Source organism: Anser cygnoides, chromosome 2 (genome assembly GCF_040182565.1).
Source record: "Anser cygnoides isolate HZ-2024a breed goose chromosome 2, Taihu_goose_T2T_genome, whole genome shotgun sequence".
Lineage (NCBI taxonomy): Eukaryota > Metazoa > Chordata > Aves > Anseriformes > Anatidae > Anser > Anser cygnoides.
Window position 1 is genome coordinate 17748740 of NC_089874.1, and position 129586 is coordinate 17878325.

Sequence of the window (129586 nt, forward strand, 5' to 3'; positions counted from 1 at the left end):
GAGGAAAAGAGAGAGAAACAAACACAGCCACATGAAAAAGATGTTCCTGGGTAGCATTTTTTTTAATCACATGAGAAGAATGTAGATAGCCTGTTTGTGTCAAGGCTATGCTACTATCATGCATCAGTTTCTTGATTCACAAACAAAATAAGTTAGCAAAGGCACAAACAGAATTTCAAGTAGCCCCACAATCTATGAAACAAGGGAAGCAAGGAGGGATACTGGAATGAGAAAGGCCAAATAAGAGTCATATTGTGTGACTGTCTGGCAACAATCCTATAGCCCTTGATGCAGAAAGCTGATACAGCATATATTCAAGAAAAATGTCATTAATAACTCTGTCATTGAGGTTATTTGAACCAGAAGACACATTACTGCCAAATTCCCCTTTAATTTAGTAGTTGTTATTACGTATCACTGAAAGAAAACAGTAGAGTGAAGCATTAAAAAAAAAAGAAGCCAAAGAGCCCAGACCCTTCCTGCTTCACATCAGACAACTGAACAAAATTGTTAAATAATAAATGTAAAAGTGGATATAAATAGGCTGCACTACAAACCAATAATTATGAAGTGCGAAGAAAATCAACATAGTGAAGAAAATGCATAGCTAGCTCATTTTATTGTAGGAGGCTTTTAAAATTCATTAATTGATCTATTAATGGCATTAGCCTGTTACTAAGTGAACAGAATATATCTGTACATAATGAGAAAAGTTAAGGAAAATCTTAAAACATTTGTCTTATCTTAAAACATTTTGCACTTCTGAAGATGTGTTTGTATAATCTAAAAGAAATGAAGGACCGTCAACTCCATTAGTAAAGCTAATGGATGTTGTTAACAATATCTAGTAGTTGCAAAGTTTTTGTATCAGGAAGCCTCTGATAATTCTCATGTGCACAAATAAAGGATCAGCACTAGTTCCCTGTTTTTTTATAAAATTTGAAAAACTACAGAAATTTCAGAACACTGGGAAGGGTGATCACAAAGTAGCATAATGGCTGAAGTTGGAAGGGACCTCTGGGTCCATCTGGTCCAAATCCCCTGCCCAGGAAGGGACACCTGAAGTCAGTTGCCCAGCACCATGTCCGTTGGCCATTGGTAGCTTTGACTACACTCTTTGCCTCATTGCTCTGCTTGAAGGGAATTTAGATGGGAGTTAGATATCAGATGATCGAACCTGGATGCTGGTGGGCATGCTCAGAAATGCAAGATTAAAGGAGCTTTCTTAGTAAAAAGAGAGCTCTCTCATCTCCTAGTTTGCCTGTAGTTTTAGGCACAAGTAATTAACACATTTCATGAGAATTGTGATGGCTGGTGACTACCTCTGATTTGCAATGCAGAAACTTAATTCTGGCAAATATATGTATATCTTTTCTTTTTTTGTCTTTAATTGATTTGTTTTGTTTCATGACAGTTTATTAGCTCATATATTTCTCTTCCTACTTCTCTGGACTATCTTCTTGCATTTCATAGCCTGTGATGAGTGAAGCGTTGTCCCTTTCTTATCGCTGTGGTTCCCTGTATTTCCTACAAAGGTAGGAGAAAGTTTTGTTTTGATGAATAGGTAACATTCGGCAGTGCTAAGGCAACGGTAAGGCAAGCTTCTATGGCTTACTTGTGAGGATGTGCTTGACATCAATGTTAGGTTTGCTTGATTTTGTTTTTCCTTAGGGAAACCTTAGGGAGAACCAGAGCGCATTAACTGTTTCATGGAGTCAAGTGCTCTCCAGTCTTTATATAATACAAACATTAACTGGACACCACCTTGTTAAGTTTCTCCAAAATTAAGCATTGGGATGTCTGAGTTGACAATCTCCACTATCAAATTCTGCAAGGATTTATTCTCATTACACACAAACACAAAACCACCTTTCTGTCTTTTTCTCAGTCTTGAGACTTTTCTCAGTCTTGAGACTTTCCAGATTCTTGTGGCTTTTTTTTTAAGATTACAGAGAAAAACTTTCAGGAAGAACCAAATTTCTAGGAACTATTTTGAATTCCTTTGAGGTCTCATGAATTATTGTTAGTAGGCTAAGATAAGAAATCAATAAAAAGAAGACCAACAAAGCAATGCATTGTTCTTTAGTAGGTAGGACTGTATATTGATGTGGAACAGAAGTTCAACAGGCTTGCAGCACAGAAGGCCAACTGTGTCCTTGACTGCATCAACAGAGAGGTAGCCAGCAGGGCGAGGGAGTGGTTGTCCCCCTCTGCTCTGCCCTTGTGAGGCCCCACTTGGCGTCCTGCGTCGAGGTGTGGGGCCCCCAGCACAAAAAGGATGTGGAGTTGTTAGAGTGGGTCCTGAGGAAGGCCACGAGGATGATCAGAGGGCTGGAGCACCTCTCCTATGAAGAAAGGCTGAGAAAGCTGAGGATGTTCAGCCTAAAGAAGAAAAGGCTCTGGAGAGACCTTATTGCAACCTTTCAATACTTAAAGGGGGCTTATAAAAAAGATGGAGGGGAACTTTTTGCCCAGGCAGTCAATGACAGGACAAGGGGGGATGGTTTAAAACTAAAAGAGGGGAGAATTAGATTAGATGTCAGGAGGAAATTCTTCACTGTGAAGGTGGTGAGGCACTGGAACAGGTTGCTCAGAGAAGTTGTGGATGCCCCATCCCTGGAGGTTTTCAAGGCCAGGTTAAACAAGGCCCTGGGCAACCTGATCTAGTGTGTGGTATCCATGCCCATGGCAGGGGGGTTGGAACTGGATGATCTTTAAAGTCCCTTCCAACCCAAACCATTCTATGATTCTATGATCTGTAATTATCTGTCTTCCATTTGAAGCTTTCTGATTATCCTTCTCACAGAGTTCTTGTCACACAAAATAGCATAACCCTAGTAGAGAGTGGGTGCTGAATATTCGTAAATGTTTCAATCTAGGTTAATTTTCTATTAACTATAAGATTATAAGGTGTCAAGAAATGCACTATCACTTGACACTTTGAACCTTCTGTACAGCTTTCAGAAGAAGCCATAAATTGTTTGTACTTTGGTTGATATTTCCGTATAATAAGGTATTCATCGGTCTTTTCAGGAAGCTGTTTGATTTCATGTGACTTCGGTACCAATTCTGCAGTTACGGTCACAGGTAATTTTATGTTTATGATTTTTATGTTTATTGATTATGAATTTTATGATTATGTCTTTGCACTTTCAAACTAGTTTTATTGATATTGGATGTTATAAATGGTTTAGAAGGGAATCCCCCGTAGAATTTGCAAACCAAAGTATGGTATAACTTTATTTTACCTTCAAATAGAAACTTTTTACTTAGGGCAGACACAGGCTTTCAAAGCAGAATAATGTGATTTCTGACTGTTTTCTGAGTGCAGCAGAAAGAGTTTTTGTCCTCAGTCCAGCCATACCTTAGTTGAGTAAAAACCCCACCACAGACTGAAGCAAAAACTTCCAGTGAATTTCGGACAATGCAGGAAACCCTAGGCTTTTTTCATGTATACAGTATAATATACCGAAAACTGTGGTATTAGCTGAGGTCTGAACATTAAGAAGATTCAAGGCAACAAACAACAGCAAAAGTAGAACTTGTAGAACTGCTGATGCTACGAAGATGGTGAAGGGCCTAGAGGGGAAGACGTATGAGGAGCGGCTGAGGTCACTTGGCCTGTTCAGCCTGGAAAAGAGGAGGCTGAGGGGAGACCTCTTGACGGCCTACAGCTTCCGCACGAGGGGGAGTGGAGGGGCAGGCGCCGATCTATTCTCTTTAGTCACCAGTGATAGGACCCACAGGAATGGTGTCAAACTGCAACAGTGGAGGTTCAGGCTGGACATCAGGAAGAGGTTCTTCACTGAGAGGGTGGTCGCACGCTGGAACAGGCTCCCCAGGGACATAGTCACAGCATCAAGCCTGTCGGAGTTGAAGTAGCATTTGGACTGTGCACTTAGTCACATGGTCTGAATTTTTGGGTAGACCTGTGTGGTGCCAGGAGCTGGACTAAATGATCCTTATGGGTCCCTTCCAACTCAGGATATTCTATGACTCTGTGCTTCTATGCAGCAGCCCATAAATGTGCTCTGCACTTGTAGCTAGAACAGTATTAGTACCAGACCAGTGTTTTTTCTATTGTTGCGCAATACTGGCACTGCATCAGGACTCCCTCCAACCCCCCAAGAGACAGCAGGCTGGGGGTGGGCAAAAGATGGGGAGGGGACATCACTAGGGCAGCTGACCTAAACCAACCAAAAGGGATATTCAGAATCAATCACAGAATCAATCACAGAATCATCTAGGTTGGAAGAGACCTCCAAGATTATCTAGTCCAACCTCTGTCCTAACACTAACAAGTCCTTCACTAAACCATATCACTAAGGGCTACATCTAAACGTCTTTTAAAGACCTCCAGGGATGGCGACTCAACCACCTCCCTGGGCAGCCCATTCCAATGGCTAACAACCCTTTCAGTAAAGAAGTTCTTCCTAATATCCAACCTAAACCTCCCCTGGCACAACTTTAGCCCATTCCCCCTCACCCTGTCACCAGGCACGTGGGAGAATAGACCAACCCCCACCTCTCTACAGCCTCCTTTAAGGTACCTATAGAGAGCGATGAGGTCACCCCAGAGCCTCCTCTTCTCCAGGCTAAACAACCCCAGCTCCCTCAGCCGCTCCTCGTAAGACTTGTTCTCCAGACCCCTCACCAGCTTCGTTGCCCTTCTCTGGACTCTCTCAAGCACCTCCATGTCCTTCTTGTAGCGAGGGGCCCATAACTGAATGCAGTACTCGAGGTTCGGCCTCACCAGAGCCGAGTACAGGGGGACAATTACTTCCCTAGACCTTCTGGCCACACTGCTTCTTATGCAAGCCAGGATGCTGTTGGCCTTCTTGGCCACCTGAGCACACTGCTGGCTCATATTCAGCCAACTATCAACCAATACTCCCAGGTCCTTCTCTGCCAGGCAGCTTTCCAACCACTCATCTCCCAGCCTGTAGCGCTGCATGGGGTTGTTGCGCCCCAGGTGCAGGACCCGGCACTTGGCCTTGTTGAACTTCATACAGTTGGCCTCAGCCCGTCGGTCCAGCCTATCCAGATCCTCCTGCAGAGCCTTCCTTCCCTCGAGCAGATCGACACATGCACCTAACTTGGTGTCCTCTGCAAACTTACTGAGGGTGCACTCGATCCCCTCATCCAGGTCATCGATAAAAATATTAAAGAGAACTGGCCCCAGTACTGAGCCCTGGGGGACTCCACTAGTAACCGGCCTCCAACTGGATTTTACTCCATTCACTCTTCAGGCCCGGCTACCCAGCCAGTTTCTAACCCAAAGAAGCATACACCAATCCAAGGCAAGAGCAGCCAGTTTCTTGAGGAGAATGTTGTGGGAAACGGTGTCAAAAGCCTTACTGAAGTCAAGGTAGACTACATCCACAGCCTTCCCCTCATCCACCAAACGCGTCACTTGGTCATGGAAGGAGATCAGGTTTGTCAAGCAGGATCTGCCTTTCATAAACCCATGCTGACTGGGCCTGATCGCCTGGTTGCCCTGTAAGTGCCGTGTGATGACACTCAAGATAATCTGCTCCATGAGCTTCCCTGGCACTGAGGTCAAACTAACAGGCCTATAGTTTCCCGGTCTACCTTCCGGCCCTTCTTGCAGATGGGCGTCACGTTTGCTAGCCACCAGTCGACTGGGACCTCCCCCGATAGCCAGGACTGACGATAAATGACGGAAAGCGGCTTGGCCAGCTCCTCCGCCAGTTCTCGCAGTACCCTCAGGTGGATCCCATCCGGCCCCATCGCCTTGCGTACATCCAAGTGCTGTAGCAGGTCGCCAACCATTTCCTCGTGGATTGTGAGGGCCACATCCTGTTCCCCATCCCCTTCCACCAGCTTGGGGTACTGGGCATCCAAGAACAACTGGTCTTGCCGCTAAAGACTGAGGCAAAGAAGGCATTGAGCACCTCAGCCTTTTCTTCATCTTTTGTAACTAAGTTTCCCCCCGCATCCAGTAAAGGATTGAGATTCTCCTTAGTCCTCCTTTTCGTGTTAATGTATTTGTAAAAACGTTTTCTGTTGTCTTTAACAGCAGTAGCCAGATTGAGTTCAGGATGAGCTTTGGCCTTTCTAATTTTGTCCCTACACATCCTTACAACATCCTTATAGTCCTCTTGAGTAGCCCGCCCTCTTTTCCAAAGATTATAAACCCTCTTTTTTTCCTAAGCTCAAGCCACAACTCTCTGTTCAGCCAGGCCAGTCTTCCTCCACACCGGCTCATCTTTGGGCACATGAGGACAGACCGCTCCTGAGCCATTAAGATTTCCTTCTTGAGGAGTGCCCAGCCTTCCTGGACTCCTCTGCCCTTCAGAACTGCCTCCCAAAGGACTCTGCTAACCAGTGTCCTGAACAGCTCAAAGTCTGCCCTCCGGAAGTCGAAGACAGCAGTTTTACTGGTCCCGCTGCTGACTTCGCTAAGAATAGAGAACTCTACCATTTCATGGTCACTCTACCCAAGACAGCTCCCGACCACCACATCTCCCACCAGTCCGTCACTGTTTGTGAACAGAAGGACCAGTGGGGCACCTCCCCTGGTAGGCTCACTAACAAGCTGCATCAGGAAACTATCTTCCACGCTCTCCAGAAACCTCCTAGACTGTTTCCTCTGAGCTGTATTGCATTTCCAGGATGTGTCTGGGAAGTTGAAGTCCCCCACGAGGACAAAAGCTGATGATTTTGCAACTTTTGCCAGCTGCCTGTAGAATTCCTCATCTGTCTCCTCATCCTGGTTTGACGGTCTGTAACAGACCCCCACCAGGATGCTTGCCTTGTTGGCCTTCCCGCCAATCCTAACCCATAGGGAATAAACCTTATCATTCCCAGTCTCAGTCTCGAGTTCCACAACGTCAAAACACTCTTTAATATAGACAGCCACACCACCACCCCTTCTGTGCTGCCTGTCCCTTCTGAAGAGCCTATAGCCAGACATTGCAGCACTCCAGTCATAGGAGTGGTCCCACCACGTTTCAGTGATGGCAACCAAGTCACAGCTAGCCTGCTGCACAATGGCTTCTAGCTCCTCCTGTTTGTTGCCCATGCTGCGTGCATTAGTGTAGATGCACTTCAGGTGGGCCATTGCCTGCTCCCCAGACTCTGACGTTGTTCCCCCTGGCACACCTCTAACGGGCCTTATTTCATCCCCGTCCCCCTTCCTACCTAGTTTAAAGCCCTCTCAATGAGCCCTGCCAGCTCCTGCGCTAGTGTCCTTTTTCCCTTAGAGACAGGTGGGACCCATCTGCAATTAGCAGGCCTGGTGCCAAGTAAAGCGCCCCGTGGTCAAAAAAAGCAAAATTTCTGTGTTGGCACCAGCCTCTGAGCCATCTGTTTATCAGGTGGGCTTTCCGAGTCCTCTCTGTACCCCTCCCTGCCATTGTAGGGATGGAGGAAAGCACGACCTGTACTCCCGCTCCATCTACTAATTGACCTGTACTCCCGCTCCATCTACTAATCGTCCCAGTCCCCTAAAGTCCCATTTGATAGCCTTCAGGCTTCTGTCTTCAATATCATCTCTGCCAGCCTGGACTATCAAAAGAGGATAGTAGTCAGAGGAATGAACCAGGTTAGGAAGCTTTCGGGCAATGTCCCTGACCCTGGCCCCAGGGAGGCAGCAGATTTCCCTACGGGTAGGGTCAGGTCAACAAATAGGCCCTCTGTTCCCCTGAGAAGCGAGTTGCCTGCAACGATCACCCTTCTTTCTTTCTTAGTGGAGGCAGTCCTAAGGCGTGGCCCTAGGCATCCTCCTGGGTAGACTTTTCACCTCATCCTCACCTATGTCTCACCCATCCTCATTCCATGCCATATGACATGCCATATCACACTCAGCAAAAAAAAGTGTGAAGGGGGGGGGGGGAGGGAGGGGCTCTCGACATCTGTCCTCCCAAACCTCCCAAACAACTGCTACGTGTATTGAGGCCCTGCTTCCCAGGATGTGGCTGAACATCATTCATTGATGGGAAGCAGAGTAACTGCTTTTCTCTCTCTGTGCTTCTGCGCCGCCTTTGCTTTATTTTTTTTTTCTCCTCTTCCTTTTCCCTTTAATTATATCATCCTTATCTCAAACCTTGAGCCCTTTGCATCATATTTTCTCCCCCTTCCCCTTTGAGGAGGGGGAGTGAGAGAGTGGCTGTGGTGGAGCTTGGCTGCCCACCCAAGTAAAACCACCACAGAGGATCAGTTAGGCCACTTCTGGTCTGCTGCCCACCCTGAAAATCTACTTCACATATAAAAATATTTATATATTTGTGATTATATAAATTTGTAGTTCATTTCTAAGAATTGCTGAGTTTCTTCTATGATGTACAGGTATCTGCCCCATTGTCGTAGCATCAGGGGGACTTTGAGAGCTCAGTAGTCCATTCTTCTCCCACAAGGTATGATGAATGGTGCTATCCCATTTCTAAAGGAATCAGAATTTACTACTACTGGCATTTTCTTGAACTTCAGTGATGGAGATGGTACTTGGAAACCCCACAGAAAAAAACAGGTGAATCAGGGGCACCATCAGGCACCTTAGGCTGGTGTGTAGAGTCAGTAAGGGAATGATACACTTTTCTAGAAAAATGATATCATGATATATCACAGTCCTTTTTTAATTTTTTTTTTTCTTGTGCATCAAGCACAGCATTGCTAGCCAGTCAAGGGAAGTGATTGTCCCATTTTATTCTGTGTTGGTGTGGACTCACCTCAAGTACTGTGTGCAACTTTGGGTGCCACAGTATAAGAAAGATATGAAACTGTTGGAGAGTGTCCAAAGGAGGGCTACCAAGATGGTGAAGGGTCTGGAGGGCAAGACGTATGAGAAGCGGCTGAGGTCCCTGGGATTGTTCAGCCCAGAGCAAAGCAGGCTGAGGGGAGGCCTCATGGTGGCCTGCAGCTCCCTCATGAGGGGAGCGGAGGGGCAGGCGCTGAGCGCTGCTCTCTGGGGACAACAATAAGACCCAAGCAAATGGCTTGAAGCTGTGACGGGGTGGTTCAGGCTGGATATCAGGAAAAGGTTCTTCATTGAGAGGGTGGTCAGGCACTGGAACAGGCACCCCAGGGAAGTGGTCACAGCATCGAGCCTGCCAGAGTTCAAGAAGCATTTGGATAATGCTCTCAGATACATGGACTGATTTTGGGTGGTCCTCTGGGGACCTAGGAGTTGGACTCGATGATCCTCGTGAGTCCCTTCCAATTCGGGATACTCTATGGTTCTATGATTCTTTGATTCTTTTTCCCAGCACAGCAGAAATTTCCAGATATTCCAAGCACTGTCTGAATTCTGTTGGCAGACCCCCACTGACTCTGCTAGGAGAAGCTCCATGGTTGGAGCCACCCGCTGGTGCTGGTGAGGAGGCCAGCAGGCAGGTGTTTGCACAGCTCACTTCCCTCTTGCTCAGCCAGGTGTCCAGACCTCAGGGAGCTCCTTCACCAGACCACTGTCATCTGGCCCACAGATGAGAGTGGCTTCCCCTGTGTTTAAGAAGCCGAACAAACTCACTGAGGGAGTAGATGAGTGTCAGCATGCACAAGGGGAAGAGTTAGGAGGAAAGGTCACATGAGGAACAGAACAAGACCATGCCAGCCAGCAACGAGCAGCTGTTGGGCTGGCACAGTTGTCACAGGAAAGCTTACGACTAGTGCAGAGCTGAGGCTACAGGTCACTGTGAGGTTGGTGTTTGGGATCTTGTGCCTCGAATTCCCTGTAGCAAGCCAGGTTAATGTGAGCCCTGGGTGTGTGAACAACAAAAAGGCCAGGGAAGAGACTTCCACAGTGTATGTAATGGAAGTGATTGTAATATATAACAGGCTGACGTTACTGGATTAAATCCAGACCTAGCTTCTGGGTTGTGAGAAGGAGGCTGCAAAATTAAAGAGTGGGGCAGGAGGTGTAGGGATTCTAACCAGGAGACCACTGGACATCAAGCAGTCAGAGATCCACATAGCCGTGACCTGAGCAGGCACGGCCCTGTGCTGTGCTGTTTCGTGCCATGCAATGCCATGTTGTGCCATGCTGCGCTGTGCCGTGCCACGCTGTGCTGTGCCATGCCATGCCGTGCCATGCCGTGCTGTGCTGGGCTGTGCTACACTGCATGCTCAGCCTGAGCTTCAGGCTGCGTTGTGCTGCACAACCCCCTTGGCTGCAGGATAAGCCCGCTCAGCTCACGGCAACAGAGGAGCCTGCAGGCAGCTCCCGCTCGCTATCAGCGATTGTGCGATCTAGACTTCATCCTTTAGACTTCCTCCTCTTGGCCGTTTTTTCCCCCCAGTTTGCTGCCTTTGTTCCTTCAGCAGTAGTATTCTGCCTGGGAGCACAACATATAACCTGGTGATGTGCTTCTTACTGCACTTCCTCTTGTGGTAAACAAGTTTACAAAATGGGAACGAGAACCAAAGAAATAAAGGACTTGGAAACAAGGTTTAGTGATTGCAGTGGGCAAGCCACAAAAATCCCAGCGTTACGGTACTCGGGAGCTTTGTGCAATAACAATGATAGAAAGCATCTTTCCAAGCCCAAGAAATACCCTGCAGCCTGCTATTCTTCACTCTCTTAAGTGATGGTGATTTGAGTGCCCCCTGGCCAAGGAGAAAATTAAGCACAGATGTGACACTGCTGCACAAGCGTACAGCCAATTAAACTTGTATGTCACAAACAGGCACTTCTTCTTGCCCTTCCTTCAAGGAAGCAACTGTCTCCTCTCCTACCAGTACTTCCAAAGAAAAGTCATGCAGGCACTTGATAAATTACTGGCAAAATGAACCTCTCCGACATGGAGATTAACTCCAGATGAAAATAGCACTGTATATGCAAATAAGCTTCAGATATGCTTATGTAGTGGGTTTACGTGGCAAGGTTTTGGTAGTGGGGAGGGCCATAGGGGTAGCTTCTGCGAGAAGAATCCAGAAGCTGCCCCATGTTAGATAAGGCACTGCCGTTGGCAAGAGCTGAACCAATATGCGATGTTGCTTGCACCTCTGTGAGACCATATGTAAGAAAGGGAAAAAAACCTGCTTGGGAACAGCAGCTGAGAGAAAGAGAGGAGTGAGAAAACAGCCTTGCAGACACCAAGCTCACTGCAGAAGGAGGGCAGGAGGTGCTTCAGGCTCTGGAGCCAAAGTTCCCCTGCGGCCTGTGATGCGGCCCCTGGTGGAGCAGGCTGTCCCCCTGCAGCCCATGGTGTACCACGGTGGAGCAGGGTTCCATGCTGCAGCCCATGGAGGAGACCACAGTGGAGAAGGTGGATCTGCACTAGGGAAGGCTGTGGCCTGTGGAGGACCCCCGCAGGAGCAGGCCCCAGGCCAGAGCTGCAGCCCGCGGAGAGGAGCCCAAGCAGGAGCAGGTGACCTGGCAGGAGCTGCCACTTGTGGGAGATCCAGGTAGGAGCAGTGTGCTTCTGATGGATGGACCCCGTGGTACAGACCCATATCTGGAGCAGTTCTTGAATTGCTGCTGCCTGTGGGAAACCCACTCAGGATGAGTTCAGGAAGGACTGCATCCCATGGGAGGGACCCTACGTTGGAGGTGGGGAAGAGTGATCAAGAAGGAGTGGTGGAGGAGAAGCGCTATAGACACAGACACACCCCCCATTCCCCCGTTCCCCTGTGCTGCTCAGGGGGGGAGGAGGTAGAAGAGGGTGGATGGGAAAAGATTTTTTTTTTTTTCCTTTCTCATTCCTCTAGCTTGTTAGTAATAGGCAATAAATCTTAGGATCTCCCTACTCTGAGTCTGTTTTGCCTGTCACGATAATTGTTGAGTGATATCCCCGTCCTTATCTCAACCCTTTGTTAGCGTAGCAACCACATAACCACCAAGTGATTATATGAAGGTGCTTTATTCAGCGCTGGAAGCCGGGGCAGGTGCCCAAATCTGGCTTCAAGTCCCGTTACTTCCCAGCCGTTATTTATACATACAATATTGCGTCAGGTATACATATTCATTACAGGTTGCAACATCAGCCTCGCTTTTCATTCTAATTAGCTCCCCTCCCCTTTGCACATGCGTGGTGCACTCTGGTGGTCGTCCAGGTGGTCGTCCAGATGAAGTAAGGAGTCTTCCTCTCCGCTAAACTCTTTCACCTTTCTCACTCGACGCATGCTCCCTCCGCTCCTTGGTTCTGCTTCAACTCATTTCATCATCTCCAGGCCCTTATCCAAGGTCAGGTTGTACCTATTCCCTCCCAGGGTTCCCCTTCAACGATTCCTTTAAATGTTCAATGTACTCCCTAGGTTTCCAGTATACATAGATTACTTGATAATGTAAGTACATTTAATAATATTTAATTATACCGTATGATCCATCACCTGAGAAACATTAATAGAACATCCATTCGATTGTCCCCAACACTAACATTTCCCCCCTTTGAAAATACTTCACTCATACCAAGAGCAAGTATTTTCATTACTATTAAAACATAATTATATACATCCTGTTTACCGGTAACATGCATATTCGGGTTCGGTTCAGGAGACTCATAAGGTTTTCCATACATGATTTCATAGGGACTTACTGACATCCCACTTCTTGGCTGGCTTTATTCTAATTCTTAGCAAAGCTATCGGTAAGGCCTGTGGCCACTGTATCTTAGCCTCCTGACAGATTTTGCTTAATTGTCCTTTTAAAGTTTGGTTCATCCTCTCTACTTGACCACTAGATTGAGGCCTCCATGGGGTATGTAAGTTCCAGGTAATTCCTAGTAACCTACTAACCTCCTTAACCACATTGGCAATGAAATGTGGTCCCCTGTCTGAAGAAATACCCAATGGTACACCAAATCTAGGGACTATTTCCCGTAGTAACCATTTTACCGTTTCTTTAGCTTGGTTGGTTCGACAGGGAAGGGCCTCTGGCCATCCTGAAAAAGTATCAACCCCTACCAATAGGTATTTATAACCTCTTGCTTTAGGCAGTTCCACGAAATCTATTTGCCAGTAATCTCCAGGCTCTATTCCAGCTCTAGTTCTTCCCATCTCAGCATGTTTCCTTGCTACCGGGTTATTCTTTAAGCAAAGCTCACATTTTGACATTACTGACTTTGCCATTGTTAACATGTGTACCGAGATGACACCTCGTTTCAAATAGGTCACCATTGCTTCTGCACCCCAGTGACATTCATTATGTTATATTTGTAAGATTTCTCGCATTACTATAGGAGGCACTATAAGTTGTCCTGTCGCAGTCACATACCATCCGTCGGGATTCTTCTGGGCCTTCATCAAATTTGTAAGTCTCTCGTCTTCTGCTGAATACTTTGGGTCTTTAGGTAATTTAAAACAAGAGAGGCCTACCTTCGATGGAATTAGAGCCATTGCCTTCCATACTTCACGCGCGACCTTCCGGGCCGTCAAATCTGCCAATCTGTTACCTTCTGCAATCTCTGACATCCCTCCTTGATGAGCTTTACAATGCATTATGGCCACCTGTTGGGGTTTCTGTACAGCTGTTATTAATTTCAATATTTCTTCCTGATATTTTATATTAGTCCCTTATGAGGATAGCATTCCCCTTTCTTTCCATAATGCCCCATGTACGTGGACTACCCCGAATGCATATTTTGAATCTGTCCAAATATTCACATTCTTACCCTCGCTTAGTTCCAGGGCTCGTGTCAGGGCAACTATTTCTGCTCGTTGGGCTGAAGTCCCCGGAGGTAGGGAATTTGCCTCAATCACTACCTTTGATGTTGTTACCGCGTATCCTGCATAACGAGTCCCATTTTCCACAAAGCTGCTTCCATCCGTGAAAAGTTCCCAATCCGGTCTCTCCAGAGGCTGATCTTTTAAGTCTGTTCTGCTGGCATAGGTATGTTCGATGATCTCCACGCAATCATGACTGAGGTCTCCTTCCTCCGCAGTTGTTCCTAGAAACACTGCTGGGTTCAATAGGTTAGTAGTTCTTAAGATTCATTCGGCTGGGCGATAGCCAATGGCCCCCCTTTTGCCTGTATTAAAAGGACTGTGGCTGCCATGGCCCTTAAACACGAGGGCCATCCGGCGCTTACCGCATCCAATTGTTTAGAAAAATACCCCACAGGTCTTTTCCAGCTCCCAAGTCGCTGGGTCAGTACTCCTAATGCCAATCGTTGTCTCTCATGCACAAACAGCTGAAAGTCCTTTAATAAGTCCGGCAAGCCCAAGGCAGGCGCCTTTATCAGGGCTTCTTTTAATTTCTTAAAGGCCTCTTGTTGTGGCTTCCCCAGGTAAATGTACAGGCCTTTTGGGTTTCATAGAGGGGCTTTGCTATGAGTCCATAGTCCATTACCCACAGTCTACACCACCCGGCCATACCTAGGAAAGCCCGTAGTTCGTGCAGATTTCGCGGCTCGGGGATTTCACAAATAGCTTGTATTCGGTTAACTCCCAATTTTCTTTGTCCTTGAGAAATTTCACATCCCAAATAAATTACTGTTGTGCACGCGATTTGTGCCTTTTGTTTAGAAACCTTGTACCCATTTAGTCCCAATTGATTCAAAATATCAATAGTTACCTGAATACATTCTGACTCTCCTTCGGTAGCTATTAATATATCGTCCGCATATTGTAGCAGCAAGTATCGGTCCTTTGGTACCTGAATCTGTTCTTGGTTAATCCAGTCTTCTATTTCTTTAGCTAGTTGACTGCCGAAGAGGGTCGGGCTATTCTTGAATCCCTGAGGCAACCTTGTCCAGGTTAGTTGCATCTTTCGTCCGTTCCGTGGATTTTCCCATTCAAAAGCAAAAAGCTTTCTACTTTCCTTGTCAATGGGTATGCAGAAGAAGGCGTCTTTTAAATCAATTACCGTAAACCACTTATATTTCTCTTTTACAGATGTTAACAATGTATAAGGATTAGCCACCACTGGGTGAATATCTTTTGTTATTTCGTTTATTGCCCTAAGGTCCTGCACTAGCCTGTATTCCCCATTAGGTTTCTTTACTGGGAAAATTGGGGTATTATATTCAGATTTGCATTCCTCCAGAATGTGGTAGCTAAGAAATTTATCTATAATCTTTACTATCCCTAGCCTAGCTTCTAGCTTCAACGGGTACTGTTTAATCCGTACCGGTCGGGCCCCTTCCTTAAGTTCAATTTTTACTGGCTGGGCTAGTTTTGATTTTCCAGGCTATTTCCAACAGCCTATCCAAATTTCTCAAATCTGCACCTTCTAACTTTTGCAATTTCTTCCTAATATCCTCTTGGGCTTGTCCCAAGAAAATGAGTGCTAATTGAGCTTTAGCTTGCTCAGTCTCTACGTCTAAATCTGTATATTTCTTAGCAGTTTCTTTCAATCTCTCTAAAAAGGCGGAAGGTGATTCCGCTTTTTCTTGCCTGACATTATACAATTTTGACCAATTTATGGTCCGGGGCATGGCATTCTGTACCCCGATTTGTACCCAATCTTGATATCTCTTCAGCCTCCTTATTCCATCCCCTGTGTTATAATCCCATTGGGGATCCTCGGTGGGGAAGTTTTGATCTAGATTTCCAAGCACTAATCCATTACGTATATCTTCTCGGGCTCTCTCTCTGGCTGCCCGTAATACCATGTCCTTTTCTGTTGAATCCATCAAAGTATCCAGGATCACCTGGAGATCATCCCAATCGGGATTTTGGGTTTTAATTATCATTTTCATTATCCTAGCTACTTTATCTGGGTTTTCCCTGTAGGTGCCGGCTGCTTGCTTCCATATCATTAAATCCCCAGCTGAAAAAGGCACCTTGACATATACCGGTCCTTCTGTCCCCACTCCTTGCCTGAGGGGAGCGATTATTTTCCTTCCCTCTTCATTTATAGTTTCCCCTGCCCTTCGCTGTTGCCGGGTCCTATGTGACACAGGGGAGGCTAAAGTCGGGGATTCTCCATCACTACTGCTATCTTCCTTTTCTCTTTTCCCTCCCTGTCTTGGCTCTTTCGGCGGAGCCGACGGCGCAACTTCCAAATCAATATTTCCATTATTATATTATTATATTATTATATACATTATTATATTATTATATACATTATTATATTATTATATACATTATTATATTATTATATTATATTATTTCCCATAATACTTATTATTCTCTATTGCCTGATGCTGTATACAGCGTCCCTCCTTAGTACATGCACAACAACGTTCCTCAGTTTAAACTTCAAGCACCATTATTCCACAAGCATGCTGCCATTCAGGCTTTCGGCGCAAATAAAAGAATAATTCCACATACGGCAGTTCATCATATTTTCCTTCCCACTTACAAAATAGCATTATTGTAAAATTGTATTATATTGCAATGTTCCATTCTCAGGCCAAGTTTCTTGGTCCTCTAGTTTATACTGTGGCCACCAAATATTACAATAATCAATCAGCTTTCCTTTCCGCATTTCTTGACCAAAACCTCCCTCTTTCCAGTGTGCTAGCAAACACCCCAGCGGGGATGTCCGCGGGATAGGTACATCTTTTCCCAGAATTTCTTTAATCTTTTTCATTTTGAGCTTATGATACGGACCCAAAAGCTGCCGGAGCAGCAACACACTCTCCCGAAAGCTGCCGGAGCAGCAACACACTCTCCCAAAAGCTGCCGGAGCAGCAACACACTCTCCCAAAAGCTGCCGGAGCAGCAACACACTCTCTCGAAAGCTGCCGGAGCAGCAACACACTCTCCCAAAAGCTGCCGGAGCAGCAACACACTCTCCCAAAAGCTGCCGGAGCAGCAACACACTCTCTCGAAAGCTGCCGGAGCAGCAACACACTCTCCCAAAAGCTGCCGGAGCAGCAACACACTCTCCCAAAAGCTGCCGGAGCAGCAACACACTCTCTCGAAAGCTGCCGGAGCAGCAACAGCACACTTTCCGGAAGCTGCCGGAGCAGCAGCGTGCTTTCCCAAAAGCTGCCGGAGCAGCAACACACTCTCTCGAAAGCTGCCGGAGCAGCAACACACTCTCCCGAAAGCTGCCGGAGCAGCAACACACTCTCCCAAAAGCTGCCGGAGCAGCAACACACTCTCCCAAAAGCTGCCGGAGCAGCAACACACTCTCTCGAAAGCTGCCGGAGCAGCAACAGCACACTTTCCGGAAGCTGCCGGAGCAGCAGCGTGCTTTCCCAAAAGCTGCCGGAGCAGCAACACACTCTCTCGAAAGCTGCCGGAGCAGCAACACACTCTCCCGAAAGCTGCCGGAGCAGCAACACACTCTCCCAAAAGCTGCCGGAGCAGCAACACACTCTCCCGAAAGCTGCAGCAACAACACACTCTCCCGAAAGCTGCTGGAGCAACAACACACTCTCCCGAAAGCTGCAGCAACACACTCTCCCGAAAGCTGCAGCAACACACTCTCCCGAAAGCTGCAGCAACACACTCTCCCGAAAGCTGCAGCAACACACTCTCCCGAAAGCTGCCGGAGCAGCAACAGCACACTTTCCAGAAGCTGCCGGAGCAGCAGTGTGCTTTCCCAAAAGCTGCCGGAGCAGCAGCGTGCTTTTCGCAAAAAGCTGCCGGAGCAGCAGCAGCACGCTTTCTACATACCAATAATACCTGGTGCTGACCCTTCAGCACAAACCAATACAGTTACCAATGCCGAACCTGCAGAGCTTTCGCTCTGTCTAACGGACGGCGCCTAGGCTTACCCCGGGAGCTCCCTGCCCAACCGAGCGTGGCTTTCGCCGCGTCTGACCGGCAGGCTTTCCCAACCAAATCGGTACCGAATACCCAAAGTTAAAAGCACCTTTGCTTACCGCTCCAGTGGTACGTCGTGAGCAGCGGAGGTCGGTCGTGGTCGACTGCTCCCCGAGAATCCCTCGGTGCCGGCTGGAGCGAAACCGAGACACGATCCGCCTCAGCAGTGCCCACGCAGTCCCATCTGGGTCGCCAAAATGTTAGCGTAGCAACCACATAACCACCAAGTGATTATATGAAGGTGCTTTATTCAGCGCTGGAAGCCGGGGCAGGTGCCCAAATCTGGCTTCAAGTCCCGTTACTTCCCAGCCGTTATTTATACATACAATATTGCGTCAGGTATACATATTCATTACAGGTTGCAACATCAGCCTCGCTTTTCATTCTAATTAGCTCCCCTCCCCTTTGCACATGCGTGGCGCACTCTGGTGGTCGTCCAGGTGGTCGTCCAGATGAAGTAAGGAGTCTTCCTCTCCGCTAAACTCTTTCACCTTTCTCACTCGACGCATGCTCCCTCCGCTCCTTGGTTCTGCTTCAACTCATTTCATCATCTCCAGGCCCTTATCCAAGGTCAGGTTGTACCTATTCCCTCCCAGGGTTCCCCTTCAACGATTCCTTTAAATGTTCAATGTACTCCCTAGGTTTCCAGTATACATAGATTACTTGATAATGTAAGTACATTTAATAATATTTAATTATACCGTATGATCCATCACCTGAGAAACATTAATAGAACATCCATTCGATTGTCCCCAACACTAACACCTTGAGCCCTTTGCATTGTATTTTCTCCCCCTTCCCCTTTGTGGAGGGGGAGTGAGAGAGCAGTTGTGGAGGAGCTCGGCTGCCCACCTGAGTAAAACCACCACATCTTATCCCCATAGCCACTTGGGTTCTCTCCTGGGTGAACTGGGAATTTTTGGAGGAATTGTTCTCTAAGTGTACCTGATCAGCATCCTCCATCTATTTGCCTTCAGCGTCTTTGTGTATGGGGCAGGAAAACATGCCTTCTGCTTCAGGTGCGAGAGACCTTGCAGGAAGAAACAGGTGACCACTAGCCATCTTAGGCTTGTGTACGGAGTCTGTAAGGGAATGATTCACTTTTCTAGAAGCATGATATATTGCAATCCTCCTTTTCTAGTGTTTTGTGGTTTGTTTGTTTGTTTGTCTGTTTGTTTGTTTCCAGCTCAGTAGAAGTTTCCTGATATTCAGAGCACTGTCTGAACTCTGTTGGCAGACCCCCGCTAACACTGCTGGCAGAAGGTAAAAGCAAATGAAAACATTTAGGAGCTGCATCATTTTTGCAAAAGGCACATCACATTCTGGCATTGCTTGCTGAAGAGCACTGTTGATTTATGGCAAAACTATAGCCAGAAAGAAGTATAAACTGCCATTTGGTGGGTAGATGCAACTGAAAATTTTAGTGGTGAACACTCATCTAACTCTTGGGTTTGGTTTACAGACTTTAACACAGAATCCAGAATCTAAAGCTGGGTGGTACAGTTCCCCAGTAGGCGGAGGAAATAGGATACTCAGAAATCTGAATAACAAATGCAGAGGTTAAGGAGTGGGAGAAACTCCTACCTACCAGTAAATGAGAGGCAATGACCATTCTGGGTGGCACTGATAATCTCCTCTTTTGCATACCTACCTTTAGGTTGCAGATGGATGCTTCCGTGCACCTGGAAGTAAAAAGAAGTGAAGAGCAATCATGTGGAGAGGTGCCAGCTTCTTCAAAGCATCTGACTGGTTAAAGCCTTATCCTGGAGTGGTAGAGCATGGCTTTGAGTCATGTTAGCAGGGTGGCTGCATAAGAAGAATAAAGGGGACAACAAGAGGGAAAATGTGAAAGAACTTGACTATGCAGCCTAGAGGTTAGGGCATTTGTTTAGGAGTTGGAAATGATTGATTCTGGTTCCCAGTCAAGGCTCTAGGTTCCATTTGGAAAAGTTACTGCCTAAAAATCAAAGTAGTTCAGGGAAGAAGGTACAAAACCTTCCTAGTGATTCTGTGCCGTCTTGTCTTCCTGCTTCGTTCTGACCCCATGGATGTTTTATTCTTTTTGCAGCAATGCCTGTATTTGACACGGGGCAGGGAAGGTGCCCACTCACAATAGACTTTTATCTGGTATATATGTATATATATATACACTTGTGTATATATATATGTTATATATGTATATTTGTAATAGATTTGTATGTGGTATATATATATATATTGGTATCTGCATGAAATCAGGCCTTTTGTGAAACGACTGTAATGGTAATCACAGACTTGTGAGATACATGCATTAGTCTCTAGATCAACATAGAAAATTACTTCCTCCTTCTTCTGCCTACGTTTTAAAAGTCTGACAGTAGGTACACAGAGTCCATTCTTTTGAAGAATGTTTGCTGTTATGGAGACTTTGGGGGAGGCCAGGTACACAGCTGGGCAGAGATACACACTTGAATCTGAGGTAGGTGTATGTGGTGATTTTACCCTGATATGCAGCTGAACTCCACCACCTGAAGTTTTCTGGACTTGGCCATGTCTTTTTGGTTTACTCCTCCAGAAAGAACAGAGACGGTCTCACCTCAGGAGAAGCATTAGCAGTGTTTGTGATGTACCAAGGGTCAGAAAAGTGAAAAGCTGGAGGCAAATGATATGTGGTGCTTTTACCCTGATATGCAGCTGAATTCCTCCACAACCACTCCCTCACTCCCCTTCCTCAAGGAAAAAGGAGAGAATATATGATGGAAAGGGCTCAAGGGTTGAGATAAGAACAGGGAGGTCACTCACCAATTATTGTCACAGGCAAAACAGACTCAGCATAGGGAGATTCACATAATTTATTACCTATTACTAGCAGGCTAAAGCAGTGAGAAATGAAAAGCAAACTGAAAACACCTTCCTGCCATCCACCCTCCTCTACCTCCTCCCCCCAGCTTTCACAGGGGAACAGGGCTTGGGGCTGCGGTCAGTCCCTGATGCTTCACCTCCGCCGCTCCCTCACGGTCCCTCTCTGCCCCTGCTCCCCATGGGGTCCCTCCCACGGGATGCCGTCCTTCCCGAACTGAGCCTGCGGGGGCTGCCCACAGGCAGCAGCTCTTCAAGCACTGCTCCCACACGGCTCCGTACCACGGGGTCCATCCCCCAGGAGCAAACTGCTCCAGCACGGGGCCCCCACGGGCGGCAGCTCCCCCCAGACCCCCTGCTCCTGCGTGGGCTCCTCTCCACGGGCTGCAGCTCCGGCCCGGGGCCTGCTCCTGCGGGGGCTCTCCATGGGCCGCAGCCTCCTCCAGGCCACATCCACCTGCTCCACCGGGGGCTCCTCCATGGGCTGCAGCGTGGAGATCTGCTCCGTGTGGGACCCATGGGCTGCAGGGGGACAGCCTGCTCCACCAGGAGCCTCTCCACAGGCCGCAGGGGAACTTCAGCTCTGGTGCCTGGAGCACCTCCTGCCCTCCTTCTGCAGCGAGCTTGGTGTCTGTGGGGTTGGTTCTCATTCCTCTCTCCCACCTGCTGTGGCGCAGCAGGTTTTTTGTTGTTGTTGTTTTCCCCCTTTCTTGAATCTGCCCTCACAGAGGCACAAACAATGTTGCTCACTGGCTCAGCTCTGGCCAGCAGCAGGTCCCTTCTGGGGCCTCTGCTCTGACATGGGACAGCTTCTGGGCTCTGCTCACAGAGGACGCCCCTGTAGCCCCTCTCACCACACTCCCCACTCCTCCCCAACCTTCACCCTCCCCCGAAAACCTTGTTACTTAAACTGAAGGCAATATATGTGTCACAAATAGTCAGAATTACAGGGATATACATTATCTAAGGTTTATCTTTGTAAGAGTAAGAGAAACTGTGATAAAGTATGGTTTCATTTCTGAAAATTTATTGCTTACATGATTGCTTAGGCAGAATTTGTGGTGTTAATCTATATGAGGATTCATGGTCTGTATGTGAGATTAAGTCAAATAGAGCTGCATGTGTAGATCATTATGGTTCACACACACACACACAAAACCCTATTGCTTCCCATAACAATCAAGATAATGTGATGATGATAAATAGCCAGATGCAAAACAAAACTATTTTTTTCTGTTGAAATACCCATTTCACATAGAATCATACAATATCCCAAGTTGGAAAGGACCCATAAGGATCATCTAGTCCAACTCCTAGCACCACACATGTCTACCCAAAAACTCAGACCATGTGACTAAGTGCACAGTCCAAACGCTTCTTCAACTCTGACAGGCTTGGTGCTGTGACTATGTCCCTGGGAAGCCTGTTCCAGTGCGTGACCACCCTCTCAGTGAAGAACCTCTTCCTGATGTCCAGCCTGAACCTCCACTGTTGCAGCTTGACACCGTTACCGCGGGTCCTATCACTGGTGACTAAAGAGAATAGATCGGCGCCTGCCGCTCCACTCCCCCTCGTGAGGATGCAGTAGGCCATGAAGAGGTCTCCCCTCAGCCTCCTCTTTTCCAGGCTGAACAGGTCAAGTGACCTCAGCCGCTCCTCATATGTCTTCCCCTCTAGGCCCTTCACCATCTTCGTCGCCCTCCTCTGGACACTCTCCAACAGTTTAATGTCCTTTTTGTACTGTGGTGCCCAGAACTGCACACAGTACTCGAGGCGAGGCTGCACCAGCGCAGAGTAGAGCGGGACAATCACTTCCCTCGACCGACTAGCAGTGCCGTGCTTGATGCACCCCAGGATATGGTTGGCCCTCCTGGCTGCCAGGGCACACTGCTGGCTCATATTCAGCTTGCTGTCAACCACAACCCCCAGATCCCTGACGTGAGACTGACAGGCCTGTAATTGCCAGGGTCTTCTTTCTTGCCCTTGAAAATTGGTGCAACATTTGCCACCTTCCAGTCTACTGGGACCTCTTCAGATTACCCAGACCATTGAAAAATAATTGAGAGAGATCCCGCGATGATGTCAGCCAGCTCTCTAAGCACCCTAGGATGAATCCCATCTGGACCCATGGACTTGTATGGATCCAGGTGGAGCAGCAAATCCCACACACGTTCAGGGTTGGTTGGGAGTTTATCATTCCCACCATCACGGTCCCCCAGCTCAGGGCACCCAGGGTCCCGAAGCCCATCATCAAGCATTGAAGATGGAGGCAAAGAAGGCATTAAATGTCTCTGCTTTGCCTATGTCCTTGTCTGTGAGGTGACCTTCCCAATCAAGTAGCGGACCGATGTTTTCTTTGGTCCTCCTTCTTCTGTTCACATATTTAAAAAAAAAAAAAAACTTTTTATTTTCTCCCACAGACCTAGTCAGCTTCAAATTTAATTGGGCTTTGGCCGCACAAATTTTCTCCCTACAAACGTGAACAGCGTCCCTGTATTCCTTCCACATTGCCTGACTCTGCTTCCAGCAGTCGTACACTTTCTTTTTCTGCCTAAGCTCCAGCAGAAGATCCCTGGTCAGCCAGGCCGGCCTTCTGCCCCGCCTGCTTGACTTCCGATATTTTGGAATTGCCTGGTCCAACGTACTCCAAAGGTGCAGAGCACTGTTAGAAAATGAGCAACTCTATTCACAAAAAGTCTCCCAGGAACACTTCCAATGCTGCAGCTCCCAGGGAGGGCTGCTGTATTTTCAAAACAGTAAGGCATGTGTTCGGAAATTGAGAAATTCAGATGAGAGATTCTGTATTAATCTCTCTATAAGTAATTATGTTGGTTGAAACTAAAGCAAGAAGGCAAAATGCTGTTCTTCTAAGACATGAATAAGGATGAGGGCTTGCCCTGCATCAGACTGTGCTGAGTGCTGTCAGTTGGAGGAGGACACAGCACCTTCCTTGGCTGTGCCATAAGTGCTTGTTCAGGTTTCAGGAGAGGATTAGCTGTGTTAACTGTGCCAGCCAAGATGCTGTGGTGTATTGGGTTTACATGGCAAGGTTTTCGTAGCAGGGGGCTCCAATGGGTGGACTCTGTGGGAATAATCCAGAAGCTGCCCCATATTAAATAAGGGGCACTTTCAGCTGGCTCCAAAAGGGACCTGCTGCTGGCCAGAACTCAGCTATTAAGCGATGTTGTTGGCACCTCTGTGAGAGTAGATTTAAGAAAGGAAAAAAAACCTGCTGCACCAGAGAGTGAGAACCAACCCCACAGACACCAAGCTCGCTGCAGAAGGAGGGCAGGAGGTGCTCCAGGCACCAGAGCTGAAGTTCCCCTGCGGCCTGTGGAGAGGCTCCTGGTGGAGCAGGCTGTCCCCCTGCAGCCCATGGGTCCCACACGGAGCAGATCTCCACGCTGCAGCCCGTGGAGGAGCCCCCGGTGGAGCAGGTGGATGTGGCCTGGAGGAGGCTGCGGCCCATGGAGAGCCCCCGCAGGAGCAGGCCCCGGGCCGGAGCTGCAGCCCGTGGAGAGGAGCCCCCGCAGGAGCAGGGGGTCTGGGGGAAGCTGCCGCCCGTGGGGGACCCGTGCTGGAGCAGTTTGCTCCCGGGGGATGGACCCCGTGGTACGGAGCCGTGTGGGAGCAGTTCTTGAAGAGCTGCTGCCTGTGGGCAGCCCCCGCAGGCTCAGTTCGGGAAGGACGGCATCCCGTGGGAGGGACCCCATGGGGAGCAGGGGCAGAGAGGGACCGTGAGGGAGCGGCGGAGGTGAAGCATCAGGGACTGACCGCAGCCCCAAGCCCTGTTCCCCTGTGAAAGCTGGGGGGAGGAGGTAGAAGAGGGTGGATGGCAGGAAGGTGTTTTCAGTTTGCTTTTCGTTTCTCACTGCTTTAGCCTGCTAGTAATAGGTAATAAATTATGTGAATCTCCCTATGCTGAGTCTGTTTTGCCTGTGACAATAATTGGTGAGTGACCTCCCTGTTCTTATCTCAACCCTTGAGCCCTTTCCATCATATATTCTCTCCTTTTTCCTTGAGGAAGGGGAGTGAGGGAGTGGTTGTGGAGGAATTCAGCTGCATATCAGGGTAAAAGCACCACATATCATTTGCCTCCAGCTTTTCACTTTTCTGACCCTTGGTACATCACAAACACTGCTAATGCTTCTCCTGAGGTGAGACCTTCTCTGTTCTCTCTGGAGTATTAAACCAAAAAGACATGGCCAAGTCCAGAAAACTTCAGGGTGAGACCTGGAATAACTGTTCAGGGATTGAATTGACTGAAAAACTGAATTCCTGTTGCATAACAAGTGGTTTTTGAGACTCTTTATCCAGCCATAAGCTGAGCATTAAAGGCCTTTATAAAGCAGGAAGACAACAAAAATAAATTTATAACAGGAACTGGGATATTTTGATTACTAGGTGCTTTGTTAAGTTCCTTTTCACCTGCAAGATGACAGGGCAATGGCCTTCAGGGCAGGCAGCTAGGAATTCAGTAGTTAGAGCCACATTACAAAGGAGGTGGCAACTGAAGAAAATATGCCAAGTTTTGCTCTAACACATTTTGCATGTGTGAAAACTGATCATTTTCTGGTAAATTCTTATTTCTCCCATGCTGCTTGTCATCTCAGGCTCTTTTACTAGTTTTCATGCAACCTTTCCTCTTTTACAAATTTAGCACCCTCAGGAGTATTTTTCTGTGCATTTCTATGCCTGTTTTCCAGCTGATAGTTCAGATCCAATGAGTAAAGCACACTAGAAAACAGAACTTTTCTGATCGTCAGTCATCTCTAAACCCAGCAACTCTTGGCTCTGATGCTCCCCTCTGTCAGGGCCCAGTGAGGGCAAGGACTCCCTGGGGGCATCAGGGCAGGGCCTGGCAGCTCCATGGCCCAAGCCAGGGAGGGAGCAGGGCAGGGCAGGAGCTGTGGGGGCAGGGGGGACAGCCCCAGCCCAGGCTTTGGGCACTGCTATGGGGACTGGGATGGGCTAAGGCCAGGCTGGGATGTTGGCCCGCAGGTGGAGTCCGGACCCAGATCAAGGCCATGGCCAGGCACAGGCACAGTTTCCACAGTCAGCTGAGGGCCCTGGCCATGGCTTCCCCACAGTCCTGCTGGGAGCATCTGCCCACCTCCCCAGGGAATGGGGCAGTTGTCTGCTGTGTCATTTCTTCGTGTGCCGAGGGCCCTGCCAGTCAAACCCCTCGGGGGGATGCACTCAGGGCCTGCACAGCCTCTTCCTCATCATCCTGTCTCTCACCCCAATCTGTGCTAGGGCTAAGGTTTCAAACTGGACAGGCTTCGGGAAGATCTCGGTCTTGCTGTCTGTGGGACTTAGGCTTCAGGCAGGGTACAAATTACCTGGTCAGCTTTTATTTAGTTGTTCAAATGACTTCCCATAGCAGGTGTTGGTAGAGTAGGTTGCTGTAGTACATTTTGGTTACTTCTGGATCTTCAGTGCTTCTTCCTCACTATCAGTGCATGTCAGGTAAAGAGTAGAACAGGAATGTTGCCTTACAAGAACTTTATCTAATTTGAAAGTATGAACTGTTTCACTCTTAGAGTGTTCCTGTGAGACAGTTATTCTACTAACAGAAACCTTAGGAAACCTCCCCTTGGTGTACGACATCCTTCCTAAACACAAAACAAAGCTGATACTGAAATACACCTAAGAAAAGAAAACATGCAGAACATCATATTGAAATCCTGGATCTAAAGCACATGATTATCTGTTGCTACTTAATTAGCAGAAGGGTTTAGGAGATGTGGGAAGCAGACAATATGGAGAAAAAGGGAGAGAAAGCAAACGGAAGATTGAGCAATGACATTTGTAAAGTGGCTTTGTATTTGATGTGGTCATTCTACCTGCTGAGGTACCAAGCTGTGCTGAAAAGCCTATGCTTGTACCAAACGCATCACCTACACGTTGCAGCCAACAGACATAAGCCAGTTACTATGAGAAATTGTGACAGGAGGGAGAACTGCCCCACAATATTTTCAAGAGAATAAAACTGCATATTCATTGAGGCTAAAAAGGAGCAGTGGGCACAAGAGACCCAGGAAGACCTCAGGTTTGAAATCAGATGCCCTCTAGGGATCTTCAGTTACCTAAATTTGAAAATAAATTCTCCAGAGGACGAGTTCAAAAAAAGGTTCAGCTCAGAAGCACTTTCAAGCAGGCTCCAAGTTTATGGGAACTCAAGAAGCTGAAATTTTTGATGGATTTCTAGTATACTGCATAGAAAGCAGGTTATCCAGGTACTGACATTTCAGCATACCTTCTGGTTCCACCCGCCCCGCCCCCCCCAAATTTTAAATCCACATGTAAATGAAAATACACAGACACAGATAGATCCATGCAAGCAGACTTCATACACTCCATGTGTGTATAAGCAACAGGAGATTATATTGACTGTCACACCCATCATAAAAAAAAGATAAATGTCAGGAGAACCTGGATTGACCTTATAAGAAGGAGATAACTTTGCTAAGGTCCCGTTGGGACAGGAAAAATGTCACAGACTAGCAATGATGACATTGATTGTGTGGTTAAGCAGAAAGTTTCCATCTACGGGAAGTACGAAATTCTTTTCTCGAAAATGAAACAGGGAGAGATATGGAAGGTTAGTGGTTATATAGATAACATAATAAATGCTCTAGTTAGATTGCTGTTGACCTTACTGGAATTTTACAAGGAAGCTTGTAACATAAAAAAAAAAGAGCAGCCTGTAAAGATAACATCCAAGTTATTGGCAATATACTGATTAAGGAGGCAGACTTTTCACAGTTCTCAGAGAATTAATGGAATAATTTATATATATTGGGAAAAGTGAAATTCCACAGCCCTTTAATAAAGCAGTACATGTACAAAAGTTGATTATTGCTCTTCATTATCTTCACGTCACATAGTACTCATAGCACTCCAGGGTTTTAAAAGTGTAATTTAGAGCAGCCCTCCTGGAAAACCTCATGATTCTGAAATCACAGTAGAGATGGGAAATTTTGTGTATGTCAGATTAAAAAGAAATATTTCAGGAGCTTAATTAATAAAATCTGGCAGCTCACCTTGCCTTGCTGGTAACCTATATTAACAAACTGAAATTCCATCCATCATTCTGATGTACAATATTAATGGCTTGTTGACTAGTCAGTTAAAATGCTTCATGCAACTTCATTCTTCCTAAAAATGAAAAAGAAAACTCACCTAAACATAGAAATTCCTAGAAAGCCCCACACCATACCTAACACATGTTGACAACTCTGACATCATATAAGGCAGTCACATCTTTTCTTACAACACGACTGCCTTTGTGTTGACACCATCTCCTCTTGCATCCAGCTCAATCACATTTGCTGTCCTTATTCACAGCAAATACCAGTCTCATCATCAAGCAGAAGAGCAACAGTCACTCATCCTGACACCACTTGCTCCAAAATTGAATAGCAGTTTCTTCAACCTGAATAAACGTGTTACTTCCAGGTCCTGGTGCCAAAATATCTTCAAGGTTTTCTCCAGAATTGTATAATCTAAGCAGATGAGCTGCCCTGGAAGAAACCAGGAATTCATCTCTCATCTGGCTGCCCTAAACACCAGGCCACCTCCCCATCATTCCTTTGTGTGCACTTTTCTGAAGGTCTATGTACAGCAGTTCTTTCTTGCACACTGGCTAGTGAGGGCATCTCCCAGTAGACACCCACTGCTTGACAACCAGACTGCTTGCTTTGGATATATGGGCGTGAAGCACTGGATTTTCCACGTCATCTGTAGTCATGTAAGTTTAGGGACATGGGTTGTCACTGCCTAGCACAGGAAGCAAGGACCTGTTTTTGCAGCCAGTCATGCATGAAGAGACAGATGCAACCAACAGAGCACTCCTGCCTCATCCAGATGGATGGAAAGGATAGGCTAGGCTAGTAGGCAACTTCCCTGTCCCTATGGGGTACTATGGTGGGCACTGTAAACAACGTGCTAGTCAAATCTCCTTCAGAGATGGCATAGGCAGACCTGGTACTGCTTTATGGCAGAAGGAATGAGATAAAAAATAAATAAATAAATAAATAAATAAATAAATAAATAAATAAATAAATAAATAAATAAATTACTGGTGTCCCTTTTTTATACCAGGGTCCAGTGCAACTCACACAATTGGCAAAAAACTTCCACAAGCAGCCTGGATAAAGAAATACCCCTGTGTCCTGCAGTTCCAAAGAGAGGGGAAGAAATAAGCTACCTCTGCTCTGATAGAAATTTTGAAAGTGCAAATATCCATCCCTGCAGAGCAGGACTGTATGTCAATAGGCACACAAGAGAAATTTGGTCCTGAGCTTCCTGACACACAATCCAGGCCCCACTGGTGTCCACAGGATGTTTTACAACTTTTCCAGACTGTTCCTGTAATTGTGAAAATCAAACCAAAACTTTTTACAGTGTGGGTGCGCAAGCACAGCAACAGGTTGCCCAGACAGGTTGTGCAGTCTCTGTCTCTGGAAATTTTCAAAACTGGACTGGACCATGTCCTGAGCAACCTACTCAGAACCTAAGCAGGAGTGTGGGGTGCTAGATATCCAATGGTGCCTCCGACCTCAAGGATTCTGTGATTCCCTAAAAGGTAAAGACATAAATTTACTTTACAAATGAGTACGGCACCCCAGCTTCCCCAAGTCCTTATGAGAGCAGAGAGCTGAGGGAAAAAAAAAAAAAAAAAAAAAAAAAAAGTAGTTGATTAATGTTAGTAACAGCATAAAGCAAAGCAAAACAAAGAAAAATATTCATTTCTCATTTGTGAGGTCCAAATTCAATAAATAAATAAATAAAATAAAAATACTGACACTGTTTTCCGGTAACCAGGAAAACTACGATCAAGCTTTTATATTCATTCCTGATGAGCCTACAGCAATTGTTAAGCTTTTATGGCTGGTTTTACTGTTTAAGCCTGTAACTGGAAACCTGCTCTTGACGTCTGCTGCGATGTCAATAGATCATCCACACGCTACACCTCTGACAAATTATCCTGGCAGTCTTCTTGGTTTCTTGCTATGGGGATAGGCATATCTAAAGGTTATTTGCACAGAATCACAGAATCGTCTAGGTTGGAAGAGACCTCCAAGATCATCTAGTCCAACCTCTGTCCTAACACTAACAAGTCTTTCACTAAACCATATCACTAAGGGCTACATCTAAACGTCTTTTAAAGACCTCCAGGGATGGCGACTCAACCACGTCCCTGGGCAGTCCATTCCAATGCCTAACAACCCTTTCGGTAAAGAAGTTCTTCCTAACATTCAACCTAAACCTCCCCTGGCACAACTTTAGCCCATTCCCCCTCACCCTGTCACCAGGCACGTGGGAGAATAGACCAACCCCCACCTCTCTACAGCCTCCTTTAAGGTACCTATAGAGAGCGATGAGGTCACCCCAGAGCCTCCTCTTCTCCAGGCTAAACAACCCCAGCTCCCTCAGCCGCTCCTCGTAAGACTTGTTCTCCAGACCCCTCACCAGCTTCGTTGCCCTTCTCTGGACTCTCTCAAGCACCTCCATGTCCTTCTTGTAGCGAGGGGCCCATAACTGAATGCAGTACTCGAGGTTCGGCCTCACCAGAGCCGAGTACAGGGGGACAATTACTTCCCTAGACCTTCTGGCCACACTGCTTCTTATGCAAGCCAGGATGCTGTTGGCCTTCTTGGCCACCTGAGCACACTGCTGGCTCATATTCAGCCAACTATCAACCAATACTCCCAGGTCCTTCTCTGCCAGGCAGCTTTCCAACCACTCATCTCCCAGCCTGTAGCGCTGCATGGGGTTGTTGCGCCCCAGGTGCAGGACCCGGCACTTGGCCTTGTTGAACTTCATACAGTTGGCCTCAGCCCGTCGGTCCAGCCTATCCAGATCCTCCTGCAGAGCCTTCCTTCCCTCGAGCAGATCGACACATGCACCTAACTTGGTGTCCTCTGCAAACTTACTGAGGGTGCACTTGATCCCCTCATCCAGGTCATTGATAAAGATATTAAAGAGGACTGGCCCCAGCACTGAGCCCTGGGGGACTCCACTAGTAACCGGCCTCCAACTGGATTTGGCTCCATTCACAACAACTCTTTGGGCCCGGCCATCCAGCCAGTTTTTAACCCAACAAAGCATACGCCGGTCCAAGCCACGAGCAGCCATTTTCTTGAGGAGAATGTTGTGGGAAACGGTGTCAAAAGCCTTACTGAAGTCAAGGCAGACCACATCCACAGCCTTCCCCTCATCCACCAAACGCGTCACTTGGTCATAGAAGGAGATCAGGTTCATCAAGCAGGACCTACCTTTCATAAACCCATGCTGACTGGGCCTGATCGCCTGGTTGCCCTACAAGTGCCGTGTGATGACACTTAAGATAATCTGCTCCATGAGCTTCCCTGGCACTGAGGTCAAACTAGCAGGCCTATAGTTCCCTGGGTCTACCCTCCGGCCCTTCTTGTAAATGGGCGTCACGTTTGCTAGCCACCAGTCGACTGGGACCTCCCCCGATAGCCAGGACTGACGATAAATGACGGAAAGCGGCTTGGCCAGCTCCTCCGCCAGTTCTCTCAGTACCCTCGGGTGGATCCCATCCGGCCCCATCGCCTTGCGTACATCCAAGTGCTGTAGCAGGTTGCCAACCATTTCCTCGTGGATTGTGAGGGCCACATCCTGTTCCCCATCCCCTTCCACCAGCTTGGGGTACTGGGTATCTAGAGAACAACTGGTCTTGCCGCTAAAGACTGAGACAAAGAAGGCATTGAGCACTTCAGCCTTTTCCTCATCTTTTGTAACTAAGTTTCCCCCCGCATCCGGTAAAGGATGGAGATTCTCCTTAGTCCTCCTTTTCGTGTTAATGTATTTGTAAAAACGTTTTTTGTTATCTTTAACGGCAGTAGCCAGATTGAGCTCCAGATGAGCTTTGGCCTTTCTAATTTTGTCCCTGCACAGAGTCGCAACATCCTTATAGTCCTCTTGAGTAGCCCGCCCTCTTTTCCAAAGATTATAAACCCTCCTTTTTCTCCTAAGCTCAAGCCACAACCCTCTGTTCAGCCAGGCCGGTCTACTTCCGCGTCAGCTCATCTTTGGGCACATGAGGACAGACCGCTCCTGAGCCATTAAGATTTCCTTCCTGAAGAGTGCCCAGCCTTCCTGGACTCCTCTGCCCTTCAGAACCTCCTCCCAAGGGACTCTGCCAACCAGTGTCCTGAACAGCTCAAAGTCTGCCCTCCGGAAGTCCAAGACAGCGGTTTTACTGGTCCCCTTCCTGACTTCGCCAAGAATAGAGAACTGAACCATTTCATGGTCACTCTACCCAAGACAGCTCTCGACCACCACATCTCCCACCAGTCCGTCACTGTTTGTGAACAGAAGGTCTAGCGGGGCACCTCCCCTGGTAGGCTCTCTAACCAGCTGCGTCAGGAAACTATCTTCCACGCTCTCCAGAAACCTCCTAGACTGCTTTCTCTGGGCTGTGTTGTGCTTCCAGGATATGTCTGGGAAGTTGAAGTCCCCCACGAGGACAAAAGCTGATGATTTTGCAACTTTTGCCAGCTGCCTGTAGAACTCCTCATCTGTCTCCTCATCCTGGTTCGGCGGTCTACAACAGACCCCACCAGGATGCTTGCCTTGTTGGCCTTCCCTCTGATCCTAACCCATAGGGACTCAACCTTATCATTCCCAGCCTCAAGTTCCTCAACATCAAAACACTCTCTAATATAGAGAGCCACACCACCACCCCTTACCGCTGCACATACAGCGCTACTTTCATCTGGAGTTAATCTCCATGTCGGAGAGGTTCATTTTGCCAGTAATTTATCAAGTGCCTGCATAACATCAAGTAACTTTTCCTTGGAAGTACTGGTAGGAGAGGAGACAGTTGTTTCCTTGAAGGAAGGGCAAGAAGAAGTGCCTGTTTGTGACATACAAGTTTAATTGGCTGTACGCTTGTGCAGCAGTGTCACATCTGTGCTTAATTTTCTCCTTGGCCAGGGGGCACTCAAATCACCATCACTTAAGAGAGTGAAGAATCACAGGCTGCAGGGTATTTCTTGGGCATGGAAAGATGCTTTCTATCATTGTTACTGCACAAAGCTCCCGAGTACCGTAACGCTGGGATTTTTGTGGCTTGCCCACTGCAATCACTAAACCTTGTTTCCAAGTCCTTTATTTCTTTGGTTCTCGTTCCCGTTTTGTAAACTTGTTTACCACAAGAGGAAGTGCAGTAAGAAGCACATCACCAGGTTATATGTTGTGCTCCCAGGCAGAATACTACTTCTGAAGGAACAAAGGCAGCAAACTGGGGGGAAAAAACGGCCAAGAGGAGGAAGTCTAAAGGATGAAGTCTAGATCGCACAATCGCTGATAGCGAGCGGGAGCTGCCTGCAGGCTCCTCTGTTGCCGTGAGCTGAGCGGGCTTATCCTGCAGCCAAGGGGGTTGTGCAGCACAACGCAGCCTGAAGCTCAGGCTGGGCGTGCAGTGTAGCATGCAGTGTACAGGGAGTTTGAGGCACAAGGTCCCAAACACCAACCCCACAATGACCTGTAGCCTCAGCTCTGCACTACACGCGAACTTTCCTGAGACAACTGTGCCAGCCCAACAGCTGCCCGTTGCCGGCTGGCACGGTCTTGCTCCATTCTTCCTAACTCTTCCCCTTGTGCATGCCACACTCCTCTACCCCTCAGTGAGTTTGCACAGCTCCTTAAACACAGGGGAAGAGGGACCTGGCGGGGCGCAGCCCCTCGCCGAGGGGCACACCCGGCCTCCCCGCAGCGCCCCACACGGGCAGCGCCCCGCGGGCGGCCCCGCCTGCTGGCCTGAGGAGGGCGGAGGAAGGCCGGGGAAGGTGGGGAGGGCTCCGTGGGCTGGGAGCCGCTCAAAGCCGCGGTGCCGGCGGCGGGGAGCGGGCTGCCGGGGCGGCATGGGGCAGCGGCGGCCCCACGAGGAGCGCTGCTCCTGCAGCAACACCGACTGCCTGGAGCGGCCCCTCAAGCGCCTCTTCGAAGGGCTGGGCCGCGCCGTGGCCGCCTGCCCCTGGCCCTTCGTGCTGCTGCCGCTGCTGGTGTCGGGCGGGCTGGGCGCCGGCTTCATCTTCCTGACGAGCCTGGAGGAGAACGACATCGAGGAGCAGTTCACCCCGACGAGCGGCCCCGCCAAGGCCGAGCGCGACTTGGTGCGGCTGCACTTCCCCACCAACGACTCGCACTTCTTCGCCGAGCGCCTGGCCACCGAGGGCTCCTACGCCGCCCTCATCGCCGTGGCGCCGGAGGGCGGCTCGGTGCTGAGCCCCGAAGCGTGGCAGGAGGTGCGGAAGCTGGACGAGGCGGTGCGCAACTCCAGCTACAGGCAGCACTGCGTCTCCATCTTCGGCATCTGTCTCCCCGCTAACCCCCTGGTGCTGCTGCCGGACCTCTCCGGGCTGCACCAGCTCCGCTACCCCGTCAGCAACGGCGTCTTCCTGGGGACCGCGCTGGGCGGTGTGAGGACGAACGGCAGCGGCTACGTGGAGTCGGCCCGGGCCATTAAGCTGCTCTATTACCTGCGGGAGGACGGCGACGAGGCCGAGAATAGCCGGGTCTGGCTGGAGGACTTCGTGAGGGAATTCCCCCGGACGCTGGCCGACTTGAAACTGACGGCCGTGCAGGTGGGGCGGTGGGGCTGGGGGTGGCAGGGCCGTGGGTGCTGGCCATCGGCTGGGGACGTGTCCGGAGGGAGAGCGCCGGCGCTTCACCTTGCTTCGTTTTGTTTCCACGGCAGGTGACTTACTTTACCTCGCTGTCCAGGCAGCAGGAGTTCGAAGGAATCACCGAGAGCGTCATCCCGCTCTTTTCCGTAACTTACTTCCTGACGATAACCTTTTCGATCGTCTCCTGCCTAAGGTAAAATAGCCTCTAAGCTGTGATCAGCGGGCGGCCGCCTCCGCTCTTCCTTACCGTGGCTAGTTTAGTTTCTCCTCGTTCTGCTGAGTGAATGAGAATGATTCTGTTCTTGAATGAAGTAATTCTTGAAGATGCAGCCGTCGTGTGAAATTTAACAATAGGCAAAAAGGATTTGTTTGCTGTTTCTCTCCAATTTGCATGTATTAGCCATCTCTGTAAATGGGGTTCGTGCAGAGTCCCAAACAAGTACCTGAGCTAGCACTCAGCTCAGACCCATGCACCCTGAATGCTAATTTCCACTAGTGTGTTCTTTGAAGCCATCAATCATTTACATAGTCCCCATCTCACAAGAACTGCTTTCGTTAATGATATATTTGTGTACGGTATGTTTTCTGTGTGTTGCAACTATTCCAACAACTGCAGCAAACCTGCGCTCCTTAAGAGGTCGGAGGTGCTGTAACTTCCACACAAAAACACTATGCTGAAGTAAACACTTTGGATTAGGAAAATGATTCATCACAGACACGAGGTTCTGCTTTCCCCTGTGTGTAAGGGAGCCAGGAGTCTGCTCTAGCAACCTGTGCGGCAGCACAGTTCTGCACCAGCACTTCTCCTGGGTCAAACTTAGCAGCCCAGCTTGGCATACATAGGGCAGACATTGACAGAAAGGATGCATAAAAAGCAAGCCAAGAAGTCATCCTACTGGACAGGGACAGACTAAATGGTTTTATTACTAAGGTTATTTTGCCACTTTCTGGGTTGCATTCATAGTTTCAACCTTCACCCTGCCCACAAGATACTAAATATTTGTAAAGATAAGTTCAAAAATGGGGGGAACACAGGGAGGAAGGAGGAAGTATACCGGGTTAAGATCTGGTTGCACATTTTTTCTGCCACTTTCTCAGTTATGGCACAGATCAATCAGCACTAACTTCACAGATTGCTGCAAGTCTGTGTAGGTCTTTAAGCACTGTGCTTGCTCAGAGAGCCCTGAGCTTTACCTGCTTTCACAAAGAACTTGGTCTGCCCTTTCTTTGCTCTCGTGGGAGGTGAGCCAGGCTATGTTTGACAGTCATATGGCAGTGTTTGTTAGCTGTGCTTGAGGAATAAAGTTCTACCCAGAGGATGAGCTTAATGGAATAGTGCTTGCATGATACACCACGCTAATTAGGCTATACTATTTCTGTGTATCAGCTGTCTCATGCCCTGTCATTTGAGGGTGCAGCCAGAACCAGGGTGGTTTCACCAACGCACATCCACCCATACACCCCCTGGGATTTCCTCTGTACAATGTTAAACAACCTCACAAGAGTTAGGCAGCTGTGCTATGCTGCTGATACGAGAGTATAGTAGAAGGTTTCAGCCAGACACAATTCCAACCTCAACAGCTTTTTAGGTATATAACCATGGTTTAGCCCACAAGAGTGCAACCAGAATAGGATATGGTAGCTTATCAGACTCATCTTGCTATGGAAGTGAGAGGTTCTCTTAAAGTTCAGAAATGGTCTACAGCCTGGAAAATATTCCTGATTAGGCACGAGGCAACTCTGCCCTCTTGATGTGTTGTAAAGTCTCCCAGTGGGAATGTTTCAAGGGGAATCTTCAAGCAAGCTGCTGGGGACATCTTGGCAAATGGCTGCTTGCCAGTCTATCTGCTAGCAGGCTTCTCTACATGGCTGTTACTGCCTAGGAGTTGCTTTCATATTATGCTGATGCTAACCCTAAGAATCTATATAAAAGGACAGAGCTTCTAAAAGTTAATGATGTTTTTGATCACCTTAAATCAAGACCCTCCCTAGTAGAGCGTATGTATTTTCATTTTACCAGTTCACTTGTTATTGATACACAGGTCAGTACACATATTTCTACATATTCACATATTCTACATCTCTGTAGAATATTCACTTGTCATGCCAAATGTCTTGGTGAAATATTTGACGTGTAACTAAGATATTCTTTAAAATATTTTCAGACTGAGCTGTATAAGGAATAATGTCTGGCTTGCATGCTGTGGAGTGGTTTCTTCCGGGCTAGCTGTAGTAAGCAGCTTTGGATTGTTGATGTACTGTGGAGTGCCATTTGTGGTCACTGTAACAAATGCACCGTTTCTTATTCTAGGTAAGTAGAAAAAGTGTGTTGGGCTCAGATTCAAAGAAAAAGTTGGAGTTAAAACAACTTGACAGCGTTACTCTTTTATGATATGAGTATCAGATCGTATGCAGTTCAGTCGTGCTGTGAGGAGAGGAGATGCAGCTTCCCCTGACCTTCAGGGGGGTGAGCATTCGGCTCCGCGTGCCTGCGCTGTGAGGCAGAGGTTGTGCTCTGGCAGAAGGGCTGCTTTCACAAAAAATAGCGCCTACCCTAGTTTCACTGCTCCAGCTTGCCAAGTGTAAAGGGTGGGCTGGTAAGGTTAGTGCTTCTGGCATTATTCTAGGGTCACTGCTAATTTAGCCATGCTGACTGACCACTTATTCAACTAGTACTTGGAGTATAGAGCTCCAGCTTCAGCTGAGCTCAACAGGGTTATATCACTGCCTTCGTTCCTATCATGCCCTACTGTTTTCTACAGGCGTATTATAACCATTTATGTATTTTGTTAGTTCTGGATAATAATTTGCCTACCCCAAAACAGTTTGTTGTTAGTACTGTTCTCTGGGACTGCTGAATGTCCTAGCAATTTACGTAGGTACAGAAGTCTTTCCAAAACCACCCACCCCTCGACCACTGCACCTCTTGTTGCAGTACAGCCAGAGCTCCCTACCTGGTTACTTTTAATCACTTTCTAGGTAGCTCAGCAGTGAGCACCATGAAACGTATGCCCCATGTGCAACTTATGCTGAACTAGCAGTGACTTAGGCTAGTACATGTATTATGAGGTGAGTATAGGAAACAAGTTACCGTAAGGTTTTGTATCCTATATTAAGAGTGTAGTTTTTGGTCGGATACAATTGGGTCTGAATATAGCTTAAGCACTGAGCAGGACTGTCTGCAATTTCAAAGTTGTTCATTTTGTTTTCACGAGATGTGAAATTTCCTATGCAACGTAACGACTATGAACAGTCTTGTGATAGAAAATTGAAGCGTTGCCCCATTCTGTTGCACCAAGGAAGTTACTGAATATCATTGTAGCACAGTCTGACAGAGCCGAGCTTTCAAATACCTCTAGGTAACATTACTGCAGATAAATTACAGCTTTTAAAATCCTTACCTAGTCTCCTATATGACAAATTAATGTGATGTTTTCTTGGTCTTAATCATGTGCTGAGGAAAACACAAGGAACTCCCAAGTTAATGGAGGCTGTATTGGATGTCTAATGCAAATGCTCTTTAGGAGATAGGTAGTTTCTTTGTTGCCTTCATTGCTCAGATGCATTTGGTATTTGCATTTTTTTTGCTCATCAAATGCAAAGGCTCTAAACTTAACAAGGACCCTTTTGTATACCTGAGAAAGGGCTTAAACCACTTTCTTCAGAACTCTATAAGCAACATGATGAATTTGGCTCTCTTTGGAGTTATGACCCTTGTAATAATGACAAATGACCCTTACTTTAAAATAACTGCTTTCAAACCTGCCTTCCAGAAACTATGTGGCTCAACACCATTCAGTACTATCTTCTGGTTTGCTGCATATCTTGTTCTGGGTGTCTAGCTGATGCTGAGAGATCTAGGAGACAGTCCCAAGTGTTTAAAAGTCACAAGCCTAGTTAAAAATCATGATACTTTTCTAAAACAAAATTTCAAATTTCTGTATGTTTTGGTTTGTGTTTGTGGTTTTTTTTTCTTAGTTTGTGGTTTTACACAGCCACTTGTTTTTAGGGTCTATTTGGGTTATGTTTCAAGCTTTCCTTCACAATGTCAGAAGTATACATAGGCACAAGCGGGAGGGCTGAACAGTGAGATCGCTGTTTAATTACTATATGCCAGAAGCTGCTTTTTGAAGGAATCTATTTCATCAGAATAATAAGTTGGGGCCTAGAGGGAATGTCGTGAGGGCACACTCCCTGCTGCAAGGTAGGATCTAGTAAACCACTCCTTCCAAATGTTTTTAAGAACTTATTGAAAATTAAACTGGAAGGTGTTTCTAACAATCATCTCAACAACTTTTGAGGTGTCCCTGATAGCATTAAGTTGATCATTCCTTGTTCTTTCATATATATCAAAGGTAATTGATTTTTTTATCAATCCTTGATTAATTTACGGACTGTTATCATGCTGCCTTCTAACAGGATGATTTAAGTGTGCAAACAGAATATCAAAGAGAGGATACAGCCCCAGCACACCTCTTTCCTGGACACTATCTTGCTCACAGCAGAGAGATCTGATTTTTTTAAACCCGGACATAGTAGGGAACTCCAAGTTTGGTTTATCTAAATACACCAGCTGTTACATGCAGCTGTACCATGCTTTGCAGAATGCAGTTTCTAGGAGAGGTTCAGGGAAGATCAAAGTACTTTCAGCCACCTGCCACTAAGCTGCCTTTATTCATGAACTGGTACTTGTCCGTTTGTCTTTCTTGCTAATGTGTTCTTGCCATCCTTGGCTCATTTTGCTCTTCTCTGCTTATTGTCTAGCTCACCATTTCCTATCCTTCTTCCCTCCACTTAGATCTGTTTCTACCACTTAACCAGTTACTCTCCATGTTCTATTCATGCAGTCCTTTCGGGCTTTTTTTTTTTTCCTCTCAAGTGGAGTGCTTTGTTCATTGACTTGCTGTAATTCTAAAAGCAATTAAATAAGTATTTTGCCAGTTTAACAAACTTGCTGTGTATTCTTCGTACCTCTTGAAATGCTTGGGACTTCTTCCAGCTTCTCACTGTCTGCTGAAGACAGAGCAAGAAATTATTGGTCTAATTTGTTGCAGTGGTGAAGAGATTCCAGGGACAGTAGGAGATGCTTTTACTGATAAGAATAGTAAAGCATCAGAATAAGCGATGTATAAATCTGGAATTTACATCTGTGGGCACATGGACAACAGACACAAAACACTTCTCAGGCGATGAACTAGGAGTGCTCAGTCCTTCAGCAGAACAGGGTGGAGGATCAACAATCCATCCAGTCACTATGAGTTTTTGAAAGGTAACAGAGCCATCTGCATACAAAGGATGTGTTTTCCTGTATCTTTAACTTGCATCAGCGCTAAAGCAATGCTAGTAGCCCACTTTCTTTTATTATTTTTTTTTAATTCCATGTAGCCTTAAATGCTGTTTATTTTGTGCTTTTGCTGGGTGTCAGGGGAAGCTGCCTTGTGCAATGCAGGGTTAACTCTTTCTCTTGCAGGTGTTGGTGTTGATGACATGTTCATCATGATTGCTTCCTGGGAACAAAATGCAAGAAAGACGGACATTAAATCTCGTCTGGCCGACACCTACAGCGAAGCGGCGCTGTCTGTGACAGTCACCACTCTCACAGATGTCTTGGCCTTCTTCATTGGCACCTGGACTGCTTTTCCTTCTGTGAAATCATTCTGTCTCTATACCGGCACTGCTTTTATCTTCTGCTATATATACACCATGACCTTCTTTGGGGCAATTATTGTTCTGAATGATAAAAGGGAGCAAGGAAACCGACACTGGTTAACCTGTATGCCAGTGGAGCAAGGAAAGACATCCTGCTTGTATAACGCATGTTGTATAGGCAGCTGTTCTAGTGAATCATCTCAGCTAAAAACCAATGAGACAGAGAGTGAACATCCAATGAGCCTATTCTTTAAAAACTATTATGGTCCTTTCTTGACAGATAAATGGACCAAGCTACTTGTGGTGTTGCTGTATGGAGCATATTTGGGTGGCAGTATTTATGGGTGTACTCAAATAAGGGAGGGCATAGATCTTCGAAATCTGGCTAGTGATGACTCTTACGTTATTCCATACTATGATGATGATGACAAATACTTCTCAGAATATGGACCTAGGGTCATGGTTATTATTAATGAGACTGTAAGTTACTGGGAAGAGCATGTTCGTGAAGACATTGAGACATGCATAGAGGATATAGAGAACATTTCCTATGTAGATAAGAACCTCACAGAGTCATGGCTGAGAGTATACATACTACTTGCTAAAATAGCTTCCGTAAATATTAGCAATAAGGATGTTTTCATGAATAATTTAAGTCAACTGTTTCAGTACTATCCCGGTTTTGAGTGGGACATTAACAAGACTCACAATGAAATAACAGCTTCACGTTTCTTCATCCAGACAGTGAATGTTACGTCAGCCATTGATGAGAAAAATCTTTTAAATCAGTTAAGAGACAAAGCTGAGCAATGCAATATTTCACTAAAGGTGTACCACCCAGCATTCATATACTACGACCAATACCTGGTCATAGTGCAGAACACCATTCAGAATGTTGTCGTTGCTGCTGGGGCAATGCTCGTTGTCGCTCTTTTCCTTATTCCCAACCCGCTGTGTTGCTTGTGGGTGACCTTTGCTATAGCTTCTGTTATAGTCGGTGTTGCTGGTTTCATGACATTTTGGGATGTCAACCTGGATTCCATATCCATGATCAACCTGGTCATTTGTATAGGATTTTCAGTAGATTTTTCTGCTCATATTTCCTATGCCTTTGTTACGAGTAAAGAGTCATCAGCAAACAAAAAAATGATAGGAGCTCTGCACCAGCTAGGTTACCCAGTATTACAAGGTGCAATTTCTACTATATTAGGAGTAGTGGTCCTGGCTGCAGCAAAAACCTACATCTTTAGAACATTTTTCAAGATTATGTTTCTCGTTATTTTGTTTGGGGCTGCTCATGGTCTTGTTTTCATTCCAGTATTTTTAACCTTTTTTGGACACTTTGGCAGGTCTAAAGATCAAGAGATTAGGTATAGAAATAATAAGGACTGTCCATGAGTTAAACATAAAATATTATATATTTATTGTATGTAGATTAAAGTGCAGTGGCTTTCAGGGAATATAAGAAATGAAGGACGGAACAATACAACAGAGAAGCAAAGGCTTAAGAAAAGCCAAGCAGCAAATAACAGAAGGTATAAAGGTGCACAGAACAGATGTACATTTTCTCTATTTTTGTGTGCTTGACTTTGTAACCTTGATGTTGTTAAACCTTTTGTAATGAATTGTTTACTGAATGTATTGAAAGTAAATTATTATAAACACTGAATATTGTCCCAGCTTCATGGATTACGTTACAGTTTTGTCAGTAGATGTACGCAGGGGGCAACAACTAATTGTTTTCATCTTCTGGCTATTTACCTTGATGCTGTCACTCAGCCCAACACTGAGCCAATTTTCCCCAAGAGGCTCGAACCTTGAGGTTTTACAGCAAGATGATCAAGAGGTCAGCACTGTCAGACTGCAGTGGTTCATAAGCCCTCGGGAGACTTAAGCCTGCTCAGGCTCCTAACGCAGCACAAAAAACCCGTAGGGAAGACAAATTGACACGTTTCATTTTCACACGCATCTTTTCTTGCTGTGCAGTTTTCTTGCTTGGATTAAACAACGTGTAGCTTTAATAAGATTGTTTAGTTTGTTGGCTGCATTTTCTGAAGGGATTACTGGAGAAGACTGAACTTCTGTGGTCCTCCTCAGTAGCCGTAGTGCTAGATGGCATGCCATTGGCACGCCAGGGCTAGAATTTACTAGAGAGAATCATACCCTGATTGAGGGCAAAATAAAAGCAACCCAGCTGGTCTGTTCTAAAACTAAATGCATAAAGTCTATTGTGTTTATCTGTGACAACCCAGCCTTTGATGCATCAATGGAACAGAGGAGCTTTCACAGAAATGTGAGCTAATAATAAATGAAGGTGTTTAACCTGTAGGGACAAAACACCGAATGAAGCCAGCATGTAATTTGTCACCAATTTAGTGAGCTACCTGTCAGAAACAACTGAATAATGGCAACTAGTATTTGTGATTTAGGGGAAAAAAAGGAATCTAGGAGGTATAAAACCATTCAGTCCAAATCTACAGCTGTGGCATGGTTCTTCTGAAAGCCGTAGCAAGTGTGACGAAGCCTTGTTCCATCTGGATTTGTGACCTGTTTCATAGACCCAGTAGAGCAGAATCCCCTTTCCTTCATAATGCATGTTGGTGGGGACAGCAGACTGGAAGTCACATCACCCAGACACTATCAGTTAACTTCCAGTACAAACTGAAAGACCTGGTGGTCCGGCAAAGTGCCCAGTGACTGGAAAAAGGGAAACATCACTCCCATTTTTAAAAAGGGCAGAAAGACAGACCCAGGGAACCACAGATAGGTGAGCCTCACCTCCATGCCTGGGAAGATCATGGCACAGATCCTCCTGGAAGCGATGGTAAGGCAAATGAAAGACAGGTAGGTGACTCGAGACAGCCAACATGGCTTCACCAATTGTGCGTGGCTAATCTAGTGGCCTACTACGATGCAGTGACTGCATCAGTGCATGTGGACATCAGCAACCGTCATCTATCTGGATTTCTGTAAGGCCTTTGACACAGTCCCACACAACAATCCCTGTCTCCAAACTGGAGAGATGGACTATTCAATGGGCAAGGAAGGGGCTGGATGGCTGCATCCAGAGAGTTGCAATCAACAGCTCAATGTCCAGGTGGAGATCGCTGATTAGCGGTGTCCCTCATGGATCCACAGTGGGAATGGTACCGTTTAATATCCTCTTTAACACAGGTGGTGGGATTGAGTGCACCCTCAGCAAGTTTGCAGATGACACCAAGCTGAGTGCTGCAGTTGATACTCTAAAGGTAAGGGATGCCGTCCAAAGGGACGTGGGCAGGCTTGAGAAGTGGGCCCATGTGAACCTCATGAAGCTCAACAAGGCCAAGTGCAAGGTGCTGCACCTGGGTCAGGGCAATCCCAAACATCAAAATAGACTGGGGAATGAGTGTACTGAGAGCAGCCATGCGGAGGACTTGGAGGTACAGGTCAATGAAAAACCTGGACAAGAGCTGGCAATGCATCCTTGAAGCCCAGAAAGCCCAAATCATATGTGGGGCTGCATAAAAAGAAGCACAGCCAGGAGTCACAGGAAGTTTCTCCTGCTCTGCTCCACTCCCATGAGACCCCACCTGGAGTACTGCATCCAGCTCAAGAGCCCCCAGCGTTAGAAAGACTGAGGGACCCATCAGACAGAGTCCAGAGGAGGACCACAAAGATAATGAGAGGGCTGGAGCACTGTGAAGACAAGCTGAGAGAGTTGGGGTTGTTCAGCCTGGAGAAAAGACTCCAGGAAGACCTTCTAGCAGCCTTTTCAGTACTTAAAAGGGGGACCTAGAGGAAAGATTGGGAAGGAGTCAGGTAGCATAGTGACAGGACAAGGGATAACAGTTTTAAACCAGCTTGTTATTTGGTCTTCCGCCTGTTTTAATCTTCACATATAGCAAGCAACATTTGAAAGATGTTAGAGCTCAGGACTTGTGCCACAAAATAGATCATTTGATACAGATTTTAGTGACTTCAAAAGTGAAAGGGGTTTGTTTTCTAATACTGATTTACATTATTTAGCTGGAAGAATTCCCATCCAAATCCCATTACTGAAGCACGTACTGAAAAAGAGGCCTGAATTTCTAGGGAGAATGTTCCCCAGAAATATCATTAGAGAGTGAAGCTTTGCCATAACTATTAAATTTATTTACAGGTTCAAATGTTTTATAATACCTTAGTTTACATAGTAGGGAACTCTGTATTACATTTTGTAGCAATATACAGTGATAAATAAAAGGAAAAAAAACAATGCTCATAATTAAATTTAACCTTTATTATTCCAAAAACAGATGCCAAATATGCAGTATATTTCTGTTTCCATTGGCATGTTTCTAAAATACATGTACAACTGTAACTAGTCAGCCTAGGCATTTGGTATACTGTTTTATAACGTTTGGAAGTTCTCCCACGCTGCACGGGGATGTCACTACACTAGCTGACAATGGAAAAATAAGCAAATAGAAAGTTATCCTAGTTTTGAAAGAAAAAAAACACGTGATCTTACTGGAAAACCAGGCTATAATCAAGCATTACACCCAGAAAATTCTAAAATATGTTAACTCTAGTTTTAAATGTAGTTACCAATTTCCATTCACACTTATTGGCACCGGCCCAACTATTTTCATCTCCAACTATGTTAACCTTCAACATTAACGTAATAACAAAGGCCTTCTCTGCAACAGAAGTTTATATTCCCAGGAGTCTACAACTAATTGTACAGAAAGATTATGATAAAGTTGTGTTACTCCTAAAAACCAGTTCCATGGGATCAGAAGAATACTGGCATATAATTGCTAGCAAACACTTCTACTTGATTGGAAACTGGTTTTTATTACGAGCCTAGAATTTCCAGAAGTTTCTTGTAAGTGTTGGAAAAAAAGTTTTATTTCCCTAGTTCTATTGAACAGGACTGGGAATGTTATTTGAAACACATGCTTCAAACATTTTCTGAACTACTTTTTAGTGAGCAATATTGTCCTCTTTGAAGAAATTCTTTGTTGGATTATCAAACGCTCATACATAGTATTAGCAGAAACTAATTCTGTAGAATCTCCAGCAGTATAAAAGCATTGTTATCAAATCAGATCCATCTACTGCAGTAATAAAAATTTTTAAAGAATCTTGTCAGCAGCACATCAGAGGTTACAGGTATTTCTCTTATCCCTGCCATGGTTCTGCCCAAAACATGGTCCAAAGAGGTTTAGACATGTTTAGCCTGTTATTGGTTTTGCATCAAAATTCCTCTCCCAGACATAAGTGTGTATTCTAACCCCAAGAGCACTGAGAAGACAATCACTAATATTTTAGTCTAACATGGAAATCTCATAATTCCCTTTAATAGAGATGCACTCTGTAGCTGCTTCACTTATACGGATATTTTGTTACATTTTTAAGTAAGTTTTCTTTAAAAGTGATCTCTAACCTCAAAACAGATTATGAGCATTAGACTACATACTACTGATTTACTTGTCAATTTGTCACTACCCATAAAACATTCCCTATTATATTACGGGGTTTCACTTCAAGCGCACCTGCTATGGTGTGACCCAGGAACCTATGCCAAAACACACCAGTACATCTGCACATTTTTCTTCTCAGCTTCAACACGACTGACGAAACCAAAACACTGAATTCAACCCTGAGATTTATCTTTCTGAATAACTTCTTGTGGGAAGAGTAGATGGAGCAGAAGATGAGGAACCTGTTTTATTTTTGTGTCTTATTCTGATGAGACACAACAGATAAGTAACAGAAGCTCACAAGAGACAGAAGAATCTTACCGTGTCACTAATGCCATACACACATCAGGAAGGGAAAAAAAGCTATGCTGCTTAAGACTACTGCATTGCTAGATGTACATTCTTCAGATTATCAGTTACTGTATCACACAAGTCATCATCTTACTTCTAGTTTTTTTCCCTCCAGAACAATTTGGATCTCTTTGGCATCCAAAGTCTCATATTTCAGTAAAGCTTCTGCTAAATTCTTGTGTTCTTTTGCATGAGTCTTCAAGATGTTCTTTGCTCGCTCATATGAGTCCTGATATTAAAAAAAAAAAGGGAAGGTAAAAGAAGGTTATACAACTTTAGAACAAAAGTAACGGGAATATTCTATTTAAAAAGTTGTTTCTGGGTGAATACAGCTCATGTTTAAAGTTGTGCCTCACATAGCACAGCTCCTATCCCACAAAGATTTAAAACCTAGCTGCCTTAATGGCTCAAGAAAATGTAGCTGTATGCCACCTCTGCATTTTGCAAAAGTTACAACTGAAAATAAAATCCAGAGACAAGTCTGAGTATTTTTACATATGACATAGAGACTTACAAGATCTGAAAAGGTGCTTATTAAATATATTAAATGTTACATTACGGACAGTGTTACAGCATTCAAGAAATATTCCCTCAAAGCCTGAAGTTTTCAAAAGGTTATCAAACTCTCAAAGTATGATGTACTTTTACAAAGCTGAAAGGTACCCAACAAGTTATCAGTTGCTTCAAGTAGAAATACACTGGCAGCATTATTAGCTTCAATTTTAACTTTTAGTTCTACACAGACAGACCAAGTCAGTTCAGAAACAGCTTCAGCAAAAAAGTTTTAATGGTTTAGATGTTATCGGACATAAATAATTCTCCCACCTGTACCAAACTAGTTCCAAATACCAGAACAGAGATCTGGAAGTTCCAAGATAATTAAATGATATAAACTTCCCTAAGCACCTGATTCTGATGCCTGCGAGGAACAGGATACCCGACCAGATGACTCTCTGATCTGAACTAATATGGCCATTTCTCTGTTTTTACACAAAATGATTTAGCTGCAAGTTATGAAATGTGGGAGGAAAAGACAACATTCACATCTGTTCTAAAAAAAAAAAAAAGTGTTATTTTTTTTTTCCTGTGAATTAAACAGGCAAAATACAAATCCTTGTGTTTACACAAGAGGAAGTGCTAAGGAACATACTAAGAACCCAACACCATCAACTTGCTATCCACTGCTCCTGCATGACAATTTATAAAAAGTTTTGATACGAAGAGATTCAAAGTTGCAGCTACATTAAATACTTGGGAATTACTTTCAACCACCTATGTTTTCTCACTGGTACACATTACAAATTCAGTAATCAAGTGAGCTGATGCTCAAGTCATTTCAAAAGAAATGTGTTAGAGTGAAGGGGAGAATCTTACCCGCAGAAGTGTTCTTACTTCCTGTTCAATTGCAGACTGAGTTTCAGGGCTAACTTTTCCGGTGTCAGTATAGGTCATAACACCAAGCTAAACAAACAAACAAAAAATCTTTTTGCCACTATTGCAATATAACACAAAATACTCTGTAAGTTCAGCACCCATTTCTTATACATACAAACAAATGAAATAATGTTTACTGAAGTGTTTGAAACAGACTCAGCAAAACAAGAAGCATATTCATGAACTGCATAGTCACTGCAGAGTTCTATTTCCCCAGGTCATAGTACGAAACCTGAAGTGTTTTCTTATTTAAAAAGAAAATCAAAAAGAAAGCAAGAACTTCAGACTACTAGCACTTAACAGAAAATAATGATAACTAAAAAGGTTTCTTAAGAAGTATACAAAACTCAGCATTCGCCTTCCCCCTGCCCTACAGGTTAAGAGTATCCTCCATTCCAAAAAGTTTGGGTTTAGATTTTTTTTTTTTTCCTGTAGACTTTAGAAAGTTTCAAGGTTGTTTTGAGGTGAAGATCTTGCAAGCTGATTTTTAAACTGTCAAATGGACAGCTTTTCTCATTAAGTTCTCTACAGCAGGGCCAATCATAAGGCCTGAACTACCTTCTTTTTCAGCAGAACTACTTTGCCTCTCATCACTGACAGCCAGTTCCAGAACATTTCTGTGTCCCCTATCAGTATTTACGAAGTGATGACACGCTACCTTCTCACTCATTCCAAATCTAGTCACCATCAGTTTTGCAATTTTAGTAGCATTGTCGAAATCACTGGAAGCACCTAGAGAGCAAACAAATTTAAGTTAATTACTGACACCAGGTTAAACACTTCTGCCCATAAGCTCTGATCAGAGATTCTAACTACTGATCAGCTGACCTGTTGTGATGTGATCACTTCCAAATATGAGCTCTTCTGCTACTCTTCCTCCCATGCAGACATCCATCTGTGCAAGCAACTGAGATCTAGTTTCACTCCATCGGTCATTTTCTGGGAGCAGAGATACCTGGAAGATACAGAACCATGGTCACAAAACAAACAGAAGAAACACTGAAATAATCTGAAAAGTATTCTTGTTCAAATCTGAAGAGGATATAAATGCAATAACATGAATGCCCTGGGCTGCCTACTAGGCTATGCACTCATCAGGTTTGCTTGGGAGGTGCTTGGTCTACCAGGTGAAATAGCTTCCTTTGGGCCACGATCATCGCATAAAATTAAGCTACTTAAACCTAACACCACAAGCTTACAAGTAGGACCAGAAACAGAACAATCTATTCTATCCATTTCTCCTTACTCCCTACATTTGAGTTGAGCACAAATTAACTTCTTGCCTGGAGGATTCAGAGCAGTGGTTTTCTTTATCTGAATCCATTAACTTGCATAAAGTTCAGAAGAAACCGACATACTGAAAACAAGTTTCTCTATCCTGACAGTAGCTACCAAGTACTTGGACAGAAAGTTAAAAATATCTATGCTAGAAAGAAGGTAACCAATTAGGTTTAGGAAAAGTCACATGGGATAAAGAACAACTTGATAAAGTATGTTTGTATTAAAAATACAGGTGAGCAGTGCTGCTACTTTTGGGTCCTTTGAAGAACATCTGAAGTCTTGCTCTTGAGTGCTGTTTTATCTGCAGCAGAATCAAACATTTCTTTCCTCGTATATCTGAATTATTATATAAGCAAATGTGATCATATTTCAAAAAATGAAGAGAGACTTGTATCACACAGAAAAGAAAGCCAGCTTTCCAAGAGATTGCCTAAACTGAAAATTTCAATATATCCCAACATGCATTACAACCTAAGTAGAACAACAACATTGTTGGCAAATTTCTCAACAACACTTAACAGTGCACCAACAATAAATTCTAGAAATACCCACATGTCCGAGTGTTGTTCCTCGTGTCATGATCGTAGCCTTGTTGATTGGCATTGCATCCTTAGTATAATAAGCAATGATAGCATGGCCAGACTCGTGGTAAGCAGTGATGGTTTTATTTTTCTCATCAATTTCTACACTTCTACGTTCAGGCCCTTAAAGGAAGGAAACAAACTCATTCGTACAGCTGACCACGATGATACAGAGATCATACATACTCAAGAGTACAAAGTAGCTGTGGAACAGCATGCAAGTAAAATTTATATCCTACTTGTAAACATTTTGCACTTAATGAGTGTTAGTTAACGTCTAAAATAGACCTAACTATACGCTGCAGTCTAGCTCCTTTTAAAGGAGTACATCAAAATGACTCTGGGTATCTGAGGAAATCCCATTTCCTTTCTCAAGCATGAACAGACCAGATTTTGGTCTGTATGTTGCAGATGTTCCAAGTTTTGCATTACCACATGGCAACTTAGTTGAATCTAGCTCTGGATTTCTGGTCATCTATTCTCCTCCACTTATTCCTAACAGAGGAGTAGGAGGAAATCAAACTCGCGTCTTGCCTCTAGGCTCACGTACAACATGCGTCATTTTTGACAGAGTATCAAATAAGCCTTAATGAATGTCTTTAATACTAGCTTTAACATACTAATCTCAGGTCTCAAATGCTATTCAGAATTAACCACGCAGAAGATTATTTATAAAAACAACACCAAAAACCTCTCTTCTTCTGTAAAGTTTTAATCACACAAAAAACTGCTGTAACGTATTTATGTCTTTTGTATGTAAAAATCCTACCCATTAGAATTTTGTCCTTGGAGAATTCTAATTCTTTCATGGTTACCATATCTTTTCCATCAACAGCTGCCTTTAAGGCAGCTTGATTTACAAGATTCTCAAGCTCTGCTCCAGAAAATCCTACTGTGCCTCGTGCAATTATTTCTGGATCAACAGCTGTGGGGAAAAAGAAAGAAAGTCATTAGGGTCCATATTGTTCCTGAAAAAATCTTGTATCATGAACAAGGAATGATCAAATTCTGAACAAGAATCATTATTTTAAAAACTGTCTGTTTAAACAACAATTTTCAGCTTTAGAAGAAATGAAGTGTAATGCTTAAGACACTATGACCCTGTTGGGGGCTGGAAAGAAACTCTGCCTCAGAAAATTGTCATAACACAATGTACTAGACAATTCTTGTGTTTTTTCTAAGATACATAGTAAAGACACTACTGCTATTGAAATAAAGGACAAAATACATCAGTGGGTTGATCAAGTATGAACAGTTATATAAAAAGATAATTACAATAGTGTATTTACTTACATTGATCATACTTTATTTTATTTAAGTACCACTTCAGAATTTCTGTACGACCTCTTACATCAGGCTTGGGAACAGTAACTTGCATGTCAAAGCGACCAGGACGTATTAAAGCACTAAAGGAAAAAGATGATTTAATATATTGGCTTTAAAAAGTCACCGTAAACTGTTACTAATAGATATGAGGAAGACAAATCCACCTGATCTTTCTAAAGACATCTATATAGACCATGTCTGGTGCGCAGATGCAAAGAATGCATTTTCCTTATTTGTATCTATAAAGTCAGATGAAAGTTTTATTACCAACCAATTTTAAGTGGTTTTGTATTTGTAAATAAGGTAAACTACTATTGTCAGCAACTACTGAAATGCATGGTAAACAAGGAATGTAACCAATCTAAGTAGAAAAACTTGCAGAAGTTTTAGATATTTAGAAGCAGGTTGCCTATTTCTTGAGATTTAATTTGATCTTTTAAGCATCAATACAAACTTTTTCAAGGGAAAACAAATCTCCAGCTGTAACACTAATTCTTGAAAATTGTTGTGGGGTGGGGTTTTTCTGGTTTTTTTTTTGTGTGTTTTTTTTTTTTTCATATACATACCATAAAAATGATCAATGCATTATACTCACTTATCTAATGCTTCAGGGAAGTTTGTTGCACCAATAATAACAACACCTTCATTAGGTTTAAACCTGTATGAAAAAAGGCCAAGAATGTGTTTTTATACAGAATGAATCACAAATACTAGAAAGTTGTCACAGGTCATTTTAAATGTATATCCTTGAAAGTGTTTTTAAAAGTTACGAAAAAAATCAATGCTGTCAAAGAAGAAAAATTCATGCAAATATTCAAAATACCAGTGAGCACCTTCTATGCCCTCAGAATCCAGATATTTACCCATCCATTTCAGCAAGAAGTTGATTAATGGTCTGTCTTGAATATGGATGCATCGGAGACTCAATTCTCTTCCCACCAACGGAGTCCAACTCATCAATAAATATAACACATGGTGCATTTGCTTTTGCTTCCCCTGACAAAAGAAAAACAGCTGAAAGACACTTCAACCACACAAATAGCAGAAAACATATGATGTAATTTAGGATTCGTCATAATGTAAGAGTAATAGAAATACAAGTGTTATAGCATCACCAGAACCATCCCAATTTTAGCCTTCCAGAATAAAATTTATTTTTGAAATGAAGCAATGCAAAGAAGCAAGTTCTTCATCTCTGTATCAGCTTGTATATTCTTATGGTGCAAAAAAATTACTAGTGCAGTAGATTAAGAAAGTCATCCTATCTTCTATCAACTCATACAACAGTTTATTTCACAGGCTCAGGTACAAAACAACCTATCAAATAAAAATAACGTGAAATGCTATGGGTCTTATTTTTAACTAACTTATTTTAATAGAGCATGCTTGTTACCTGACAGTGAAAAACACCACCCTCAAGCTTACCAGTATTAACAACAAAATAAAAAAGCAATAGTAAACTTTAAGATGACAGACTTGTACATTCCCACCAGGATGCAATTCATCTCATCCAGCTAGACACATCTGTACTATTAATTACAAGTCAGCTATCTAACCTTCTTTAATCAACAGAAAGACAAGCACATTTTAAGGTGCAACACATCCACTACATTTTGTTCCCCTTCCAGATGAAGAAAGCCACATTTCTTCCACAAATGCAAAGCACCTTCTACATTATCAGTGCCTGACACTAAGTGCTAAACATAAAAGAAGTTGGACTCTCCCCCAACACCCTTTGTATTATTACTTATTTAAACATTTAAAACAGAAAACCTGCTTAGGTTGATAGTTTGCACGGGAGAGACAACTACATTTTATTATAAAGCCCTTTATTCTGGGCCTGTTGATGGGAGTGCAAAAGGAAACCTGAGGTGAGTGCTACGCTGTGATACTATACTAAAGCTCTAATTCAGAAAAAAGAGACAATATAAAAATGAGGGGAATACCTGAAATGGTTAGCACTATTTTTATCTTAAATTTTATATTTACTTTCAATTTACGGTGATTTACATTTTACAATAGCTAAATGACAAATTAAGAAAATCCATTTGGTTTATAGAACATTACAGCTCTGATTAAATAACTTTTATTCTCATCCAGAGTATTGTAAGTTACAGTTTTTGCTACAATTGCATTCTGTCCACCAGCAAGTTTCTACAGTTAGTTGCTGCTCATGGAAATCTAAGTCACGTACACACTGATTACTTAATCTTGCATGTTAAAAGATTTCAAAACCACAAATACTTAACGTACTGAATAGGCTCCGGATGCGACTAGCTCCTACACCAACAAACATCTCATCAAACTCTGACCCAGATGCATAATAAAATGGAACATCAGCTTCACCAGCTACAGCTCGGGCAAGAAGAGTTTTGCCAGTTCCAGGTGGTCCAACTAACAAAATACCTAAAAGAAAATAAGTAAGAAAAAAGTCACCAACACATTAAAAACACCAAAACCACACAGTCTTATTATACAGGTATGTGTCTTCCATGCATTAAAAGAAATTTACATTTGCTTCAGAAAACTTAACATCCTGTTTCAGGTACTGCTCATTACTTGCAGTTTGAAGTAGTTTCCTTTAAAAGATCTAGATACATTCTGAACCACATTTAAACAGTGACAAAAAAGGCTTGTAAGACTATTAAATAAAAGCAGAAACCAGAATTATTCCACAAAGTTACCACTGAATTTAGCACCTGAATCCTTAATAGTCTCTTCTTCATATTGGATGTTTACCAAGATAACACAAGTCTAACAAAAATATAAGAAAGTGTTTGGTCTATTAACAGAGAGAGGAAAGGAAGAAGTCATTCCTGTCTGCAACCTGACCTGGGATTGTATATCACAATGCTGTGGTCTGTCAGATTTTTAAGCACATGAGAAAAATCAATTGTGGATAATCACCTACATTTCTTTTAAACATTAAAAGGTTACCAGCAAGAAATGGGGGTGGGGGGTGGAATTTGTCAGATTCTTTTTTCAAGATTAATAAACTTGAAGATTTTTAGAGAATTTTTTTTGCATTATCTTGGTTGAGTATTTATATTAATTTTATGTTACATATATATACTTCTCAAATGAGAAAACAGAATTAAAAAATTTGGTCACAGGAAACTATTAACTTTTAAAAAAGATATCCTTCTATGGACACTAAAAGAAAAAGAAGAGACCTAGAAAACCTTAGGCCACATCAAGCTCTATTCCAAAATATATCAATACCAGTTATACATAAATTTATCAGTAAATATTTTTGAAATCCTATGTGTGCTCAGTGACACGTCAGATACCTCAAATCCTCTGTAAGAGTGGTGACCAATTTTTACACATAGGGAAACTGACAGTAAGACAGGAAGCATGCAACATAACTGCCTTAAACAAAGAAAGCACCTCATTTAAGAGTATCCCCAAAGAAACTTCACAACACTCTTTGAGGCGGCATTTGTTCCTCAAATACTTTAAACAAGTAAGGAAATCTACTACCACTAACATTTTTTTACTATTTACTAAATTAAATAAATACATGTTTAAATGTTTAATAATTTATTTAAACATTATTTTACTGTTTATTTTTCCCCAAATATAAAGTAAATGAAACAGTGGTATTTATTACCATTTTGGTCATGCGCTTTTTTGATTCCCCAAAGGAAAAAAATGTTCAGAGATAAGGCTGTAAATTAGTCATTCAACATAGAACAAACATAGCCATGGCTACATATGGTTTTCACATCTGCTGAACAATGGTTCTCACCTTTTGGAAGTTTACCTCCTAGTACGGTAAATTTATGTGGGTTTTTCAGGAATTCTACAACTTCCTGCAATTCTTGTTTAGCTTCTTCAACCTACATATTAAAAACATGCCAAGAAATATCAATAAGCATTTATAAAATATTCCATCCTTTTTGTAAATAACCTTTGTATTAAAGACTTAGACAAGTTTATATGAACAAAAATACATAGCAGAAAGAGGAGATAAAACTGTATCACAATTTGTGTTGATATGAAGTGTCTACAAGTTAACCTATTTCCTACAACCCTTTACATGACTCAGTAAAGAATAAAGTTAATAAAACTGAAGGAATAACTGAACAGCTCAAGACCAGATCTGACCAACAAGATAAATATGGAATCAAAAGTCCTATGTCAGGATATTAGACTAGTTAAAAAGACAAAGCTATGTATTTATCTAAGGGGAAGGTCCTCATTTTGCTACCAACAGCAGAAGAACAGTTGAACAGAAATAAACATCAACCTACATACTTATGGCTTGACTTTCACAATTCAACTTATTTGCTATTCTAGCCTTCAAAAATTTAACAAGTTGAGAGTGCACCTTTTTCAAAGTATTAAATGCTTCAAAGATATAAAATAAGAGTACTAAAAACCTCCCTGGTGTTGAGTAGTCAAAATATACATAAGGCTTCTTTCTCAAGCACTCCGGGTTAAGTACGTGAAAATGCAATTACCAGGTTTTAAAACTGAACTGGTTTTCTTTCAAATACAAAACAAACGCAAAAAGTCAAAGAAGACTACAGGTTACGCCTTGGAGAAAAGTCTGTATACAGTTCTGCTTCGATTCAAACACCTTGAGAAAGCTTGGGGGCAGGGAGAAAAGCAAAGCAATCAAGTCAGTTACTCATGATTGCACTGCTTCTCTACTTCACAAAAATGGCAAATGTTATTCTATCATTCATATCTTTGTTCATTTCAATTTTAAGATTTCAGGCATATCCAAATATGAGAGATCTGTCTTTTTAAACAGTTTGTAAAAAGAAGTTCCTTTAACAGAGTAAGGCATTCTTCAGGCTCACAAAGATGATTCAAAAAGAATTCTCACACAATTAACTTTTGAACTTACCCCTTTCACATGCTCAAAGGTAACATTTTTCAGCTGGATTGGATCAACTGCTGCATCAAAGATACTTGATGTTCGAAAGCGTACTAATAGCAAACAGCAGAAGAGGAAGAGCAAAATACACACATGAAGTCATTTTGTTCCAAGACTGTACTTTGTACTTGAATGCATATATTAAGCCTCCACCTTTATACCTGGTCTTTTAAAAAGCAATGTTTCCATTTACAAATGTAAGCAAGAATAAAACATATTTTTAAAAAATCTTTAAATTATTTTCAGTTAATTCAGTGATAAGTGCTTTTAGGTTATTTGTAGCGCAGAAAGCTCTGCATCCAGAAACAGGTACACAAAACCAGTTTGCCCTCAATGTTTCTGCACATACGAAAATCTTCTTGAGACCAGATCACAGCTCAACACAAAACTGAAATTCTCCATTTGCATTAACTCAGCCTTTGATCGTTCTTGTATTTCCACCAGATTTTTCATGATGGCAATTGGCCATGCAAACACCAACTGTGTTGGTGTCACCAGGCTGTGACTACAAATAAAAATCAAACCATTTTGCCTACGCTGACCTAGGTAACACATCATCTAAATTCAAAGACAAATACAATCTGTGAACAATCAGACTTCTCTGTTGGTTCCATGCAATTGTTTCATCAAAAGAAAATAACACTAAAAGCTAACTTTGTATTCATAAACATTTTGTAACATTACCATTTAAAAGACTGTAGCCAAAAGCAGCAAACAACTCTTTCATTAGTACACTGAAATGTTATACTAAAACAATCATGTCAAAACACATTTAATTTGAGCTAAACCCACTGGAAGTACAACACAAGTAAAAGAGTTTAAAAAGAAAGTTAACTTACCAGCATCAGAAAAAGAGCCTTTCCCAGGTAAAAATGAGGAATATATAGCAAGATAAAAACAAAGAACAAAGAGAAAGAAAGAAAGCAAACGTGATCTTCTTAAGGAATCTGCAAAGGAAAACAAAAAGATTTTAAAATAGGCTGGAATAAACCACTTTCTGAATGCAAAAACAAAATACGTGAACTAAAACAACTTACCAAGTGTTTTTTGCAGGAATACCTGTGCTTTCAAAAAGCCCTCTGCAAAACCAGTTTTAAAAGCATCCTGCTGTGCCTCTGGGATGTTTTTTGTTTTCATTAGCGTATCCAAGTTCTCAACATCAATTCTTCGCTTTCTCAGGATAAAGCCCTAAAATGTTTTCCATAACAATGTTAGGGTAAACTCAGTTTTGATATATATATATTTGCCTTATTACCTCAACAGCATTGTTGAGGGGGAGAAAAAGCATCTAATTCAGGTGCTGCAGAATTAGACAACAGAGGTAGTAGTTTGAGCATTAAATCACTGTGGTGCCAGCAGGGTCATCCTGATTTTCGCTCTAAGCAGATAATGTTCAGAGCCCCAAACGACAGACATAGCCTAAGACAGCCTTGCACACAACTAGCTTTGTATACTGAATTTAGTGGGAGTTATTAGCTTAACCTTTTTCCTTCATGAAATCAACTTAGGTTATTTCCAAACATGAAATATCTTCGAAGTATAGTTTTGATAGAGCTTGGTCACCCTACCAAATTTAAGAGCAACATTGCACAGAACTAGCTCTTGTGTATCTTCATTCATTGTATACCTAGACCATAGATTAAATAAATCATGTATGCCTGAAAGAATGGGAGAGTTCAAAGAAACTTTAAAAATAAAATAAGAACATGCTTTAATTAGCCTGACTTCTGTACAACCAATTAGAAGCAAAGAGTGCCTCAGTTAACTTGGTTTTGGTAAGTGCCTGGCTACCCCAAGTCTGGAGAGTTAATTGCTAAATTAAGTGTATACAAGTGAGATTTTAACCCATCAAAACATCCACCTTAAAATTTCTGCATCTTAAAAAGATAGTTGCCACAAATAAGTATATCCTTAAAGCATCAATCACATGCTGAATCACCTAAAATAATGTTCTTTTATGTTAAACTAATTGTATTTTTTTGTTTAAATGAATACTTAATTTGACTCCAAGTTATTTTAAACAAAGCTACAATAACAGAATACAGATAACTTTATTTCTAAATCAGTGTTTTCACATCTAAATTACTACCCTAAAAATTGAAACTATCTTTATCGTCATGACATATGAAGCAAATTGTGTATTAGTAAGAAAAATGGTACCTTGTCATTTAGTTCAAGTTTTAGAGTTAAGAAATTTTTTTACATTAGTAAAACAGAACACTTTTGGAAAATTGTGGAGATTCATTCAAGAGAAAGAGATGGTCTGAATAAGCCCTGTACAACTGGATAATGCTCCTTGTATTTACCTTCAAAAGTGAAGGAAGTGAGTTCTTTGTTTCGGTGAATTGTTCAGATGTTGACTGCAAACGTCTTGCTCTTGATCGCAAAGTCTTAAAGCTCCGTGATTGTATGTAAACTTTAAAAACAGAAAGTTTAGAACTATCCATTACTACCACTACAATAACAGCAATAACCAAGAAAACATGAAATTTCAAAAACTATAATATGAGAAAGACTTTATCCTGATCAAAGCAAATATAATCTTCCCAAAATATTCATGGTAGAAAGAGAAGAGAACTGCAGACAGCAATCTATTTAAGATGCCTGACCAACAAAAAAAACACACACACAAAATTGTATGAAGACACTTTTGGATCTAATAAAAATAAGCTGTATAAATAAACCAACACATTTTAGTACTGTGTTAGGCAACCCTGAACACTTGTAATCTGAACTGTCAAGTACGCTACTTAATGTTTTAGAATGCATTTTTTCCATAATATTTTTATTGTGAAAATAATCAGGAGCTCACTTTGTGAACTACAGCTAATTGGTGAACCCTGTCATCACTGTCTCCAGGAACAGAACAGACATACACATGAATTAAATCCAGACATGCTGACAAACATGAAATGTTTGAAAGCTAATCCAGAAGGATAGGAATGAAGATTCATGCTTTAAGACAAGCTTTGTCTAAAAGTTCAGCTAAAAAGGTGCCTGAAGAGAACTAGAACAGCTTAGACGTGTTGTTAGAAACTGACAAAAGAAATGTGACCATTTAAATATAGTGAGTTTATAGCACTACAGGTCATCTTCTATCACAAAGGAAACCTTGTGATGGAGATGTAATCACATAAATCATGGAAGTCAGGAATATTATCTTTCACTAATGTGTTCTTAGATAATCACCAATGGCAGTCAAATGTTTAATTGTAACTAGGGCTTCTATTATCATAGAACAGTACCACATAAAAGGCATTTCTGGAGGCTATTCTGTCCAATCTCTGCTCCAAAAAGGACAAACTTCAATATCAGATCAGACAGCTCAGGAGATAACCTCTCCAGAGGAACTGTTCCAGAACTTAATCATTCTCATTGTGAAAGTTTTCCTACAGTTTTCCTGAAATTTCCTTTGCTTTTACTTTTAACTGCTGCCTCTTCAAGATGCAAGAGAGAAGGGTAACTAATAGGGCTCCACTGGCAAGAAGATCACCTCTTGCTGTCTCTTCTGCTAACTTTAAAACCTTTAAAAACTTCAAAGCCTCAGATCCTTCAGCTTTTCCCATACTTTAAATGTACTACAATCTGCACCCTTCTTGTAGCCCAGTGATGGGGCATCTCTATTTTGTCAGCATCTCTCTCATAACTGTGGGACACAAACCAAACCTAGTAGCCAGACAAAGTCTAGAGCTAAACAGATGACAGTATTTGAACTCCTTGAGCTCCTGATTATGTTCTTGCTAAAGCAGCCCTGTTGTTACCACCATCATCCAGAAGTGGTTTAAACAAGTCATGAAATACCTTAGAAAACCAATGCGGATGAATACCAGATTCGACAGATTTGATTCAAAAGTAGCCAGTTCATCTGTCATCTTTTAAAACTATTATCCACAAATACTGACATCTTTGAACAAGGTTCTCTAGTAACACCATGATTACTGACTTAATTCTGGAAATATACTGCTCAAATACAAAAAAATATCTTCACAATTTACAGTGCTAATACCAATTCAAAGGTTCTTTCTGGAAACGTAATATTTTCTGGATTAGTCCTCTTTAAAACAAAATGAAAAAAAAACCTTCCCAGAATAAAAATATGTTATAAAGAAAAAGTACAGTTTACTGTTTCATACCTGGCCAACACCTAAGGTCTGAAGAGAAATTTTGGAGGGGATTAGGATGCCGTCTGTACAAACATGATGTGCGCAAAGCACTAAAGACATCCCCGAAACCTGTAGAAATAGAGTATCAAAATGTAAGCACGACCTATGGCAACTAAACATTACTTTTCACACAAGTTATTTTTTCTTTCTTAAATATGAATTTTATTCTAGCACAATCCTTTAAGAACCTGTTAATGAAACAAATTAACCCATTACCAGCCCTCAGACATTAGTCCTCTGCTCTTCCTCCCAACTGCAATACCACATAGGCAGTATCTCAATCATCAAATACACACATCTTTTTCCTAACACACTTCTGGGGATCTTTATGATGCCCTTACTGCCTGTATTTAAGACTAATCCCAACAAAACATCTTTAAAGAAACACACTTCATTTTTTTCCAGCAATGAAATACTCTACATGGCCAGTTAATAGTCTGCCATCCCGAATTCATTTTTACTTAGCGCTCACGTAGCGTTGCTTCAAAGAAAAAATGAATAGCTTTATGTAAACTGGAGATGTTCATGAATGTGTTATGCTAGTAGATGAGCAAAATCTGATTTATTCTATTGGTGAAGCAAACGGGTGACAAAATTCATAGCTCAGACTCATCACTAATAGAATATGCACTTGTGCTACAGCTGAGTTTAGACAAATTTAACAACTACCTACTTCAAGTCTGAAATTTAAGAAATTATTCTAAAATTTGAGTTCAAATCTCTAAAGATAATTTTTTAAAATCCCATGATTCAAGAAGCGCCACTCTAGAGACAGCCTGCACACAATAAACAAGATATTACTAGTCTCTTAACAAGACATTTTATTAAACACTTTTGAACTATGAGTTACCTACAGCACTAGAAATTAAACTACGGAAGAACACAGTGTTCACCTTCGTAATTTAATTTTATCGATTCTCATTAGCACTTGACTCCAAAACATACCATGTTTATTTTCAAAGAAGGACTCAGCAGAGATGTATGATGTATGCCATGGCGAAGAGACTTTGTTTTCTGTGTAGTAGCCAGGAAGCAGCCTGTTCACGAGTTCTCTGAACTGGTTAGGTTTCAAATCAGACAATCCCAGATCTCTTAAATTAAATACAGACTGCAAAACAGAGATAAGTGTTCACAATTTACTTAATTTAGATGGGAAGAAATGAGAATAACAAAGTCAATTGTAAAATGTAAGTGCTGCATTGAGCCAAGAAGTTCAGACAAACAACAATTTCTTAAGTTAAGAGAACAATGAAAGGAAACAATTAAAGAACATTTGCTATTGTCAATACAAAGTAACTTTTTCATATGCATACATTGACATTTTCATTAGCAGAGTACATTTGTGGCAAGTAAATTTTCTTCCCAATTCCCTCTTTTAATACCTCCCATAGCTGGAGCAGGCACAGGAAAAAAATGCTCTTTTCCAACTCGTTCTCATACTTATGACAGAGACTAGAGGGTGTGAGGGGGGAGATGTACAAGTAATATCCACTTATTATTTCACTCAAGTAGGCAAAAGACAAAATCCCCCACACCACCTCTTTTTCTCTCCTGCAAAAACTCGGTAGAGCAAATTTAGCAGAAACTTGAAGACGAGATGCTTAGAAACTATACCCACAGTTCAACCTTAAAAAGCCATGAGGTGGGAAGACACAATGAAGGGCAAAAGTCTGTACTTAGAAGAGTGTAGGAGCTAGGATCTGGAATTCCTTACAGAAAAAAAAAATCAAAAACTACAAAAAAGCAAGAGGTAATATGCATCTGCTTCAGTTATGAAAGCAGTGATCTTGATTAAAGTAATTTTAACATTGTATATTTCAGATAGGTATTTTAAAAACATGCTTATAAAAACATTTTTCCTATTGGCTTGGACCATTTAAAGTACCTATTAGCCTCCCGATACAACCCTCTGCACTAGACTTAATGTTTTCTTAACCAAGAAGTAACTACATGACAAGCTATTCAAAATGTTTCTGCAGTGAAATTTAATTTGATAGTTAGAACATTATGGATTATATTTTCATTTTTCCTAAATCATTTTTATGTAAGCTTTACGTTGTTCTACTTTTAAGATGAGACTAGATTCCCAACAAGGAGATTTACATGAAAAACACTTGAACAAGATGTCAAAAGCTGAAGCCATTTTAAAGCAGACTTCTAGATGCATCTACAATATCACCCTATTCAAAGTTTAAGAAAATTTTAAACTATAAACATGGTACTCTGTTTAAAGACCACTTCTACTCAAGAAAAAAGGAGATTTTTAAACACCATTTACACATGGTGTGAAGGAGTAGATCAAGCCTTCCTACATCAGCTTAGTAATTGTTTAAAAAATTACTGAAATACTACTGGGGGAGATGGGTGTAAGAAGATTTTAAATAAATAAATAAATAAACCCACAGAAAACTCTACAGAAAAATGTTTTCTACGACCCTTCAGAAGATGTTACTACCCCCACATACAGGTTTAACTTCATGCTATAGAGACTTCGTGACCTCAGATGACGACTTTTGCCATTCCGTTAGTTCAACTCTATTCGATATTACAACTGCACGTACTGTGTCAATATTTGGTGACTTGAAAGTTGAGCTTAACCTTTACTTAAACTTAGGTTTATTATAGTCATATATAGTTATATATGTTCTATATATATATGTTCATATACTATATATGTTCATATATAGTTCATATATAGTTATATATGAACTTGTTTTAAGAACTTCCTTTAAAAATAAAGTTCCTATCATTGGTAGCAATTTTTTAAATTATTGTTTTCATATTTTTGTCATGATAGAAAGAAACAAACCAGTACATGACGAATTAAAGAGATAGAATTAAAAGAAAAAAATCTCTTTAATTAAAGGGCAGATTCTCCTACGGAGTAGACAGACAAATACAAAACTGAATAGATGAAACATGCTTTTAGTTCCATGCAAAAATCCAAGTCTCCTGCTGAAATTGCTTCTTATCACCAGAAGCAAACACCTCTATATTTATAAAGAATCACAAAACAAGGATAACAAGTACAATTACAGAATCCATGCCAATTTCCAGATTTTGGTAGTTAGTTGTACAGACTCCATGTTTTTCCTCATAATCATCTTAGTCATAACATCCCAAGAAATTATTTTTAAAAGTATGAAAAAAATAGCAAGATCTAACTCTACCTTGCACTCTCTGTATTTTCAGCATTAAGAACAAGAGCTGATGTCAAAAGAAAAGCCTGCAAATATGTTACTTAATCTACCAGAATCCCTCAACAAGTTTTAAGTTTCAGACAGTTTTCTCAAAAGTAGTGATGAAACACTTTCCTAGAACTCAGGCTGAAAAGATAATAACAGGTTTATTAACAGAAAAGGTATTTTGTTACTTTCCAGCAAAAAGCATTAAGTGGAAACAGGTCCCCTCCAGCTTTGTAAATCAGTACTGAGACAGGTACTAGCTGCATTTTTTTCTTTTTAATTAAATACAGAATTTTTGTACAATTCTTACTGCCAAAGCATTGACTTAAATTCTGTCGATAAAGTTATATTCTATCTGTTAAGAGTCTGTTGCATTTAGTCCCGTTACATTGTTTTTTAAAATGAGTCAAACATGAAATTCACTTGAACTGGTATTACCCAGATTGAATTCAATTATAAGCAAACCACATTTTCCAAAGGTTTTCAGTACCTCACTGTTCTGAGGATCATGCTCTGACGAGGAGTCCCTCTGGACAGGCTGTAAGGATGCTGTGCTGGCAGTAGTAGTGGAGCTTTTTGGTGAATGAAAGGCATTGATAAGGTGACTCAGAGGAACAGTAGCCTGTGCAAATAAAATAAATTAATGATTTAAGTTTCCTTTAAACAATTTAAACATTATAAACATATTTTTATTCCAAACCACAACTTAGAATTACGTATCTTGGACTCTGCCTTTTAACCGAGGATTGCATAATAAACAACACGTTCTTAGTTTCAACACTACAGTGTTAGCTGACACGTCTAATTATAGAAAAAAAAGCTTAAGTATGCATGACAAACTAGAAGCTCACAAAACTTGGATGAGGAAAATAAAGGCTACGTTTCCTGGTTTTCAAACACAAGAATAGTTTAAAGAAAATAATCACTAGATTTTTCAAATACAGAAGCAGGCACAGATCATCAATATTTAGGTGACACAGAGACTGTCCTCAATTCACATATAACACAATGTTCAGTTACAAAAAAAATAACAGACAACCTCTTATGGATTCTTGCTAGAACAGTAAGGAAACAAGATTGCTACTATAATTAATACTTTCCCTTCAGGAATGTCAGGATTATCCCTTGGGATCTCACTGTAGCAACATAGCTAGGAACCAACCTAGCCTGCACAAAGCACACACGTGTATCACAGTTAATTCTGCCGTTCAGCAACACTCAGTGGTCCCTGCAACACCATCTTATGAATAAGTACAGATGCCCAGGTGTGCCAGTATCAGGGCTCCTCCTCTAGCAGATGACTCTGTCTGCTGTGAACACAGGGTCCAAGTAATTGCAACACTTCCAAAACGCCCCGGTGTCAGCGTGTGTCACTAGGTAACAAGAGTTGGGCTGCAGCTCCTGCTGCTGGAACAGTGCCTTGCAATTCCTGATTAAGCCCCTGCTGTGATTACAAAACATATAAAATACCATAGATACGAATACAAAAGAATAAAAAGAACACAGACAAAGCTGCATGACGTGAAAAGTCCCTCAGAATCAGTTGTGCAGAGTTAAACTCCGGAAGCTTGCAGTAAAACTATAAAGCCTGCAAGAGCCAAAGCTAGCACCCTAATGACTCAGAAGGCCTTCTCATGTATTTCCCACTACAAAAGTGCAGAGTGACACATTCCTGAGAATTGCATCACGCCTCCTCTCAATTTCAGGGCACCAGCAGAGCAATTAACACGGTCCCCGCATCTGGAAGGCACTGTCAAAGCCCACAGCAGAACACTGTAACACGCTAATCCTGCTAGCATAAAGCATGAGGATAAAAACACGGGCTCAGACCAAAGCCCGTGCAACCCGCTAGTCCCATCCTACCCACTGACTGATGAAAGATGCCTTTCCGGTTGCATCCGGACTCATTTCTATAACAAATAATTAAAGAACTTTTCCTTCACTACCTCACCACATTTCTAAGCTGTTTCCTTTTAACTTCCACAGCAACCCGTGACAACTAACTGCACAACTTCACTTTAGCTTACACCCCCTTGGTTCCACCACAGAAATGAGTAATAAAAAATGACACCTATAGGTTAGCTCTTCTCTTCTGATTCCACGAGGTGTTACCGTGCCCTCCTCTCCCCTATGCCAAGAGTTTTGTGGGGCCGTTCTCCCCCCGGTATTGAGGGGTCTGTGGGGCTCTTCACCCCCCCAAATACCGAGGGATCTGTGGGACCCTTCTCCCCCCACACACCGAGGGGTCTGGGGGGGGCTCTTCTCCCACCCCAAGCCACGATTCCCGATGCACCCCCCCACAGCAACACCCGGCGCGGCTCTGCCGCCCCGCAGCCCCCTCAGGCTCCCCCTTCAACCCCCCAAAACGACCCGGGCTCCTCCAGCCGATCCCCACAGCCCCTAAACGCCGCCATCCCCGCACCGCGAAGGGGCAGCGCGGCCCGCGGCTGCTCTCCGCTATCCCCCCCCCCTCCCGTCCCCACCTGAGGCTGCACGGTAGAGAAGGAAAACATCCTCCCGAGGGGCGGCGGTCACCGCAAGCCCCTCGTCCTCCTCCCGGCCCCGGCAGCAGGAGGGCCCCGCTCGGCGGCAAAATGGCCGCCCCCTGCCGCCGCCGGCAGCGCCCAGCCCCGGAGCGCCCTCGGAAGCGGCTGCGGATGGAAAAGCTTCCGGAGCGCTCCGCCTGCCTCACAAGCGGGCCGCCCAGCAACCGGCCCGTTCGCCCCGCGTCTCCCGGTGGCGCCGCCGGCGTCATCTAAAGCCCAAATAACGGGATGGCTGGTCAAACACGCGGCTACAGCGCGGAGCTGGGTTAAACGCTGCCTCCAGGCTGCAGTCGTGCGGTGCCCAGAGCAAGATGTGCTTGAAGGGCTGCTTATGAAGGCAGCAGCAGCGACGTAGCCCCTAGACATGGAGCAAAATCATAGACTCATTAAGGTTGGAAAAGACCTCCAAAATCATCTGGTCTAACCATCCCCCTACCACCAGTGTCACCCCCTAAACCATGTCCCTGAGCTCCACATACAACCTTTCCTTTAACACCCCAAGGGATGGTAACTTCACCACCTCCCTGGACAACCCGTTTCAATATCTGACTGCTCTTTCTGATAAGAAATGTCTCCTCATTTCCAGCCTGAACCTCCCCTGGCACACCTTGAAGCCATTCCCTCTAGTCCTATCACTGGTTATCTGTGATAAGAAGCAGACCCCCAGCTCCCCGCAACTTCCTTACAGGTAGTTGTAAAGAGCAATAAGGTCTCCCTCCCCTGAGCCTCCTCTTCTCCAGACCAAATGCCGGCCACACAGCCTGCTGGAGCTGCTACATCAAAAACACTCAGGCCGTTAAGCTGTTCTGAGCTCCAAGCTGCCACTGGTACCTAACCCAGCCTGTTTAGGCCCTCTCTGGTACCATTATATGGCAGACCTATCCAAAGTTCATGTTCCCTATTACAGTTGAGTCTACATGGCTCAAGATCAGAAGTTAACTTTGGTGTTTAAGGAAAAGGTGTTAAAAACACGTCAGCCCCACAGACAATCAATGGCCAAGGAGTTTGCAAGGCTGTCTGTCAGTAAGGTGACAGCCCTTACAACCACTACCTGAGATGCCATCCTGAAGTAATTAAAATATTTTTCAGGAACTTGGAGTACACAGCATGTAGAAAGAAACTTTTACAAATTAAGATATGTATCAATAACCTAAATATTGTTACTCACATTCAGTTAGAATGTAATCTAAATGAAGATCTTTCAGGCACATCTATATATGGCAGAAATTCTTCTTTGATATTCATCTTTTTTTCTCCACCTTGTGCTATCTTTCCATGTTCACACCAATTACTTTTGGTTGTTTACTATCGTTTTCTTTCTTTCAGCTGACTGCTGTTCTTCACTATTGTTCCTTTCCTCACAAAGAGCACTGTTCCACACCTGCTTACACAGATCTGCATCAGCAAAGCCACAGTGCTGCCTCCCCTAGCTTTCGTGCATCTCCCTGCTGCCTTCCACTAGCACTCAGACGATAACAACCACATGTGTCAGCCAGCTGATTTGGCAGAAACCTCTCCCAACAATATAAAAAAGGCAATTCACGTAGATCCACCCCATTTAGTTTTCCACCCATCTGATGTTGCTTCAGGGGAAGAGAGGGTCCTTTCCCAGGCTGTCTCAGTGGAGTAACATGCTGAGGGACCGTATGGTCCCACAATGGGCATGACCATCAGAATGTGACGCCACCAAAAGGGGCAATCCCTCCTTGCTGTCAGCTGTGCTTTTCTGATAAAATTGCTGCTGACAAGAGATGACAGCTAAACTAATGCTGAAGATTTAAATGACAAACACAGGCAGTGATAATCTGATACCATTAAAGTTTATTTAAAACATTGTTTTGTACATTTGCACATTAAATTATCACTCCACAAGTACAAGCAAGACTTCAGTGTGCAGTATCGGATTATAAGTGGTATATGCATCTGAAAGAGAGACATACTAGAGACCCGTAGTTCTGCATTAACCTCTTGCAGGGATGGCTCTTTGCTAATGCTGAGGCCGCAACAGAGCAATTATGATTGGTAGAAATTAATTAACAGCAATGTAAATGCAACAACAAAATAAAAACGACAGGGTGAGGAATAAAAAAAAAGAACAAGAGAACAGCTGAGAGCAGCAAAACTGTTAAACACTGATGACCTTAAAGCTGAGAGCAGAAGGCCTCTGCTCTGATAAGGCCATATCACAGATGGCTTGTCAGAAGACCATACTCTGATAACAGGAGGGTGGCCACAAGGTCACAGTGCATTGCTTATGCTATTCCCGTTCCTGCTGCCACAACGGGAAGGTAGAATGTAGCCGTGGAGATAAGTAAACAAAGAAAACACATGGGAACCCTGCCTGAGAGTAACAAGAATTGGAGGGAGGCAACAGATCACAACATAGTAGTTCCTGATCATAGAAAAGCTGCCCGGAAAGCAGTTTGTCATCCCCAGTCCAGAGGAAGCCAAGAAACAGCAAGGACTCAGCAGTGGTAGGGGGGATTTGACAGGCAGCGTGCTGTTGCACACAAGTGATCCTGACTGCACCACTTCAACTCTTGCTGCTTGCCAGTATGCAAGTATGAGAAAACGCATGCATGAAGCATAACTGAAAATGAGCATGTGGGACCAAATCCATTGTTTCTTTTTAAATAAATATTACCTTCCAATACCTTCATGGGTCACACTGCACTGTTAAATTCCTACACCTTTAGGCACCCCACAGAAATCGAGGCCACTCGACCTGTTCCTCCAAGTGTCAATCTACTTCCAGATGAGAAATCTAGATGACAGATTGAGCAGTTGTTAGCTACTCAGACCAACAGTGACCTTTGTCAGTTTGTCATAATAAATTTTCATTAAAAGACAAACAAACAACAGAACAAAGCCTTTTTTTTTTTTTTTCAAGTGCTATATATGAGAATGAGTAAATTTTTAAGGGGCGCTTCTGATAAAGCCAGGAAGGCTATATAATGAGGAGATAATAAGACACTAGGTCTGGCTAGAGATGGTGACAGGAGCCCATCGCTCCAAAATGCGGGCACCGACACAGCAGTCACCAACCCTGAAAGAGCGTTTCAACCAACTTTATTCAGCTCCTGCCAGTTACAGCCGCTTATTAACCATTCCCTGTGGTTAGATGCAAAACTTAAAAAAGTCTGTTAGCAGCAGACACCGGCCACAACCGGCGGGGCAGACTCGAGCGCAGCCAACGAAGCAGCGGCCGCCACCCAGAGGGCGCTGCCTGCAGCACCACCCTCAGCCGCTTCACTTCGCCTCCCTTCGCCCCGCCCCGGCCGCCATTACGGCCGATGTTACGGCCGCCATTACAGCCACCTCCCCGCAGTGACGTCACGGGGCGGGCCGCCATTTCGAATGGGCGCGGGGCGCCATGGGCATGGGGGAGCCGGCGGCTGAGGCGCGGCAGGGCGGTGACAAGGACAACGACAGTGACAATAACGGCCCCGCCGCCGGCCCGAGGCGCGTGGAGGTCCCCCGGCCGCCCTCCATCGAGGAGTTCACCATCGTGAAGCCCATCAGCCGCGGCGCCTTCGGGAAGGTGTACCTGGGCCGCAAGGCGGGCCGGCTGTACGCCGTCAAGGTGAGGGGGCGGCCTCGGGGCCCTCCTCAGCCCCAGAGCTGCTCGGCCCCTGCCCGCACACCGGCCAGGAATGTCGGTCTGCCGGAGCTGGCAAGGGGGCCCCGCTGAGGGCACGCCTGAAGAAGCCAGCCGTTGCGTTTTTAACGCGCGCAGGGCGGAAAAAACAGGCTTCTCAGTAGTAAAAACTTCGTTTTGCAGTCAAAGGTTTACAACCAGGCTCGTAGCACACAAAGCGAGTGTAAAACTGGGTGTTCTGCAGTTCAAAGCTATGCATGTCTACTTATATCATTTTATTATGAGTATTATGACCAGATAGCTTCTATGTGAAATCCTTTATTGCTGGTGCAATTAAGTTTATGGATTGGTTGCAGCTACACTATTTATTGTCTGCCAAATATTTGTAAAGCTAAGGTCAACTTTTTATAGGTGTAATTTGGTGCATTTTGTGCATGTCTTGGTATTTTTTGTATGAACTTTGATAATGATGGTAGCTGTGGATTCATTTTTTTTGTGATTTGTGTTGGATGAAAAGTTCGATTACATTGATTTAGCATCTTACAAAATTTTATTATGAGCATTATGACTGAAAAACTTCAGTGTAAATCCTTTATCCATGTCGCATTGAAGCTTATGGATTACTCACAGCTACAAAATTTAATATATGTTAAATACCCATACAGTTAAGGTTAACACTTATGCAGAAGGTATTAAATTGCACTCAGGTCTTGCTGCTGTGTTATCAAATTCAATAACAGTGGTGATTGATGGCTGTGGACTCAACCTATAGTTTGTGTTGCATGTAGAAGAGAAATTAAATTGGCTTTACTATCACCATACATATCCAGTCCAAAGATGTTGGAGGTAGGTGAGCTTCCAATGAGTATGCAATGTATGCTTAAATACCTATCAACTGTGCTATTATGCCTCTTCTTTTTAAGATTTATATGGAGTGGGCATCAATATATAATGGAACAATTCCATACAGGAGCTGGAATCTAATTCACTGTTAAATTTGTTATTTCTTCATCATAAATTGTATACCTTTTTAAGAATTCTCAAGAAAACAAATGTTTGTTGGATGACTTGATTGTAAACTTTAAGTTCACTTGCTTTCTCTGTGAAGTTGGGAATGGGAGGCTATAGCAGCTGCTGTCTTGTGCTTGATACCAAGATAGAATGGCTGACTGTTGTACTCTGTTTTCAAGCCTTGGGTCAGTTATTGCATCCTCAGAAGAGATGGGAAGACTTGGTCAGCAATGCTATTTCTAAGTATTGGATACTTTTTCCAGGTTCTAAGTTGTATATGTTGCAGACAAGATGGGTAACTCAGGGCAGCTTAACTTCAGATACAAACTATTCACTAATTTTCTGGAGTATGCAGGCTTCCATTCATAATTTCCATTCAGACTGAATTAAAAGGACCAATGAAAAATGTTCTCTAATAACCTCAGTCTTAGAATTCTGTTATATGAAACTACAGCTTTTTATATATATATTATATATATATACATACATATACAAGCTTGAAGTATAAAGATAAATGAATTGGAACTGCAGGTTGGCATAGGAAAATAATGTATTCATCTACTTGATTTCTTTTTTTTTTTTCCCCTCTCCAGGTGATGAAAAAAGCAGACATGATCAATAAAAACATGGTTCACCAAGTCCAGGCAGAGAGGGATGCGTTAGCTCTTAGTAAAAGTCCTTTTGTTGTGCACTTATACTACTCACTTCAGTCAGCTAATAATGTGTATTTGGTGAGTGAATAAATGGTTGTGGTGTTCTGTGGTAGTGTTGAAAATAAAGTGCGGAACTATATTAATGTGTAAAAACAGGTTTGTGTATTCAGGCCTTGAGTATCACAGAAGTGCTTTGGAAATTATTTTAAATAATTCAAAAATCTTCTGGAAGTTAATCAAAAAGTTTATTACAGAAATTAAGCTAGGCTATACTAATGTATATTGTCTTATCCAAGTAAAAAGCTTTGTGTGGGAACATGCAGTAAGCTACCACAGGGAAGCTTCTGTGAGCTTCTGCTCTTTGAAACAATACTTTCCTGGAGGTGAAAGCTATTTTTTATTTTACTTGCAAATTTGAAATATATTTTAATGTTACATTTAAAATACTTGAATGGCAGGTGATGGAGTACCTTATTGGTGGAGATGTCAAATCTCTTCTCCATATTTATGGATATTTTGATGAAGAAATGGCTGTGAAGTATATCTCTGAAGCAGCGTTGGCTCTCGACTATCTTCACAGACATGGAATAATCCACAGGTAAAACCTGCTTTTTGTTACATAAAAGGAATTGGTAGTTTGGGTTTTTCAGTTGTTTGAAAATAAGAAGTAAACTATCTTTTTCTTTTAGTTTAACAATGGTGGTTACTGTGGTTTACTATTTGTTGTTACTTTGAAGTAGAATGAATCATGAGTTTCATTGAATAAACGTAATTGCCATAATTACTCACTTACTGTATGGCCTTTATTTTGCTACTAAGGATGAACACATTCAGGATGCCTGTATGTTTTATTTATTTGTGTTTGTTATGTAATATCATATATTTCTCATGCTATAAGTTGTGACATGCAGTCTGCTGTTCAGGCAGTATGGCATCGTTGGCATGCATTGCCAGTGATGGATTTCTGACTAAAGTCATGTTTTGATCCATCTTTTGTGTTAGGCAAGTATTGCTGTGCAAAACAGGGTAGTTATGCATTCAGACTGCTATTTCCTATTTATTGGAGGAAAAACTATTTATTGGTTATGAAGAGGTTATGATCCTTTTCAGGCAAACCACTGCAAAGCAGCTAGAACCAAATAGAACATGTTTGGTTTTTGTTTGTTTTGCAATTGAGAGCTTAATGTCAGTGGAGTTTGTCTCCAGCTTTCCCTCAAACACGTACCAATAGCCCATTCTGTAGTAACAGCTACCTCATTTGCTAGAGTTTCCTGAAGCTTTTTGCACATGTACATTGCAGCAATGTCATAAAACACCAAAATACAAAACCTATCCACGTACATTATTAGACAAATATACACTGCTTTCCCCTTCCCTCCCTTCCCCAGTGCAGTGCTGTATTAACACAGCTGTGCTGCCTGCTAAGGCCCCTTTCTCTCCCTGTCGCACTTGAGCGCCTGCTAGTTCAGGAACCCTCTGGATGCTGCAAGCACATAACTGTAGGACAAAGGGACACTGACTGCTCTGATGCTCTCCTGGTAGTGACAATGTTCTGTGCTGCACTCGGTAGAGCTGCAGAGAACACGTGAACTCTTACCATGCTTGTTCTCATATGTAGGAGCTACACATTAGTAGATGTTGCTATGGTAGTCCTCATCAAGAGCACTTATTAAATCCTCCATATAGTGGAATGTGCAACTGATGTGACATGCATGGTGACGTTACAAGCCCCAAGACATTTGTCCAATATTTAGAGCCAGACTTTTTTAGCCGTTTTGGTGTATCCCTCCAACTGGAACTTTCTGTTGGCTGAGAGGCACCTTATTGCTGAGAATCAGCAATATTGCTGAGTGTTTTGGACTATGCGGTTTTGGTTGGGTGACTTCCATAATGTTGCCCAGTTGTCTTTTTGCTGACTGCAACTATATTCGTGTCTTCAGGGATCTGAAGCCAGACAATATGCTCATTTCTAATCAAGGCCACATAAAGCTGACAGATTTTGGGCTTTCCAGAGTTACTCTGAACAGAGGTAAGATTTATCCCTATCCTATTCTTTGTATTTCTTAGTGCTTTTTTTGGACACAATTCCATGTTCTTGAATGTTTTGCATCCTTGTAGCACACAGCTTTCAATTAAATAAGCCCAAACACTACACTAATACCTGATTTTTAGTAGGTAAGTACTGACAGAGTGCATGCTAGTAAAGAAACTGTTCTGTGCACTGCACTCTGAGGCTAATTTTTATTCTTTGGGACAAAGGTGTGTGAAAAATGATCTGGAGCCATTTCTCTTAAGGGATATGGATTTCAAAGTTTCTATGAAATCCACTAAGAGAACTTGACTGAATGAGTAATTCTGGCTTTTTCTTGGTGTATCTTTACTTATTTCTGTCCTTCAATGCATGTTTCTCTGTCCTTGTGTATATTCATTTCCAAACTGAACTGGGACCTTACCCAAATAAATGGAAGGAGCAGGAGGAGGGTGAAGAAGTGAGCCTAGTCTAGCAGAAGATTGTAGATCGCTGCTTCAGCATCTGAACACGCTTTTTTCAAGCAGCAGAAAATAGAGCTGAATAGTCAATGTGAACCTGACCTGCTTAATTTTTTCAAATCCATTTGTAGAGATAAACATGATAGATATCCTTACTACACCATCAATGGCAAAGCCAAAACATGACTACTCACGTACTCCAGGACAACTGTTGTCTCTTATCAGCTCTCTGGGTTTTGTAAGTAATTTTTACTGGTTTTGAAGTACTTTGTTATTCTATTTTCCTTATCTTAAATAGGAAGAGTAAGGTTATTATTATGCTTCTTCTGCCAACTGGTAGAATGATCTGTATATTTTTCAGTGCCTTGAAAATCTAGAGTGGTTACCTGGGACTATATTTCAAAATGCTGAGTACCAATTGTGATTTAAAAATAAAAGTTGGGTAAATGGTCATGGCTAAGCTCCGTTGCGAATTTAATACAGAATGTATGAAGTTACACTCTCAATCTTGGATGCGTTGTTCCAGCTCCATTAACTTTTAAGTATGCTTCTTCCTGTTTGATAGTATAGTCCTGTTGGAATGAAAATGCCAATCAATCCCAATTCAAGTATTGCATCTGACAGTCTGCATGGAGTGGTTTCTCCCCTGTCTATGGTAGAAAAGGAAAATACCCCTCTTTCAGCTAAACTATTCAAAACAGGTAAGTATACCAAATCTTGTACTGAGTAACGCTCTTTGCTATAAGGTGATCGGTCTTTTGGTTTTTAATCTTACGTGAATAGTGTGGACCCACTTGATAAAGGTGTGTTTCTAGTAGTCTTGTTGTCTACCGTTCCTCTAGTACTTAAGTACTGACACTTCTTCAGCTAAATTACTAGTGCCATCTTTTGATTATTTTTTAATGCACAGCTATGTAATTCAAGATTTGTCATTAGGATTTTACACAAATTGCATCAGCTGTTTGTGTACTTCAATTGAAAGTGATTTAATATAGCAATATTAAAGCAATCTTGACATATTGTGAAGCTAGTTTATACAGTCTGTGTGTTTGGATCAAGGTTTGTGTGTATACCCACATCATTTATCTATATATACTTTTTTTCTCTCAAGGTCTTGATACTTCTCCATTAACTCCTGTGATGCCAGTGAGAAGTTTAACTCCTGCTCTGCTTCAGTCAAGAAAAAGGTTTGGTACCTCCAGTGCCAGTAGTCAGTCACACACATACTTGTCAAGTGTGGAATCAGAATGCTACAGCAGCCCCAGGTGGGAGAAAGGTGTAGAGGTCAGGACTGTTTCATCTTACCACTACAAATTAAAACAGCTTGTACTTCTATATGCGGTATTGCATCTCTCTTCTACTTCCCCCGGTTACTTCAGATGCAGAGAAGTCTTCCTACTGGAGAAGGAATGCTGGTTGTAATCCTTGCTGAATGGGAGTTTGGGATCTATCTAGTGTTACTGTTTTTATCCCTAAACAAATAGTCCTGTGCAACATAACAGGCAAAGCAAATGCCATTTAGCCTCCTGTAAAGGGGTGAAATAAGGCTTTGGCTGGATGGCACTGGTTTAGCTCTATTTCCCATAAGTTAGGCAATGCTGGCAGCTCTGTCTCTCTGGAATCTGACTGTATGCCTCTAGTTTTATTATCTCAGCATGCAGACTGAAGAATTTCTTTAGAAGACAGATCTTGGAGAGGAAAAAAAAATGCACAAAATGCTAGCTATCCTAGCACTAGTAATTACTAGTCATAGCTGATGCAAAATCCTTTTTCTTATTTTAAACTGTTAATGAAATTCTGTAAAAACAAATATGAGACCTAAAGGAAAATGTTGGTGTGTTATTTAGTCCCTTGCTGCAATTCCTATTTAGAGCATGCAAAACAAAGTATTATAAATTGTTTAAAGATAACTTTTCTAGCCATTTCTCAAGGCCTTGTTTCTAGTTTTGTTACCAAAATAGTAGTAATACTACATTTTCCCTTTGTCTCTAGAGTATAACGTGCTACAGGGCAGTCAGGGTAGTATGGTAGGGTTTTCTACTATGGTGTGGTGGTTTTTTTTCCTGTGGCTTAACATAAAATAGTCACAAATAATACAATTTTAATCACTATATTTCTTTATCTGTAGGCTTTTAAAAACATTGCATTTTCCTTTGTAGTATAGTGAGCTTATTTTTTTCTTAAAGTCAAATTATGAAAGCTGTTCCCTAGTCTAGTTCTTTTAGTTTTTTTCAGATGTGGTGCGTATTGCTTTTTATCACTACTTATTCTTCATAACCACTAGTAATGTTTGCTAACTTGCTGTTCCTTACTGAAGTAGAAATAAGGTATTTTCAAGGACACATTTCTGTAATGCTGTGATTTTTTTTTTCTTGATACTCAAAACTTAATGTGCTCATTTGCAGCAAACTGAAGATGAACTACTTTCTACAAAAGGCAAAACAAGTGACAGCAAGTCAGATCTCCTTTCTAATATAGAATTGCTGAATAGCAAAGATACTAAAATTTTTAAGAAAAAAGAACTGGAGTCTGCTATTTCTCCCATCAGCAGCAATGATTCTGGCAGCAGGCAGAAGCTGGGAAGTGAGCGTTGTGATATAACAGATACTCCTGTGACCACACTGGATACGAAAGGCATAGTAAGAAAATGTCTTTCTGAAAATAAGATTTGGGAAGAAAAACTCAGTGCAAGTAGAAGAGAGATGACTAATGAAGCTGCAGAAACTTCCAGTTATCAACAGTCGCCTTTGTGCCTGAATGATCATATCAAACCTATCAAAGAAGAAGAAATTTTTGAAAAACCAGGTGTGAAAAGAAGCTTTGAACTAGTTGACACTAGTCCTTGTCAGGAGCTTAACTACATTAAAAAAAGCAATGCAGAATATAAACGTGGCTGTCAGATCTTCGAATTTCCAGCAAACAGAAGGACAGGTTTGACAACAGAAATTCAGTCTTTAATGCTTGGTGATGATGGGTGCCTGCAGGAGACCTGCAAAAGCAAGGAAGAAGTTCAGAGTTTCATTGGTGGGCAGCAAAGAGCAGAAAAATCAGCCAATCTAATTATAGCCAAAAATCTTATGTGTGATCTGGATGCAAATCATGAAAAGGATAAAAAGGAGTACATGAACTCAAGTTTTTTATGCGCTGATGATGAAAAACCTTTGGGAATCCTGAGTGCAGATTCTGACTTATCCCTTCCTGAAATGTCTGTTACAGAAAGCCATTTAGAAAAGCAGCTTTTAGATTTGGATAGAAGTGTTAAAGACCTCTCCTTTGAGGAACCAAAAGCAGAAGGCATGCTAATAACATCACCTAACTCCCAAGATGCTTCAGAAAATGGAGAGAAAGCAGATACTGTCCAGGACTGCAAGGTGTTAGATCTTGAACAGGGTAATCACCAAAAACACACTGAAGAAACTTACCCTGACACAGTATCTTCTCCTTCAGAAAAGATGATGGAAACACTGAATCTCTTCAAAAAAAATGCTGTTGTTTTTCGAAGTTACAATAGTCCAATTAACGTCTCCAATGTGTCTGAGCCGTGTAGCATGGCTTCCTTAGACATAATGGATCTTTCACCGGCTTGTAGTGGCTCCTATCCAACAGCTATTACACCGCTGCAGAGAGGAAGACCCTACAGAGTCTATCAGGTATACAAGGAGACACATAGAAACTTAGTGTGGGCATCACACGTTAGTGACCTGAGATTATTCCTTAAATTGTTAATTAAGGAAAAGTTGAAGTAGTCTGTCAAAGATCGCTTTTGCTGACGTGCTTTCTTTCGCTTATTGCACTTTTGTGGCTGAAGTTCTTATTTCTGTGAGAGCTTAGCAGGAACTGTTTTCTTCCTGTGCCTCACCCCAAGGCAGTCTGTAAATGGTGTTTAGCTGCTAGTAATTGCTACTGTGCCTGCTTCTTTTTTCATCCTTTTTTCATCAACAGTAAAACCTGTATGCAGGTTATGAAGTTTTTCTTTTGACTCTGTTAATCCTATTAATAGCAAATAAATTGTCTTGCAATAAGTTAGAATCTCAGATGTGGGAAAGGTTAAAGTATGTATGTCAATCCTTATTTCCTGTTGTATTTTGCTATAGCTTTATAAAGCCTTTGGTTACTTAGGCTGATGTAGGATTTAAAGCCTTTGCCATCAAGTGTTTTAGCTGTTCTGTCAAACACGTTGAATGATTCTGTGTACGAAAAAGGGACATTCAGAATAGTATGTTTGGGAAAGACTCTTCTTCTGATGTCTAATTTGCTTGCTTCCGTTTTGGCGTAAAACTTTAATGTACTATCTTGTGTTCAGCTGGAGTCAGGGTAGTGTGCACTTCCTCTCCTGAGAAGCAGATGGCGTTACATAGTTCTCTAGCTTCAGACTTGAATAGAATGATACATTTTTTATACTTTCGTGATGCTTTTTGAAACAACATCGCTACTAAATGATTACCTTTTTTTCTGTTTTAATAGTGGATTCTGTAGCCTGCCTGTATGGTATAGTATAACCAAAACTATACCAGATATATTAGAATTAAGGGAATAATGATGAATAGAGAATAAGAGTCTCTGTAAGATACTTTCACAGTCTCTCCAGGCCATAGTGGGTACCTGTCAGTGCAGTCAGCCTTACAGCTAAGAGAGTTTAGCTACTTGCTAGCCTGTGTATGTTTCTTCAGATTATGTCCCAAAATACTTTCAGAAGGTTTATGTAGCTTTAAACAGTCACTAAGTCTTTCATCAGCAGGCATTATGCATCCCATAGGTGTACAGGTTAAAGAATGAACAGCTCATTTAATGTAATTTGAGCCTTTCTAATAGGCAACAAATTATGCATTATTTTACAGATCTATGAAATATTTGCTAAACTGTGCTAAAATTGGATTTTATTTTGACTATATTATAAAAATATATTTAGTAAATTATTCATTTTCAGATTCAAAGTTAAGAGGACTTTAACTCTGAGACATTATTTGGGGATTTGACACTGGGAAAAGAACTTAGGGAAAAGTTTATTGCAGAATAGGCAATGTTTAATTTCTTATGCATGCTTCAGGATAGTTGAGGTAAAGAATTGGGGGCATGTTTCTCACACGCTTTCAGGGGATGTACGTTTTGTAACATGTTCTTGACTTTAAACTTAATTTTCGACTGTTGTAGCCATTACTAAACTTGAAGGTGGGAGTTGAAGTTTGGTTTGACATATGAAATTTTCTTGTTCCCTGATTTAAGACGCCTCTTCAGGGGGATGCTGGCACGCCGTTTAGGACCCCAAAGAGTGTTAGAAGAGGAGCTGCCCCAGTAGAAGGTGAACGCATCCTGGGGACCCCAGACTACTTGGCACCTGAGCTGCTTTTGACAAAGCCTCATGGTAAGACAAAAAATCCATGGATTTTGTAAATACATAAAAAGGTAACATATCTAAAGACTTTTAGAAATGTAGAGCCCTGAACCTGTCAAGTAGGACAAGAGTGAATTCTTTAAAAATACCTAGTGCTTAGCTTCTGCCAATGCTGATGGCTGTTTGCCTCAGCAGCTCCTTTGTTTTTTTTCACATGACTGAAGGTTTGGACTATCTGGCACCTGATAATCTGATGTATTGGAAACTGTGCTTAGGCAGCCTGAAACCTTTATGTTGCTTAGGAATCACAGCTTGCTTGTTCTGACTATCCTTAAAGATTCATTTTAAAAAAATAGTAAAATTTAATATGAAAGGATTAACCTTCCAATTATTTTCATTGTATTCAACATTATTGATTCTGAAGTGTTATGTGCATTCAGACAAGTGTATGAAGTTGAATTAAAATCAGTTATTCTTGAATTGAGTGACTTTGTGAAACTCTCAAGATTTCTAGCAGGTTCTTCCATAAAAGTGGACAGTAGTAGCCATTGAATATTTCCTGCAAAATACTATAAGAAAATGAAATAACGCAGTATTAAAGTGCACACATCTCTTTGGCTCTAATCTTGAGTTCCACCAAGATCAACAAAAAGTCTGAAATAACTTTTGAGTCACTAACAACAAAAATACTATGTATCCCTGAGTACACCTGTATTTTTGAGATGGAAACAAAATCTAATTATAAATATGCTTTTAGATATTTTTTTTGTATCTATTTTATAAAGTTAATAGTCTTACGGAAATTATACTGATGTTAACTCAGACCTCCATTGAGGTCAACATTATCTGTAAAGCTTTGAGGTATGTAGCTAACACACATTAACTAAAACTCCATGAAAAGATTTAACAGACTCAACAAATTTGACTGTAACGAGAAGAAAATTACTAAACCCACGTGGTAGTTCTCGCTTCCCTTTAGGAATCCTGGTCACTTGGTAGGTATTAAAACTGGGTAGTAGTTGAAAATATATATATATACAATACTTGGACATAGCAAAACTCAGTTGCAAGTTGACTTCTATGCAATTATTGAGTGTCTTCAGGACTTCAGTAATAACTTGCAAAGGATCTGGGTTTTGTGTTGGTAAATCAGAGCTCCCACTGCACTTCAGTGAAGCCAGTGTTTCTGGCTTCAGAACTCAACTTTCCCTCACTAAATATTTCCGGTGGTGTTACTTTCTTGTAAACAAAGTTGTGATTTTAAAATAGTTTTGTAACATATCTAAGTTACAAGTAGAAAATACAGTTTTAACATCACGTTTTGTTGAGTCACCAAGTTATAAAACAAAATAAAAACCTGCATTCTTGTGCTTTCAGAGTTACACTTGATATTTGTCAATGCTTTTATTTGTTAGGGTTTTTTGCAATAATTGTAATGTTTTCTTGCTTCATTGTCTTTTCATATGCAGGGACTCTGATCTCTGGTGAGTTTGCTATGTACTGCTTAGAAAAGGAAAGTTCAGTGCAACTCTGAACAGTCAAAGTATGAGTAGATCACAATTTCTGAGAAAATTGTTTGGGTAAACAGTGTCTCTCTGTAGAAAGATATGTCCAATGTGCGCTTCACATTGTGTGGTGCCTCCACAAAAGATTCAGGGAACACCAGTAGTGCTGATAAGACTATCAGAAGTCACATGTGAGCCTAAACTTCAGGAGTAATGTCAGCGTTCTTAAAGACCGTGTGTAACAGGAAATAAACCAGAGACACTTCCATTGCTTCCTTTTCACTTAATGCAGTCAGTCTTGTGTATGCGAAGAAGACTCCGATACTTAAGGCCTGGTATTTCTATTCCTGTCTTCAAGTATTGATGGAAATGACTTGGCAAGGTAGTAGATATAGTATCTTTAGTTAAACTTGGGGATGGAGGTAGAAAATTGCTACTGAAACCTACCTTACTTCTTTGTTCAGAGTTGTGATCTTATTAGACTTTGACTAAGCTGGGAATTTTTTATTTGAACATCCAAATACCTCTAACACCAATGGATGTGATCTCACTGCTTTGACGTGCTTAGCTTGGTGGGGCACTCATACTGCTGTTAAAAGCTGCTAAAAGTGCATTATACTAATTATACAGTTTTCAGCATTTCTAAACTTAGTCAAGTAGTCATTTTGAAATGGCTGAGAATGTTTGTTTTTTTCTAATAATAAAAAAAAGCTTTAAAAATTTACCCTTTAATTTTGTTTCAGATTTTTGCTGCAAGCTTGGAATCTGCTCTTTATACAGTGGTACAGGCACGGCCTAAAGATGCAGAAAGCTTACAGCGCATGCAGTGGTGTTTGGGACTGGTTTGCCTGCCTGTTTTTAAATGGTTTACTAAGATGAATTTTACAAAATCCAGAACTTGGAAAAAATAAAACTATTAAATAACAAAGGAGAGAGAGAGTACTAATAATTACACATTGGCCTAATCAACTTAAGTGTGATGGAAATTAATTCCAGTTTTTCACATGCTGGCTCGTCTCTGCAAGCTGCCTTCAATATTTTTGACGTAAATTTAGACAAATGAAAATTAAGTTAAAAGTATGAATTCTTTGAGTGTTCTCAAAGAACTGAGAGATAGCTGTAGGGTTATAACACAAAGCATTCATCTAGACACTAGAGGAGTTATCTAAGACAACTTTCTCCTGTCAAAAAAAAAAAAAAAGCTCTTGGAGAAGTCAGCTCCTGAATTCTTTGTTGGAAGAGTTGATAATTGAATTAGCACCCCTGTTATTATCAGTAAGCCCTGGTATTAACTGTAACGAATTAAGGATCAGGGTGACTTTAAAGAAGCCCTTTAATACTTTTCATCTGCATAATTGTCAGGAAGAAGTTGACAATCTTTTTTCTTCTTTCATTTCCAAGAAGTTTTGCAGGATATAAACACTTTCAAATTTTGCCATGGCTAATCTTCCTACGCTTGCAAATACATGAAAATAAAGTTTTAATGGTAATGGCCTCAATTTCTCTTACTCAGGTGCTGCTGTAGACTGGTGGGCTCTTGGAGTTTGTCTGTTTGAGTTTCTGACTGGAATTCCACCTTTTAATGATGAAACACCAACACAAGTCTTCCAGAATATTTTGAAAAGAGGTAATCTGTTTCAGGAATCAGAGAATGTGTGGGGTTTTTTTTCCAAGTTTGTTGTATGGTTTGAGTTACTCACTTATCTCTATCTCTGTAGATATTCCCTGGCCAGAGGGTGAAGAAAAATTGTCTGATAATGCCCAAAACGCAATAGATATTCTTCTAACAATTGATAGTACTAAGAGAGCTGGACTGAAGGGTTAGTATTAAACTTTGTTTGCATTCTTTACAACTAATTAAAATTTTCAGTGTGGTGTCCTCCTATTGAAATTTAGATCAATAAATTTTATTGCTTGCTTAAGGTTCATATATAGTGCCAGAACACTTAGCAAGTTGGGATATTTTCCATATTTTTGTGGGATTTTACCCTTTTGAATGAGGAATGTTTTGGGGGAGGTTGGGGTGGGCTTTTTAACGCTTTTTTTCTTTAATGCTATTTTGCTATGGATGTTCAGCATTTGACATACCAAAGTTCACTGTTATCCAGTTCAGTGACAGCTATTTGGGGGATCTAGACAAAACTGGTTTTAGGCTTTTAATCAAGGTTTCTGTAGTTTGGTAGAGAAGCCTTCTTCAAAAGATAATTCAATAGAGATTTTTCTTAAGAACCAGGCTACCTTTGAATATATAGGGAATGCAGAGTTCTCTACAAGATGCACTTTATAAACAGAATATTTTTCCCTTGTATGGGGACTTAAGAACTTGCTGCTATAACAGGGACTATATTTCATATAAATTTGATAACAGGGAAGGAAACCTGTGGGGTGAGATATTTTAGGAAGGGGACAAAATCTTAGAGAATTGCCAAAGGAATCACTGGAGACAAAATTATTATGGAAATGGTTACTCAGACTAAAGGCTAAGAGCCAAAATAAAGCCAGTACAAATTAGAGTAGGAACACATTTGTAAATGAGGATCATAATGTCACAGGGAATTCTCCGGCCTTTTAATGACTGCCAAAAAGTGTCCAGTGTCTTGAGGGTATTTTAAATTATTGTTCTTATCCTGGGTGATAGGGTGAAACCTAACTGCCTGTGATGCATACAAATTTATATTTAGATGACATAATGGTTTATTCCAGTCTAAAGTTCTTGGAAATTCATTCTTTGACAGCACCGATAACTGGATCTGATCTCTTCATCCAATTTACGGGCCACTGAAATGAAAACAGATCACTTGCTTTCAGGACAACCATTAGGTTTTCTTCTGGACTCAAGTTCTGTGATGTCCTGGTGGTGTGCTTCTATGAGCTCAGTCAATCTAGATTTTTTTTTCTAAAGCTGTAAAGAAATATTTGACATAGAACACCAGTGTCTCAAGTTTGAGCTTTATTTCTTCAGAGATGTGGACAGGAGCCATCCGCCACCTATGGCGCACATTAATACCTCTTTGCAAAAGGCAAATACTCTCTGCTCATTTTTTCAACTGAAGACAGCCTTCAGTACATGGGAATTCCATCTTAAGAGCAGAATTACATACAGTTCTGCTACAGCAGATCTGCGCAGTGTCCTGCTGTGTATAGTAGCTGAATCAATCAGGAGATAGAAGACTAACCCTCTGCTGTCTTGTCTGTCTGTAATAAACTTTAATGTTGCGCTATGTTACTTGATCAGGAAATATAGGAATGGTAAGCAAGTGTTGACACTTTCTAACAGCTAAAAGCCACTCAAAATTCGTAGTGAGCGTTTGTCTTGGGCAAACTTCCACCTCCTAAATGTGATTCTTATCTGTCCTATTTTTTTTTCTGTTAGCTTTTGGTGTCTGTGGTGCAGGTGATAAACATAGGTTTGTATCCCCCCCGGCTAAAAAGGTGCTTTCTTGGATTGACTCAAAGTAGCAAGGTTGCTTTCGTCAGGGCATGGTGTTCCTAGGTTATGTGAAAGGTATCAGAATGGACAGAGCAGGGGAGTTCTGGTCTTGCAGAACTCTTGGGAGTTCTGGTTAGTTATCCTTTAGGCTGGGAAAGAGCAATCTGGTGGTCTGTGGTAACTTGCCTGTAGGGGTGACTTCAGTCCTATGTAGGAGTATTCCTACCACCAGAATTTGAACGCTGGTGGTAGAAAAAATATTTGGGAACTCTACAAAGCAGAAGAGAGCCATTCCATGGGACAGCAAAAGGCGGGTGGTCAGGGGTGAAGGGTGCGACTGATTCTCACACATTTACTCAGTGTAGGATTTAGACAAAACTAAAAACTGTCGTTGAAGTGCTGTTTAAAATGTCTGTGGTGCTCTATTGTGAAGAACACTGCTAGGTACCTCTACTCCACTGTATGTGTTGTGTAGAGTGGGTTCTCCAGCCAGAGGAAGAGACTTAGTTTGCATGATGATAACTTGATCACACTGAAGTTGGAGGTAACCAATTTGTAATTAAAACTTGCACTTGTGTTGAATTTAAAAAAAAAAAGGGTGGTGAACAGTAGACAGTAGGACAGAAGGAAGTTTCTAATGCTTATAAAAACATCTATTTCAGAACTGAAACATCACCCCCTCTTTCATGGCATAGACTGGGATAATCTACAGAATCAAACGATGCCATTTATCCCTCAGCCTGATGATGAAACTGATACCTCGTACTTTGAGGCGAGGAATAACGCTCAGCACCTGACTGTGTCTGGATTTAGCCTATAGCATCAAGATAAGTGAACTCTCCATGTTATTTGCACACTTTCAGATTGTTCCGTAACACTAGTATGTTCTTAACCAAGTGTCCTTGACAAATTTAGAGCGTGTTTTAAGTTACCGGTCTGCTTTTATTATTGTATTCTTTATTCTGAAGTGAAACTACTGTATGAAACTTAGCTGCCGCCTTGCTACTTCGTATGTCACTGCACCTTACTGAGAGGCCAGAGTGTTGTATTTTTAGGGGTAGTAACACTTGCCTTGGCAAAAATGGGGGCTTTTTTTTAAAAGCGATGAGTAATTCTGACTAGGATGTGGGAAGTTATTTTACAGTAACAGGGAAAGGACACAAATTTGTGCTAATTATATCTAAATGCAACTTACCTGTTGGTGGTTCACTGTACTGACTGCTTGAGAACAGCCTTCTGGCCACTGTGCAAAACCGTTGTTTCTGTTCACAGTGGACAACTGAAACCTTACTGCAGCATTGAAATGTCTTATTTCCCTGTTTGCCTTACCTCCGGAAGGGTGAAGACCATGTTGATCAAAGTTAACTCGGATATATGGCATGTGTAGTAAAGATTGACAGTAGTTCTGCTGGTAATTACCCTTCTCTGGACAAATGGTGTAGGGGAAGTCGAGTTGAGCCAATTCTGTTAGACAAATGCTGTTTAAGTTGTTGCATTGTAACCACTGACACTGTAGGAAGATGGACAGAATGGCCTACATTTTAGCAATTACTTGTTTTAAATAGAAAATACTGTGTGTTTGGGCATGTCGGATGATAGAAAACAAAATACACTTGAGTGTTGGCCAACAAGTGAAGTATTACTCATACTGAAGCTGCTATATGTTAAAGATTATAATGTGTTGCAAATTAACAGACTGTTTTGTAAACTCACAACCGGATCTTAGATTTCACTAGAATTTGAGTTACAAATCTATATTCAGTATTGTGTACTCTAATTAGAGGGAAGCTTATTTAAATATATTTTTAAAATGTAATACAACTTGTGTTTCCTAAATCTTAAAGGTTTGTGTGTAGGTAATTCTGTTTAAATCATCTTTAATATTTTTCTTGTGTAGGTATTGCTTTCTCAGCTGACTTTCTGCAGGTTTATTTTTCAGGTTTGTACTTCTTAAACTAAGATCAGTGGTGCTAAGTAGTGGTGCTGGCCAGTGGCCATATGCCAGAAGCCAAACATTTTGAAAACTTTTGCTAGGTGACCTCTGAATTTCATGAGTTGACCCTTCATGCAGGTGAATTAAGTTGTCCCTTCACTGCCCTGCTTCTTGGAAGACAAGATTCAGCGAGCAGTGTTTTCTCAGAACTCCATCATTAGGCTTCCTGCTCTCCTTTCAGATAGCTTGGGAAAGGCATGGGGATGGTGGAGGGAGTGGAGTTTTTTGGAAGACTTAAGGAGCTAATTCTTAATGGCTCAGTGTTTATCACGCCTAGAGCTGGTGCTTTGCATAGTGAAGTAGAATCTTGGAAGGTTGTGTACAGCATAGTGACTCTCTTCGTGACGGACTTAAGTTTCTGAAGACTTTTAAATTGTTGAATCTTACTGAAAGTGATGTTACATGAAAATGTGCAAGGAATTCAATGTAATACATTACTGTAGCAGGATCCATAGATGACATTCTTTGAACGATCAGAAGTTCATTAGCTTGCCATTTTACTGAAAACACAAGTTTTTCCTGTGTATAGTTGGAATACATACATTCTTAAAAGAACAACAAAAAAAACCCTTGATTTAAATAATTACTATGCAATTTATGTGGTGTGTGCGGTTTTTTTTTTTTAAGTTTTCTTAAACCAGTCTTACAGGAATGAATGTCAGTTTCATGTTGAAAAAAATACTCCCTAAAAATGTGTTTGGAAATGATGCAAATTGAGCACCACAACTGTTATTCAGTACCTTACAAATGGTTACAGATTGTTCCCATTTTTCAGTATAGTGCATATATAGCATATACCGGTGGGGGGTAGTTAGTGGTATGACATCTTAACGACAAATAACCTCTAGCTCCTTGAAATAATTCTTAATCAGCTGCGGAAGTCAAGTAAGCTTCTATCTAAACTTTTCCTAACCAACTGCCAGGAGCTGCAGAACCACCTAAAAGTCTGACTTCTAAGTAATCTAATGCAAACATAACTATGCAGAGCACCAAAACACTGTGCATAAAGAGTTGTATTAACTTACCGTTTTGCTCTTAAACTCAAACCTTCTAAAATAAAATGATGGTGGTTCTACCATAGTTTTATAATGCAAATACAAACCCATAAATCCTGTAAACCATAAATAAGCCAGCTGACAAATCAGCATGTTTTATGTTATATAGCTGTCAAAGTAGCATACGTACACTGCTGTCTTTACCTGTTAAACCCCTTACAGTTAGCACTGAAGACTTGTAATTCCCCATTCTCTTTGATACCTTGTATTATCCTGTTCATAGCAAACATGGAGTTTAATATTATATTTGTGGTGGGTTTTTTTGCTTTACAAAAAGGTGTATCCCAGCTGTATTCTTCATGCATCATCTCGGAGAACCTCCTCGTTAACTTTTAATGCCACTTTTTTCCCCACGCCTGACTTAAAATAGTCCAGGGAAAACACAGAGAGCCGTAATCAAATGTAGCTGAAAGGGATTTAAAGCTTCTTCCCGTTAGTAATCAGTTACAACTATTTGTGTAAGCTGTTACGAGGTTTTGGCCCCTGGAAGCTCTGCCCTCTTGCTTGTGACATCTGGAGTGTTTCACCTGGTGTCTTATGAAGGCCTACGCTTTATGCGCCTAACGGACATATAAACTCTGTAGCATCCAGGTTATCTCCGAGGACAGTTTACCTGCTATTACACAGCTGGAGAAATTATAATCCCTGATCTTTATAGGTTTTACCACAGAAATAGCGCTCTTGGACAATTACTATCACAAACTTGCTATTAGGCTTGCCTAAATGCTGCACAAGTTTTGGATGCCCCAGTACTGAAATGCCGATGTGTTCCCAAGCTGGTAAGCTCCCATTCCAGCATGCTCAGGTTTCACCTTTGGTTACTCTTCTAGTAAACTGTTTTTTTCTGTCTACAGAAATTCTGAAAAAAATACTTTGCACATTGTTGTGTGTGTGTATGTATATAAAATAATAAAAAAATACTGCAGTCCTGCTCTTGACTACTTCTGCATTTTTGTCTTTAAAAAGGTCTTATGCTCTTGGCCCTGTCTCAGGTGTGTACGGGGGGCAGGGGTCTGTTCTTACACAAAGGAACCTCTGTTTCCCCACCCCAGCAAAGATCCTGATAATCAGTAGGAAATAGCGTTAAGGAGGAAACAAAAGCTTGTGCATTAACATCTTAAAAAGCATTCATGTCACATGTAAACGGGGAAAAAAATGAAAGAATTCTGAAAGAACTGGCTCTGTTCTGGGTTCCTAAACTGAATGCTTCACAGACAGCAGAACGGCTTCTGCATGTTTTCAACAAGCCTGGCCTCTGAGCTGAAGTTTGGTTCACTGCAGGAAGCTAGCTGCACGTTTGCTTCAACAGTGTCAACAGTGCAGCGGATGTTCAGCTGTTCCCAGAGCCATGCAAAACCCTTCTGCCTGCCAGCCCTTCTGAGGCGAGTACCAGCTAGAACAACATGTGCCAGTTCTCACTGCTAGTGCTCTCCTTATGCCACCGTCTCCAAGTTAAAGCTCTCTTGGTCCTCTGGCAAAAGATAAATATATTTCCCTTACCTTTAAGATGCAATATTGGCTAACAAGAAATCCATCCAAGTTGTGCCAGGCCACAAGTTACAGTGGACTTGAGGTGCTCATACTTGCTGAGGGCCTGTCAGGAGTCACAAGTAAATAGCTGTAGAAGCGATGCTGCTTTGTGTTACAGCCCTTAGACTGAAGCTGCTGCTTCAACACGTAGCCAACAAGTTCTGCACAACCCAAGCATCCAATATGCAGCATTCACCAGCCGTTAAGAAAATTCAAGATTAAATACAAAATATTAAAGGATTGATTTATTGAAACATTAATAAATAACACAGATAACACATGCCTACATTTATTTCAGTGGGAAGTTAACGGTTAAGTACCTTTGGGAATGTCTGTACCATCTCTAAAAGCTGGACACCTACATGTAACATGGTTATCAACTGGGAGAGGCACTCTGCGGTGCTTCATCCTGTCAGAAGACATGCTGCTTTGGGATTTACCAGTTTTGTGTGTTTTTTAAGTGACCTTCAAGCTAGAGCATCCTTCCCGTATAATAATTTCTGTTGTTTTTTTTATTAAATCAATCGCTCTGAGGACTTTAAGCTACAGGCACAATGGCTTCAGGTCACAGTAGAACTTCCCTTCCAGCATAAGATTTGTTCAAACCTGAGTTTTCAGTACATCTCATGCCAAAACTGACCTCTGGCAGATGAAACTTTGCGATCGCTACAGCAGTCTTCAAAGATGTTCTGATCGTTTTATTTCAAAATTCAGCTTTACAAGAAGAAAATCAGAAGAAGGAAAAAAAAAAACTATTAAAGAAAAAAAAGACTTAAAATTATAATTGCCCCAGTAAGACAAACATTAAATTCTGTGGTATTTTTTTTTCTTTTTCTTTTTTTTTTTTTTTTACAGTATAGCTGTAAAAATGCTTTCTGAACTATAAAAAGATTTTCAGGAAGGACAGAAAATAGCTGTCCTTGAGAATGATTTGCAATATTTAGTGCAGATGGAGAATGAAAGTGCATCAATAATATGGTGACGTTTCTGAAGATTCAAATCTTAAGCACAGGTTATGTGATGGCTTATTTCTTTACAGCAAATTAATGTCTTCATTTTCTGTCAAGTTTAATTTTAGTGCACTTCTCTTTCCCAGAAATTTGGACAATTTAGCTACGTATGCATTGATCTATCTACATATGCACAACTCTGGCTGTATCCTGGTTAATAAATATTCCCTTAAAGAAAAAGAATTGGTACCAAAATTAGCTTACAAGTTTTGTTTTGAAAGAAAGTAGAAGGATAAGAGAGAAAAATACCAGAACTAATATTTTTCCTCATGTGAGCGGGGAAGAGTGCACAATAGATGAGGGATAGATAGATCTTTTTTTAATTTGACATAAACTGACAGAAGAAATCTTAAAATGCACAGAGCTTTGTAAAATCTCAGAGATATACTTACAGAGCTGGCTTTCATCTCATTCTGAAGCACCTTGTGCCTCAACTATGTATTTCAGCTAAAACAAACTGTTGTCAACAAGAATACAGTTATCAAAATTAAAAATATAAGGTGCAGCCTTTTTAGATGGATCCCTTGCTTTAGATGGATCACGCTACTTGCAAACTTGTATTTGACAATCCCTCTGTTACTAACGGCTCCAATTTCCAGGACAGATACCAATTCAAAAATCTCCTTTACAATCTTAAAGGATAACTGAAGCATCCCACTTCATTTCTGATCAATTTACAAGGAAATTCATCTCACACTGGTTTAGCAGCAAAAATAACCAGCTGAATTCCTACGAGCTATATTGTATTTTTCCAACAGCTTACAAGGTATTGAATTCATACTTCATTAGTGCTTTCATCTCATAGTACGTAAACCTGTGGAAAAACAGGTAAGGATATTTTGATTGTAACATTATTTCTATATTGAAGTGACAGTTTACGTATTATTAACTTATTCTTTTACAAAGATATTTTGTCCATTATCTGACATCAGCAAGACTAGTAATTACTAAAGGCCCATCCACAAGCAAGTTCCAAAATAATTAATGTTCATGTGGTTTTAAGGATGGAGTTACTGAATTTATTCGTAACCTAGGAGCAGCGAATCATTCAAGTATCAATAATGTTAGTTCTTAAATGTTCAGCTCAAAGGTAGTACAAATATTACTGTGACAGAAGGAACATCATCCCAGATCCTGAGGTTCTGTAAGAATTCAGAATTCCTTCGCTTTCCAGGGCCATCTTCTCCTAGCAGTCTTTAAGCCAAGTCATCAATTCTCAGTTCTGTTTTCTAGAAGAAGACACACGTACGTTAATGTAACATCACGAGAGGATTTTTCATTTATCTAAATATATAAATCAATTAAGGTTACATGTGAATGATTACCAGTGAATGCACCACTGCTTCCAAATACCTGGAAATTTGCCTTCTTGAGTTACAGAACAATCTGCAAGGTGACAGAACTAGCACCACTTACACCAAGGTGTACAAAATACCACTAAGAATTCTCACCTGCAGATGAAATTTATTACTGTTGCCTCCTACAGTACAGAGCATGAGATGAGTTTGTGGTAAAGGAAGATAATAGTGCCTGACCACATCAGTTGTTTGCAATTATGAGCTGTTTTCCAGTGGCTCCAGAAAACATGCCATCAGAATGTTCTAAAATCATGAGCTGAAGCTAAAAACTTCTCAATCATTATTAAAAATGTACTTCTATTTCTGATCTGCTTTTGGAGCGCTTAGCAGTCAGGTTTTCTTTGGTGAGGGCTATGGATGCAAGTACCCAGATTTTCAGCATGAAGTCCCTATAAAGGAGTCAGGGTACAAGGCAGGGTTAGGAGCCAGGCTGACACTTCATAAGAGTCTCAGAGTGAGCTGAGCTGCCCCATTACAGGGGCACGAGCTAGACACAAAACTCGTGCAGGCTGGGGAACGGCTCCTCAGCGCCCGTTCCATGGAACCTGCTCAACTGTGCAGCAGAGGTGTCAGCAGCCATGGCTCCAAGCTCAACGCTGCGTTACCTCACCGGGTAGCAGACTCCTGTTTCTGCTCTATGACGGTGTGTATTGTAAAACCCAACGAGCACAGAGAGGGGCAATGCATGCACAGCGATTGCCTAAAAGCTTACACACCTTCACAGTACAAGCTGAAACTGGCAATGGGACAACAGAGAAGGAATCTTGTTTCGCAATTCCATTTCATCTCTGAGTGTACTGATCACCTTCTGCCAATGGCTAAAGGAGATGAAACTCCCAGATGGAAAGGTGATGCAGGAACAGTCCATAAATTCTGGCTATGGGAACGTTTCTTCAGAAGCAAAGAGAACACAAAGCTGAAGAACACAAATGTCAGTTGCTTCTGTTCCTGAGATTCATGGATTGTATTAAGATGAGATGAACAAGTCAAGGACTGCCTGGAGCTATACTATCTGTGTCTCCCTCAGAGATACTACTGCTGGTAGCCTGTGGTACGAGTCCTGGTGTTAAGAACTCAAATTTTGATAAACTGTAGAGCATTCAGGAAAGAGCCACAAGAACCACCTCAGGTTTGGAAAACAACTTTAAAACGAGATTCCAGTTGCTCCATCCATTAAGTGTAAAGAAGAATTAAAAGGTGGCCTGGTTATAGCAATAAAGTGCCCATGGACACATCAAGGCCTCTTTGTCAAGTAAATAAAGATCTAGAAAGATCCAATGGATGAAAGCTGAAGTTAGACAAATCCAAACTAAAAATCACGTACCATTTGTTCATTCATTTCAGCTCTGAATCACACGGAGCAATGTCTTAGAAAAGCTGGTGGAATGTGTGTTTTTCTAAGAAATGAATTCTGACTGACCCTGTGAACTGACTCAGAAGCAGCTTGCAATTTGTGCTACAGAGGTCAAAAGAGATGATCAAAAAAGGCTTACAGGAACTGCATATTTTATTTTTAAAAAGGAAGAAATGAGAGACAACACATCTCTTCTAAAGCTGTTAGCTAAGCATTAAAGTTCACAGGAACATCACATAAGATCCTAAAAACAACTGTGTTGATTTTAATGAACTTTTTCCTCGCTGCTGAAATTGAAATCTTCATTTATCAGTGCAGAGGACAAGAAAATGCACAGAACTGCCTAAAAGCCTTAATAGTGAAACCTCTGGGTTTATGAGAAAATGCAAATAACATCCCTATTACCAATGGCAGCTCTGAGACAGGGTACCTCCTGGCAGAGCTGGCAGACTGAAGCCCTTGTGGGCATTATATTATTTACCATCCAATGGGCTGGACTTACAGGGTAGTGATCAGTGGCTGTTTAAATCAGTCCTGTTTAACATCTCCATTTATGCGCTGGATGATGGGGCACAGTGTACCCTCAGCAAGTTCGCAGATGACACAAAACTGGGAGGAGTGGCTGACGTGCCAGAGGGTCGTGCTGCTATCCGGAGGGACCTGGACAAATATCTCCTGGCTGGAGGAACGGGCGGACAGGAACCTCGTGAAGCTCATGGAAAAGAGCAAAGTCCTGCACATGGGGAGGAACAGCCCCAGGCACCAGGACATGCTGGGAGACACCCAGCCGGAAAGCAGCTTTGAGCAAAAGGTGGACACCAAGTTGGACAAGAATCAGCAACGTGCCCTGCATGCAGAGAAGGCCGTTGGTGTCCTGGGCTGCATTAGGAGGAGTGTTGCCAGCAGGTCGAAGGGAGGTGATCCTTCCCTTCTACTTCACACTGCCATGGTAAGGCATGGACATACAGGAGAGAACCCCACAAAGATGATGAAGGGACTGGAGGAAAGGCTGAGGGAGCTGGGACTGTCAGCCTAGAGAAGAGAAGGCTCGGCAGATCTCATCACTGTGTGTAAATATCCGAAGGGAGGGTGCAGAGACGACAGAGCCAGGCTCTTTTTAGTGGTGCCCAGTGCCAGGACAAGAGGCAAGGGGCCCAAACTGAAACACAGGAGGGTTCCATCCAAACATCAGAATACACTTTTCACTGTCAGGGTGACCAAGCACTGCCACAGGTTGCCCAGAGGGTATGGAGTCTCCCTCCTTGGAGATATTCAGAAGTGGTCTGGGCACAATTGGATTGTGGCAGGGATTGGACCAGATGATCTCCAGAGGTCTCTCCCAACCTCAACCGTTCTCTGATTCTGTGATTTACCATACAAGAGATAACTAGAGCATTAAAACTTTTAATCATTAAAACGTTACAATTTAAGCTGATTCTAGTAAGATCTACACATATGCAGATTCTCTGCAGACTGACAAGAAAAAACTTGCAAGTAAAAGGTAAGAGCACACAAAGTTGAAGTGAGGTGTGAGGTTTAAGTATGTAGCAACTCGACAACATTCACTTGATATTCTGATGCTTAAAAAGTTGAGAAACAGGTAAGATGAGAGTACAACTGTTCTTCAGCTGAAGGAAGTGAAACAAGACATTACAAAAATACCAGAGCGAGTTGCTAGTAAATGTTAAATAATAGGTGACGGATGAGACTCTAACATATTTGACATTTTTCCTCATGGCACGAGGGAGCTAAAGAGTCTAGGCAAGCAGTGACAATGGCTCAGGAAGATATTGAAAGGGAGAGGGTCAAAGAACGTCATGGAGATAACCTCCAAGTTATCCAGCCATAACTTCTCATGTATACTCACTGAAATTATTTATTCTACACCAGACTTCATGGATTTAACCTAAGTTGCCTTTACTGAGCATACCCCATTGAGAGTCAGATTAACCGATACTTAAACTTACACTGGGAAGTTGTCAAGGGGGACAAAACTATACGTGTCTCTTCCTAGAAGTCCCAGCTAATGCAAGGCACTCCTACTAGCTTCCAGCATTTCTTGCTGAGCATTTGTCTTGGGTTTGTGGGACTAAGACACACACCTTCCTATGATCACCACACCAAGGACTCAACGGTACAATCTGCTTTAGCCTTGTATCTTCAGAGCTATCAGTCACTGACACACAGAATGGAACATTAAGCAAGATGTCCTGAAGCAAAGAACTCAGGCAAACAGGACTTATCAAAGCAATGATCATCTGGCTCCCCGTTTTGATACCGACTTCATGTTTCAGATATACTGTCAAAGACACAGTGCAGGCACATACTCTTGCATTATTCTTATGCCTGAAGGCAGTTTTTAGGTCCTGTCTAAATAACATGATACACTTCATATTGGTCATCAATAGATGAAATAAAGTATATATGACCTATTGAATGCACATCTTTACCTTCGCTTTCTTTGAAGATATACATGCACCAACCACTGGGCAATAAATGGCCATACAACAGCAAAAGCTAAAATACCAGGAGAAATTTCAAAGGGCCACCACGATGGTTTCTAAGGAAAACAGAAGAAATTCCAGTCAGCAATCTGCATGCGCGTATAGAATACCACATGTGTACTTCACCAACACTTCAAATGCTGTAATATCAAGATAGAAAACATTGGTAAGATCAGAAAAAAGATTCACCCAGCAAATAATCTTTTCAGACAGATTATTTTTTATCCCCTAGTCAAGGAAAAGACTACATGAAAAGCACATACTAAGAAAGCTAGATGTAAAATATTCATCTCTTCTTTTCTCACCATTCACACTCTTATTTTACAAAAAGAAACATACAGTATTTTACCTTAGCAGAAGAGTCAGGCTGATAATTTGACTGCAGCGTTGCAGATCTTGCCTTTAAATACAAACAAGGAGTGGTAAGTGCCAAAAAGAAAAGTGCAGTTGTAATATTTCTGCTTCACGAAGTGAGAATATTTAGTTCTTCATCGTGTAAAGGCTTTGCAGCCTGTATATGCAACAGTTTGAGGAACAGTCCTTAATGCCTACAATCCTATCCTGAGAAAGGAAGTTTTCCCTTAACTTTGTTAAAGAGTAGAACCAGCCCCCATGCAACCCACCTTTTACCACTTGGTTTCCAACTTAAACTCTCATGCTTCCATTACACTTTATAGCATTTTTATCACATTTCTGGGAGCTAAAATATGAGTCAGTGTCACTGACTGAACCTCTCTACAGCTTTGCAAAGCCCTCCTGCCCAAGTTGTCATCACTACTTCCTCATCTCTGGTCCAGTCCCAGCAGTTACAACCCAGAGGTGAAATCCCAGCAGCCTAATTTGCGTAATTCTTTACACAGTGGGCTGTATAAAGGCAAAAGCCATTCTTTTAGTGTGCTCTGAGCAATAGGTACAGGCATGTCTAGCAGTGTAAGGAAAGCGATTACTCTTATAGGCAATACAGAGAACGAGAAATACCAGAAATGCTTCAAGCCTTTCCCACATGCTACTGTGTTGCTTTCACAGAAACAAGTCAGCTTTCTAGGCCTTTCTTAATGAATGTGAGTGTGAACCAGAAGGTTCTTGACCCTGTTTCTACTCAGAAAGGGACAGCAAGCACGGCATGAACTGCTGGGGAAAAATCTTTTACTATTTCTTCATATGCTGCTTTGGTCCAAAAAAAAAAAATAATTAGATCTGTATCCAGACATGAGATCCTTGAAGAGCTGTGATGGAACAGAATCATGGTTTTAATAAATCCTTTCTCCCTGGCTGCCTTACATTTGGAGTATGTGCATCCCATAGGATACTGCTTGCACAGCTCTCTGGTTCTCAGGTAGCTTGAAATATATCAGCAAGCCAAACACAAGTATTTTTGATTGCCGATTCAACTATATTCACAGCACATTCTATCCTCCCACTTCCACTATTATGTGCACCACTATTTCCATTGAAGAAGGAAGAAAAAGAAACACTACATCAACAAGTATCTAAACTTGCGTAAGACTTCTTTTGCCTACCTTGTACACATGCTGTGAAACTCCAAGAAAGCTGGATTACTTTGCAGGGGAAGAATGCTATGAAAAATCAGCCTGCTAACTGGATAATGAACTCAGAAGAAGTTCTGCCTGCAAATATTTACCAATCTGGAAAATTAAGGTAATCTCACTTGCTCTGAAAATGCTTTGCGATCTCCTGACAAAGACATATGGGATCGTGCATTACTAACATTAACTATGATCTCTTTAGTGACTGCATAACTTGTATTGATAACTACAGCTGAGATTAGTCGGATAACAGAAATCAGTAAAATAATATATGGTTAATTTCTAAGTTAAAATGCATGCTTTTGTTCACAGGTTCACGAATCCTGAGTTGTGCTCCTGAGAGTAGGAACCAATAACAAATTTTAGGTTGAAAAAAACTACAGAATATAATCGAAATTTCTTTACAGTTTAAGAAAATATTGTTTGACATTTTAATCTGAAAGCATAAAAATATCCAAGGAAATTTAATAAAAAATGTAATCAAAGAACTTCAATGAATACCTGCGATGCTGTAACCGCCTCCAGCATGTGCAGCCTCTGAAGGACATTCTGCATGTCTTCCTGCAGCCGCATCAGCACTACCGCGATCTGTTCATTGAGGCTACCCCTGGGTCCTCTGTCTGATCCCCAGCGCTCTCCATCCCCTCCGCTACCCATCTGTCCACCTTGCGAACCGTCACCTAGCGGCTGAAGTCTGTGCCCTACGTTGAGAGGGGAAAAAACAGATACATAAACCGCAGAATGGGCTACCACCTCTATTGAAATGTTTTTTTGAATGGTTGCTTAATTTTCTTCCATCCAAACTAAGTTCAAAAGCACTGGGAGGTTACTGCAACGTCCTTTGAAAAGTTTCCCTACAGCCTCAGTGTAACAGCATCATTCATTCAACAGCACCAACATTTAGCAAAAACCTATTAACTCACATCCCATTAAGAAAACAAAAGAAAAGAATCTGAAAAGAAAATGAGATCTGCCTTACTATAAAAGGTAGATATGTTTTAAGTTTGGGACAGTCTCCAGTTGGAATACAAAGAACATTGAAACAGAGTGATACCTTTTAACACCTTTCCACAATGCTCCCTGGTTTCAAATGAGACATCGTAGAGGTGTAAATGTATACGCGTTTAAAAAATATATATAACTTGCAAATAAACTCTTCTCATGCATAGATGGGATTTGAAGACTACACTTTTAAGAAGGACATATGCCATAAAAAGCAGCTGGATTTCAAGGTAAGCCAAAACAGAAGCAGCCAATTGACTTATTCAAGATCTCTGTAACACAATAAAATCCTTTTGTAAAGCTTATTATGAATGAAATAAATACTTTGAACACAAAACTGATTGCTACCCACTGGAATTAGGATTTTATTATCTATTTTTACCATGAAGGACAGAGGCACTGTATAGTATGACTGTCTCACTGGATTATGTTGACCGGTGCTTCTTAGGTACCCATGATGTATGGCAGCGATGAAAACAAATAGAAAAAACAAAAGCTGTGTGCACAGTACCTCTGCTCCTTCTGACACCATAGAAATCCGCTTTTTCTCCACTTTTCTTCTCTTTGTGAGGGCCCCCGTTAGTGGCTTGGCCATCTTCTCCTCCACACTTGACTTCACCTTCTTCTTGAACTGCTCCTTCTACATTATTTCCAAGCTGGAGATTCCCAGAAGTCATGCAAACATGCCTTGGAAGATCCGTATTTTCTAACAGAACACTGTGATCTACATCCAAGAAATGGGATGAACGCTTTAAAGATCCTTTAGTTGATGTGATGATCTCCAAGGGCTACAAATTAACATTAGCAAGTAATTAAATTCTGTAAAATATAACAGTTTACTAATAAAGAGACAATCTCTCTTCTTTCTCTTTAAGAAAACAGTTTGCTCTGCATTAAGGCTTTTAACAGGAGCAGTTGTTCTGCTATAGGATGTGCTTGCATTGTCTAAATGTCCTTTTCAGATTGAAAAGGTTGGATATTCATTTGAGGCAAATATTCTCAAAACAGTGATAACACTTGGAATTATTTTAGACATTTTCAACGTACAGTAATTCTCAGTAGTCACTAAAATCAAACCTTTAGAAGACCTCAGAATGTTCCATATTCCCTTGAGGCTTTGCCTCCCAGCCTGTGAAGAGGTATCCTAACTCAGACTGGTGAGCCACGCTGCCAAAGTCACACACTATTAGCAACATTGAGCAGGCAGTATTTACACTTACTGCAAAGAAATCACAGCGTTTATTATGAACCTATTCAAAACTGCTTGAAGACACCCTGTCCTTTTCACAAAAAAAAAGATATAGTATTCTACCAACTTTCTTCCTCAAAATCTGTGGTACTGCAGAAAGACAAAAATAGATGACACACATTGATCAGGTCACAATTACATGTTCTGCAACAGGACTGTCTTAAGGTGGTACAAGCGCCCCTTCTTCAGTGAAAGGACAAGCGTTAGCACAACTACATGTTGAAGCAGACTGGGGACTTCAGCTAGCTGAAAAATAACTCCAGGAAAAAGCCAAAATAGCAAAAAGGAGGGGAAAAGAAACTGCTGCCAAAATCCTGTTTGTCAAGTAGCAGTTCATAAGCTTGTATCACCAGAACTGAAGACAGAGTGTTTGCTACATCTTTTGCAATAAAAAGCTGTATTTGTTTTTTTCAGTGAACCTTTTTTTTAGTTTGAATGACTCCATCTGTAGTTCTTCTTCTATATTTATTTACATCTACCCGACTGTTAATTCGTTTGCAGCTAGAACTTTTCTCATTCAAGTTGGGAAATTCTGACACATACCCACCTACTTCAATTAAAGAGTCTCAAACAAGCTCAAACAACACACAAGACAATTGGGAAATCACCTACATAAAAGACAGCTTGCAGCACTTCTACCAAATCACCCTTTGTCAATATGCTTCATTGTTGGGTAAAATTTTGATTTGCTAAAAGGAACTCTCTAGATCCTCAGGAAAAAGATGGACAAGAAAACGATGCAATATTGCAGTGCTTGCAGGTCTTTCTGATCCCATGCATCATTCACGTATCTCTCCCCAGAACCAGCAAACTAGGTGTTTGAGCACAAAGTCCATGCTTAAACTGGACAGGAAGCATGCTTAAACTTCATAGGAAGGTGATCCAAATCAGGAATTCATCTAAGACCACGGTTAATACAATGAACACTTCAGTGAAAACTAAGCCAGTGCAGTTGGTGCCGAGCTTTTATATGAAAATCAAAGTTGTATATTATGGCTGAAGGGAGTACAAGAGCACCTGGAACTCATCATCATCTCCCACTTCTCTAGACATAGGTCACTTTCTGCTACTGGCCTACAGGCCACCTGCTTAGACTTATTCTTTACTTATTCTAAGAAACAAATGCAGGATTTATCAGGCCAGAAAAAAAAAAAAGAGAACAAAAACCCACACAATTACAAAGATACTTCCTGGCTCTGAGGGATAGCAGGATTCCGATCCCTACATATGTAATGAGACACAAAACTGATCGTGGACACAACCCTTACTTTCTTTGTACTGTTGTTTTTGACAGTTTTTTCTTTGAAGTATTGTTTTTATTACCTTCCCCTCACAAAAATTCACAAAGGGAAAACTTTTGAAACTTTTAATCAGTAGTAACCACGTTGTAAAAGATCAACAAAAACAACAAAAAATGACAGTCCAAATAAGGGAAAAGTATGTGTGAGTTATTTCATTCACCTCTGTATACATCCAAGTTCACCTGACAGCTAGAAACCTACTTTAAAACAGCCATACCACCTTCAAAATATGCCTAGGGATACTAAGCCCTTACCTCTTCTAGTCCAAGTTGCTCCATAGAGTCACAATAAACTTCGCTGTCTGAATCACTGGTTAAGTGCTGAGTTCCAGAGACCTCTTCAGTATTCTCCTCATTTCCACCTGTATGTAAAGGAGGTAAGTACACTTGCTTTGTAAATGTGAGCCAATCGGGCAAAGAGTAAAGCAATGAGTTATGATATCTAGGCAAACTTCAACTCATTCCTCTTTCATCTGCTTTTATCATCTTGAAGTCAGGTTAAGAATAAAGATGTTACATTAATATAGGAATTATACAAAACTTTTGCTAACGGGAAAACCAAACATCATACTTATTTCCACGTTATATGGTGAAAATTTTAACTGTAGTTTGGTCATTCTATTCTCCTTCCTAATCTCAATATAAAGCAGTTTTGCCCGAAGTTATCAATTGGTTTTAGAGTGATAGATTCACACATCAGTTTCAACTGGCATTTATAATATGTTCAGCCTTTGGGAACGACAAATACTGTTATTAGTGATTTTCATTTCATTACAAATTAGATTTCAAATGCCAATAGTCTTTTACATAGATAGCACAATGATTTCAAAATAAAATAATTGTATTTCTGTATGTTTGAGCCTCTCTCTCTCTGTGAATTCACCCCTCTTCTGTAAAAGATCTTCAAAGACAGCCTTATTTAAACTGCTATTAAATTTGATTAATTTTTAATATTCTTTCTTCAAGTTTGTGCAACTGAAAGACACCCCTGCTAGTCTCTGAATCCCAGGATTAAGCATGCAAGAGAAGAAATGTTTTCCAAGAAAAACATATGCAAATTAGAACACAATCTTGCAAGGAGAATACCTTGGTGAGCACTGTTATTAGTTATTTCAGGGCTTGGCTCTGTTTTCTTTATTTCTTCCTCTGTGTTCAAGCCATTCAGGGCAGATTTGGTCTGGATGCCATTCTGCAGATCCGGAATAAAGCCATCCTTGTAACAGCCATTAGCAACAATACTTTCCAAATCCTTTGCAGCTGCTGATTCTGTTTTCACACTCTTATAATCTGTAAAAGAACAGGAAAAGCTTGCAAATAGAAAGCAAGGTACATAATAGCTCAAAACATATTCCTTAAAGTCGCTAACTTTCTAATGTACTAAATGCATAATGTACACACAGAACAAAATACGACAACACCCCTAGATTCACATTCTCCGGGACTGTTCTGTTCAAAACGTACTAATATAAAATTTTAATTTGCATAAACAGAAGATGACATTTAAAACGTAAGTAAGACAATCCACTGTAGGTCCCTCTGATAAATTAAATAATTAGCCTAATGTCCCTGGAGGAAAAAAAAAAAGCTGTTTAGAACTTTAAACGTGTAATTTAATTTGGCTTTCACTTGACATTGGTACTTCTCAAAACTCTTTAAGAACCCCCTAAATAAATGTCATTGCAAGTTCTGTTTTATTTTCTCTGAAGAGAAGAAATGTGATTTTCAATTCTACTGTTACAGCCCATGTAGCCATTCACAGCTCTTACATACAACACTCGCAACAAAAAGGAAAACAATAGGGGGTATCCTTTCAGCTTTTACAAAACACACTAACATACCTTGGTAGCCGAGTCAAAAATATATATGGCATAGCTCACAAATTTGTCCTAGTTCTTAATCTCATAACACAGGTTGAGATGTTGCCATTTCTTACACATGCATTTACAGTTATTTGCATAACATTCTATTGAAGAAGTACAGTGAGAAGTAGAGTTCATGATCCTTTGGCATTTTCTAACACTTACATGGTTAAAAAAAACTTTGGAAGAATCACAGAATGGTTGAGGTTAGAAGGGACCTCTGGAGGCCATCTGGTCCAACCCCCTGCTCAGGGCCACCTAGAGCAAGTTGCCCAGGACCATGTCCAAGCGGCTTTTGAAGATCTCCAAAGAGGGAGACTCCACAGCCTCTCTGGGCAACCTGTGCCAGTACTCAGTCACCTGCACAGTAAAGAAGCACTTCCTGAAGCTTCCAAGAACCATCTGGTCCAAGTGCAGAAAACGTACCTTTCACATTTTGCTGGAGTTCTTTTTCTTCCTCTTCACGAAGCCCTTCTTCTTCTGATTCTGCTCCACTATCGCTACTTTCAGCTTTGCCATTCACAGCCTTTATATTTGGAGTGGAATTCATGACGTTACTCAGGTCTAAGAGAACATTCAAAGAGAAAAAAAAATACATATTTTAAAAGAAACAAACATACAGCCTCCCCTGCCCCCACCCCCCCAAAAAAATCAGGTAATGGTTCTACAAAAGCATTTCCACATTAGAAGACGTACCAAATAATGCCAGCTTTATTTCTGTAAGCTCTTCCTTAATTGTTTTAATGTTTCTCCTTTGTGGCTCACCACAGAATGCCTGACTACTAATGAACAATTCTGAGGAAGCCTACTGGAAACAGACAGCAAGTTACTTTCACTAAAGGCCTCACACCAAGACGTTTATCTGTATTTATGGCACAAATATGGTATAGCCGCAATAACATTTTATCTAGGACTGCGATGGACATTTTCATTTAAATCTAGAAGTCAACATTTTATGGAAGTTCCCTATTGGGCTGAAATGCTTCAAAATTACTCTCAGTGCAAAGGCAAACGTTGAAACATTCTGTTCAGTTCTGCGAGCAACAGGATCCTGTGGAAGGGAAATATAACATCCCATTCATCTTCGCCCCCAGTGATTTAAGCAAACACAAAATGTGGTAATAAAGTTTATAGAGATCTTTATCTAGCAAAGCATGCATGGAAATAAGTGCACTGATTTCAGTGAAAAAGATGATGAAATAAATCAGAGGGCTGGAGCACCTCTCCTATGAAGAAAGGCTGAGAGAGCTGGGGATGTTCAGCCTGGAGAAGAGAAGGCTCTGGGGAGACCTTAGAGCTGCCTTCCAGTACTTAAAGGGGGCTTATAAACAAGATGGAGAGCAACTTTTTCTCGGGCAGATAATGACAGGACAAGGCAGAATGGTTTTAAACTAAAAGATGGGAGATTTAGATTAGATGTCAGGAGGAAATTCTTCACTCAGAGGGTGGTGAGGCACTGGCCCAGGCTGCCCAGAGAAGCTGTGGATGCCCCATCCCTGGAGGTGTTCAAGGCCAGGCTGGATGGGGCTTTGGGCAACCTGGTCTGGTGGGAGGTGTCCCTGTCCATGGCACGGGGTTGGGACTGGATGGGCTTTAAGGTCCCTTCAAACCCAAAACATTCTGTGATTCTTTGAAATATGCGGCTCGTGTTTGCTTGTCTAATTACACACGTATCTAAAAAAGCAAATCTTGACGAAGTAACTGCTAAGGCTTTGTTTTCCATCTCTGTGATCACTCCAAGGATCACAAACAATTTACTCACTGTACAACGTACTGCAAGGCAAAGATTCCTCCAGAAAAAAAAAAAAAAAACAGAGAATTTAAGGGACATTTCTACCACCTTCTGAAAAAAAATACAGCTAAATACATACTGATGATTTAAACCTCGTACATCAGCACAGAGCAATTAAAGTACAAAGCGGACACAGTTAGGAGACACACATTTTACGCACTGACCACAAGGCCAGATTCTGCCTGTTTTAATTGTTACCGTAGCACTCCATTTGCATAATTTTTACATTCCCTTGTCAGAACCTTGAAAGATTAATTCTTACGTTTAGGCTTAACATCAAACAGCAAAATAACACCCAATTATACTGGAGCTGCCCAACCAGCTCTGCTACTTTCCTTGCTGTATGGTAATTTAGGGCTAAGGTTTTTCTACTTGAATCTCGCCATGAAGAAGCAGGCTGCCTTCCCACGTTCCTCTAGTTTCAAAGCTTAGCCATACTGCTTAAAAAAAAAGGCAGAATAACTTTACTTTTTATCCAAACATAATGAGTATGTTAAATATCCTGTTCACCTTAGTCTTACTGTGAAGTAAGGCTTCTGGGGGCACCCTGCATCCCTGTTTTGGATTGATTTAATCCAACCTTTATCTGAAGACTAAAAAATAAGTTTATTTGTCGTGAAAAAAGAACTAGAAAAGCTATTGCCTATTTTGTAGACTGCAAGAATATACGGTCATTTTCTCCTCACTGCAGAGAACATTTGCAAGAAAATGAGTTTCACAGAAGGAAAATCCCAACATATTTACAGTTTGTTTCTCATAAATGTTTCGCTTATTGTGAAACTCAGTTCTACAGGTGTTTTTGTGAGAAGAAACAGTGGGAGAAGGATAATGCAACAGTTATGTCCTTTGAAGCACGAAGAGTAAGCAGAGCCCCAGCCCCCTTGCAATGTGAAGCGGGCACCACCTTTCCCTTTGAAATACAAAGGGGTGGAGGCCGAGACATCCAAGTGCCTTACCCAGCCGTGGGAGTAAACGGGAAAGACAAGACTTGGAGACACATTTAGCTGTAAAGGCAGGCAACTAAAACTGTAAACCTCCTTACCCTACTCGAGATATTGTAAAAAGCCCCAACCATGCCGTAAACATATTTTGTAAGATTTACTTTTTTTCTTTTTGAAGATGTCTTTGAACATGCAAACACATTTTCTCTGTACTCAGTCTCAGCAAGGAGATTATTCACTCGGGAAAACTTCCGAGTGATGCATTGCACATATTTAAATAAATAAGTGGAGAAAAGTATTGGGAATAATGGTACCATGCCATGAACACCCAAATATCTGAAACCCATCAGGATCACACTTCTCCTACACAGTCATTCGTAGCAACAGTGCTCCTTAAGGAGACATGGCTTTGCTGCTGGCTCCGAAGAACACAAGGCATTGTACAGGCATGGCGATGCTGAAATACTGTCCTTGATCTTGTATTTTTCCCCAGGAATACAAAATATTTTTCCTATCCTCACCAAGTCCATCCCCAAATGTTTCTACTGCACAAAACCAGCACCGTTTGCTGCAGTCCCCCTGTTACTCCGAGTACCTGCTATGAAACCAGCAGTGATGACTAACACAGGGTGATAGCATCAAAGCCTAATCCGAGCCAACTAGCAGTGACTTCTCCAATCCTTGGTGGTAAGTTAACAGCTGCTCCCTAGGGAATGTGTCTTTTAATGTGAATACTAAGATTCAAGCGAGCTTTTACATTTCTGTGCTATTTTTATTCCTCTGTTCAGCACAACACAGTATGCTCACACAAGTCATGCAGACTTTCATTCTGTGTAAATACCAGTGACCAGGATGGACGCAATAGCGGATGAAACATATAAAACATTTAACGATGAAAGCATATGCTGGTATTTTAATGATTACTACGTGTATTTGTAAAATGGCTTATCTTTACTATCAGCTCGATAGCAGCAAAATCTGCCACCAAAAGATTATTTACATGAGCTATACTTGTAACGACTTATTTAGGGACCACTTTGCACTGCTATGTTTGTGTCAGTTCCAGCTCTGTCAAAATCTGTGTCAAGTCTCCCAGAGACCTGCATGTACATACGCTATACTAAGTCGTTTTGATAACCAGGTAACTAGAATTGCTTTCTTGCCATCAGAACCTTTCATGCTTGTCACTGATTGAGGTAGGCTCCCGGCTTCAATTCCAAATTTACACAAGTAGGTTTTGCCATTTCCCCTTCACTGAGTTACGCAAATCTCCACCTTCTTTTTGAAACTGATGTATCCTCATACTGTATTACTGCAAGGGGTGATTGCTTGCCATGGGAAAGGAGTATATGCCAGGGTTCATTTATGTTTTAGAAACCCTCCTGCTATTTGTCCTTTCGTTCTGTCTCTCCAGCCAAAAAGTCTTTGAACAGTCTACGAATCAGGAACTACTGACTTGACATCAGAACGGAGGTTATCAGCAGTATTTCAACACCTGGTTCAATATATCAGAGCACAGATATACATCTTTGCTCGGCTACAGCTGCAATGCCTGACATAGCCCATGCTCAGCCTGGATCCCTATGCAAGACTCCACCACCTTCAGGTTTGGGTTCGCTTAAATAACACATTTTAAAATAAATAATGGATATCTGCTAGCCCTGCTTATCTTGACTAAGAAGCACTCAGATGAGCAGTTCAGAGGATAGACTGCTGAGAGTGATGCCTTCTGAAAGTTTCATTTGTTGTTTGTTTGTTTTTTTCCTCCCTGAGGGGAAACAGAAAGGGCAGGAGGTACATGCAAGCATCTGGGAGCAATAAGTTCTTCAGCTAGAAGAGTTTTATACCCCTCATTTCCTTCCATGCTTTCTAGTATACCACACTACAAAGAAAATTTGCAGGGGCCCAGGGTACTCTATAACATCTGTTCTACAACACACGAATGAGCTGCCATCACAAATAAAGAGATTTTAGAAGGGCACACCAAAAAACACACAGAAAAATATAAAATCCCTTAGGTTAACTACCATTGTTTTATCACTTTTAATTTTAAATGCATTAAGATCTTTGAAAAAAGTATTCCCTAAGCACAGAGATCTTGGCAATCAGATTATCTTCTATATATTACTCCTTTTATTTAGTCTTCCTGAACTTTACTATAACAGGGAAAAAAGACTCTCCTTTTTCTTTTTAATATTTTCCAGAAGACTACAGCCATGTTTTTTCCACATTTCTCTCTGCTTATATGCTTCTCAAGCTGTTACATGCAAATAGATGCCACTTTATTTCAAAAGACAAAGTAATCAGCAATAGTCATGTCTTTATTCACAATTTATAAACAGCAAAACAATAATTTGTGGATAAGAACAAGCATGAAGAGCAGCTTCTTAGACATTAATATTAACTTGCAAGAATGGCATTTGGGGTTACTGACTTAGTCATCCTGGACCTTTGCACTTTTTTTTCTGTTCAATATCAACGGAGATCATCTCCATTCTTATCACTGGTAGCTATTCCCCTGAAAATTCACAACATCTTCCACATAAAAATAAGGCTGAGGTTTTTTGGATTGACTTGGATATGTTTCTCTTCTCCCCGCTACCCCACGACTTCTGCCAGTAGAGACAACCTGCCTGGGATTTCCTGAAAGAGATCAGCCCAGCGAGAACAGCAGCTGACCCGCGGGCATTCCCAGCACCAGCAGGTAGTTCCACATAGGCCACCAGACAGCCAGAACACAAGGCCACCAAGCACACGCGGATCAGTTACATGGTGTCTGTGCAGCGAGACCAGTGGATCCGGGCCAGCTTACAGTCAACACCTTAGCAAATGATCACGTGTAAGAATGAACACGAAGAACAGCTGCTTCGTAAGTATTTATAGCAACTCGCAAGAGCCATAAGATCATTCCAGGATCCGGGATGTCTCCATGTCTGGTACTATGTCCCTCAGGAAGAATGAGCAGGGCTTGCTACATTCTCTTCTGTGTGGAAGAGATACAGTCAATATGTGGAACTTGTACTTTGTGTGGAAAGTAAAGAGGAGTTCTATGTACTGGTGTGGTAATATATACAAGTACACAGTTCCTGCCCCAGGAACTGCAACAAAACATGCGCATCACAAAGTCAAAACCCCCCTAAAAGAAACTGAATTACGCTTGAAAGCAACAGAGAAACAAATTGCTGGGTCACCTATAGTCCAGAAACTCTGGTCAATAGTAACATAGTCTTAATCAAAAATTGTTCTGTCTTGTACAAGAAAAAACAAACAGGAAATAAGATTATATGCCCCTGGAACCTACTCCAACCCTACCAACTGAACAGCTTTTTACAGTGCCTCATAGATAACACAGATAGCTTTTCCATGCATCTTTGAGACTATGATTAAAATCATTATTTTTCCAACAGCAAAGTTATGCATAGAACACTAACGCATTCCCAATCGGCACTTTTCTGTGAACAATCAAGATATGACTACCTACATCTGGTATTTACCAGCCTTCCAAACCTCTGGCTACTTTTTCTTCTTTGTAGATCACAGCTGTGAGAAATCTAGACCTTCATTCTCTCATCACACGATTTTAACTGTAAGTCAGATATCTATAATGTGAGACACCAACATTTTACAGAAAGTGGGTACACCTACTAGGTTTTTTTTTTTTTATTATTATTGACAGAACCTGAAGAGCTTTTGACAACTCCTTTTCTCTTTTGCAGTGAGCTGGTCTGAATAGAGGAAAGAGTACAGATCCAACAACCAATTACGCACAAAGACTACTACCGTTGACTCAACCCAGCATGAAACAGAATACAGCCAGGTATGTCTTTGTGTAAGACAATTTCTCTCATCTATCTCTACTTTAAAATAAAAAAAAAAGTTTTATTTTTACATTTTAACATTTGAACATTCTGCTGCTCACCCAGTGCTGATGTGTAATCTCTACTGCTTTGTGTAGGAGTGAAGCTGTTGATATAGTCAAGGTTTTATCTATACTTATGTTCTACTGTAGTTTCCAACTTTGTTAGAGAACACAGGCATAAAACTATCAGTATTAAGTCAAAACCACAAAGTAGGCCCAGATTTGGATTGTAAAGCCTGAAGTATATATTGCAATAGGACAAGCTGCTACTTGTTGGGACTCTCTTCACTGACTTTGGCAGTTTCTGGCCCAGCCCTTAATCCTGCAATAATCCCACCCTGGAACACAACAGAGAATATTCTAGATGCTTCTGAGACTATTAAACTAATGAGACAGCAACAACAATATTTGTAAAATAAGATTCACACTAGCCTCCCTGAACATGAACTATAACCTTCACAGAGTGGTTAAGGTTGGCTGGAGGTCACCTAGTCCAAACCACCTGCTCAAGCAGGGCCACCTACATACAGCAGGTTGTCCAGGTCCACGTCCAGGCAGCTTCTGAATGTCTCCAAAGAAGGAGACTCCACGACCTCTCTGGGCAACCTGATCCAAAGCTTTGTCACCTGCGCAGTAAAGAACTGCTTACCGATATTTAGTTGGAACCTGGATTATAGCTGTTAGGATATCACAGGAAACTGGAAGAGGAGAGAAAGTTTAAAGCTCAGAACTGAGCTTATAAAGCAAACACAGGGTGTTTCACATGAAACCCACACACAAGCAGAAAATCATACCACCAAATGCTTTGATACAAAGCAAAGATGTTGAAAAAGAGATGAAAAGCTCTTTGAATAGGAGTAGTTTCTCTTTTCAAATAGCTGCATTTTCTCAATCTGTAGAAGTACAGTTGGAAAATATACTGCATTTAGAGCTAGAATAAGTGTTTCCAACAAGAAGTAATAATTTAAAACAGACTTTTTTTTTTTAAGTGCCACCCTCCCTCCACCCCCAAGCTTACCTAAATCCTACAGTAACTATTGCCTTTAAAACAGAAGCGTTGGAACGTACTTGCTTGTTCTAGAAGAATGCAGACCTCGGTGAATATTAAAAAAAAAAAAAACCTAGCTCATGTCCAAGCAAATTCTATCTGCCTGCGAAACAGACTAACTTCTGCCACTCACACAAGCTGCTACTGAAGTGGTGCCTTGTATGGGCTCCCAGCACAAAATACTGCTCTGCAATCAGCGCTGCCCAAAACCAGCATATGTGGCAGTACAAGTAGGAGTCCCCTTGCTTCATCAGGGCTTCATCTGGTGGAGTTGCAATACAGCTGGGAGCAAAGGTCTCAGGAGAGAAACACTCAGGATGACAAAAGTTAGAAGTATTATGATGCTGAAACTTTCCTGTCTCCACAGTGCATAACTTGGCATTACTGAAGGCACCTTCTAGTCTTCAGAAAGGTTTACAAAGAGTAGTACTGCTCAGCATAAAGGCGGAAGGTCTTTATTTAGTAGGACTTTAAAAACAGACAAATGCCTTGGTCACAAAATGGAAAGAGTACACAGGAAAATTCTACTGAAGGACTTGTGAACAAATTCCAGTTAGTTCACGCAGCTGTTGAGATGCCTTAGTGCTGGCTTGTCAGGTAGGGCTTTTCCTTGTCCCCTTTGGATTTACTCACATTCAGAATAAAGACAACAACACACACTCTCAAGGAAACATTTGGAAGGATGAGGTGACTTTGAAACTTTTGACGTTTTTCACTCAGTATCAGACGGTTACTGTGCCAATTCTAGCCCACCTTTGGCTTCTTCAGGTGTAACATAACAAGAAAACTGGAATGTCTGTTCAGAAAGTTTCAAATTCATAACTGTATTTTGAAGCTTCTTAGACTTTTTTTAGACATCAGATTTCTTGTTTATTTATTAGCAAGTGCAACAATTTAAAGGATCGCTCTTCTAAAGCAGCAATATCCCAGCTAGGTACAATGACCTGTCCCCACCTTTCCCAATACACCTCCCTCTACTCTTCCAGCAACTGCAAACAAAAGGGTCCTTTCTGTAATACTGCAGTTACCTCTCTTCTGCAGCCCTAAGACAACAGAATTCTTCAAGAACTCTCTCAGCTGTGGCAGAATGAGATGGTGCAGCTTCAAGTTGTGTGGATGAAGCCATACATTTAATATGAGCACTGTAAAAGGCTGTTCACTTGGTAGGGTTGGAGTAGGTTCCAGGGATATATGATCTTAGTTTTATTTCCTGTTTATTTTTTCTTATACAGGGCAAAATGATTTTTGATTAAGGCCACATTGATGAAGCTACACATGCCAGATTTAGTGCAATGCTGTCAGAAGAGGAAAAAGTTGAAATTTGATATTCTATTAGTTTTATTTACACTGCCTTATGCTTAAGTTGAATCTTTAAACTATTCTGATTTCAATAACAGATTTAGGACACTTGTCTTTTAACTTCCGTGATTCTCTGTTTGCCTAGATAAAGTCACTTACTTTTTTTTTAAAAAAAAAAAAAAAAAAAAGCTGCTGCTTTTGACACTGCCTTAGACACCAAGTATAAGTAAATCCTTATTACACAGATCACTGACCTGAATCTACTGATACTCTTACAATCTTGCCTATCAATCCAGCTGTCAGGCAAGCTTGTTAAACCACAGACATGAAGTATGCACAATTTTAGTTGAGAAAGAACTCATGCAGCTTTCAAAATGGCCATTTAAAAACCTCAACCATTACCTTTCCTCAAAATAAATGAAAAACTATTTCTCTCCCTCTGAAACTCAATGCCAAAAGCAAAATCAAGATTGTGTTTGCTTAAGATGGGGAAAAGAGCCACAAACAACAGGCAACTTAACCAGTGATTGCTACTTCTTCAATACATTAACCAAATTCATTTGTGCAATGGTTTGTTCTTTAAAACCGTTACAAGTTTTGATCCCACACATTTCAACAGTTTTATCTGAAATTAAAGCAGTTTTTTACAGCCAAGTCCTACATTACAACCTTATGAAGATACTACCTGTAACATAACTATTATTATCAAAACATTTTCACCAATAGCACTGCTAAAAAAAACATCACCTTGATTTTATGCAGCTATGACACCACCAGGTTTGCCACCTGTCAGAGATGTAAAATGTATAAATGTTTCCTTTGTAACCTTAAGTCTCAGAAAGCTTAATTTGAAAGTTTCCCAAACCTATATTTTGAAGGTATCAGAGAAACCATAATTGCTAAATCCATGGTTTTGACTAGAGAGTTATTTATTTAAAAATTCAGATCAGATGACAGAGTTGGATTACCAGCATCAGCATATAGTTTAACAATAGTTCACAGCTACACCTTTTACACATTTTAAACAGTTGTTCCTTTTATTAACGGAAAGGCAGAAACTAGATTTGGCGAGGGACGGGGCATTTTAAATACTCCCCTTTCTTCAGGAACAGTTTTCCTCCAGCATCTCAGGAAGCATATAGATAAGGATTAAGCATCCGGCTTCCTGGGTCTAACTTTGTTTTGTACCTCAGAATAAAAATAATAAAAAACCAGCCTCGTGAGGTGGCAAACCTAGAAGTTGCAAGCATTAGCAGGGAGTTACTATAGCACCAAAACAATGGAAGAGATGGACTTATACATAATCTGTTATTCCTACCTTCCAAGTATTTAGAGACTTTCTCCATTCGAACTGCCATACGGAGAAGAGAGTGAACAGAAAGATGCAACATTTAGCTTTAAAATCATTTATAGAAAACAACCCCCCCACACAATCCAGACCTGTGATTATTAGTAGTATAAAGGAAGTTATTTGTCCGAACCTGAGGTTAGGTCAGATCCTCTGTTCTTTTTATCTTCTACTATTTCATAGAAGGGGCCTATTACTTGTAGTAATTCTTCAACTTTCTCCGTCATTGGCATACTTTCAAGAATCTGCACAAGTCCAAAATATGAAGTACCTCATGAAACAGCATTTCAATGATTCATTCATTTTAACTGATTTTAGAAACTTTTATTTTAAGCTCAATAACATTGCACCAAGTCTCTTAACACATTATTAAGATTTTTCTTTCATTTTTCAAAAACGGCATGAACCTAATTTACCAGACAAGAACCTTAACTAGCTGTATTAACCTTCTCTGGGTGACAGTAAGAGAGGAGAGCTAATGCACTTGCCACGACTAAAGGACAGCCTCAGCACAGTATTAGTAGGAATCTGTTATTTCAGTAGTTTCAAACTAGACCTACTCAAGGTTCAACAGGTTGCTTTCATCTGATGCAATTTACGTTATAGACTGCCTTTCCACACAGGAAATGAGACCATAAGACTTTTTTTTTGTCAGAGGATTCTTCCTATTTGTCAAAACCTGCCATCTTCAATGGAATGTAAGGAACAGATCAACAGTACCTTCCTGGGTCTACCTAAAACCAAAAACCCAAGAGGGCAGAATTCAGCAAAGCTGGGTCAATGCACATAAACACTTACAAGAAGAGCAAACAAGCTCCAAATGACTTAAAAGCAGAATTTGGCTCTGAAGTCATTACTCTGATAAAAAAATGATTTTAATTTACAAAACCAATACCTTTAATTTTCTGATAAGAATATTAAGTTGTAATCTAGAACAAATAGAAAGTGTTTCAATAATTTAATATCGTTTTTGAAGTTTTAGATATTTGTCCCCTTCTATTTTAAGTCCTTTGAGCAAGCTTTTTGCTGGTAGCTTTGTTACTTCTTCATCCTCTTAAAAAAAAGGGGGGGGGGGGGAGGGATAAAAGTCAGTAACTGTACAAAAGGACTCAGGTAGAAGCAGACTACCGTCTATGGTATGCTTCCCCTTCCAGAAGAGGAGCAGAAAGTACCAGATGGAAGATACAGGTTGCCACAGAACATGCTTCTCAAATAGAAGCACCAAGCACTTCACTAAGCAGCAGAAGCAAAAGCTACAGCATTACTTCACAAGGCAGAAGCTCCAGGCGGGCTAGCAGCTAACAAGTCAACACTTGCACACCAGTCAAAGATACCGAGACAAAGATCCTATCGACCTACAGTTTCATCATCACTTCTCTGATCTATTTAGTTTATATAAGTCATCCTGTATTCATTAAATGGAAATGCTCCGTGCTCAGATACGGAGATGGAAACGAACTAGACACAGGACAGGCGTTTTAAAAACAAACAACAGAAAAAACAACCTTCAATAGCACTGAGAGAAATAAAAAACCCACTCTAGAGTAACACACTTGTATTTGCTAGGTATTTATATCTATCATCTAAACCATAAACTGTTTCGTAGTGCACTCTCATATGTGAATTTGTTTAAAGTAACTGTTCTTCACATTCTAAAGAGATGTCAGTATACTTTTAATAAGTTGGAGCAATTCCTAGTATCTTGTTTAACAGCAGCTGTGCAGTAAGAGCTTTGTAACTGATAGCTTTTAGGTAGCAAAAAAATAAAAACAAACCCTCAGAAACAAAATTGGTTGCTTATGTATATTAGCCACTCTGCACAACATACAAATTTTAAAATTGTAAATACAAAATAAGTTACTATGCATCCTGAATTACTGTTTTCTTTGGATGTCAGACAAATCATAAGAAGATCCTTTTTTCAAATTAAAAACACTGTAAGTTAATGTTTTATGCTAAGGTACTTCTCATTAATATGGTAATATTAATATTAAATATTAATACAATAATGAGGTTAAATATTATATGGTGCTATTTATATTTATTTATTAATATCATTTTATTAATATTAAAACAAGTTGAGATGTAAATAAATTTGTCTAAACAGTATTTTGCAACATAAACTTTCAGAAACGTGACTTGGAAGAGATATTTGCCTTAAACTGTACCTGAGCTCAGATTCATCTTCGCAAGGCCTAAGACAAGTTAGGTCATTGCCTACCAACACCTGGAAATCTCACCCAGACCCTTCTCAACAGCTGCAATTTTCAATGCTACCACATGAGGGGAGGGAACAAGTCTACAATAACGTTCAACTTGCAAATGCGTCGGCTGATACATGCATAGCTCTAACTTAAGAGCTAGGGTTATACTCCAAGGTGGTGGAGAGGGGAGAAATATCAATCACACCCTTACACACAGCTCTGTTACATCAAGATACAAACGTCACCTGTGCAGCAACAGCCAAACGCCCACAGCACCACCACAGAGATTAGTGCAGTATGTGCTGATAGAACAACCCAGCGGATCCGTGTGAAATGCACTCCTATTGACATTTCAAGTAGAACCAACTGGGTCGGAAAAGCTGAAGCTAGGATTTCAAATGCGAGGGCTGAAGCTGCAGTAATGCAGAGTAAACAGCTCCCCAGTTTCAAAGCTGTGTGAGGCAAGAAGTCATTTGCTCTCCAATCTTTGCACGTAATCCGTACAGAGGCAGAATATTTGTGCTTCATTAGGGTCAAGTAAGCAGACTTCCTCACAGGAGACTTAACTAAGCCTTTTTTGGAACACACTGCACAACTTCATTTAATTTTAGCATCCTGATGGAACTAACTACTGCACTGAAATGAGCGGGTACTCTACTGAAATATTAATACATTTTGAAACTGAGATTTGAAAGGGAGAGACAAATCTTATGGTCTGCATTCAAAACAAGTTACAATTTGGTGGGGATTTAAAAAAAAAAAACATGAACATTTGGCCTCTTGCGTTTTTTGGATTATTTTTTTTTTAATTTTAAAGCATAAACAGTAGTGTCAGCAGGAACAGAATAAACAAAATTACAGACAAAACAAAGTAGTTGAATTCCAGCTCTTCACCAAGTAAAGGTTTTTTACTGTACCAATCATTAAACATGTTAAGTATTCAAGTAAACTTTTAGGAATGTTAAGATAATGGCCTAGGAGAAAAGCAAGCGTATTCAGGGTACAAGTTAGATTTTCCTCTCCTTGATGCTAACCTCATTATAATAAGTTACAGATATACCTTCATCCAGAAGGACAGAAAAAATAATCTTTAAACTGGGCAGGCTACTTAAAAGAGCTAGTGCAAAGGACTGCAGTGAGAAGGGTTAGATAATAAAAGAAAAGAAACCTTAATTCTGAACATTTACTTTAGTTAATGCTTTAATACAGGCTTAATAAAGTAACTATGGATGTTTAGTTACAAGTTACGCATCTATTTTAGACAAGTTACGCATCTATTCAAACAAAACAAATCACTCAATTATAAGTGCCAGCCGCAAAATGTAATATACAAGAAATATTTTCACCACATGAAAAGAAAACTCAGGCTGCTGAGTTATTCCTGAAAAAAAGTCAAAGACAATTAAGTTTACATATTTGATTATCATCTCATCTCTCCAGTCATGAGAGTGACGTTCTTGTTGACAAATTACTTTTGGAGTCTTCCCACCCCAACACCTCCCCACCCCCAAGATAAGGACCCCTTACCTCTCTCAGCTTGGAGAACTGAGGCAGTCTTCAGTAAATCCAGCTTATCTTTTGTTGCACATTAAATTCCTCTGTTTTCTCCACAGCCCCCTTTTACCATGTTTTCAGTACTTCTTTAGATCTATCATTTATGCTTCAGATCAACTAGAACTCATGGTTTTCTAAAAACATGCCAAATTCAATAGGAATTGAATTGGAGGAAACTACATAAATTTTATTTGCCCAACAGGCCAAACAGCATAGCACTGAAGTGTAACAGCTCCTATAGAGAATAATTCTTTTGGAGCTCTGACAGTATTCAGTGAGAATCTCCTCACATTCCCAAGTGTATTTCATGGAACATTTGTTCTATGAGATACCTTCTATTCATTAATTTATTTACCTTTTTCATTTCTTCAACGTAGGCTATCATGGCTTCTTCTTTGGACATGTCTCCCAGAGCACTCCAAGCATCCCTAAGAAACAAAGTCACACACATCTTCAGAATCTGCAAGGCCCATGGGATTTTTTTCAGCCCAGCCCTAAGTAGGTCAGTTATATAATACGTGAAGTTTCGCTAATACAAATAAAAGGCAACAACAATTTGCAACTTTTTAGAAAGTCCAAATATATAATTTGCTACAATAATTAAACAGTGGGACATCAATAAAGAAGCAACAAAATGAACAGCCTGGGGACTAAACAGTTCCTCACTGGTCAACTATGATCTTGTACCCAGTAAGCTGTTTACAAGCCCAGACATTATGAAAGACACATATTTCCCTTCTGATTGACTTAAGGCCCTCTACTACAAAGTAAAGCAGGCCTAAATATTTAGTGACAGCTGTTTGTAAAGTGCCAGCTAAGTTATAACAGGATACAAGAAAAATGGTTAGCAGCAGGGGAAAGATGCACGTGTCTAATAGGCAAGTAGTTTAATTGCTGCCCCCAGTTACCACCATTGCTACCCATGACCTAGAAAATACCCATCTCTCCAGTTTTGCAAGACAAAAAACTCCAATGAAAGTTTTTTTTTTTTTTTAGCATTGCAGAAAGAATCTGTCAAAATACAGGCTGGAATAAAACATTCCCTTACCCACTCTTGCACTTGATTTGACACTGCCCCTACCTCTTGCCAGAGTATTTGTCCCACTTACAGCAATACCCCAAGGCTGGTGGCTCACATTTGAACTACAAACAGCCGACCATATAGACAGCAGTAATACTCGCTCTTCAGGACAAAATGATTATAAAAACTTAATAAGAAAAGTCTTGATATGGGTTTTCAAACAGATCTCAGTAGTCTCACAAATCAGAAGTCTTCCCAGCACAAGGAGAATACTGACAGTGGTAAGTTCTGCCATCGGGCAGACAAACCAGAAAGACACACACTAGACCTCTCTTCAAGAGCTTGAAGCTGTATTCATCATGTCTTTCAATGAGCACCTATTTACTTCTTGTGTTATCTTGTATGATGTGAGCATTAAGGAAGAATTCCAGACACTATTCCACATCACACACCCTGCAGAGCACCTACAGTTTTGTTCTGTGGTGTGGGATAAACACTGCAAAGATACCATGATAGTGTCTGTCCAAAAAAATAAATCACCTGAGCTAGAAAGTTGGAGCACAAGGAAGAAAATAAATTGAAGCATCAAAGATTAAGAAAAAGAAATAAACTCACTAATATCTTCCTCCAACAACCACTCTTCTAAACATCTCCACTCAAAGCATAAAAAAAAAAAAAAAACATGAAAAGTTACCATTTATATCTACCAATTGGATCCCAAAATCCAGGTCTTGGAATGTTACAGGGTCCTTGTGTTGCCTGCTTATAAAAGCTATAGAACTTCAGCATCATTTCGTTTGTTGGCTGGAATGAACCTAGTGAAAGCATTTTAAAATACAATTAAATCGTAGTCAAGATTATTAACAAGTATCTCACAAGGTTAGTATTTCTGCCTGAAGATAGCCTGCAGTTTGTTACAGCCTGATTCACAGCAGTACAGTTGGAGTCAGGGAAAAACACCTTCAGCTAGCTGGAGTCAGCCCCACTGACAATATTTACTTTACAGAGAGCACACGCTTCAGATCAAATTGAAGGGACTATAACCTTTACAACTGCTAACGTCAGAATCCACAATTAGCAAAAGAGTAATAAGTAACAAAGAGCAAGCCTCCTTTCACTTAGTTTAAAGGGACAGATTCAGCTTGGAGTAAACACAGTATGTCACAAGCCATTTTGATGTTACAAGCAGTAACTTACTGAAAGGCTACAGAATTTAAAAAAAGGCACTTTTTAGTTGTTTATTTCGATATTTGACAGGACTTTCAATAACAGTTTGACTGTTCCTCCTGGTTTTGTTTTCTCTCCTTCGTGAAGCAAACACTTGTAGAGACAGGAAATGTAAACACAGAGCTGCAATAATTGGCAGAGGAGATTCACACCTACTCCGCTGGGTTAATTATTTCGAGGTTGGATTCCAGTCATTAGGGGCTGCTTACAGTGACCTTTATCTTGGTACCCCAACAAACCCGGTTTTACAGAAATACTTATTTTACAGAAATAAGTAATGATGCAATTAGTGATTTATTTTTTTTTTTAGAATTATTAATGAAAGGATAAGAGCTGGTTCTTCACTCTACCGCTTCACTAACTTTGAACAGGGGGAACTGATGACAACCCCGAAGCCGTCAAAGCAACTTTAGGATTTAAGCAGGCGAAGGCCCCTCCCGCAGGGAGCTGAGGACCCCTCCTTCAGGAGGAACTTTTGGGGCGAGCTCGGGAGCCCCAAACCCGCGTTTCTCCAGGCAGGGGGGGAGCGATAAGAGCAGGGCCACCTCCTGCTGACCCCCAGCGCCCCGTCCCGTCCCCCCCGGTGCCAGCGAGGCCCCGGCCGCCCCCAGGCCGCTCTCACCGTTTTTGGGCAGGCTCTGGATCACCTTCACGGCCGCCTCGAACCTGGTGGCGTGCACCGAGCCGGTCTCCGCCATCTCCCCGTCCCGTTCCCGACCGCCTGCCTCCTCCTCCTGCTGCTGCTGCCGCTGCTCAGCCTCCTTCGCCGGGCCGCCTGCAGCACGGGAGAGGGGCAGGGAGGCTCCGGGCCCTGCGCCGCCACCCCACCGCCCCCCGGCGGCAGCGGGACGGGGTGCCCGGCCCGGCCCGGCCCGGCCCGGCCCGGCCCTCCCCTGCCCCGCTCCCCTCGGTCTGGGCGCAGCTCAGCCCACCCGCGGCCCGGCCCAGCCTGGCCCCGCAGCCCACCCCTACCTCCCTGCCGGCCTCAGGCGCCCATGTTACGCCTTCCCCTCCCTTCGCACCGCCCCGAGGCCTCCAGGGGGCTCGCTGGGAAACGTAGTCCGCGGCCTCCCCGCTCCCTGCTCGGCCCTTTCCTTCCTCCTCACGCCGGGGCTGAGGATCAGCGCCCGGGCGGCCTCCGAGGGATGCCTCCGGCGGAGCCCCGGGGCCTGAGGCGTTGGGTCTTAGCCTAGTTGAAGGGCTGCCCCTCAGGAGACTGTTTTCTCCTTTATTTTTACCTCAATTAGGTTTATTTTTCACTCGTTTCTTTATCCTCTCTTCCTACCCTTTCTCTTCCTTGCTTGTTACATTATACTAAGATTTCAAAAGGTGCCATGCCCCTGTTGTACAGCACTGACCCAGTACCCAGTATCGTCCCCAGTATCTTCAGGAGATTCCTGAAGATAGGAATTGCAAACAGGATTCCCCACCGCCGTGGCACTGCTTTGCTGCGTCCCCCCTCTCCTCACAGCTGCCCTCTCACCCACACCTGCTCCCACATAATCCACCTAAGTGTGAATTCACTCTAGCCACATATTTATTGTTATTATTTAATAGCAGTAATGACTCCTATTTACATTAAAATTTTAGGAATGGGATTTTAAAAACCTAGAACCCTGGAAATAACTATTGCCATGGCATTCAGAGATGAGGGTGAATGCCATTTCAGCGCTCAGTAGCTAAATAAATGAATGGCCTCATTCAGAAGTGCTGTGCATCCAGCGCATGAAATCAGACAAAAGTATGCTAAAACTACTTTGTAGCAAGTGGAATAATTTACCCAGTGAGCCTCAGGATGAATTAATAGCCCCTTTAGATGGAATTGAGTACAAAATCTTGGCATTCAAGTCAGTTCATTTATCTGGTACACAACATATATTTTAAATTCCTCTTAAGGCAGTTGTGTACTCACAGTATATGCCCTCTGGTGGGAAAGAAAAGCTCCACAGAGAGGGAATTACAGCAGATCAGACTGTGCTCTGCTGAGCTAGTGCATTCCACAAGGTCAGCAGCCAGCTGGCCCGGGAGAGCTTTACTGGCGAGAAGCTTACGCTTCCAGAGGTGTTCAAATAGGATTCCCCACACTGGGTAAATGACAAACCCATGTTATGAACATCGCCGCAGCACTCATATGAATGTTACAGATGAATTTCCCTGAATTTTTCAAGTGCTAGATTTCTGAAGCCCTTGTGAGCTTTATACTAAGATCCATCTTCTTTATATCCATGAAGGTAGGAATGACAGAAGCTCAGATCAAAGGGAAGTGTTTGTTTGAAGATAAGTGGGTCCCTGTATAAATATGGATTTTTTGAAAATGCAAAGAGTTAATTGCAAAATAAATAAATAAATAAATACATGGCCTCTTGTGAGGCCAGCTGGTGTATAAATTCTATTTACCTAAGAAAATCTATAATGACATTTGCCATTTAATTGTTTTAAGAGAGATGAAGTCTGCATTTTTATAACGAATGTTCCCAGTCTTTCACTGGAAGTAAGCTTTAAAAGAGATGCAAATGACAACCTATTTAATGGCTGTGTGCAAAAACAGAAGCTGCCATCTTTGCACCGAAGATGTGTGAGAGTGTGAGATCTGCAGATCTAGAATGAGGCACTTGAAAATGAAGTAACCCAAAATAATCAGTACCATCACGCTCTGAGACAAGGATGAAATAGTAAATGAGAGGCAAATTATAAGCGCTGGTGAGCCTGCGAGAATATATCACAAACGACTAGTTAATTTAAATGCTCATACATAATACTAATCAGCATGCCATTAGCTGTCCTTATATATGCATATTGCATTCTCATTGTATTGACTTCCATGTAGGGTTAATACAGGTAATAAAGGAGAGCCTCTCATCTCTTGCAGACAGCGAGGAACAAATCTGGAACTTTTTCTTGGGCCAAGGATCTAGACTCCATTATTGTGGGAACAGCATTATAAGATGTTCCTCTGTTGTCTGCTGGGTACTTATTGGGAATGACCTAAAGTTTGTAAGATCTACTTATAATCTATGTGTTGAAGTGGATTGTGTTTCTGTCACTCTGCAAAAGTGGCCTCCAAAACAGTCATAAGTATGACCATCTTTTTTTTTTTAATTATTATTTTTTATTTTTGATCCAGTATATGAGAAGCTAAACGCTGGGAACTGTGATAGAAAGACTGACCAGAGATGCCCATCATTTGAGGTGTGAGAGGAGAAACCAGAGTACTCTGCTACCAGCGTGGTTTGGCAGTGAGCGTTATGTGTGACACTTGACATGTCTGTATACCTTCCTATCCTCACCCTTCTCTTCAGCTGGTGTTTCACAGACTGTTCAAGGAGAGAATGTGAATTGCTAATATGAGGCATTTCTGGCAATGCTGAGACATAAAATCCTACATGGAAACATGCTGTTGTAGTGCCCAAAGGAGTACACTTAGAGGATGTCTGGAAAATGCAGACAAGTGTGATCCTGAGTGTAACCTTGGACCTACTCTTCACAGATGGATTAGGGATGGTTATTGAGTCCAGTGATGTCCAGTGAGCACAGGACTGTCTATCAAAGTCTGATCTGTTGAGCTCCTTTACAATCCTCATTCTGTGCCATGTGTAAGCTGGAACCGCCCCTTTGTGTTCTTCTTCTTTGTATCCCAGGTCTGATTTAATTTTCTGGCAGTTGCTTCCAGTGGCGAGCTACATCCCAGTCCAGCTTGAAGAGCACCTTCATTTTACTTGGTGGACAGAGGAGTCAGTATAATTATGCAAGTGAAAAGCAGCAACTGGAACCAATTATGCCTATTGCTCCCTCAAGGGTCTGAATCACGGCAGTGTATTTCACAGAAATATTTTTAAATGATTCTTAAGAAACTAGACCATAGTCTCATATTCATTAAAAGCAAGTTCTGTAAGATCCAAGAGCATGTAATTTTAGCAAAGATTACTTTTTGAGGTATGTAATCCAGGAGGGAGGGAGAATGAATTATTTAAAACCTAATAGTCATAATTATGAAGAACTAAATTAGCATTAAAATTTCTAAGTTAAATCTACATGCTTATGAAGAATGGAAAGATGTTATCTAAGACAGACGTTTTCGTAAGGAGTATTCTACGTTGTTCACAGGAGAAAGGCTAATGTATCAGTTGACATTTGCTACAGGATTTCTTAATGAAATCATGAAGGATATTTGTGTCAAAATCAACAGCTCTGGAGAAAGGGAACTATTTGCGTACCATGAATATGGCAAAAACAGTAGTTGAAGTTTGTCCACCCACGTAGGCTAATCCCTGTTCTTCAGGAAAAGCCCCTTGGGAAAAAGGCTAGCTTGAAATGAGCAAGAATGCCTTTGGGGATGGAAGTTTTCTTGTGCCGCTCAGATACACCCATTAATAACTCAGATAGAAATACCAATTCATTTCACAGTTGAGGATTAAATAATGGAATTATTTTTAACCATTAGGCTGCTTTGCCTAAGGATTAGGCTCCATGTTGTCAAAGGGGTTAAAGGTAATATATCCAATTTTAAATCCCCCTCAAGCTGTTCCGTTCAGGTATCGGGTCTTTCAGCAACCAATATTGTGAGCTGCGTTTTTGTTTCCCCCCTGCCTCCCCTCATCTCATGTTTCAAAAAAGAGGATGCAGTAACAGAAGTATCAGCTCACATCTGTTTCATAAAACGCCCTTTGGAGAACAAAATATAATCACACTTCCAAAGACATTTAGCAGCATTTGACTTTGTATTGAACTACATAGTCCTTATGAAGTTGAAACCTTTTACAGGTTTACATCATTGCAGGTCTGAAGTACAATGTGGTCTCATATCATATCTTAAGCCTCTCTACTTTTTTCAAGTTTACGATTCATTTCTTTTATGAAATTTTTAATAAAGTTCAGTTTTCCTTATTGCCTCAAGGTATTATTCTTGTAAAACCAGCAGATTGTTATAACAGAATTGTTCAGGTTTCGCATATTCTAGAAGGAACATTTTAAAAATCCTGTTCCCTTTCCAGCCATGAAATGAGCTTTAAAAAGTTTCATCTTGCCGCAATGACAAACTACGTTGTCTTATAAACAGCAGGACCAAACGGTTCATAACAAATACTTATTCTTTTCCCTTCAGTAAAAAGTACAGTTACTGGAGTTTAAATTGTGCTGTCATTTACAGGGATGAACATTTGGATTTACTTGGTTGATTTGGGGATATTTATGGTTACACATTTTCATAATGCAAATGAGTAGAATTTGACTCTGAAAACCCAACTATGTCTGGGATATTATTTCTGTTTTGACATTTGTGCTTCTTATCTTTGCAACTAGTGCTGCTAAAGTTTTATAAGCCTATCCTTGTGTAATTTGCCTCTTGGGAACAGCAAACAAAATACTGTGACTATATCATATTAATGTGCTTATGCAATGGCATATTTATAGCCAGACAGCTCTTGTGATATTTCTTTCAATATCTGGACGGAAAAAAAATAACACCCCTAATTTAGGCCTGTTCTTTTAAAATTCTAGCAAAAGAAGGTTATGATTCTTTCTAGCGAGTCTGAAAAGTGATTTTGTGAAATGTTTTCACAACGCATATTTACCATTGCACAAAACCTGGAATATAACTGGCACAGAGGACTGAATTCAAGTGTTTTCTGACCTCTCTCTATCTTCTTGTATGTTTATTCAGGCAGAAAATATACCACTGTGGTTTTGGCCAATGGGTTTCAACCATCTAATCTAAGAGATTAGGGGTGATTTACTGGAGTAAATCCTCCAAAAAACAAGCTCGCAGAAGGATTTAAAACTGAGTTTAATTGGGTGTCAATGGCCATAAGCACCCAGCTCCATTGAGTCCTGATAAAAAATCTGGCTTCCTCAGAACATGGTGCCAGCTATCCGGGTTTGCACCGCAGCTTTTTCACTCTCATCTTCAGGTTAGGTCTGGTACTGGACATTATCCAAGAAAGTTTGTGAAACTGTGTTGAGAAAGAAATCTGACATTCAGGAACTGTTTCCATTTCTACTGTTTGTTAAATCATTTCTTCTTGACCGAACTAGAAAATTTGAAGAATAGCTTCTTCAGATTTCTGGGCTGACGAGGCCTGCCTGCTTCAGTGAAGTGAGGGAGCTGGGACAACTACAGCTACTTACAGCATCTCAAGACCAGAACCTCCCAGTTTTTGCCATTTAAAATAAGGAATTCATTCTTAAGCTGAAAATTACTGTATGAATAAATGGGATGGATGAAAACTTAGGAAAGCAAGTGTCTTACGTGGTTTTTTTTTTGTTGTTTGTTTTTTTTGTTTTTTAATTTCCATTGTCACTGAAATGCCCTGGTTACTAATACATATGTTTGGTATGAGGGGAAGCTTAGCATCAGAGCTTCTGTAAGCGCCAGAAAGGTTAATGAGGAAAGACAGCTGTCAGTTCTTCTTCCCCAAAAAGTAGAAAAAAATAGATAAAAGGGCCCGCTGGATAGTTTTCAAAGTAAATTACTGTTGGTTTCTAAAAAAAAAAAAAAAAATTAAATTAAAATAATGCAAGGAAGAAAGACAACCAAGCAGTATGAATTGAAAAATGATCGTTGAATCCACAGAGGCCTTTGAATGCGCCTAAACAGAGATTTAAAGTCAAGTCAGTGTGCTGCAGATAGAGATACACGTGCAGCCCCAACTAAGTGGTGAGCTGGGCAGCTACATGCCTGTGATAACAACAAGTTATGTCAAAGTCTGTTTGTCACCCTGAGTAATCTAATAGAGGGCAGAGGACAATTTCAGAAGCCTTTATAAATCTTTAACCAAAGATATAGCCATTAAAGAGCACTCGCATCATCACTTAAGACCAGGTCTTCAGTGTCATATAGATCACTTAAAAACATCGTGAAATCAAATGTTCGTAGTACAAATTTGCCATACAAAAGAAAAAGAACAACGAAAAGATATCCTATTTCTTCCATTTATTTGCCTAGTTGACATTCCTTTTTTTTTTTTTTTTTTTTAATTATCTCTTTATATCTTTGTATGCTGGCTTATAGAGCTCACTATTACCTTCCCAAAATATTCTCCAACAACACTTCTATGAATCCTTATAAACAGAAATTAGGCAACCCCTTGATTCCTTTATTTAGAATTGAATTCACTGATGCTTATGCTCCAGTGAATTAATTCTTCTTATGTCCTTCCAATATTTCAACATCTTTCTTAAATCCCAGATACTACTACAACGCTGCAGTAATTGTATCAGTATCAAAGAGGCAATAGAGGACTGAGATACCGCCTTTTCCAGACTCAGTATTCTCATTCGTACATCCAGAACTCATTGACTCTTTTGACTGTATAGAGATGGACAAGAGCCTCAAGGCACAAGATGCTCATACCCTATTTGTAGCTGGGGACCCTAGTTAGAAGTACCTACTCTTGAAGGTTTTGTTCCAAGTGATGAAACTGTAAGTGGTCATTTTCAGTTACGCTGTTTTTGCAACTCACTTATCAGATTATTCTATCATGACACTGTTCTTTTACTTATTTTTTTACTCCCCTAATCACTACACTCTGAAAGTTTTATCAGCAATGATTTTCTTGTTTTCTTGCTAGGTTAGTCAAAATAAGTTAAATAACACACAGTCAAATTGGTACACTCATCTTTATGACCACATTTGAAGTCTGTCAGCACGTTTTTGATTTAATGTGCACCATAATGATTTCTCAGTACCACAAATGTTTTTTAGTGTTATTGTAGTTTTCAATCAAAATTTCATGCAAAGTCACATCTTTTACAGAAATCTGAATATATTTCTGTAACACAGTTTGTGGTAGGTAGGTAGGTAGACTGATTTATCTATTAAACTTGTATTTTCATAGAAAAGGTTATTGAGTTATCCTGAATATATGTATACTTCTCTATACATTCCTATTCATTTGCATCGTTAAGTTATCCTTCTTTAATTCTTTCTTAATGGAATCTCCTGTTCGTCACTGTGTTGTACACCCGGGATCAATACTAAGTTGATAGGACTACAATAGTTATTTATCTTTTTTCAATAGTGGCACAACCTTTGCTTTCTTTAAGTGCTCTGGAACTTCTCCAGTGTTTGAAAACTGACTGAGAATGAATATTAACAGTCTGTAATGCTCTTTCCTGGCTCTTTTAAAACTCTTGGGTGTAACTAATCTGGACACACTGATTTAAGAATATCTAAATTTAGAAACTGCAGATAACTAGATCTCCCTTGTTATCCCTTTAATGTAAGCCAAAAATTGTGTTTTAAACACTGTGATTAAAGATCTCTTTTTGTTGGTCTGTTCACTCTCCTGGTATTTTACTGTTTCACTGCCTGCTCGAAATCCTGCAGATGGGAGATGCTATGGGTGTCTAAGGATTTTTTTTTTTTTTTTGGAAAAGGAAGCTACAAATTTCTTTGCAGCTTACCTTTGACTTTTATGAACTCTTGGGATAAACGTCTGCCAGCTGCCTCAGCAAATCATGCATTATAAGCAGCTCAATTCTGTTTATAACTTTTTGCAAGAGGGAGTTGCTGTTTTTTCACTTATTTCTCTAGATCATTTTTAAGAATAACTTTCAGTATGTGTTGTCATTCCTGTGCATGGTAGTTCTTCTAGAATTTTCATCTGGATTACCCATAAAAGTCTTTCCTGCTTTACTGCCTCTATGAAATGTCAGCTCAGGGATTTTTTACATGATGATTAAAAATTAAAACTAGTCTTAGAATTTAAATACTTAAATATGTATGTGTATAAAAAAGTCTTTAAACAAAAAGCTTTTGATTAGTTGGATTGTCTGTCCTGAAGTCTACATTTCTATATCACAATAAAAGTACTGTTTACACTATGTACTGACATTCTTTTTCAAAAAGGTTTAAAGATATTTAATTCTTTGGACAAAATGCATAACTGTAGTTCTGTTTTACATTTGATGAAACAATGCAAAGACCAACTATATACACATATATTTGTACATCCATAATATATAAAGCAGTTATGATACGTATGAAGTCGATGAATGCGTTATTAGCTGTTGTTTTAAGCAATGAATTAAACAGATCAATGGAAGGGATTGAAGAGCCTGTTCCTCCTCGGATTAGCTGGGTTCTGCTGTGGCTCACATGGCAGTGCTCCCCTGGCTGCACAAGCCTGCCTACCCCACCCCACCACAGCTTCCCCTTTCTTCTCTATAAGAAAATCCAAAACTGCATGGGGGACAGATGAAGGAATGAGAGACGTTCACAATACAAAGATTAAATCACTCCCAACACAAAGCCTAAACCACTGTAACCACAGCCCAAATATGAGTCTTTTGAAGACAAAATAGTTGTTGAGCTGACTAAGTCTGTGATCATGCACATGCTGCAGCTCACCACCTGAGCATCCCACTGATGTCGCAATGATAAAATTAAGACCTGTGTATGTTTACAAGGTAGAGCCCTTGGTAGTCAGGAATGCTGGCCTTGTGTTTTACTTCTGCCACCTGCCATTACCTTTATTTTGCTCAGGTTTGCATCCACAGGAGGACTCACAGATAGATATTTTAAAAATCATTGTGAAAGAGTTTCACGTTTGCTTGATGCTTTCACATGCATGACTAAAGAATCATTTCATTAAAGAATCCGTGGCATAACTGGTATAGAGAATTGATGAAAACAGAAAAAATACACAGAAAAATAATAAAATGATGGTATTTTTTACCTCAGACATGGAAAATATTAAGTTGTCTCGCATGCCTTGAATTTGGGAATTGGGGTGTAAAACGAAGCAGGATCAGACCCCAAATCAATGGACTTGGATATTTTACATTATTGAAAAGGTGTATAGAAAAGTGGTTGGGAATGACCTGAAAAAAAATATATATATTTGAAATAGTTGTATTAAAAGTAAATGAAGGCTCATGCCTGCTGTAGAAAGGATTTCTGTGGTGCGTGTTCTTTCATTCCAAATGGACCATCCCAACTTCCTCCAGTCTTTGCTTCTGTCTCATGTGTCTCAAATTATTCGCTTCCTCGTGGGGCCCACCATATTCAGAGTAGCACGTTAATACACTGAAGCTCTTTAAAATGCATACCATGTGTGCACAACATGTCTTCATTTATCAGATTAGCTCACAGATCAGAAGCCATTCAAAAGAGCAGAATGGCATTAAACCAAGGGTGTCAACTCACTTTGTCATGAAACTGAATTCCACTTCTAGTCAGAGGCTGGAAATTAAAAAGCCAAGTAGATACAAATGATTAATTTTCAAGTTTTACACCCTTTTAATTGTCAGAGTTAAATTACACTTTAATCGAGCAAATACACTTTTAAGCCTCTTTCCGTGAACGTAGGCTGCATTCACACATCCCCTGCCAGTGGCTTCTGAGCTGGCTGCAGAAGTCACCATCCCCTGCATACCCACAGCCACCCGCTGCTGCCCCTCTGATCTGCCTCTGGAACTGCTCTCAGAAACGCTCCTCTACCCCTTTCAGCCAGGCTAAGCAGGTTTTGTTAAACAGTTGGCATGTCCTGAGCAAATCCTCGCTACAGATTTGTCTTGGTGGAGCTGTGTCAGGAGGGCCAAACCTGGGCTAGAAAAACATGCCAGCAGAAGCCTCGTGCACAGATCCAGCTGTTTTAGGAAATGTCCGCGCTCACCTGATGCAGTTGGTTGTCACCAGGGCTTGTTGCACCATCCTGTAATGAAGAGCCAGGCTCCTGCAGCTGAGCTGAAGCACTTCAGTGATACGCTAACAAGTATTCCTGTCCTGCTGGAGCACAGTTATTGTTTTATTGCTCCTTTTGCACCTGTGAGGTAAATATGCTTATTCATCCACACCCACACAGAAGTCAGGTGTGTCCTAAACATCTGGGCTGGGTAGGTAGATAGGATCAATTCTTTCATCCCGCTGTGACATCATTTCATTCATGTAACGTGGCCCTCCCTGAATAATGGATGAGGCAGTATATTTTACAGAAAACAAATTCCTGTCCTTTCCTTTCTACAGGTGTGCTCTTGAGAAATGTTGAGCTAAACCAAACAATTTTAATTGGTAGCAGAAGATGTGCTAGATTATCCTGGATTAATTATGGACTAATATAATTAAATATCAAAATAGATTTCTAAATGACAGGAATACTGAGAAGGAAGAAACACCACTCAGACCAACACTGCAGCTAGAACTAGAAACATATATTGCCTTTGTGTCCTGAATTTAGCTTTCAGATTACTGATTTATATCAAAATAAGCCTTCCTGTGACTAAATCTCTTCTTACTAACCAACAGAGGTTAAGAAATATGAGTTATATAAAATACAATCAGCAATAAATAGCTGACAAGTCTTAAATTCCACCAGTTTTAGCCATCACTGCATAAAACAACGTGCATTGCTTAATGTATGTACATGCCAACTGAAGGTAAAACATGTTCTTTCATTAGTCTGAAGTTTTCCCACATAAATTCAGAATATAAATGATAAGAGAGGTCTGCTTTATGGAGGGCGAATCAAACCAACCTACTGTCATGAGATTTTTGACATATATTAAGGCATGAATTTGAAATTGATATAATTATTGTGGTATTACCCTACACAGGGAAACCCTTACTTCGTGATGAATAAGCTTTTTTGCTTATTTTATCTATTGTAGCTTGTGAACTACTTGGAAACAAAATGCCACCTTTTATTTGATTAAAAACTTTCAAACCAGAATGGTTATATATTGTACAGGGTAATTCATACAATCTTTTCTTTTGTGAATAAGCCCCAGCGATGGATTAAACATGAATTGGTAGATCGTTGCTGTGACCATTATTTCTGGGCACTTATAAATAAATATATTCCCCTGTGGCTTCACTAAACCTTTGAACAGTACATTTGTATGCAAATCTGTGAAAAGTTGTATGGCAATGTCACCCTTAGTACTGCAAAAGTTGTGCAGTAACATAGTGGGCTGCAGAAATGTCTGACAGCTGACGTATTGGAAGCTCCGGGCCGTTTTCAGTAGGGACATTTAAAATTAGAAACATAAAAAGCTGGACTACGAAGTACAGGAGTACAGGGGACATTTTGCCATATTTAAGAGAGGGAGTGGATGATTTACTAGACCTTCCTATTAACATATTCTACTGATACGTACAATATTTTCACAGTTATTTCCTAACTCTTACTAATACTGCATAAGGGGTAAAATATGTGATATTCTGATCCAGAAAATGCAAGTGTCTGCCATGTGCCGAGGCAGGAGTTAGAAGCTACCAGCCTAACACCAGAGTGTCATGGCTGGCGGTGCCCACAGTAGAAGGTAGCAGGGCTTGTGACCGACCCACTGCTACTTCAGCCAACACCAGCTGGCTTTCAGATGAACTGAAGCTGTGGGCTGCTGATAGAGGTTGGTGTAATTTATATCCATCACGGAACTGTAATGGAAAATCACACTATAGCAACTTTATTGTTCTAATATATAGTATGAGGCTACTGTAAATAATACTAAAAGAGTTAACTGAAATGAAGCTTTTTCACTTATGAAGAAATAATGTTTCTGAATGAGGTACCATATGTCAAATTTGCTGCTCTCTTCCTAATGCAGA

General features: G+C 41.3%; 4 protein-coding genes across 8 annotated transcripts; 2 read left to right on the forward strand and 2 right to left on the reverse strand.

Moving 5' to 3' along the window:
• Window positions 1-32793: 32793 nt before the first annotated feature.
• LOC106042649 (patched domain-containing protein 3) lies at window positions 32794-41347 on the forward strand. The gene is made up of 4 exons (XM_013191693.3): window positions 32794-34076; window positions 34190-34311; window positions 36284-36429; window positions 39589-41347. The coding sequence occupies exons 1-4, from the start codon at window positions 32919-32921 to the stop codon at window positions 41163-41165; spliced, it is 3003 nt and encodes a 1000-aa protein (XP_013047147.3). The 5' UTR covers window positions 32794-32918; the 3' UTR covers window positions 41166-41347.
• A 2660-nt stretch (window positions 41348-44007) lies between these two features.
• Window positions 44008-65109, reverse strand: YME1L1 (YME1 like 1 ATPase). The gene is made up of 19 exons (XM_048048471.2): window positions 64907-65109; window positions 62914-63045; window positions 60184-60346; window positions 59209-59307; window positions 57382-57491; window positions 56113-56263; window positions 55915-56022; window positions 55046-55128; window positions 53939-54029; window positions 52441-52593; window positions 51051-51183; window positions 50783-50845; window positions 50155-50267; window positions 49631-49786; window positions 48833-48984; window positions 47828-47954; window positions 47658-47731; window positions 46940-47026; window positions 44008-45794 (listed from the first exon to the last, which is right to left on the reverse strand). The coding sequence occupies exons 1-19, from the start codon at window positions 64934-64936 to the stop codon at window positions 45651-45653; spliced, it is 2169 nt and encodes a 722-aa protein (XP_047904428.2). The 5' UTR covers window positions 64937-65109; the 3' UTR covers window positions 44008-45650.
• Window positions 65110-68007: 2898 nt separating this feature from the next.
• Window positions 68008-86966, forward strand: MASTL (microtubule associated serine/threonine kinase like). Of its 3 annotated transcripts, none has more exons than XM_048048469.2 (13): window positions 68008-68552; window positions 70172-70309; window positions 70690-70829; window positions 72172-72260; window positions 72853-72959; window positions 73287-73422; window positions 73833-74005; window positions 75127-76371; window positions 77945-78083; window positions 79523-79537; window positions 81072-81185; window positions 81277-81378; window positions 83651-86966. In XM_048048469.2, exons 1-13 carry the CDS (start codon window positions 68343-68345, stop codon window positions 83806-83808), a joined length of 2766 nt encoding a protein of 921 aa, XP_047904426.2. In that variant the 5' UTR covers window positions 68008-68342; the 3' UTR covers window positions 83809-86966. The 3 variants fall into 3 exon arrangements, with proteins under 3 accessions (XP_047904426.2, XP_013047201.3, XP_066847674.1); XM_066991573.1 differs by lacking the exon at window positions 68008-68552 and adding an exon at window positions 68622-69413; XM_013191747.3 differs by lacking the exon at window positions 79523-79537 and having other exon boundaries at window positions 68011-68552.
• Window positions 86967-87784: 818 nt separating this feature from the next.
• ACBD5 (acyl-CoA binding domain containing 5) lies at window positions 87785-118144 on the reverse strand. Of its 3 annotated transcripts, XM_048048473.2 has the most exons (14): window positions 118015-118144; window positions 117665-117817; window positions 116510-116630; window positions 115150-115222; window positions 111170-111281; window positions 111007-111039; window positions 101176-101313; window positions 99977-100177; window positions 99146-99252; window positions 96853-97129; window positions 95841-96040; window positions 94142-94192; window positions 93739-93848; window positions 87785-89805 (listed from the first exon to the last, which is right to left on the reverse strand). In XM_048048473.2, exons 2-14 carry the CDS (start codon window positions 117738-117740, stop codon window positions 89793-89795), a joined length of 1512 nt encoding a protein of 503 aa, XP_047904430.2. In that variant the 5' UTR covers window positions 117741-117817; window positions 118015-118144; the 3' UTR covers window positions 87785-89792. The 3 variants fall into 3 exon arrangements, with proteins under 3 accessions (XP_047904430.2, XP_047904429.2, XP_047904432.2); XM_048048472.2 differs by lacking the exon at window positions 118015-118144 and having other exon boundaries at window positions 117665-117963; XM_048048475.2 differs by lacking the exons at window positions 111007-111039; window positions 118015-118144 and having other exon boundaries at window positions 117665-117961.
• Between the last annotated feature and the right edge of the window lie 11442 nt (window positions 118145-129586).

Coding starts and splice junctions, on each gene's coding strand:
- YME1L1 (XM_048048471.2), bottom strand. CDS start 64,936: ATGTTTTCCTTCTCTACCGTGCAGCCTCAG. Junction 63,046..64,906: donor TCTCTACCGTGCAGCCTCAG/GTGGGGACGGGA, acceptor TTATTTGCACAG/GCTACTGTTCCTCTGAGTCA. Junction 56,264..57,381: donor CACTTCCTTCACTTTTGAAG/GTAAATACAAGG, acceptor AAAACATTTTAG/GGCTTTATCCTGAGAAAGCG.
- MASTL (XM_048048469.2), top strand. CDS start 68,343: ATGGGCATGGGGGAGCCGGCGGCTGAGGCGCGGCAGGGCGGTGACAAG. Junction 76,372..77,944: donor GACCCTACAGAGTCTATCAG/GTATACAAGGAG, acceptor CCCTGATTTAAG/ACGCCTCTTCAGGGGGATGC. Junction 81,379..83,650: donor TAAGAGAGCTGGACTGAAGG/GTTAGTATTAAA, acceptor CATCTATTTCAG/AACTGAAACATCACCCCCTC.
- ACBD5 (XM_048048473.2), bottom strand. CDS start 117,740: ATGGCGGAGACCGGCTCGGTGCACGCCACCAGGTTCGAGGCGGCCGTG. Junction 100,178..101,175: donor ACTCCAGCAAAATGTGAAAG/GTACGTTTTCTG, acceptor GTTCTTTTACAG/ATTATAAGAGTGTGAAAACA. Junction 96,041..96,852: donor TGGTGTCAGAAGGAGCAGAG/GTACTGTGCACA, acceptor CTCTCAACGTAG/GGCACAGACTTCAGCCGCTA.
- LOC106042649 (XM_013191693.3), top strand. CDS start 32,919: ATGCAGTGTACAGGGAGTTTGAGGCACAAGGTCCCAAACACCAACCCC. Junction 34,077..34,189: donor TGAAACTGACGGCCGTGCAG/GTGGGGCGGTGG, acceptor TTTCCACGGCAG/GTGACTTACTTTACCTCGCT. Junction 36,430..39,588: donor TGCACCGTTTCTTATTCTAG/GTAAGTAGAAAA, acceptor TTTCTCTTGCAG/GTGTTGGTGTTGATGACATG.